Genomic DNA, 138,692 nt, shown 5'->3' on the forward strand with positions numbered 1-138,692 from the left:
TTAACAACAGCCCTCAAAACACCCTTATAATGTTCTTGGAACAAATGCTGTAAAAGCTGAAAGGGTTCATTCCTAGGTGTTCCTATTGGCACTATTACTAGTGCTAATAGAAAGCACCCAGAAAACTGAATCAGGGAGATAAACTATACCTTCACACAATACATAACAACAGTAATAATCATAGTACTTTGCATTGGCATTATGTTTTACAGTGTACATAAACATGAAGTATGCCCTTGAACTTGAGTATATTACATAAAACACAGATGGAGTGGGCAGCTTTAAAGGAAGTATCATCATTATTTATTATTTTTGTCTTTCTCATTTCCAAGGTTAGAAAACTGAGATTTAGCGAAGTTATATGACTTATCCAAGGCTATATCTCAATACTATTAGAATCAAAAGTAGATGTGGCTGAGTCTTCTGAATTCTAGGGCAAAGTGTTTTCTCACAAGTAATACTGTCTCAACTGTCAAGAGTACAGGTCTACCTTATAACTGAAACTATCGTAGGTATCAGAAGAGGGACTATATCCGGAGGGCAGGCGGAGGAGCTCCATCATGATGGTCCTAAACCTTGAAAGATGGGTAATGCTTAACTAATACAAGAAAAAAATGAAAGAAATTCTGAGCAAGGCAACACCTTGGTTAACGATTAGAAAATTAACATTTGTTGACTGACTTAATAAGTATTAAGCATTCATAAGCACCAGCTAGTGTTCTAGGTACTGTGATTTGGCATTGAGCAAGAGACACCATCTTAGTCTTACGGAATCTATGCTATAAGTGGAATATGGACCCTTAGAAATGAATAAAAAAATTTAAAAATTATTTTACCTTCTGTTAAGAAAATAGAGTAAATGGGTTGAAAGTGGAAGGAGTATTTCAGGCCAAGTCATCAGAGAAGGCCGCTCTTAAAGATGACCTTGGAGGAGACACCTGAATGATAAGGAATGTTATCATGCAAATGTCCACGGAAGCATTTTCTGGTGGATGAGACCAGTGATGCAACCTGGGAACAAATTTCTTTCTAAGTGTGATAAGAAGACTTTAAGAGGTTCTATGTACTTTTTGAAAAGATCATTATTCCTGCTTTCTTTCACAAGTCCAAAAGAGGTCATGAATGGAAACAGGAAGAGCAGGATTTTTTGGTAGTTCATGATATGTAGGAGAGGTTTACTCAGAGGGAGAAAGGGTGAAGTGAGAGATCAAAGCAAAATCCTAAATTTTTGGCTTGAGTACTTGAACAGATGAGATGAAGAAGGGTATGAACATAAGTAGGTTGTGATGCTGGCCCTAGTTACTAAAAGGGTGTGTATGTTTATGAAGTAGAAAACAACAGCTGGCTCCATCAGGGCTGTGAGTTTAATGCAGTTGGACTCCTCAGACTGGGCCGTGATGAGGCACGGTATAGAACTGAGAAGGGGATCTGCAACTCAGCCACACCTTCTAAACCAACACCCCAATCTCATTTTCATTGTCTGTAAAATGAGGGGTTAGGTCATGTTGATAAAATTTAGCTAATTTTAGGCTCTGAACTCCTTTTAAGAATCTAATCATTACTAACGATTCTCCAGAAAATGAAATTGAACATATGTTTAAAATTCCCAGGCAACACAGAGACTTAAGAACTTCTTGGCTTGAATATTATCAAGGATTACTCCAGTTCGAAGTGTTTGATTCTATACAATATCAAAATAAGTCCCAAATTACAGTGATCTAACAAAACCATATGTGACCATTGCAGTATGGCAGAGAGTTTTGCTGTAAGTTTGCCCACGTATGTGAACTGATGAAGACCCTCATCTTGTAGCTGCAACATCAGGAATATTCAGCCTCTTTCTTCATTGCATAGTGAGAGAGAGAACCAAAAACCACATAGGGAGTTTTCACTGCCTCTGACTGGAAGTGGCATGCATTCCTTTGAATTTTATATTATTGGCCAGATCTTATCACCTGGCACTTGGCCCCTAACTGCAAATGGGATAGAAAATAGAAAAGAGTGTATTTGGTAGACATTATATATTCTCTTTCACATAAGCTTTCTTCTTACACAGATATTTTCATAGCTCAACCAGAAACTTTTGGTTAAATAAGCATAGACTTGTCTAAATAATGGAATACTATGAAGCTGTCATAGGTTTGTAAAGATTGCTAAGGCATAAAAGTCTATTTTAAAAAAGTACAAAGTAGTGTGGATAGTCTGCTGCCACTCATGTAAGAAAGAAGGAAAATGAGAATTTATGTTTGTATTTGTTTGCATTTGGATAGAAAATCTCCAGAGGATAAGCTTAAAAGTGAGTAGTGATGGTGATGGGCCTCTTGGATGGGAAAGATGAGAGAGTGAGAGCAAAACTTTTCATAGTATGTGGTCTCATATTATTTTGATTTTTATATGAACATTCTCAGTAATGGAGGGCATCAAAATATCAGTGGCTAATTCCAAAGCTCCTGCTATTACAGAATGACAGCATCTGATGGAGGAGGATGTTCATGTATCACCAAACAGCTCAAGCATGGCTTCATTACAGTGTAACATGCATCATGTCGTGTGTTATTGCTTACTTAACAAACCTCACTCTATCCCATGGATTAATCAAGATAAAGTAGCTAAATATTGCCTGTCTACAGATGAGGTTTCCATTTGTCAAGAGGAGATATAAAACTAAGTAAGGAATTGGTAGATTTTCTCTTCATCCACTCTCAGTGCTAATATAAGACTTAAAGGGGATTTTTTGGCCGTAATTCGATATGACATTAATGTTAGAAAATTATTCACCTAAATGAACAAAAAGTTTTCCAAAGTAAAAAAATTATCTTGATAATGTAAATTTATATGCTATTCAAACTTGAAATGCATGAAACAATTTTTATGGTAGTATACTTTATTATGAATCGTTTATAATTTTTGAAGCAAAAACAATGTGAAATCATAGTAAATAGTATAAGATTTGGAACTAGACAGATATAAATTCAAATCCTACCTCTACTAATTGTGTTCCTATGGGCTTCTTGCTTAATCTTTTGGAGTTTCCATTTCTCCATCTGTAAAGTGAGGATAACAAAATACTTTATGTAGTTGTGAAAACTGAAATTAGATGTTTAAAACACTTAATACAACATCTGACATAATAAAGCATGCTCCATAGATGTTTGCTATTATTAATATTACACATTGGCCAATTAATCACAACATTTACGAATGAGGTAGATATTATTTCTTTTTCCCAAAGATATGGTGAGATTTTCTGGGCAGATAAGAGGTTCCTTTCATGATTTCTCATAATATATGAAGTTAGAAGGAGTTTCAAGATATGCAAAAACATGCTGAGACAGCATGGACTAGTCAAAAAAATCTCTGACATCTGGAACTGCCATTTTCGAAACATGAATTGTTGTTTAGAGTAAAGATAATATTTGGAAATATACCTATCATATTGTAAGCACTTGCTAAATGAAAGTTTTTACTAGCATTTTGTGGCAAAATGAGAAGATATATAACTGAGACCAGTAAGTTAAGCCATAATCCTAAAAAAAAATCTGTCATTTAGTAAATGGTTCAATGGTTCACATTTGGAGAAGGTTAGTAGGGAGTTAAAATGTTTGAATAATTTGCCATTATAGTTAAATTTTTACCATATTATTAGACTTCAGTGTTTTTTTTCTGAAATCTTTCCTCAAAGTTGTAGGCTTTATATAATCTTAAACATGTTTCTTCTTTATTTTTAAGCCCAGTGTATCTCAAGGAGAACTTAATTTGTATGTTTCTGATTCTTTTATAGTTAACTAATTCAAAAGTTATTTTGTAAGAATTCTTTGATGTCCAGAAAGCCTTATTGTTTTCTTATAATATATTCAAGGTTTTTTTCCTTTGGAAAATGGAAATCATGTCTTGCTTAAAGTAAATAAACTCAAACACCCAATTTTGGAGGACTGTATCAAATCATATTCTCTCTCTCTCAATTTCTGGTAGTATCTTGGCTTACAGAAATGACCATTCTTGTTCAGGAAAGAATTGGATAGTTTAGCTTTTTTCAAGTTAGTTCAATTCAGTAAACATTTTTTGTTACCTCTGATGTATGGAGAAATATGCACGTTTCCATGGGTGATAGCAATAAAAATGATACAGAAAAATAATATACAGTGCATATCCTCAAGGAGTTTATATTCTAGAGGTAGAGATAGATATATATTAAAGAAATTATAATATTTGACTGAATAAAATATCCAAAAGAGGTAAAAGCAAAATTTTATCTGAATAGTGCAAGAAGAATTATGAATTCAATTTGAGGAACTAAGAAAGGATTTTCATAAAATATATGGAATTCAAGGCAGCCTTATTAGAATTTCAAGGATTATTAGAATTTCAATGAGTGAAGTAGTTGGAGGAGGGTGTTGCTCTCTCAACAAAACCACTTGGGCATAACATAGTAACTTCATAACTCTTGCTTGTGAAGCCACAAGTTACAGTACTTTGAATGCCAAGCTAAGAGTTCATGTTTTATTTTCTAAGTAATAGAGGAGCCATTTGAATGTCCTTGAGGAGAACACGTAATGCAAATGCAATTTGGGCTTTAGAAAGATTATGCTGATGGAACTGTGAAGGATGAATAAGAGAGGAGGAAATCAAAAGGTTTGGAAACCAAGGCTGTGACTACTTCAGTTCAGTCAAGGGTTAATGAAGAAATAAACTATGGTAGGAGAAAAGTTACAAAACAAAGAAAGGTAGCCAATTATGATTTCTGGATTTTTACTTAAGATGAATGTTAGTTGGAATATAGACTGAGCTGGCTATAACAAGGAGACCTAAAACTAGAGCAAGTCAAACAAGAGATAATTTTATTTTTTCTTATATAATAGACCAGAGGTAGGGGCATGGCCAGGGTGGAGAAATTACTCTGCCTCATAAGATCATGCATGGTGCTATTGAAAGAGGAAAATTGTCTCTCAACCACTCTCATTCTGGTCTTTAGACAGGGGAATGAGGAAGTCAAAAGCAAGAAACTTCCTTTTAGAAAAGTGACCCTAGAATTGTATGCACTGCATGCATTCACATTCCATTCATTGTAAGACTCCAAGAGAATTTTTGACTCAGAGTCTAAAACTTGCTTGTTCAGAGCCCAGAGGTTTTTTCTCAACATTTTGTACTTACACTGTGAGTGGTATTTGAAATTAATTTGGGTAATATAGAGAAGTAGCTTATAGAAAGTGGGTTATAGATCCCATGAATGCGAGGATAAGTAGGAGCCAAATGAATGGGAGGAGGAGAGAAGACCCAAGTGAGGCTGTTTCTTTACCTTGGCTTGAAGCCAGTAGACTGGCCTTGACATGGAGGCTCTGGAACTGAACGTCTTGCCACAGATTTGCCAGTGCTGGACTGTACCAGCAGAAGCAGGAGTCCACATGAATCCTACACAAGCACCAGACTCATTTATTACACTTATCGACCCTGGTTTTTAAAATTATGTAAGTATTAGTTTAATGCCTGTTACCTAAATATCTTAAGCTCTATGAGGCCAGGGACTTGGTCTTTTTTGTTCAACATTGAATTCACTTCATATATCAAAGTGCCTGATATATATCAGGAGCTAGATAAACACAGGTATTTTAAATTTATGTTTTAAAAACTTTCAAACCTAGGGAAAATCTGAAACAGTAGTACAATAATTATACATATTTGCTAAAACTTTTGCTATATTTGTACTTGCATATTTTTCTTTTTCTCTTTTCATCCTGAATCTACTGAGAGTAAGTTGCAAATGTTATGACACTTCCTAAATAATTCAGAAAAGAAGGAAGGAAGAAACAAAGACACACCTGTCTGTTATCCTTTTAATTTCTTTACTTTTCAATTTACCATGTCTTTGTGTTTAATTATCATTCCAAGGATAACTTAAGTAAAATTACTTGGGAAAGTTTTGTTTCATAGATACTTCTAACAAGAGAAACTGAAGTCATTTACATGAATGTTATTTCTGAATATTCTACAAAAATAGGTTTCATTTCATAATCACTTAAGAAGCTATCATAAATCAAAAGTCTTAAAATTAAATTTTATAAATGTTTAAATGATGCATTTTCCCCAAAGAGTAATTATTAGCTAAATAAAAAGCGAAAGTGCATGCCAAAACGTGAATAGAGTAAAATTGTAATAAAGCAGCTTTTACTCACTTGAGTTTTAGAAATATTCTTCATTGGCTATTTTTGCTTTACTTTGAGAAGTGTGATTTTAAAATTGAGATACTTGTAAATAGAGGGAAGAAAATCATTTTCAGAAGGTTCAGCATATCCTAGAGGATTTCTTTCTGCTAGAAGAATAAGTTATCGACATTTCGATGACATTCACAGACCGCCCTAGAAGTTAAACATCAATAAACTCAAGACAATTCTATAATTAGACTTTAAGAAGTTGGAAGTGGGATTTAAACCAAGCAAACAAGAGACTTGACAAAGCACAAAACTGATGTTAGGAAAACCTATAGTTGGTATTGCCAAAACACAAGAACACTGTCATTCATAAAGGACCTACTAACTTCCCAGAGACCCAGATCTAGTAAAAGGGCAGAGTAGATATAAAAGCTTATGTTTGACTACAAACAAATACCTTTTCTCTAGTTTAATATACAGCCTCCCAAACACTGAGGAGAATACTTAAATAAGAGAACGGGAAATCCTCTGTTGAGAAATCTCATATATTCTGTCCAGAAAATAAATGGAGACATTATATCGTGTATAAATATTCAATATCAGAATGTTGGCCAACAGATTTGTTCATAGAATAGTACAGTGTATATTTTTTTTATTCCCATACAAGGCTTAAAAGTTCCACACATTACTTACAGATACATAAATTACATATATATTTTAGCTTTCTAGTTATTCTATTTTACATTCACAGTAACCTTGCAAAGGAAGTAGTGAAACTTTTAGCATTCCCATTTCAAGGCAAGGTAACTAAGGGACATCAAAATTAAATGATTTATCCAGTGTCATTCAGTTTGTCAGCACTGCTGAATTATAGGTAGCCATGTCCCCTGCACACTCTCTGTGTTAAGGATTTTACTGTCTAGGGATTCTGAATGTTCAAGATCTTCTTTGCTATTATTAAAGGAGAGATTAAGCTCAATTAAAGATTACAAAAAAAATCAGCTGTATTGTCATTAGAGGGTTATTTGAAATTTTAATGTTATAGATCATATTAACCTTTTCTAAATAAGAGCACCTTCATCTGAGTTTATCCTTGTCAGACTTGCCCCTTATAACATTAGGCAGACCATGACTCCTCTTCAATCCTAATAGGTGAAGAAGACATCAGGACAGCATGGAAGTGTGTCCACAATTACTCTGGGTTGTCACAAAGATCTTGACTGTTATCTAGGATGACCCTTTTTAGCATTTGAGGGGTCTCTTTAAAAATCAAACGAAATATATGGTCCTCGTTCTCATAAAATAAAACAAAAACAAAGCAAAACTGAAAAGACCAAGAAACAAAAAGGTAAAACAGATACACATGGGATTGTTCATTACCTGTAGGTTAAGAAACCCTGGTCTGGGAATATGAGATTGAATCAGTGTACCAGCTTTGGAACATAGTAAGAACTGAAAGACTAATAGATGACAGAATGTTACAGACGAATTCACAATGAGCCATGAAGGAATAGGAGACCAATGGCAAGGATATAGAAGAACCTGGGCCTGAAATATGCTAGTCCTTCAGTAGCATGACTTAGATAAGGATCTGTATCCCTGGATTCCCCAATTTTTGGGGAGACTATACCTGGACTATTTTATTTGCCTGAACATCTTAAATAAAAATTCAAGGGAAAAGCAGTAAAAGTACATAACACAATAGAGAAATAAATGAAGAAAAATTAAAAGTACTTTAGATTTTCCCAACATGAATAAAGAAAACTGTCTGTAGAGATATCTAAATTATAAAGAGAAGACATATTTTTTTATCATGGTTAATGGAGTTATAACTAGAAACAGAGAAAGCTATAATATGTGTATTTATTTTTATAGGAATGAACATATGTACTCTCTCTCACACACAAACACGTGTGTGTGCATATGTGTGTATGTAAGAGATATACCATTTATCTATCTTCCTAGCTCTCTATATACTTTCTTTGACAATATCATTACTAGTAGATTCAGGTACTATCTCTCAAGGGATGTAGTATAAAATATAGCTTTCTCTGTAGAATGAAAAAAATAGACTAGATATGTGTGAGCAGATTGGTGTATGCAATTTCCAAGTAAACTCCAAGGCAGTAAAATATGAAAGTTTAAAAAAACCAAGTTTCCAAAAATATCATAGAATTTCTGAAATATGTATATATCATGGAGTATATTTCTATGTAATCAATTAGTATAAACATGCCAAAAATATTAGCTATTAATTAAATTGGAGCTATAAAATAAGACTGTTCATTTAGAGTTTTACATGGTATCTCTGTAAACATGATTAAAGTTCTAACCCGTTGTGAGATGAGGAATAGGCTGCCTAGCAACTGTTTTAACTAGTTCCCCTGAGATTCTCAAGCAAAAAATGGGTGTATGGATGGGAGTATTTATTTTTGTTTTTGTTTCTATATTAAAGCTTCTAGATGATTCCTAACTAGTCACTCTCATTGTTTTTCTTCTTTTCATCATCTGAAAGTAATAATTTTTAAAAATAGGAAAAAAAAAAGAAGGAAGGAAGGAGGAAGGGAATGAAGGAAGGAAGGAAGAAAAGAAAGATATATAAGGATCAACATGAGTCATTTCAAGCAATCACTGAAGAATCCAAATATGATAATGCAAATCAAAGTCAGATGCTTCTGTTTATCAAATACAGGCATATACAGCTTTCTGTGTAATGCTCACAAATCAAATTCAAAGTAATGATACTGGCTTAATAAACTACAGGTTCATTGAAATGAATGGCAGGAAAGGTAGCATTTCTTGACTCAGGATGTAAGGGCAACTTTAAAACTCTATAGCTACTTCATGAAACCATACATTGCTAAGAAGATGTTCTCATAAAGAAAACATGGCAGATTAGGTCATTCTCCTCCTTCCTGACTTCCTGGTTAGGTAAAATCACACTCATAAAACACTCCCAGCACATATTCATAGGATGTCCTAGCATGTTTCACCAGGAGAGGGGAGAGAAAGTGTTTGGTGGTGATTCAAGCAACAGTAAGCTATGTAGAGGGTTTTGAGTGTTTCCTTAGAGAGAGAGAGAGAGAGAGAGAGGGAGAGAGAGAGAGAGAGGGAGACTTCATTTTTACTACATAGCTATCATAAAGCCCTTATGAGTTTGAGAGAGAAGAATTAAGAACGGATCTCAGGTTAAATTCCAGAGTTAATGATGTGTTAATGAAGATGTAGGAAGCAAAAATGATTAGTTTAAAAGGTCAGAATCTCAAGCAAAACAAAAGAGGTGGTAGGTCTGGAGTATCACCGATAAGTTATATAAATAAGATGTTTATTAACATACATTACCTATTTATGCAATTATTTTTGTAGCTTTTGACTCCATTCTAAGACTATATTGCTAATAGGGTTTAGTAAACATAGTTTTGCAAACCTACATTATAAAGATGTTTCAACCTCATACATTGGCCTTTACCATCACGTTGAATACAGAAATACTGTTCTCTCTGGAATTTATTCTGAGTCCTGGATTCATTTACGTTTTATCAGTGACCCAACATGAAACATAACATTTACTTTTTGTTTAGTACTTTCCTGAAGCAGACAGGAGAAAGTCATTGAAATTGCTTCAAATTACCCGAGAAATTGCCATAATTTGCAACTTCACAATGCAAGCCTGGATTTCCCAAGTTAGCTCTGATCTCAATGATGAGTTTAAATGCCAGGATGATATTTTAACTATGCAGAGTCATAGGCATACATGAAACTCCATTAGTTTAGAATCTAATGAAGACTTATGTTGACATATCATTCTATGTATTTCAGCATATTATCTACTAAGACATTATAAGAACAAAATCCCCCAAAATTCCATTCTTTTTTGAGGTAGGGTGGCTTTTTCTCTTTTAATATTTTTTTTACATTTGAGTTCTTCATGTTTCCTGAAGGTAAATGATGTATGAGAAAACTTGGAATATCTTGACTAGCATTTTAAAAGCATATTAAATATTATTTTCAAAACTGAACTATGAATAGTTGTGCAAAACAATTTTGTTGTTGGAAATAAATTCTGATATTTATCCATTTTTCCTTTGATGACCTAGCATTCTAATGCTATACAGACTACTTCATTCTTCCCCAAAGTTGTGAAACTCACAATTTCATGAAAGATCAAGGATACAGATACTCTTTGAAGGGGTGATTTATATGTTTAGTGGAAGATGGTTATTTTTTACAAGGACTTTGGATTCTTGTGAATGTAGGTTTTACAACTAAGAATATGTTAGATGTTATTTTTTATAAATTTCATGATAGTCCTAAATTTCATTAATGTACAAATAAAATGATTCCATGGTTAATACAGTCCCAGAACTACCAGAGACCATGTTATTTAATTGCTATAAATCTTCCAAAAACAACAACAGCAAGAAAAAAGTTAAAATTCCTACCTAATGTGGTGTGTTATTTAAAAGGGTACCATATTCATTGCTTTATTCATCCTAGCTTTCTGCAAGAATTGAGAAAAATCTTTATATAGTTGAAGGTTTTATAATGAGGAAAAAAATCAGTAGCTTGCAAGGAAGCTAAAATAGGTTCAATGTTGCTAAACTGATACAAGTTGTACTCTAAAAATGCAACAATCATTGAGAATATCTAGGACAACCTTCTTTCCCCTTTTTTTAATTTTAGGGTAGATCCTCTGTTATGGTCTCACTGCTAGGAACTTCTTCACATTATTTCATAGAAATCTTGTGTAGAGCATAGAAAGAGTTGTGACAGGGTTGTTTTGAAATATGTGCTTACTGGAGCCAAACTGCTAAATTTACCAGCCATCTGACATGAGAAAAATCATTTGACTTTTCTGTGCCTTAGTTTCCTCATCTTTCAATGCAGATAATAATACCCATTGCAAAGATTGCAGTGAGTATTAATATACATAAAGAACTACGGTGTCTGTCCACAAAATATCACATGGATTGTGACATGGCATTATAACAAGCATAATGTTGTGTTGGCAAAATATTGTATCAGTTTTATAATTTAGTGCTTTGAGGTCCACCAAATGTAGTTTTTAATTTATTGAACAAGCATATTTGAGCTCTGAAATAGTTAAGATCAACTCCCTAAAATTATTGGTGCTACTTAGGAGGCCAGAGGTATAAATTGTTACTATTGTCAATGTTCCACACAAATCACTTAGGATATGTGAATGTCTGCTGGACAGAATTCGACTTCTTTTGTGGGGAACTATCTTTTGTAGGGAAATGGGCTCATCTTTGAAGACATTGTACAACCAAAATCAAATCATAGCAAGAGACCCACTTTATTAATTTGTCCAATTTGATTACTAAGAATTTAACAAGTATTAGCTTCTTTAAACATGCAATATGAAATAATATTTTAATTGCCTGGTATAAGCAATACACCAATTAGGAGATTTGCTGAATGTCCTAGCATTTGTGCATCTTTATAAACGCTTCATGGATAGTTCCAATAAGAATCCATTCTATGCTGACTGCTGTGCTAGGGCTACTCACCCAGAGACGTGATAGGGGCTACTCCCCTAAGACCAATTCCTCCTGGCAGGCCACTCACAATCTCACAGCGGGAGGCAGCTAAACACAAAATCAATATTAATATAAAATCAAATGCTATATTTTTAAAGAGTAGTGTTTGGATTACATAAGCAATCATAAAACTCCAGTTGGCTTTAGCAAGAGGTTTAGTCCTATAAACTCCAAAGGTTTTCTGTGTGTGCTGAGCAGACAAGCATCCTAACAGAATAAGCCAGAACTTTCCTAGCCATCCTAGCATGTTTGTGCCTTGTGAGATATTCCCAGTTACATCCTTTAATTTGCCAAAGGGCAGAAAAAGAATTTGGTAAGTTAACTTTCCCACATGCACAAATATAACTGCTGTTTTGGTATTCCACACAGGGGCCAGATTGGATGGAAGGGCAAGAGGGCCACTGAGGGAGATCACTGCAAGTGAAGGCAAAATCTAGTCTGATGGCTCAGACTAAAAAACTTGGCCTGCCACTAAGAGGGAGCAGTGCTTCCAGTGAAAATGTGAGGCAGTGCCTGGCTTTCCCTGCTATACTCCACCCTCCTCCACTCCCTGGACTGCCTGCCAAGAAAGAGAAGGGTGAGCAATAGAGAAGGAAGTGAATCACTAGCACTTCACAAGTGCTGCTGCAGAGGCCTGCCATAGAGAGCTGGCTGAGACCTAGGTGCTCTCCTGCTGATCTGAGAGGGCAGAAAAATAAATAAATAGAAATGTCAAAAAGAGGACAGCAGCAGTGTAGGGAAGGGAGGCAGAGAGGAACAACCCGGGGCAGGAGGAGTGTGGGTCAAATGTGAGAACCAATACCCTCCTTCCCTAGCTAAAGTTGTTCCCCCATCAGCCTCAGTTTCCACCATCTCTGAGGCATTCACAGGAGGAATAACTGGTGTGTTAAAATCCACCAACCACTTATGTACAGGAAAGAAAAAAAAAGATAGGGTCTTTAATCTTGTTGCAGTAAAGGAAACACAATGGAAGATAAGCATAGAGCCTCTCGGTGAGAGGAGTGGCAGGTTTTAACAGAGTTTCTGCTTGTGCTGAGTTATTGAAGAAGGGCTTAGGGATGTGGAAGCCGATCTGGATACACTGTCAAGAAGAGGGGGCAGTTTAGTTACCGGACATTTCAGTAATCTTTGTTCAGGAGGCCAGATCAGCTACGCAAGAAAGCAGCAGTAACTCAGAAGTAGCTTCAGTGTGATCTTGGCCACATCCTGTTAGAAATACACTTTGTTTCTGTTGGCCTTGTCAGTGTCCTGTTGGAAACATGGTTAATGTCTTGGCATCAACATCAGAATTCTATTACTAACAGTGCTGCTTTCCGTGGTCTCAAGTAGGAGATCCTTAGAAAGGACAAAACTCCAAGATATTAAAAGGAGAAAAGGAGCAGCAGGCATCAGAATTTTGATATTTTGTTTATTTTATAAATATGGCACATGAGTTTGGCTGGTGAGGCCAATAAAATACAGATTTTGTGTGTGTGTGTCACTAGTGTGGAAAAAGAGTTGTAGTGGAGAGCTTGGTATGTCAGGCAACGGTGCTAGGAGAGGCTGTCTTTTGGGAAATATTTCATAAAATGGGAAACACTTGGAAGAATTGGTAGTTTGATAAACTCCATAAAAGTGAGTTGAGTGTTGGCCATAGGTGAGAACAGCATGGAAGGAGTGGAGGGAGTGGAGAGAAAAGAATGTGTCCCAGGAGAAATAAAGGGCTGCAATATTTCAATGTACAGAGACCTGAGTATGTTTGGGTTTAGGAGACACTGAGTTACACAGAGGAATAAAATATATGGTCGAAGGTAAAAAGCAGCTTGGGTGAGGCTGGAGACAGAATCTTAAATGGAGTTAATACATTATTCTATATGTTCTTCTGAAGGATCAAAAAATATTATTTTATTCTCTAAGTTTCCCCAAAATAGTAAGCATCATAAAAGTACTTTTCTAAGACAGTTGATCCGTATGCAATTAGCAAAGTAAAACAGACTGGAAGAAATAAAAATACTACAAAATTGGTAAACTGTTATTCTGTGTTTACATAAGACAAGCTTCCTAAAACACTGCAAAGTGTATCATTTTATTATCTACACAGAGCAGAGAAAGCAAAGGCAAAATGTTAATTATGTTTTATGCTTGCTGCTGGATTCTATTACGTATTTATGATTTTTAAAATTGTAAATACAATGCAAGTACATATTGCTATTATCTTCAGTTTACAAATGAAGAAATTGAGGGCCATTTGGTATAAGTGGTTTGCATGGGATCACAACAATGAAGTGCCACGGCAGTGATTGCAACCCAGGTTTCTCTATTTCTGATGCTATACTATATGTGTTCCAGTAATCCATTTCATCCTATCTTTTGTGTCCACTTAGTTACTATCTACTACAAATTCTACTTTTAAATACTATTTATTTCCTCAAAACAGAAAAAAGCATGAAAATTTGTTTATCCTGTCTCTTCTTCCAACCACTACGTCATTCTTCTATTAACTTTTCTTTTAAAGAAAAGTCTCCAAAGAGTTGCTCTTTCCACTTCTTCACCTTCCAGTGTCATTTTTTTTCAATCAGCTTTATTGCAGCATAATTGACATATAATATATACACATCATTGTTAAGTTTTGACCTGTGCATGCACCCACTTAACCGTTACTACAGTTATGAACCAAACTCACCCATGAAAATTTCCTCGTGGTTCCTTGTTATTCCTACTTCCTTTCATTATTATGGATTGTAGTTTTCTGTATTTTGGCATTTATGGTAATTTTGTGGAGGATGCAAAATTTGTGTGAATATTACTTTGTTGGTGCTGGTTTTTTTTTTATTTCTATAAATATTCTTGAGCTTCCTCTTGAGATATAGTTAAGTTATATGAGTCTTATTATAAACTTTGTTGCAGGAGAAGATAGTAGCATTTCATTTAGGACTAAGTTCACCCCTCTGTTTAAACATAAACCTTCTGAGCAATCTACCTGATGTCCTGTGAATCATGAGGTTTTCCATTCTGGCTGTTGAGAACAACACTATTCCTATCCCTTTGTGAGCACTGAAGACTTTTCCCTCATACCCTTTCAGGTGGTTCTTTTCCCAAACTCAAGTAGTTTTCTCACATGCACTGAGCAGTACTCAGCTGTATGTACAAGGGGGACTCTGGAGATTTCTGGGGTTATTTCTTAGTATAGCTCTCTCTACTTCAGTACTGTGCTGTATACATGCCAGCCACCTTGATCTCCCTGCAATTCCAGCTCCTCAACTCAAAGTTCTGTGTTCCACTTGTGTTCCCATTCTGTGGTATAAGAATAAATGCATATTTACTGTTTGTTCCATTTCTGGTACAAAGTAGAGCCTAAAAGCCTTGTAATTTCCTGAGTGATAGGAGTGTCTTTTGTTAATAATAACAAACTTCTTTCAACCACATTTGAATTTATGCTAATGAGGTGACCCTCTTATGGCCGTGAGATAGCTTCAGGGTGGGGGTTGGTTGTCAGAAGAACCAGCCTTCTCATTAGAAGGTTGGAACTTTCAGTCCCTTAACCTCCAGGGAGAGAAGAGGGGTTGGAGATTGATTTCACTCACAAGTGACCACTGATTTAACAAATCATGCCTATGTGATGGAGTCTCCATAAAAAACCCTAACCCATGGGGTTCGAGAGCTTCTAGGTTGGTGAACACATTGAAATGCTGGAAGGGTGGTGCAACTGGAGAGGTCATGGAAGCTCTGCACCCTTTCATCCATACTTTGACCTTTGCGTCTCTTCCATTTGGCTGTTCCTGAGCTTTATAATAAACTGGCAATAGTAACATTAAAATAATTAATCGGGAGACCAATAGGCTGAGACAACTAGCACCTTGGGTTCTTACAGAAGCAAACAAAAACCCAACTCAGTGTCAACAGTAACATGAAACTTAAGCTTAGCTAATCAGCTACTGCCAATCAACCTCTAAGGACTTCCACTTTAACTAGTCAAATATTTTCTTTGTCATGTTTCCATGCGTCCCCTATAAAAGTGTTTGCCTCATGACCCCTTAATGGAGCACTAACTGCTTGTTTTCTGGTGCTGGCCAATCCGTATATTGCTGCATGCTCAAATAAATTCATTAAGATTTTAATTTGCCTAATTTTAATAGTCTGTAAAGCTGTTTCCAGTGTCTGTAAATTGCTACAGCAAATTCTTAACCATGGGGGGATGTCCTGGGAACCCCTTACTTTGTAGTTGGCCAAGCACAAAGGTAGGTAGTCTAGGCACCCCATTAGCAACTGGAGTCTGAAGTGTGGTCAGTCTTGTGGGACTGAGCTTTCAAACCTACAGAGTCTCATGCAAACTCTCGGTAGTTAGTGTCATAATGGAATTTAATTGTAGGACCTCTGGTTGGTGTAAAAAATCAGAGAATTGGAAAATTGGTTGTTGGTGTTAGAAAACACCCAGGTCCTCCTTGTGCTATGACCTGGAAGCTTTCTCCAGGCAGTAAATAGAGCAATCAAAAGGCTCATGCTTTTTGTCAATGGATCATTTTCTTTCATTTTTTAATGGTCAATGTATTGAGAACTTTTATTTTAAATATTTTGTCCACTTTTTTAGTTGCTTCATATGGGAGAGTAAGTCCAGTCTCTGTTACTCCCTCTTGGCAGGAAGTGAAAATCCCTTTATCTCTCGAATCTGCAACCCCACAACTTTCCATCCGCAGTCATCATAGATGCTTCTACTGTTTGGTTCACGTGTGATCTTCAAAGGTCAATTCTCAATCCTCGTCTTATTTTATCTACTACTGTCAATTCCCACATAGTTACTTATTTCTCTCCTCCCTTGCTGACTTAGGTTTTCTAGGGTGGCCTTTTTAAAGTGCCACAAATGGGGAGTTTACAATAAACAGAAATTTATTTTCTCCCTGTTCTGGAGAATTGAAGTCCAAAATCAACATGTTGACAGGACTATGCTCCCCTCTGAAACTCATAAAGGAAGAATTCTTTCTTGTCTCTTCCTGGCTTCTGGTGGTTTGCCAGCAATCTTTGTCATTCCTCTACTTGTAGCAGCAGCACTTCAATCTCTGCCTCCAATATCATGTCATTCTCACCTCATGCATCCATGTCTTCACATGGCATTCTCTTCTGTGTGTTTCTATCCCTTCTTCTTATAAGGTCACCAGTCATATTGGATCCCTATTCTAATGACCTCCTTTGAATTTGATTACATTTAAAAGATCTTATTTCTAAAGAAGATCACATGCACAGGTACTGAAGCTTCAGATTTCAACATGTATTTTGGGAGGACAACATTCAGCCTGTAACACTGATTATTCGATTATACCTTCTTCTGAACTTCTGAAAGTTGAAGCATCCTAGCTGAGTCTTCAGACTTCTTCTTTTGCATACTCCCTCAGTAATAATCTTATCGGGTCCTAAGTCTTTAAACATCACCTCAACATTAAAGTTTCCAAACATTATATTATTGATGCCAATTTGTTTCCTGAATTCCAAATTCATATGTTCAACTGCAAAATCTATATTTCTAACTAAAGAAATCCAAAACAAAGCCTTTTTTCTGATTCCTGCCGACCCTCCCATCAAACATGTCCTTCTATTCTTTCTCATCTTAGGAAATGAAAATACTATTTCTCACTGTTGCTCACATTAAAAATTTGAATAACTTTAAACTTTGTTAAAACCCAGTAAATCTGAAATTTAGCATCCTAAATTTACCATCTAGCATCATCTGATATCCTTGCCCAGTCATCATTGTTTTTTGTTTCTAATTTAACTTTAGCCCTTGCAATAGTTCTCTAATTGGTCTTCCTGTTTACATTATTACACATTGTATTCCATCATCTGCAAACTAACCACAGTAGTCATTTTCATGTTCAAAACTTTTATTGGCTTCTCATTACACATAGAACAAAGTTCATATTTTTAAACTCTAAACAATATTGTTCTATGTAATCTAGCATTGCATCCTCCTCCTCAATCTCACTTCCTTCCCTTCTTCCTGTTGCTCACTCCACTAGCTTTCTAGCTTCTGTTTGAATAAGTCAAGCACTTTCTTACCTCAAGGGCTTTGCAATAGTTCCTTTCTGCTGGGCACAGTTTTCTCAACCTTCTCATGAATTTCTTTCCACAAATATTCTTTTTTTTTTTTTTTTTTTTTTTTTTTTTTATGGAGTCTTGCTCTGTCACCACCCAGGCTGGAGTGTAGTGGTGTGATCTCAGCTCACTGCAACCTCCACCTCCCGGATTCAAGCGATTCTCCTGCCTCAGCCTCCCAAGTAGCTGAGACTACAGGCATGTGCCACCAAACCAAGCTAATTTTTGTAACTTTAGTAAAGACAGGGTTTTACCATGTTGGCCAGGATGGTCTTGATCTCTTGACCCCGTGATCTGCCCGTCTAGGCCTCCCAAAGTGCTGGGATTACAGGGGTGAACCACTGCACCTGGCTCTCTTCCCATAAATATTCTATAGTTCAATCTCTCTTTTATTCAAATCTGTGTCCCCAAAATCACTTCCAGAGACGACTTAAACCACTGTGTGTCCTGACCACTGTGACTTAAACATCACACCCAGGATTTCTCCATTTCTCTCTGCTTTATTTCTCCTTATAATTCTAATCCTTTATTGACATTATTTTAGAGATTTTAGAGATATACGTATTTGTTTGCATGATTTCCCCTTTCCTCCATCAGACTGCAGCCCTATGAGGATCAGGATTTTTGTCTGTTTTTAGTATATTTAAAAAATTCCTGCTTAATACATAGGAGTTATTCAAAATATTTCTGAAAATGGAGTAATTTTTATTTATTGATACATACCTAGTATTTATCAGAATGCCTGGCATAATATAGGTTTCAGTAGGTATTTGCTCAATGAATGAAGAGTTTCTTAATGTAAACTGAATAAACAGAAACAATTCATTAGGAAATGTAATTTAGATTTAAAAGGCCTCTGTTGTTTACAAATGAATTCTAATCAGGTAGGTACTAGCAGCTCCTCAGGGAGGTAAAAGCTATCATTTAGAATGTGGCTGCCCTTTCTGGGTAGCTTTTTGTTTTTTCTGATCATAATGGCATGCAAAAAGATAATACAAGAAAGTACCAATGCTAAGGCTTACATTGGTAAAGAGAGAATATTACTCTTCAGCAATTGTTCATTGTTATCAGTACTGGATTTGATTACGGATATAGGATTTATAGCTCTAAATTTGGAGCTCTAAAGAAACCTTTAGTTTTGAAATAACTGTAAGAATTTGTAACTCTTGAGTTTCCAATATTAAATCATTTTCCCAACCTTTAAAAGTTAGATTCTCCTTTTATCCATAAAATGGTCCTGAATACTTGAAGTTTATTATAATCACATATCTCATGTTAAAACAAAAAAAAGCTACAATCCCTGAACTAACAATTTTCTTTTTGGGGATTCTGGGCAAGAGGGCTGACTAGAAGCAGCTAATATGCACCAATTTCAAGGAGAGAAGACAGTGTGATCAGTAAACACTAGCTCTTCAACTAGATCATCCAAGAGTAAACTTCGGAATTCATGAAGAAAACAACACAACCCATGGAGAATGGAGAAGCGTGAGATATGACAATTGCCCACCCGGAGTGGTACAGAGCCAGGGGAGGCCCCCACCTCGGGAAAATGGTCAGTGAGTGAGGGTCCCTGGGGACCACACTTCTGCCATGGACCCCTTTGCAATCCTGGGCACAGGAAATACCCTAGGACCCCTCCACCCATGGGAGAGAGCACCTTGACTGTGGACTAATGAAGACCCCCAGCATAGCAGAGCTGCCTTACAGAAAAGTGGCCAGACTGTTTTCCATGAGGGTCCCCACCCCTGCTACTCCTCACAGGGCAAGGCCTCCTGACCTAGGATCTCAGAAACACCCAATCTGGGCTTTCGGCCTGTTGCAGCTCTGCGTTTTCTTGGAACAGAGCTCCCAGGGGTAACAGGCAGGCCTGCAAATTTTGCAGCTCCACAGTCCTCATTCCTGCTGCTCTCAGGATTGGGAGGGTAGTGCAGGGATTAGGGACTATCATGGGCCCCCAGCACAGCACAGCTGCCTTACCAACAAACAGTCAGATGGTTTTCTGCATGGGTCCCTGGCCCTACTACTCCTCACTGGGCAGGGGGCTTTTTGAGGTGTGCCTGCAGCATAACTACACTGCCTGCACCTGAATACTTCAGTCAGTGGCAGCTCTGCGTTTCTCTGAAGAAAAAAATCACAGAGACATCCACAGCCCCTCTGTCATTGCAGCTGCAGTAGTACTGCCCTTACTGCCTTCAGGCTGGGGAAGGAACAAAGGGCCTGGTTGATATGCCGGCACCTCCAGCATGCCACAGCCACCCTATGAAAAGGAGCTCAGTCTTTCTTCCCTGTGAGTCCTCACCCCCAACTCTTCACCAGGCAGGGCCCCTGGCTCGGGACCACAGAACAGCTGCCCCACCCCAGGCTAAGCATTCTTACTGGTAGTTGCTCTGGGTTTCCCAGGGATGGAGCTCTCAGAAGAAACCAACAGCCTCTCTCCGCTATGGCTCCTGCAGTGGTTCTGCCCTTGCTGCCCCAGGACTGGGAAAGGAGCAAAGAGTTTGAGGGCTTTACTCACATTTCCAGCATGCCACAGTCACCATACAGATAGGAGTATAGTCACCCCTTCCTGTGAGCCTTGACCCCCAGCTTTTCACCAAGCAGGGTCCCTGGATGAATATTCAGCCACACCCAGCTGAACATTCCCGTTAGCAGGATCCTTGTATTTCTTTGAGGTGAAGCTCCAAGAGGCAACTGAAAACTCCTCTGCCACTGTAACTGCAGTGGTACTTCCTTTGCTGCCCTCAGACTGGGAAAGGAACAAAGACCATGAGTGCTTTAACCACACCTCCAATAAACCATGGCTGCCCTAAAGAGAAGAGGCCAGTCTGTCTCCCCAGGTCCCCTGGTCCCCACTGCTTGTCATTGGGCAGGGACTCCTGGCTTGAATCCACAACACAGCTGCCCCACCCAGGGCTGATTGTACCAACTGGTAGTGGCTCTGCATATCTCTGCAGTGGAGCCCCAAGAAACAAGTGAAAGTCCTGCTGCCACAACCATTGCCAAGGTCCCATCTCTTGCTTCCTCCAAGCTGGGGAGGGAACATAAAGCCTGAGCTTACCCCAGGGCTGCAGTGTGGATCCTGGGCATGCCAAGCTAAGATCTACAGCCAGCATTCTGGAGGAGCCGACACTTTCAGATCACTAAGAGGGAGCACAGATACAATTGGGAGGAAGTACAGAGGTTCCACATGGCTGAGCAAGAGCCTAACTACTGGCCATTATGCTTAAGCACCATCTATTGAGTCATAGCCCAAACTTCGTCACCAAAAACATTTTGCTAATATACCCACCTGTGAAACCAAGGACAAAAATTAGAATTCAGCTACAAATAAAGACCCTGCACAAAGGTCTTGGCCTTCTGAAAACATCCAGAAAAGAAGTCAACTGTCGATACTCAAATTATACCACAGTTAAAGGAATATCAGCCTACACAAATGAGAAAGGACCTGACCCGTAGAAGAACTCTGGCAATTCAAAAAGCCAGAGTATCTCCTTTCCTCCAATTGATTGTGCTGGTTCCATAGCAAAGGTTCTTAACCAGACTGAAAGTACTGAAATGACAGACATAGAATTCAGATATGGATAGAAATGAAAAGCATCAAGATTCAGGAGAAAGTCAAAATTTTATTCTAATCCAAGGAATCTAAGGATTGCAGCAAAACAATACAGGAGCTGAAAGATGAAATGGCCATTATAAGGAAGAACCAAATGGATCTGATAGAACTGAAAAACACACTACAAAAACTTCATAATAAAATCACAATTATTGTATTAGTTTGTTCTTACACTGCTACAGAGAACTGCCTATGACTGGGTATATTATAATGCAAAGAGATTTAATCGCCTCAGAGTTCCACAGGGCTGGCAAGGTCTCAGGAAAGTTATAATTATGGTTGAAGGAGAAGTAAACATGTCCTTCTTCACATGGTAGCAGGAAGTAGAATGAGAACTGAGTGAAGGGGGAAGCTCCTTATAAAACCATCAGATGTTATGAGAACTTACCACTGTCACGAGAACAGCATGGGGAAAACTTCCCCCATGATTCAGTTGCCTCCCACCAGGTCCCTCCCACCAGACATGGGATTATGGGAACTATAATTCAAGATGAGGTTTGGGTGGGAACCCAGCCAATCCATATCATTCCACCACACCCAAATCTCATGTCCTCACATTTCATGCCTTTCCAACAGTCTCCAAAAGTCTTAGCTCATTCCAGCATTAACCTGAAAGTTGAAGTCCAAAGTCTCATCTGAGACAAGGGCAAGTCTTTTCCACCTAAAAGCCTGCAAAATCAAAAGCAAGTTAGTTACTTCCTAGATACAGTGGAGGTTCAGCCATTGGGTAAATACACCTGTTCCAAATGGGAAAAAGTGGCCAAAACAAAGGGGCTACAGGCCTCATGCAAGTCTGAAATCCAACAAGGCAGTTATTAAATCTTAAAGACCCAAAATAATCTCCTTTGATTTCATGCCTCACATTCAGGTCATGCTGATGCAAGAGGTGGGCTCCCATAGTCTTGGGGTCCAAATCTCAATTCTTGACTTCTGTGTACCAGAAGGCTCAACAACAAGTAGAAGCTGCCAAAGCTTGGGGCTTGCACCCTCTAAAGCCATGGCCCAAGCTATACCTTGGCCCCTTTTAGCCGTGGCTGCAGCAGCTGGAATGCAGGGCACCAAGTTGCTAGGCTGCACACAGCGGGGGGACCCTGGGCCCGTAAAGCCATTTTTTTCCTCCTAGACTTCTGGATCTGTCATGGGAGGGGCTGCCACAAAGGTCTCTGACATGCCCTGGAGATATTTTCCACATTATCTTGGTGATTAATATTTCTCTCCTCATTACTTGTGTAAATTTCTGCAACCAGCTTGAATTTCTCCCCAGAAAATGGTTTTTCTTTCCTATTTAGTTATTGGGCTGCAAATTTTCCAAACTTTTATGCCCTGCTCCCTCTTGAACATTTTGCCACTTAGAAATTTCTTCTGCTAGATACCTTAAGTCATCTCTCTCAAGTTCAAAGTTCCAAAGATCTCTAGGGAAGGAGCAAAATGCCACCAGTCTCTTTATTAAATCATAACAAGAGTCACCTTTGCTCCAGTTCCCAACAAGTTCCTCATCTCTATCTGAGACCACCTCAGCCTGAACTTTATTGTCCCTATCACTATCAGCATTTTGGTCAAAGCCATTCAGCAAGTCTCTAGGAAACTCCACACTTTCCCACATTTTCCTGTTTTCTTCCAAGCCCTCCACAGTGTTCCAACCTCTGCCGGTTACCCATTTCCAAAGTCACTTCCACATTTTTGGGTATCCTTATAGCAGCACCCCACTCTACCAGTACCAATTTACTGTATTAGTCCATTCTCATGCTGCTATAAAGAACTGCTCAAGACTGGGTAAATTATAAAGGAAGGAGGTTTAATTGACCACAGTTCCTCAGGGTTCACAAGGCCTCAGGAAACCTACAATTATGGTGGAAGGGGAAGCAAATGCCCTTCTTCACATGGTGGCAGGAAGGAGAAGAATGAGAACCAAATGAGGGAGAAGCCCCTTATAAAACCATCAGATCTTGTGAGAACTTACTATCATGAGAATAGCATGGGGGAAACTGCCCTGTGATTCAATTACTTCCCACTAGGTCACTCCCACCATACATGGAGATTATAGGAACTACAATTTAGGATGAGATTTGGGTGGGAACACAGCCAAACCGTATCAAGTATTAACAGCAGAATCAACCAAGCTGAGGAAAGACTCTCAGAGCTCAAAGACTGGTTCTCCAAAATACAGTTAGACAAAAATAAAGAAAAAATTAAAAAATGAACAAAACATTCAAGAAATATGAGGTTATATAAAGAGAACACATTTTCAACTCATTGGCATCCCTGAAAGAGAGGGGAGAAAGCAGGCAACTTGGAAATCATATTTGAGAATATCATTCACCAAAACTTTTTCAGCTTCACAAGAGAAGCCGACATTCAAATTCAAGAGATGCAAATAACCCCTGCAAGATACTATATCAGATGACCATCCCAAAGACTCATAATTTTCAGATTCTTCAAGGTTGACATGAAAGAAAATATATTAAAGGCAGCTAGAAAGAAAGGACAGGTCACCTACAAAGGGAAACTCATCAGATTAACAGTGACTGTTTCAGCAGAAACACTCCAATCTGAAATAGATTGGGGGCCTATATTCTGCATTTTTAAAGAAAAGAAACTCCAACCAATAATTTCCTACCCAGCCAAACTAAGCTTTATAAGCAAAGGAGAAATAAGACCCTTTTCAGACAAGGAAATATTAAGGGAACTTGTTACAACCAGACCTGCCTTACAAAAGGTACTTGAGGGAGTTCTAAACATGGAAAGCAAAGACCATTACCAGCCACCTCAAAAACAATCTTAAGTACATAGGTTATGGACACTATAAAACAACCACATAATAAAGTCTGCATAATAACCAGCTAACAACACAAAGATAGGATCCAATTCCCTTCCCCCACCCCCCCCCCGTGAATATTAACCTTGAAAGTAATGGGCTATGTGCCCCAATCAAAAGGCACAGATTGGCAAGTTAGATAAAGAAGCTAGACTGCAAGACTCAAATGTATGCTGTCTTCAAGAAACCCATCCCACAAATAGTGACACCCATAGACTCAAAGTAAAGGGATGAATAAAAATCTACCAAGCAAACAAAAAACAGAAAAAAGCAGGGACTCCTATTTTTATTTCCAACAAAACAGACTAAACCAGTGATCATCAAAACAGACACAGAAGGGCATTGCCTAATAATAAACAGTTCAATTCAATGAGAAGACCTAACTATTGTAAATATATACCCACCCAATGTAGGAGTACCCAGATGCATAAAGCAAGTTCTGAAACACCTACAAAAAGATGTAGATAACCACACAATAATAGTGGGATACTACAACATGACACTGACAGTATTAGGCAGGTCATTGAGACATACAACTAACAAAAATATTCAGGACTTGAACTCAACACTTGACTAAATGGGCCTAATAGATATCTACAGAACTCTGCATCCAAAAACAACAGAATATAAATTATTCTCATCTGCGCATAGCACATACTCTAAAGTCAACCACATGATTGGCCACAAAACAACCCTCAGCAAATCAAAAAAAACTGAAATCATACCAAACATACTCTTGGACTACAGTGCAATAAACAATCAACACTAAGAAAATTGCTTACAACTATGCAATTACTTGGAATTAAACAACCTGCTCCTGAATGACTTTTGGGTGAACCATGAAATTAAGGCAAACATCAAGTAATTCTTTGAAACTAAACTCTAGTATCCCAGAGATACCAGAATCTCTGGGACACAGCTAAAGCAGTGGTAAGAGGGAATTTTATAGTGATGCCCACATCAAAAAGTTAAAAGGATCTCTAATTCATAACCTAAGGTCACACCTGGAAAAATTAGAAAAACAAGAGCAAACCAACTCCAAAGCTAGCAGAAGACAAGAAATAACCAAAATCAGAGCTGAACTGAAGGAAATTGAGAGATGAAGAGCAAAAAAGATAAATCCAAATTTTAATTTTTTTAAAGAATAAAAAGATTGATAAACTCTTAGCTAGACTAATAAAAAAATAGGGAGGACCCAAATAAACACAATTAGAAAAGACAACGAAGACATTACCACTGACCCCACAAAAATACAAAATACCCTCAGAGACAACTACAAATACCTATGCACACGAAGTAGAAAACTTAGAAGAAATGGATAAATTCCTAGAAACATAAGCTCCCAAGGTTGAACAAGGAAGAAACTGAATCCCTAAACAGATCAATAATGAGTTCCAAAATTGAATCAGTTATGAAAAGCCTATCAATTAGAAAAAAACAAGGACCAGATGGATCCACAGCCTAATTCTACCAAATGTATAAAGTAGAGCTAGTACCACTTCTACTAAAACTACTCCAAAAAGTTGAGGAGGAGGGACTCTCCCTAACGCATTGTATGAGGCCAGCATCATCCTAATACTAAAATCTGGCTGAGATGCAACAAAAAAAGAAAATGTTGGGCCAATATCCCTGATAAACATAGATGCTAAAATCCTCAACAAAAATACTAGCAAATCAAATCCAGCAGCACATCAAAAAGCTAATCCACAGCAATCAGGTAGGCTTTATTCCTGGGAAGCAAGATTAATTCAACCTACACAAAACCAATAAATATTATTCATCTCCTAAACAGAACTAAAATAAACCACATGAACATCTCAACAGATGCAGAAATGGCTTTCAATAAAATTCAGCATCCTTTCATGTTAAAAATCCTCAACAAGCAAGGCATTGAAGAAACATACATCAAAATAACAAGAGCCATCTATGACAAACCCACAGCCAACATCATACTGAATGGGCAAATGCTGGAAGCATTGCCCTTGAGAAACAGAAGACAAGGGTGACCACTCTCAGCACTCCTATTCAACATAGTACTGGACATCCTAGCCAGAACAGTCAGGCAAGAGAAAGAAATAAAAGGTACCCAAACAGGAAAAGAGGAAGTCACACTATCTCTATCTGCAATCTGTTTCTATACCTAGAAAACCCCATAGTTTCTGCCTAGCAGCTCCTAGATCCAATAAAAAACTTCATCAAAGTTTGAAGATACAAAATCAGTGTACAAAAATTAGTAGCATTTCTATACACCAATAATGTTCAAGCTAAGATCCAAATCAAGAACACAATCCTATTCACAATAGCCAAAAAAGGAATAAAATACCTAGGAATACAGTTAATGACAGAGGTGAAACATAAACATCTCTACAAGAACTACAAAACGTTGCTCAAAGAAATCAGAGATGACACAAACAAATGTAAAAACATTCCATGCTCATGAATAGGAAGAATCAAAATTGTTAAAATGGCCATACTACCCACAGCAATTTAGATTGAATGCTATTCCTCTTAAACCACCAATTACATTCTTCACAGAATTATAAAAAACTGTTTCAAAATTCATATGGAAACATAAAAGAGCTCAAATAGCCAAGGTGATCCTAAGCAAAAATAAAAAAGCTGGAGGCATCACATTACCTGACTTCAAACCATACCACAAGGCCACAGTAATCAAAACAGCATGGTACTGGTACAAAAACAGACACATACACCAACTGAACAGAATAGAGAGCCCAGAAATAATGCCAGACAGCTACAACCACCCAATTTTTGACAAAGTTAACAAAAAACAAGCAATGGGAGCAGGACTCCCTATTCCATAAATGGTGCTGGGATAACCTGCTAGATATATGCAGAAGACTGAAACTAAACCCCTCCCTGACACCATATACAAAAATCAATTCAAGATGGATTAAAGACCTAAATGTAAAACCTAAAACTAAAGACCTTAGAAGGTAACCTACAAATTACCATTCTGGACATAGGTCCTGGGAAAATTTTCTTCCCAAAGATGCCAACAGCAATGGCAACAAAAACAAAAATTGACAAACGGGACCCAATTAAAGTAAAGAGCTTCCGCACAGCAAAAGAAACTATCAACAGAGTAAACAGACAACTTCCACAAGGGGAGAAAATATTTGCAAATTATGATTTGATGAAGATAGGTTCTTCATAGATTCTAATATCCAGAATCTATAAGGAACTTAAATTAACAAGCAAAAAACAACCCCATTGAAAAGTGGGCTAAAAACCTGAACAGACACTTTTCAAGAGAAGACATACATGTGGCCAATAAGCATATGGAAACAAGCTCAACATCACTAATAATTAGAGAAATCAAAACCACAATGAGATACCATCTCATGCCAGTCAGAATAGCTATTATTAAAAAGGCAAAAAACAGCAGATGCTAGTGGAGTTGCAGAGAATGGGGAATGCTTATACACTGCTGGTGGGAATGTAAATTAGTTCAGCCACTGAGGAACACAGTGTGATGACTTCTCAAATAACTGAAAACAGAATTACCATTTGACCCAGCAATCCCATTATTGTGTATATACCCAAAGGAATATAAATCATTCTGTCATAAAGACACATGAATGCAAATGTTCATCACACACTATTTTCATAATAGCAAATATTGCATATTCTCACTCACAAATGAAAGCTAAACAATGAGACTACATGGGTACAAAGAGGGGAACAACAGATACCAGGGACTACTAGGCTGAAGGATAGGGGAGGGAGAGGATTGAAAAGCTACCTAATAGGGCTTATTTCCTGAGTGATGAAATAATCTGTACAACTAACCCCTGTGACATGCAATTTACCTATATAGCAAACCTACACATGTATCCCTGAACCTAAAATATAACTTAAAAATAAAAATAAATATTTTCTTTTCATTTTTTGTATTACCAGTTTAGTTTTCTTTTTTACCTCTCACTCAGACTGTTGCAATAATCTCCAAGCTGTATTTTATGCATTTCATTTTCCCCCATCCTATTTATTCTCCACATTGCTTCCTAGATTTTCTTTTTTTTTTTTTCTTTTCTTCTTCTTTTTTTTTTTTTTTTTTTGAGATGGAGTCTTGCTGTCACCCAGGCTGGAGTGCAGTGGCGCGATCTTGGCTCACTGCAAGCTCCGCCTCTTGGGTTCATGCCATTCTCCTGCCTCAGCCTCCCCCAGGACTACAGGCGCCTGCCGCCAAGCCTGGCTAATTTTTTTGTATTTTTAGTAGAGACGGGGTTTCACCGTGTTAACCAAGATTGTCTCGATCTCCTGACCTCGTGATCCACCCGCCTTGGCCTCCTAAAGTGCTGGCATTACAGGCGTGAGCCACCGCGCCCAGCCCTAGATTTTCTTTCCTAAAGGAAAGATGTCAAGCCACTTTCTTGCTTGACAATATTTAGCAGCTGGCTTGCCATTGATTTTAAGATAAGCTCCAAATTCTCCATTGTATTAGCTAGCTATGGTTATATAACAATATTGTAACAAATTTATTGTCTTATTTTTTATGATGTCAGTATTTATGATGTCAGTTTCTGTGGGTCAGGAGTCCAGGGATGGTTTGGCTGTCTACTCTGATTCAGAGTTTCACAAGGTTTACAGTCAAGGTATAGGCTGGTGCTGCTGTTTCAAGCTCTGAAGTTTAACCGGGGAAAAATCCACTTCCAAGCTCATGTGGCTGTTAGTATCTTTCAGCTCCTGTGAGCTGTTGGCCAGAAGCTGTTCTGAGTTCCTGGCTGGCTGTTGACCTAAGACTGCCTCAATTCCTTGTTCCATGAATCTTCCCAATGTGGACGCTTACTTTGTCAAAGCCAGCAAGGGAAAGAGTCTCCTTATAAGATGGAGTTTACAATCTTAGGCAATGCAATCACATCACCTTTGCCACATTCTGTGGGTTAGAACAAGCCCCAGATTCTGCCCACACTCAATGGTAGGGGATTGCATCAGCCATGAATATCACAAGGTCATCTTAGAGTCTGTCTGCCACATTCATCATGTCATACAATGCCCTTTAATCTGGTCTCAACTATCCTTCTTTTTTCTACTCCAGCACTGTATATTTTGTCACACTAAACTATTTTTAAGAAATTATGTTGAATCACACGAACAACTGTATTTTGTTGGGGGGATTTTTGTGGGTTTTTTTTGCTTCCAAGTTTTTCTCTTGTTATCTTCTGTGCCTGAATTACACTTCTGCACCTTACCTGGCAAAATTTTACCAAAGACCTTGTGCAAATGTCAGCTCTTCTTAAAACACTCCTGGTTCTACCCGGAAAAATTAATAGCTCCTTCTGAACTGTGTTCCTAAAGCCCTCCCACCGCCTTCCTATCCACTGATTTCATTATGGCATAATTTTGGGTGCTTGCCTAAAATTGTAATTCCAGTAAGAGTAGACAGTGTTTTATCAATACTGAACCCTCAACACCTAGCACAAGATCTTGTACTTGCAAGGACTTGTACATTTGCTAATGAAGTGAACAAATATTGCATTAATTTCAAATGTTTGTTGAAGTGAATTTTTGAATGCTGTGTTGACCAAACTACTAGCAGGGCAATGTGTTTCATTCTTGAAAAGTTGTACCTTTGCATTCCAAACACAACCTTGCCTGCTTCCCAGAGTTCCAAAACTAAAGTAAAACATCCAATTAATCAATCAATTACTCAACTGATAAATCAAAGCTAGAGAAGTACTCTAATCAAGCATAACTTATTTTCCTATCTGAGATGTTTTCCATATTTTGTATTTGCTGAAGCAGTGCAAAATGTTGCTGCTTAAAGACATTATGTGACAATCTGTTTTCATTCCTATGCTCTAAAAATTATGAATAGTAATTTTAATATTCTTTATTATTTTTTATATTTTAAATCAGTGTTATTAGTTTTCCCATATTAATTTATTTTAATGACATATATGTAATTTCAAGGTTTGGAAAACTTTAGATAGCAGGTCAAATTCTTTTTAATTCAATCTGTTCAACTGAGGTCTTTATGGGCTTGGAGTAGATATTGCTTTAGGCTGTATATTAGTCAATAAGCTAGATAATAAAAAATGGAAGTATATTTTTCCATTTTAGAGTAATGATGAAAGTCACATAAAGACAATTTCCCAGGCAACTGAAATTAATATTCATTATTGCTAAAAAGTTTTTGTTTTTATTTTCATGATTGGGAGGAAAGCATTTCTTAATTGGGTTATTCATATTCTGGCCTCCTGAACTAGAAGTTCAGATAATTTGAATTTCTGAAATAATTATCAGTCATAACACTGTGGTGTGATATAACCATGCCTTTAAAGCCTGTTACAGGGAATCTATGCTACAGATTGTAACAGCTATGCTTTTCTTATTTATAACTGCTTTTTAACTTACTTTTAAAAATGTAGTTTCTTTCTATCAATGTGCCTGCTTCCAGTGCTGCCTCCTCCACCAACTCTTCTTGGGCATTTCGAAACATATAACCATTGAGGGTATATATGATCCTGACATTAAAATAAATTTATTACAATTTTATTATTATTACTTAGTAGTATTGAACATTTACTGAGCTCTTCCTATTTGCCAAACACTGTTCTAAGTCCATTAGGTGTATAATCTCATTTGTCTTCACAAAGACTATGGGTTAAGGTAAATGGTAGAAGAGCAATAATCTCCTAGACAGATTAAATACTTTATGCAAAGGAAGCCCTATGGTAAAGAGAGAGTTAGTATAAATAAACATGGAAACAAGTCCAAAAAAGCTGGAGTAAGAAGTGTCTTGGTGGAAATGGATAAAAGTGGGAATTAAAAGGTGTGCAGGGGCCAGATCTTTTAAATGCTCTGGTTCAACCTTACCTTTAGAAACATTCTGTTATACCCATTGAGCAAAATAAAGCATCCTTTCTTCTTTGTTTCTTGAAAACATGACTTCTACTTTGAATGACATTTGGTTGTTTCTGTAATTTACCTTCATTGGCAATTCCTTAAGGATTGGACAACACTTTTATTTCTTTTGTTTAGATAATCTTCAACATAGGTGTCAAAGTCATTTCTGTGATAAGTGTGCAATTAGTGTTGACGGATTTATGTCTGTGTTACTAAGGATTCAATTTGTGGGATGTATAGCCTTCAGCATAAACAGGCTTTGTCATTTCTTCCCATGTTTCATTTGAGTGTGGCCTTCTTACCTCTTTCCTGCATAGCTATTTACTTCTCCCTTCACTTCTTGCACAAACTGCCCCTGCAACTTCCCACATACATATTTAATCATATTTTTTCAGCAGAAATTCTTATAATTTTCTTTAGTAACAAAATCTATCTTATGAAAATATTCAGCTTCAGAATGCATTGACATTGGATTCTTCCCCTAAAGTGAAGATATCAACGTGTATTTTTCCTTTAAACATGAGAGCACGCTGCAATTCCCTTTGATTTGGTTGCATATTTGCAAAATTAAATGAAAAGCAAATGTAACTTTGTAAAAATCACCTCGTCCATGAAACAAGATAATGTGAGAAAGGAAGAAACAACATAATAATTAGAAGCAAACCGTCTTAGCAAGGTGATGAATTCTTTGTACAGTAGAAATGTAGAATCATCAAAGAGTTTTATCTTCCTCTGAATACTACATCACATAGGCATGTGTAAATGCCAGCACACCTGCCTGAACATTGAGAAAAACACAAAGGCTCCATCATTCATTCTTACACTGGGCCCAATTTTTACCCTGAGGTGCTGTAGGCACTCACGTAGCACTGCATATTTTAAGACATTCAGCACCTTGCATGAATGTTCCTGTGCCAGAGCAGATTATTCAGAATAATAGCCTTCAGTGGTGCCTGTATACTTCAGGGGACTGCCTAACCCATTGTTTATTTCAAAAGGAGAGGCAGGCCCCTGAGAATAGACATCACCAATCACATTTCTATGTTGTACCAAATCCTCTAAGGAAACCAGAAGGTTGACAGAAAGTTAAGCATTTTTTTCTAGAGGAACTGCATTCAGCATTTTCACTTAGACAAGAGAAAAAAAAAATCAATAAATAGACAATCCAAGAACTAGAAAAAGAGCATATTGATAGTGCAAGAAATTGTAAGAAGAAAAGTATTTACTCAAACCTGATTTTTCGGTGAGAGAAGAAAGCCATGAGCAAGACAGAAAGAGGAAGAGAGAATGTTTTCTTCCAAGGGGTTACAAGAAAGTCCCTGCAGAAAATTTCCTCCTTCCGGTTGTTTTAATTTTCTTTAACTAAAAGGCATTATGTAATATTTATAGTTCATTTTGTAAACAAGTTTGAGGAACACAGTAGCTGATGTTTTGTGGGGTAGGAATCAAAGTAATGGTGCAGTTGAACCTGGACATCTTAGAAGTGTGGCCCTCTACATCTGAAAATATATATCAACTTTACTCTGCAACTACTAGTATGACTGTAAGTCAGCATTATTCGTTCTTTCCTTCTGGAAATTATATAAACGCAACAATGAAAATACATAGAATTAATTTTCACAGAGGTTTGGAAGTATACAATCTGCCAACTTCAAAATATATGCAGGGGTTCCTAGCGGCAGCTTAACAGCTAGAGGCATGCAGGAATATGTGAAGTGTAGGAAGCATGGAAAATGGCAAAAGGGCTTGGTGGTGGCAGATCTCAGACTATAATGGAAAAATCTGCTTCTAGAGGCCAGGGGCTCACCTTGAAGGTCAAGCCATATATCCTGTTTGCAATAAAAAGTGAGAAAATGAGCACGAGCAGAGTTTGTAACAAAAGGCTTCATGGCTTTGGTTTAGATCAGAAAGAAGAAATGGGAGTCATATAGTAGAGAGATACTTGTAGGTAGTTGTCCATCTCTGTGAAAGCAGAAAAGGAGAGAACCTCTGAGTTACAAATGCTGGAAGAATACCTTGCCTCTTTGCCTTAACTTCAAATCATTCTAGGAAAGTTCAAATCAGCCTCTGAGAAGAATTAATAAAAAACAAACAGTACTGGCCCCAAATGATACAAAGATACATAATAAAAATTATAGAAAAGAGCACCACTGCATACCGAAAAAAGTGAGTAATCAGAAATCATACAAAACTACAGACAAGAAAGTTTTAATATGGAAGATATCAGGTAATAGTGTTTCAGTAACCCATTCTTGAGATGGTTACTAACTAGAGATCAAATTTCAGCCAACCAAGAGATTCTATAACTGGAGATATTATGGCACAAGGGTATTGAGAATTAAATATATTTTACTAAAGAACTAACACTGAAACAAATTTGGAGATTAAAGTGGCAGAATTAATGTAAATGGCATATGTCTGATAATAATTTAGCAATAAAATAACTTCTACACAAATTAGGAGGACAAAGAAGAAATAAGATGAAAAGACAGTGAGTTTCCTGATTGTGTTTTCTTTAATAACTGGAATATTCTTTTTTTTTTCATTTTTAAATTAGGGTAGAATTCACATACAGAAAAAGTATCCTTTTTTATTGTAGAGTTCTACAACTTTTGACAAATGCATGCTGTCAGATAAAAACCAAATATTATTTCATATCAAAATATGGAATAATTCTGTCAACACACACAAACACACATACACACACACATCTTCAGATCTTCCTTTGCAGTCAAACATGCTCCTCTACTGCAGCCCTTGGAAGTCATTGATATTTTCTGTCTCTGTAGTTCTGCCTTTTCTAGAATATTGTTAAATAGAAACATACAGTGTATAGCAATTTGAGTTCAGTGTCTTTCATTTAACATAATGCATTTGAGATCCATCCTTGCTATTTCATGTATCAATAGCTCATTCTTTTTTATTGCTGGATAGTATTCTGCTGTGTGATTGTTCCCCCAGGTAAGGAACATTTGAGTTGTTTCAAATTTTTGACAATTGAAAAAAAGCCACTATAAAACATTCACATACAGCTTTGTATGTGGACGTACATTTTTATTTCACTTAAGTAACTAAAGGTAGAATTCCTGGGTCATGTTAAGTAAATTTATATCTTTATAAGGAAGGCCAATTTTTTTTTTCTAAAGGGTCTAAACCATGTTGAGTTACCACCAGAAATGTGTGAGAGTTCCAGTAACTCCACACTCTCACCAACGCGTGGTGTTGTCAGACTTATTTTTTTGTTTTGTTTTAAGTCAATCTGGTAGGTATGTAGAGACATTTCTTTTCAGTTTTAGTTTGCATTTCTCTATTTCCTATTGAGTATCTTTTTAGGTGTTTATTTGCCATCTGTATACCAATCATCTTCGGTGAAGTCTCTGTTCAAGCCGTTTGTCCATTTTTTAATCGAATTATTTGTTTCCTTCCTAAGATTTTAGAATACTTATTAGAATCTGGATGCAAGTCTTTTATCATAAATGTGATATGCAAATATTGTCTCCCAATCTGTGGCTTGTCTTTTCAGTCTTTTAGCAGAGTATTTTAAAGAACAAAAAGTATTAATTTTGGGAAAGTCAATTTATCTCTTTTTTTTCTTTATGAATTATGATTTTGTGTGATCAAAAAAAATTTTGTTTAACTCCAGGTCACATAGGTTTTGTCCCATGTTACCTTCTAGAATTTTTGTAGTTTTAAGTTTCAGATTTAGGTGTACAAATCATTTTGAGTTTATGAAGGGAGTGAGGTACAGATTAAAGTTTATTTTGTGCATAGGATATCTGAATTTTTAGAGCAACTTTGCTGAGAAGGCTTTTTCATTCTCCATTGAACTACCTCTATACCTTTGTTGAAAACCAACAGACTATATGTCTGAGTCTGTTGTATTCATTGTTGTCTTCTGTGTATCTGTACCTATATCCTTTTCAGCACCACACTGTCTTGATTACTGTAGTTTTATAGGAAATTCTGAAATCAGGTAGCATGAATCCTTCAAGTTCATTCTTCTAGTTCAAAATTGTTTTGGTTATTTTAGTTCCTTTGTCACAGATGTTTTAATGTATTAGCTTGTTTAATTCCTAAAAATATGTGCATGGATTTTTTTATTGGAATTTTGTTGCATTTATAGATTAGTTGGGGGAATGTACACATCTTACTACATTTGTAATTTTATTTTTTTAAGATTTGTTGAGGGTTCTTTTGTTGCTCGTGATATGGTCAATCATGATGAATGTTCCATTTGTACATGAAAATAATGTGTATACTGTGGTATATTTTATGCTATAAATACTAATTAGGCCAATTGGTTGGTAGTATTTCTCTGATCTTCCATATTCTTATTAATTTACTGTCTTTTTGTTTTATCAATTACTGAGAGAAGAGGGTTAAACTAAGTCCACATTTTGTTTATTTCTACTTTCAGTTCTGTCAGTTTTTGTTGTATGCACAGTATTTTATAGATCTGCTGAGAAGTAGATATATGCTTTGGATTGTTATGTCTTTTTATGAATTGATCTGTTTATCACTATGTAATGATAATATTGTCTAATATTAACATAACCACTTAGGTTGACTAGTGTTTGCATGATATAATTTTTCTATCCTCTCACTTTTAACCTTAGTTTTAAATTAAGTTTCTTATAGACAGCTTATACTTGAGTCTTGCTTTTTAATTCAGTCTGACAATCTTTGTCTTTTAATGGATTTGTTTAAACTACTTATGGTTAATGAAATTATTGATATCCTTAAGTTAATATTTACTATTTTTATTTTTGCTATTGTTTTCACGTACTATTTCTTTTCTTCCCATTTCTGTTATATTTCTTTTTTTATATAAATTGACTATTTTTATTTTATTTTATCTATAATATTGATTTATTATTTATATTACTTTTTTAAAAATTAGTAATTCTCATAGGGTTTACAATATACATTTAAAATACGCATTTAACTAATCTGTCTGCTTTTAAAGAATATTATACTACTTTTTGTATAGTTAAAAATCTTACAAATACATACATTCAATCTATTCCTTTTATTTATTTATTTTTTTCGTAATGTTGTCATACAGGTTACTTTTATGTTCGCTCTAAAAGTCAATACCTTACTACTCTCTTGCTTTAGGCAGCCAGTTGTATTTCAGAGTAATTAGAAATAAAAAAAAAATGGCCTTCCTGTATTTGCTTTCATATGCCGTTTCATTACCCTGTTTGTTTGTTTTTGTTGTTGTTGCTGTTGTTGTTGACTTAGATCCAAGTTGGTTTATAATTAATATATTTTTTCTGCCTGAAGTCATCCTGAAATATTTCTTGTTTATGGAGCTTCTGGCAAGAAATTCTCTATTTTGTGTTTCTGAAAATTTCTTAATTTTCCTTCCCTTCTGAAAAATAACTTTTTTAGGAATTGAATTCCGGGTTGACAATTTGTTTCAGAATTTAACAACCTAATTCCATTTTTCTTTCAGATTGCATATTTTCTGTAGAGAAGTATGCTGTAGTTCTCTTTTCCTTTGTATAGGTGTGCCATTTTTATCTAGCTACTTTTAAGCAATGTGGTTTTTTTTTGTTTTCAGAAGTTGCAATATTAGACGTCTAAGTATTTCTGTTTTTATTGTTTTATTTTGTTATTTATCTTGATTGCTGTTCTCTGAGTGTCTTGAATCACTTGTGCATTTTTTCAAGTTGAAAATTCTTGGACTATCTCTTCTCCATCATTCTTTCTCTTGGTTTTCTTTCATCTGTGGAAATTGCCACTACACTTATATTAAGTGATTTCATATTATCCCACAGCTCATGCATGCTCTGTTCCTTTTAAAACAAAAACAAAAACACTTTCTTTTCTACTTGCAGTTTTTTTGGCTTATTTTTTATGAACCTATCTTCATGTTTACTGATTCTTTCGCTGTTTCAAGTCTACTTATGAGCCTTTTGAAGGCATTTTTCTTCTCTGTTATTGTATTTTCTCTGTATAATATTTTTATTGAGCTCTCCTTCAAAGTTTCATCTTTCTATTGAAGTTACCTAATGATGCATTTCATTCACCTTTTTCATTCAAGACTTAAGCATATTACTCAAAGTTATTTAAAATTCTCTTTTATAGTTTAAATGTCTTTGTCATATCTGAGTCTGGTTTTGTCAATTGCTTTATCTCTTGGCAGAGGTTGTTTTTTTTTCCTTCTTTTTGGTGTATCTTGTAACGTTTGGTTCAGAGCTGGACATGCTATGTAGTGTAGTGGAAACTATGGTGCATAGCTTTTCTGTGTGAAAGTGGGACCATCTCATTCTGTACTGTGATATAAGAGGGTTATTCTCTGTTGTTCTTGTTTAGCCTCATTCTCAGGTATGTACTATGTCACTGATCTCAGTGGTTGGGGCCTTCTCAGTGATCTTGTGTCTCCCTGACCGAAGACCTCTAATGGTCTGGGCCCAAGAATTATTGCTGTCTCTGCTTAAGGGTAGATATGGATAGATTTTATTTTATTTCTATTCCCTACCCCTAGATGCAGTGAGTCCTCACTTGTGGTTGATGCCCTTTATTTAAATAGGGTAAGGCTTGTGTTCTGTAGGTAAGATCAGGGAGTAGGATCTTGACAGGGTTTTGTATCTTTTCTACTAGAGCGGTTTTGTTTTCCCTTCAGCCTGAAACCGAATAGAGGCTTTTTCAGCTATCTTTCCCTGCCCCAAATATTTCTCATGGATACCTCGCTGTGGTCCATTGATAAGAGCTTGCTAGTAAGTAAAAATTACCCTCTGTATAGACCTGAAGGGTTTGGTACTTTTATACTAATTCGTTTTTATGCTAGCCTTTAGAAATTCATTAAAACTTTAATTGAATTACTTTTACGGCCTTGCATAGCATCTGGCATCCATCTCAAGAAAACAAGTCCTTGCATCTGTGTCTCTTTGAAGGTTCAAACTTATTGAGATTTTTATTTGTGGTTCAGTATACCATCAATAAATTTCTTTTTTTTTTTTTAATTTTTAATTTTTTATTTTTTATTGATCATTCTTGGGTGTTTCTCGCAGAGGGGGATTTGGCAGGGTCACAGGACAATAGTGGAGGGAAGGTCAGCAGATAAACAAGTGAACAAAGGTCTCTGGTTTTCCTAGGCAGAGGACCCTGCGGCCTTCCGCAGTGTTTGTGTCCCTGGGTACTTGAGATTAGGGAGTGGTGATGACTCTTAACGAACATGCTGCCTTCAACCATCTGTTTAACAAAGCACATCTTGCACCGCCCTTAATCCATTCAACCCTGAGTGGATACAGCACATGTTTCAGAGAGCACAGGGTTGGGGGTAAGGTCACAGATCAACAGGATCCCAAGGCAGAAGAATTTTTCTTAGTACAGAACAAAATGAAAAGTCTCCCATGTCTACCTCTTTCTACACAGACATGGCAACCATCCGATTTCTCAATCTTTTCCCCACCTTTCCCCCCTTTCTATTCCACAAAACCGCCATTGTCTTCATGGCCCGTTCTCAATGAGCTGTTGAGTACACCTCCCAGATGGGGTGGTGGCCGGGCAGAGGAGCTCCTCACTTCCCAGTAGGGGCGGCCGGGCAGAAGTGCCCCTCACCTCCCGGACGGGGCGGCTGGCCGGGCGGGGGGCTGACCCCCCACCTCCCTCCCGGACAGGGCGGCTGGCCGGGCAGAGGGGCTCCTCACTTCCCAGTAGGGGCGGCCGGGCAGAGGCGCCCCTCACCTCCCGGACGGGGCGGCTGGCCCGGCGGGGGGCTGACCCCCCCCACCTCCCTCCCGGACGGGGTGGCTGGCCGGGCAGACGGGCTCCTCACTTCCCAGTAGGGGCGGCCGGGCAGAGGCGCCCCTCACCTCCCAGACGGGGCGGCTGGTCAGGCGGGGGGCTGACCCCCACACCTCCCTCCCAGACGGGGCGGCTGGCCGGGCGGGGGGCTGACCCCCCCACCTCCCTCCCGGACGGGGTGGCTGGCCGGGCGGGGGGCTGACCCCCCCACCTCCCTCCCAGACGGGGCGGCTGGCCGGGCGGGGGGCTGACCCCCCCACCTCCCTCCCGGACTGGGCGGCTTGCTGAACCCCCCACCTCCCTCCCGGACGGAGCGGCTGGCCGGGCAGAGGGGCTCCTCACTTCCCAGTAGGGGCGGCTGGGCAGAGGCGCCCCTCACCTCCCGGACAGGGCGGCTGGCCGGGCGGGGGGCTGACCCCCCCACCTCCCTCCCGGACGAGGAGGGAGGACGCTCCTCACTTCTCAGATGGGGTGGCTGCCGGGCGGAGGGGCTCCTCACTTCTCAGACGGGGCAGCCGGGCAGAGACGCTCCTCACATCCCGGACGGGGCGGCAGGGCAGAGGTGCTCCCCACATCTCAGACGATGGGCGGCCGGGCAGAGATGCTCCTCACTTCCCAGATGTGATGGCGGCCGGGAAGAGGCGCTCCTCACTTCCTAGATGGGATGGCGGCCGGGCAGAGACGCTCCTCACTTTCCAGACTGGGCAGCCAGGCAGAGGGGCTCCTCACATCCCAGACAATGGGCGGTCAGGCAGAGACGCTCCTCACTTCCCAGACGGGGTGGCTGCCAGGCAGAGGCTGCAATCTCGGCACTTAGGGAGGCCAAGGCAGGCGGCTGGGAGGTGGTTGTAGCGAGCTGAGTTCATGCCACTGCACTCCAGCCTGGGCGCCATTGAGCACTGAGTTAACGAGATTCCATCTGCAATCCCGGCACCTCGGGAGGCCGAGGCTGGCAGATCACTCGTGGTTAGGAGCTGGAGACCAGCCCGGCCGACACATCAAAACCCCGTCTCCACCAAAAAAATACGAAAACCAGTCAGGCGTGGTGGCGCGCGCCTGCAGTCGCAGACACTCGGCAGGCTGAGGCGGGAGAATCAGGCAGGGAGGTTGCAGTGAGCCAAGATGGCAGCAGTACCGTCCAGCTTCGGCTCGGCATCAGAGGGAGACTGTGGAAAGAGGGGAGAGGGAGAGGAGGGAGAGGGAGAGGGAGAGCACCATCAATAAATTTCTACAAGTAGAAATAAAACAGACAACATTATTTCACCACAATACAAAAGAACAAACAGAAATTATTAAGAAAACATGAAAATAAACCAAAAAAGCTACTCAGCCTATAAATGTAAAAAGTATCTCTGTGATGGTTAATGTCAAGTGTCAACTTGTCTGGATTAAGGGATACCCAGATAGCTGGTAAAGCTTTATTTTGAGGCATGTCCAAGGTTTTTCCAGAAGAGATTTGCATCTGAATCAGTGAACTAAGTAAGAAAGACCAGCTCTCACTCAGTGTGGGTGGGCACTATCCAATTGGCTGAGGACTCAGACACAACAGAAAAACAGAAAAAAGGCAAATGTATTTGGAGCTGGGACATCCATCTTCTCCCATGCTTGCACATCAGAATTCCAGGTCCTCCAGCCTTGGGACTCCAGGATTTATATCAGTCACCTCCCCTCACCTCCAGGGTCTCAGGCCTTTGGACTTGGAATGAGCCATGCCACCGGCTTCCCTGGTTTTTCTACTTGCAGACAGCATATGATGGAACTCCTCAGCTTCCATAATCATGTGAGCCAATCTCCATAAGAAATCCCCTTTCATATATCACTCTATATATCCTATTGGTTCTGTTCTCTGGTAAATACTGACAAATAAAACTCTATAACAATTCTTGAGTAAAAGGGAAATTTTAAATGAAGTTAAATTATATTAAAAACTGAATGTACTACATGTGAATGTTCAATACATATGCTGCTACTACATATGCACTACTAAAAGCACTTACAGAGGAAAAATCATAGCAATAAAAACCAATATCAAAGGAAAAAAGAAATGAATTTGACATTTGTGAAAAATTTTTTGAAAAAGAACAATGAAACAAATAAAAGGAAAGCTTATGGAAGGGTTATGGATTGAATGTTCCTACCCCACCTCCTAAATTCATATGTTGAAATCTTAAACCTCGATGTGATGGTTTTAAGAGATAGGGCCTTTGGAAGGTAGATAGGGCATGAGGGTAGAGCCTTATGAATGGTAGCAGTGACCTCATAGAAAAGACCACAGAAAGGTTTCTTGTCCCTTCCACTATGTGAAGTCACAACAAGAAGGTGGCTATCTATAAAGCAGAAATCGGGCCCTCACCAGGCACTGAATTTATAGGCCCCTTGATCTCAGGCTGCCAGCCTCCAGAACTGTGAGAAATAAATTACCATCACTTAGAAGCCACCCAGTCTGTGGTACTTCATTACAGCAGCCTGAATAGTCTAAGACAGGTTGTGGCAGGCAGAATTCTAAAATGGCTCCCAAGGCTTTCTATCCTAACCTCTGAGACTGTGAACATGATGCACTGTCATTCCCTTATTATATCATGTTACATGTCAAAAAGATTTTTTATTTTTTTGCAGATGTACTTAGGAGACTAATCCATTGACTTTGAGTTAATCAATAGAGAGTTTGTTTGGGTGTACCTATCCTAATCTCATGAGACCTTTAAAAGCAGAGTTTTCTCCATCTGATAGCAAAAGGGAAACTCAGAGAGAGTTAAGGCACAAGAAGGAATCCATGTGATTTTGGTGTCTTTGAAAGTGGAAAGAGCCACTCGGAATGGACTTAAGAGGGCTCTCTAGGAACTGAAAATGACCCTAGTTAAAATAAGTAAATAGGAACCTCAGTCTTATAACATTAAGGAACTGAATTCTGCTAACAACCTGAATAAGCCTAGAAGGTGATTTTATCCCAAAGCCTCCCGGAAAGATTCCAGCCCAACTCAACTGACCCCTTTGCTTTAGCCAGTGAGACCCTAAGCAGAGAACTCAGTTGAGTCTGTCTACATTTCTGATCCACAGAACTATGCGATACTAAATGAGTTTTGTTTTAAGCTTCTAAGTTTTTGTGATTTGTTACGTCGCAAAAGAAACAAATACCAAAATATAACAATAATTAATGTTAGCCAACAGAAAAACAGTACAGTTAATATATAAATAGATAAATAAATAAATAAGCCTGTACTTGAGAAAGTTTATAATACAGATAAATTATTCATAAACTAACCAACAAAAAAGACAAATAAAAGATAGATATTATTGTGCTTGGGGGAAAATAATAACAGATATGAACAGAATTTAAAAATCAGAAGATATTATTTTGCAGAAAAGAGAATGGATAACATATCTTCATATTTATTTTATCTGCCTAAAGAAATTCTGAAAGAATGTATAAGAGACTATTAATAATAATAACTAAAAACTGAAGGTGGGGTGTGAGTGGAGGCTGAAAACTAGATCAATGGCAGATAGCTGTGAGAAAAAGTACATATATATTTTATATATCCGTGAATTTTGTTCTTGAACTATGTTTATTTCTTTTTTCAAAAAAATTAATTTAAAAATAATGATTACGCAAGTAAATTCTAAAACATTACTAAATTACTTCCTGACCTACATGTCTGCTGGTGTGATTTAATTATATGTATTTCAAGAAGTCTTATTTTAAAACAAATATAGTTCGTTTTAAATCATTTTTATTACATTAAAATAAATGTATGACAGACAGGTAATCACCAAAGCTGACGTACCTTCAAACACCTAGGGAATTTTTTTTTTGTGTGTGACAATACTGTTTTAATTAAACAAGATGTCCTTTGGAACAGCCAAGATGGAAACATTTAGAAGTCTCTTTTCACTCTTCTGTGGTAAGTGTGGGAAATGAATAATGGACATAGGTAATTAAAATGAGAGGTTTTGAATTACCTAAGATGACATTCAGCAATACCAAGAGGACATCCCTGGGAATACGCAGAAAAATCACAAGGCTTCTTAATAGGATGGGAAACAGAAAAAGAAACAAGAATGAATCTTTTATTTAGACATGATGATAATGGTATTCCTTCTAGATTTGGATCCGTGGTAAGAAAGCGAGTCTCATTATATGAGGGAGAAAATTATTCTAATATGATTAATATGGCAGGTTGGTAAAAATAAGAAAGGGATGTGATTGACATTGTTTTTGTAACTTTTTATACTAAAATTCATCATGGAGAGAAAATAGAGGAAGATGTAAATGTCTTCATAATGAATATATGCAGAGACCATATGGTAGAATTATAGCTCCCAAATGGCATCAATTTCTACATAGTGCTCTAATTTGGAATATTACTGATAACGTAATTTTGGATGTGTTTCAAGCCCATCATTATATTTATCTCCGAAAGAACCAAAGGAATGCATTTTGGGAAAAAAAAAAAAAGACAAACTTCAGTCTGGTGGATATTGAACGCATTTAAGAAAAATAAACAAATGATAAAAACTGCATGGAATGTAATGATACATGGCATGAGGAAGAAATAATACAGGCATGTGGAAGAAATGATAGATTAGATAACATCCTGATAAATGTTATTTTTAAAATCCTTCCTTCTTCCTACAATAGGTAATCTCTGGGAAAATGATTAGAGCAAGGACTAATCATAAGTAGTGAGTTCTTTTAGAATACATGCACCCACTGTACATGCATGCGCGCATGCACACACACACACACACACACACACACAAAGCTTTTTATAATAGCCAGAGATGGACGCAGGTAATAAAAAACCAACTCATCTCTACTTACAATAAAACCCTAAAATAAAGAACAAACCTTATTACAAGGACATGAAATTTCAAACGAAAGTATAATTGGCTTGCTGCATTTTAAGACTGCATTACTGAGCTACAACGTTATTGTGGTAACTTTATTACATACATTTAAAAATGAGCTCATTGTCAAGCAGTTTGGAGTCTCTGTCTCTTTCTGTCTGCCTCATCATTCACCCCTCCTACCTGCCCCAACTTCACCCTGATGAAAAACAATGCTCTCTTCTGTTTCCCTGCATAATAGGGATCAGAATTTATTCTCACTTTCCCATAAAAGGTGTCACCTGGTCATTACAAAATTTCAAGTCACAATTATTGCAATGTATCATATTCAAACCTTTAAATTTTTGAAACTTTCCCAATTGTATAAGCATAAATTTTCATGTAATAATATAATAAACAAAAACCTTTTTCTGCCATGAATGATGAGAGAACATCTGGCTTTCTTTTTAAATGGTCAAAATCAGTCAGAAAAAAGTTTTATCAAGTTTTAAATATGAAAAAAATTACTGTTAAAATTTGTCACGATGATATCATAGAGCAACTTCATCTTTTTAATTTTAGTTCCATTCTGATGAAAGATGGCTAAAACCAAGGAGTGATGTTCCACTTGAGGAGGAAATGTTTTCTATTCTAGGTATGAAAACTATCCTTAAACCAAAATCAAACTTGATGCAAACACAATATTTAAGAATTAATTCATCATTCTATCATGCAAGTTTAGAGTAATCCAGATTTTGTATTCAGACTACCTGGGCTCAAATTTTGATGCACCATTTGCTTAGGTATATGACTGTCTGCAACTTCTCAACTATAAGATGAAGGCAAATAAATAAATAAATAAAACAAAAAACCTCACATTTCATAGTATTGTTATGAAGCTTAAAGGAGGTAATACTTGAAAAGTGTTTTGTTCAGTGCCTGGCAAATTAATTAGTATTTACTTAATGCCACTACTATTATTTTATATATAAAAAAGAGTCATCTAGGGAGGACATAAACCACAGTATCTCTTTTAAGAAAAATTTATCTTCCATTTTTATGTGAAATGGGACAGGCAGGGAGTGGAGATGAAAAGAAAAATTACTTAAGACAAAAAAAAGTAGCACAAAAGTTCAGAGACTTGTCATACTTAAAGGCTTTGAATACACAGTTGTATATAATGTCATCACATCCTTATCCTTTGAAAGCTTTGTCAGATAACCCTACACAATTAAAACTAACAAAAAAACTTCATCACGATCTTCTCTTGCCACTGCACTATGTATCTCCTACTCTTTGCAGTCACGTATCTTTAAATAATTAAACCTGGATGTCTCATTGATTTTCACAATGTGAATGTACATTTTGGTTATAGTCATATTGTCATTGTTTAAGCACCCTCTCAAACAGTGACAATATGACTATAATAAAAATATTCTCACTATATATATATACACACACACATATATAGCTATATTCCTTAGACATATTTCAGCCCTTATCTTCCTTATCCTACTTGTTACCAATCCATCTTTGGTTGCTTGAAAACTATCTGTAGCAACAGCACTCCTACAGTAAACTAATTCTTCTCACTTGATGTCCATGTCCTTATCTTACTTTTCTCCTGCCCCTCTGGGCTTTCTCTTTTTACCATTCACTTTGCAATCTCCTAAAATGTTGATGCTCTTTACAGCTATATCTATTCCTTCTGTTCTCATTCTGACTGACATCCAAAGGAAATCTCACCCACTTCCATGTCTCTGAGATTTACACTTTCTACTTAGGCTTATCTCACCAGCTCTTGACAAGTCTATCCAAGAGACTTCTGAAATGGCTGTTTAAATGTCTCAAAGTACTTCAGAGTTGATTATTTCAAACTGAATTCTTCTTTCACTGTCTTTTGCCCTTTAAAGTTACTCCTAAATTTCCTCAGCTCACCAAATGGTCACCACTATGGAGTTGCTCAGTTTAGAGTCCTGGGAGTCATCCTTGAATACTTCTTGTCCCTTGGAACCAACAACCTATCATCACTAAGCTCTGTCTCTTAGACTTCGGATTGCCTGTGTCCACTCAGCTTCATTCCTAGGATTAACACCAGAATCTATCCACAAATATTCTACTTGGATTACTTGTGAAGCCACTTAACTGCTCTCCGTAGCTCCATTCAGCCTTTCCCCCTTCATTTTCCATCCTCATTTAAACATCAACACTTTAAAATGAAAATCTCATGAACATTTCCCATAGTACACATTCTTTAATGCCTCCCTGTAGTTCGTAGGATGAAGACCAAAATTGTTTTACAGTTTGACCCTTGCTTATATTTCCAGTCCCATCCTTTGCCACTCTTCCTCTGGCAAAATACTTTCATATCAATCTTAACTTATTTTTCTGTTCCTTACTTTTCTGTTCCTTTCTGTTCTAGGATTTTTAGTGTTTCAAGATTTTTTCCGTAAGTGTTTTCCTTGTCTGAAATGCTCAAACACCTCTAGTCTCTAACCATTAAGCACAATCGTTTTCTTTCTTAGGTTTGCTATCACTTCTTTAGAATATTTTGGGGATTTTTTTTTCTCAGTAAGGGATGTCAAACCTACCACACCAACCACCTGCTCAATATTCCCATTACAGTTCAGAACAGGGATTACTATTTTTCCATAAATATTCATCAGTAATGGATAAAATTTTATTAGTAGAACCCTCATATTTTAGCTACAAATATGGTAATCCAGCTAAAGACTGCTTTCCTGGCCTCCTTTCAGCTCAGTGTGGACAGGTAATTAATTTCCGTCTATGGATTGTGAACAGGACTGATGTATGCCACTTCCCAATTGTGCCCCTGAAGTGAAATATAGTTATATACCTCTGCCTCTTTCCCTCTTTTCTCTGGTGGGAATATAGTGAGAACTAAAGCAGCCACCAAGGACCCAGGGATGGAAGCCACATTTTTCTCCTCTGGCCCAAACTACGTAACTGTATTTTTAAGTCTCATCTTAGCAACTTAGCCTGCACATAATACACACTATGTTTTCTTCACTGTAGATGTAATTACTCTATATTGTAATTTATTTATAATATCTACTTAATCTGTCACATGCTGTATGTTAATCACCTCTATGCTTTTGGTACCTAATGCAGAATCTAGACAAAGAGGAATTAATGAATGAATAAATGAAAGTCTATAGGGTAAACCTGGGGCATGGTAGGACTAGTCCTTTAGAAGTCTCCTGATTCTTAGTTTACTGGTCTTTGCAATCCACAGCATTAACCCCCACAAATATATGCCCCAGGTGTAGCCTGACTCGTAACATCACTAATCCTACTACCAATGGTGATGTCTAAGCACTTTGTGCTGGGTTAAAGTTTCAAACATTTTCTTATAGAGATTGGATGATCTAAGCAGTAGAGTCCCTTAAACCAAGGTTCAGGGCCAGGCGCGGTGGCTCACGCCTGTAATCCCAGCACTTTAGGAGGCCGAGGTGGGCAGATCACGAGGTCAGGAGATCGAGACAACCCCGTCTCTACTAAAAAAAACGCAAAATATTAGCTGGGCACGGTGGTGGGCGCCTGTAGTCCCAGCTACTAGGGAGGCTGAGGCAGGAGAATGGCGTGAACCCGGGAGGCGGAGCTTGCAGTGAGCCGAGATCGCGCCACTGCACTCCAGCCTGGGCGACTGAGCGAGACTCCGTCTCAAGAAAAAAAAAAAAAAAAAAAAATCAAGGTTCAGAATGGACCATTTTTTGCCTTGAGTGAGATTATACAGCACACTGAAATGATACCTTCAGTACTGAATGATTTGGCGTTCAAGGGAATTAAAATAAGGCTTTCCTTTATGGTTAAAAGTGAATTACAAAAAAAGGGATACTGGCAGGCAATTACTCTGTAAGCTATAGGAATGAAAGGGATTTCACAATGTGAGTAGTTCAGATTCATATAATGTGAAGAGCTGCTGGCAAGTGGGAAATCACGTGGTAATCTAAAGGAGAGAACTGAGGCTATAAATGCAAACTCTCTCACACACACACACATACACGCACACACGCACACACGCACTTCATAAATGCACTAAATGAAGAAGTTCTGAAGTATGGATAAAAATTTTAGCCCAAAATGTGTTATATTTTAATTTAAAAAACAACTGAGAATGCACATAGTCAAGATATTTGGCATATAAGATAATAAATACTACAGAGCTAGAGCTAAAATAAGGGCATCTGCACTCTGTTGACATTATGTGATCTAATTTAAAATCTAGAATTAATATACAGGATGGCTTCTGAAATGCCTTATGAATTGAACTGTAGCCCTGCAAAATCCATATGTTGAAGTGCTAAACTCTAGTACCTCAAAATGTGACCTTATTTGGTAATAGAGTCTTTGCAGATAATTAAGTTAAAAATAAGGCAGTTGGCTGGTTGCGATGGCTCACGCCTGTAATCCCAGCACTTTGGGAGGCCGAGGCGGGCAGATCACAAGGTCAGGAGATCGAGACCATCCTGGCTAACATAGTGAAACCCCGTCTGTACTAAAAAAAATACAAAAAATTAGCCAGGCGTGGTGACGGGCGCCTGTAGTCCCAGCTACTGGGGAGGCTGAGGCAGGAGAATGGTGTGAACCCAGGATGAGGAGCTTGCAGTGAGCCGAGATCGGGCCACTGCACTCCAGCCTGGCCAACAGAGCAAGACTCCATCTCAAATAAATAAATAAATAAATAAATAAATAAATAAATAAAAATAAGGCAGTTAGTGTGAGCTCTAATTCAATATGACTGAGTGTACATAAAAGTGTCTTTTTTTAAAGATATAAAACATACAACATTTATTTTGTGACTTACAGCAAGACTTGAAATTTTGAAGAAATCATCAGTTCAAAATTTTCAGTTTTCTTTGATAAACTGAGAAATACCTAAGTAATGAACCATTTAGACCCCTTCTCAGAACCGATATACAAACAGAAATTAGACGTGACTTCATAGATGTGTTCTTAGTTAAGGAAGGTAATATAGCTACAGTAACACTACAACTTAAACTAGCATCCTTCTCATTACTTGTGATGGTTAATTTCGTGTTTCAACTTGGCAAGGTCATAGTACCTAGTTATTTAGTCAAACACAAATCTAAATATTGCTCTGAAGGTACAACACTCCCTCTTTATCTGTGGAGGATACATTCCAAGACCCCTAGGGGATGCCTGAAACCACAAATAGTACTGAACCCAATTGATGTCAATTGGAATATGTTTCTTTTCCTGTCTTACAGCCACAAATTTAATGCCTTTTCCATCTTAGCTAAGTACTTACTGTGTACCATGGCCAAAACATTTTCAATTTCAGGCTCTACATCAAACTAGCACAAATTTCTTTTTCCTTCTTCACAATCTCATTGATAGAAAATTTATTATTATTGCAGATCTTAGCAACCTCAACATACAAACTTTTTTTTATGTATTGAGTCAAGAACTTTGACCTTTTCATCTCAAGGAAACACCTGATGGCATTTCTTCGGCCTATCTGAGTTTCCAGTATCACTACCCTTGCAATCTGGGGTCATTATTAAGTAAAATAAGAGAGACTTGAACACAGGCACTGTGGTACCATGACAGTAGATTTGATAACTGAGAAGGCTACTGAGTGACTAAGGGGTGAGAGAGTAGAGAGTGTGGAGATGATGGACAAAGGAAGGATTCCCATCCCAGGAGGAACTGAGTGAGACAACTTACAATTTTATGGTGCTGCTCAGAACGTTGCACAATTTAAAATTTATGAATTATTTATTTCTGCAGTTTTTCATTTTATAGTTTTGAACCATGGGTAGCTGAAACTGAGGGAAGCAAATCCACAGATACGGGAGAAAATACTGTATTTTGTAGATATGGTTACTATCTACAATCAGTTAACTTTAATTAAAGGAGATTACACTCAGTAAGTTTGGTGGGCCTCATCCAATCAGTTGAAAGCCTTAACAGCAAACATTGAGGTTTCCTGGAAAAGAAATTCTGCCTCAAGACTGCGGCATTATTCCTACTCAAATTTCCAGCTGTCCAGCCTGATCTACAGATTTTGGAGTTGCCAGCCTCCATAATCACATGAAGAATTCCTTTAAAAACAGACACACACATAAAGATATATGCAAACCATTTCCTTAAAAAATAAAATGAAACAAAAAAGATATATATCTATATGGTTATATAGAAACTATATATATTATATCTGTATTCTATCTATCTATATCTATCTATCTATATCTATATCTATCTATCTAGTTTCTGTTTCTCTGGAGAACCCTGCTGATACATTACCTAACTTTAAAATGTAGTCTGTCTTTTATAACATTTCTAGGCTAAACAGATCATTAAGCATGTATTTAAATTATATTCAGTGATCAACATATAAATATGTATATTCATGGACCAAACATACTGATTGCATTCTTTTATTATAATGTAATGTCTTGTATTTTGGTCGCAGACACTGGAAGCTCATGCTCTTGATAGACATTATATTGCCAATACTCCTTCCAGCCATTGTCTGGGCACTCAAAGTGGTAGCACACATTTGTTAACAGAACCATTTCTGGTATCCCCACAAATGTCAAATTATGTTTTTATAAGAACGATGGTTTCTTATGAGATTTTGAACATGCTCATAAGCTGACAATGACTGAAAAATGAACATAAACAAACAAATGCCTCAGTATGTCCATTTTCAAAGGATTAAAAAGTCATTCATAAAAGGTTATAGAATAGTGGCTAAATACTCTAATACTTTTGTGTAATTAATTTTACCTTTTAAGAAATTAGTAAATACAATACCATAATTGTGAGCCACCTTTTCATCAAATACCAAAGCTCCTCTAAGCAAAGTTTGGACTAGACAGATAAGATTTTAAATTCTTGCAATTTCAGTAAAGATTGCAATTTTTCCCATGTACTCAAAAAGGCCTTAAGCGTATAGACCATTATAAATAGTGAATAGGAAAGATTGTTTGACATAGGGCTATCTCCTTTTCATTTATCTCCCTAGACCCATCTCCTCATGCGAGTGCCCTCTGGCCTTATTTCCATTGGTAATAATCTGTAATTTCTGCTATTTTCTCTTTTCAATACCACTAAAGAGTCGGATTTTCCTTAGGCTATATTACCTATTTATAGCCGTTTAGAACATTTTATACCAATCGGCACTTTGGAGCTGTATCTGTCAGTGTAAGTAGCATTTACAGGGTTTCTGTAGACTTTTATTACACAGTGTGACATTAGATTGATGGACTGTCTCAATCTTATTCCCTGTCAACTGTACACTGATCCATGACAGCATAATGGATATGTGACAGTGTTTGGAAGGGTGAGAGCTACTACAATAACATTTTGGGGAGGATGGATATCAGAGTTCCTTTTAATACTCTTCTTAATTTTCCCTTCACATTAAAATTTTTAAAAGCTGCCAACATTGGATATGCCAATTTTCTTCATCAGAAAAAAAAATAGTACCTGTTTTAGACAAATGGTATTAAGTTTGATGGCAAAATAGCTGTCAATCATGCTGCACAGGGCTATTTGGCATTCCCTATAGCAAAGAGACTTCCAAAGACCCTTTCAGAAGGGAATCATGTTATGCTCCAGTCTGGGCCAAAGGTTATTACATCTAGGAAGAAATTCTCTGTTGAGGGAGGAGAAGAAGGGTTTACTGCTCTTAAAGTAGGGAATTACTCAGGACTTGCCTGAGGAGACAGTTGAACCTTCCTCTAAGCAGGCTGTTCCAGGGAACATGCTTCGTGACTAGCCAGAGAGCCTTTGAACACATGAAGATTTCAAGTGTATTTACTGTTTCAAAGGTTCCACCAGTGTTCTCTCTTAAGGGGCAGGGAAAAAGAGCTGCAAAAACATTTTCTCCCTTCTGAAATGTCACAAATAATACCCTTAAGCCTGTGCTTCTTGGTTTCCTTGATGAGAGAGATTCCAGGAAGCTTCAAGGAAATGGTAGAGAGAGGACGAATCAGCTGGGGGAGTCAGTTGTAAAGTGAAAGGCACTGAAGGGAGACAGCCATGACCCACCCTTGGCACTGTTTCAGCATGAGCAGGAGGCAAAGTTAACAGAGCTCAGACAAGAGGGTGGCAGCCTATGATATATGACATGGTAAAGGATACAAGACATGGAGCCTGGACTCAGCAACAAAGAACCAGCCAGGGGTGCATGCACTCTATTCTGAGTCCAAACAGAGAAGCTCAGCTGAAGGTCTGGAAGCTGTGTGAGTCAGTTTGATTTATTTAAACACTACCAAGGGCAATAGGATGGTTTATTTTTCGAAGGGACAGGTATTCTGAAATTATGCATGGGAAATGCATAATATATCTCTGTTCATTGCCATGGGTCAGTGCTAAGCGCGCGTGCGCGCACACACACACACACACACACACACACACACACACACTGGCCAAGGTTCTCTCAGACATTTTTTAAGTGAGAATAATATATAAAACAAAAAGATAACGGACTCTGAATGTGCCAGTGTATTCGGTTAGAGAACCATAGGGTCATGACTAAAAGATCCTTATCAACACAAGCATAAGTCTTACACCAAGCTGTTGAATATTGAGTGTCCAGCTGCAGAAGGGTCAAAAGAGTATTGCAATCATTATCATGGCATTCTATTGCTCACTGGACTTATTTCCACCTCATCAAATATGTTACTTGTCCCTAATTCACAGAGCCAAGACTCTCCCTGACTTCAAACCCAGTGGAGATGACTGGGTTATCTCCATGATTCTGATTCAACTAGGATGTTTGGGCTCTAGATAATAGAAGACTCAATACCAAATACCTTCAGCAATTAAGAATTAGTGCATGTGATTTACAAAGTTCAGAGGAAATACTGGTTTCAGAGAGGCTTTATCTGGCTACCCTAACAATGTAGATGAATCCTTCTCTGCATTGCTTGGCTCTACTGTCCCAGATTTCTCTACAAAAATGGCTGCCAGTGACTGGCTGGACCGCAGGCTTTCTCTTTCACAGCCAAGGAAGTTTGAGATGGCCTTGGAAACCCATAGAAGCCATGGGAAAATGTAGATACTATTAATATTAAAAAATGTTTCCAGCAGCAAGAGAAGGGAGAAATGGATACTGTGTGATAATAAATAGCAAATGTCGACTGCTGCCCCTGTGTCACTTTATTTCCTCCGTAATATTTTATCTTTTGAGTTTCATCATACTCTTTATTAATGATTAATTGGCCAGTCATTTACTTAGCCAAGTAGTCATTCAGGCCACAAACAATTATTGAGCACCTTCTTTATGACTGGTATTATATAGTACAGCTACAATAACACATTTCCACTCTTAAGGAACTCTTACTGTAGTGGGAAGAAGAAATATAAACTTTAATTAAAATACAATGTATAAGTTCTAATTATGGGGTTATGTACAAGATATTGTGGCAGCATGACTATGCAGAAGGCCATCACAGAAGGCTTCACAGAAGCTGGATTTGGACTTTGAGCCCAATAGGAGCTCTTCAAGCTATGAAGGAATTACCTGCAGAAGAAATAACATGTGCAAAGGAAGAAGTGGGGGTGAGAAGTGATTTTAAGAAATAGTGAGTGGTAGTCAGTATCTGGAGAGGAGACTGTAAGATAGGAATCACAGGCTTGGAGCCTGCAGAAACAGGCAGAGGCCTGCGATTTTCGGCCACGCTAATTGGCAGCCCTGAGCCTCTGCTCACACCGGTCATCTCTAGTCTTGTGCAGTCACAGTAAACTGTTTGATGGGGATCCACAGTGGGGCCTATCCTATCCAGAATTTGTTCAACAAACATTTTCTAAATGTCTGCTATGAGCAAAGTACTGGGCTACTACAGATGCATCTCATGTGACCTCGCATGGAACCTTTCCATTGGTTGGAAATGCTCATAATCATCTCTCTAAATTGTGTCTTCTCTCTTTACATTCCTGTTTACTTCCTTTGCTTATTTTCTCTTACGATGACCTTGCCTTTCAAATGACTGAATATATTCAGGCCACATGTCAAAAGCTCTTGCATTCACTCTCTCTTAGGCTTCAGAGGGACCACCTACCTTTACTTTCTTTTTTAAACCTTAACGTCCATTTTCTGACGATGAGGCTTTTCTCCTCTTGTTTCCTGGTTGTAGTCGGTCAGGCCCGCCACAGGCAATGCCTAGCACTTCCTGATGAGACATGCTCAGACAATCTATTCACTAGTTACTTATTTCAGTGTTAAATGTGCTCACGATTCTGCCTGAAGGATTCTGATATGGTTGAGACCCTTCCATCTTCTCTACTCTTCCCGGTGATTTGTTCCATCATTCATTACTTCCCTCTTATTACCTGATTCCTCCACTGATTCCTGCCCACTGACATTCACAAATGCTCAGATTAATCCATCCTTCTCCAACAAAGAAACACTAAAAAGTATACATCAATTCTAGTCTCCCTTCAATATCCTCCTTTACATAAGAGAACAGCTTAGTCTTGCCCTTTTTATATCCTAACTATGCACTGATTCCTTAAACTACTGAAATGAACTTTTTAGATAGGGTTGGTCACAAAATTTGTGAGGCCCTTTGTTCACAAAGCAGGAAAAAGATTTCTTTTTTTCTAATCCTAGGGATCTCTTTTAACCCTTCATAAAGCCATTGAATTTATTTGCCATTGAATATCACCTCTCTTGGGCATAGGGATAGTCATAGGCAAGTGCAGACCCTTCCATGTGCTCAGATTGACTGAGATTCACCACACAGGGCATGTGCCTGACTTCCACCTTCCCTATAGCTGCACCCAGGACCCCCACAGGGGGCAGGGCAACAGAGGCACCAGTTATTGCATGGTGGTGGGGTAGTGACAGCTGAGAATCCCTCGCAAGGAGGCAGAGAAGCTGAGCGAGGCAAATCGCATGTAAACTGAGGCTCCTAGACCCAAGTATATGCTCCAATATCCCACTGGACTTCATTTACAGAACATGAATTCAAAGATAAATTATGAGAGATTTCACGATAGGTTTGATTTGCATTTCTCTAATGATTGGTGACACCTATCCAGCCTTAAAAATGAATAAAATTCTATAATATGTACCAATATGGATGAACCTTGAGGACATTATGCTAAATGAAATAAGACAGATGTAGGACAGATAATCATTTCATTTATATAAAGTATCTAACAGTCAAATTCATAGAATCAGAGAGTAGAATGGTGGTTACCAGGGAAAGAGGTGAGGAAAAAAGGATGGTTGCTAAACAATGGATAGACACTGTCAGTTAAACAAGATGAATAAGCTTTAGAGATCTACTGTATAACATTGCACCTATAATTTATAATACTGTATTTTCACTTTAAAATTTGTTAAGAGATCAAATCTCATGTTGTGTTCCTACCACACGAAAATAAAACTTGAAAAAAAAGTCAAGATAGCCACCACAGAGCATAAAACCCTAAGCATGGGACCCTGTGAGACTGCACCTGTCATATTGCCATGTAGCTGGCCTATTTCTACAACTAACACTCTCACTTTTGCTCTGCCTCATTGTCATTATTCAGTATAGATTGCATTTGACACAGTTAATCACTCCTTTCTCCACTAGTATCTTAGTCATTTTGGGCTGCTATAACAGAGTACCATAAACTGGGTGGCCTAAACAGCAGGAATTTATTTTTCATGATTATGAAGCCTGGAAAGTTCAAGATTAAGGAGCCAAAAGATTGAGTGTCTGGCGAGGGCTGGCTTCCTGGTTTGCAGATGGCCATCTTCTCCTTGTGTCCCCAAATGGGGGAGAGCAGAGAGCAAGATTCCAAGTCTCCTCTTTTTGCAAGAGGATTCATCCAATCTTGAGGGCCCCCAAACTCTAATCTAACTCTAATTACCTCCCAAATGACCCACCTTTAAATACCCTCCCACTGGAAGTTACAACTTTAGCATATGAATGGTGGGGTGGACACAAATATTCAGCCCACAACTACTAGTCTGCACTATTCAATCCACTACTCTCTGTCGCTCACTTTCTTACTTCACTGGCTGTTTTCTTTTCAACCAACTTTTCTGGTTCTCCCTCATCTGCACAAACTCTTATTTCTAGAATGACTCAGGCCTCAGTCTTGAGACCTCTTCTCTGTTTCATTTACTAGTCTTAGGGATTTAAAAAACATTTGTATGCTGATATTTCCCAACTTCACATCTCTAACCTGGATTTCTGTTTTGAAACCCAGACTTCCATATGCATTTGGACATATAACAGAGATCTTGACATTTCCATCTAGACAAGTAAAGGGCATCTCAAACTTAACAAGTCCTAAACAGAACTATTGGCTTTCCTCCTTCCTTGAAATCTGTTTTTCCTACAGTATCCCCCAATCTCAGCTGATGATAATTCCATTCTTCAATTGCTAATGGCAAAAACCTTAGAGTCATTACTGACTTCTCTCTGTCTTTTTCATACCACATTTTAACTCTCAGCAAATCCTATTAATTTTATCTTTAAAATACATCTAAGATCTAACCACTTCTCACTGCAACCAGGCTACCACTCTGGTAAAAGGTGTTATCATCTTTCCTCTGATTTTTAGAATAGTTTTTTATTCATCTCTCTGCTCTGCCCCAGCAAAAGCTTCCAACAAAATGATCCGGGTCATTTTTTTTTACATGGTGTCAAGCTATGCCATTTCTCTGCACAGAACCCTCCAATGACTGACTTCTCTCTTACTTGACATAAAGGACAAATTCCAGATAGATAGATAGATAGATAGATAGATAGATAGATAGATAGATAGATATATCCCTTAAGAAACTGTGTGACTTAGCCCTGGTCCTGTGCTCTCTCTGTGCTTATCTCTTGCCATTCTCCTTGCCTCACACACCACACTGGCCTCTCTTTATTCTTCAGTCGTGACAGCAGGATCCTATTTCATGAACTTGGCACTTGCTGTTTACGCAAAAAAGGAGGCTTATAGTTTCACATGTATGAAAGTTCAGGGTTAAAGCTAACATCAGGTAAGGCTCCATCTAGCTATCCAGCAACACAATGAGGAACTTAGCTCTCAGGACTTTAACCAGCTCTCTGCAGTGATATCTCCATTCTCAGATAGCTACTCACCAGAAACTCTAGACTTGCCGACTTAGGAACATTAACAGAAAGAGTGTCTTTCCAACAGATCCAGTAAACATTTTTGAGAGTTCACATTAAAACACTTTGAGTTACATGCCAATCTCAAGAAAAGAAAAGAAAAATGGTTAAAATATGTGGCACTTTGATTGACCAGGCCTGAGTTATGTGCTCACACCTGGAGACTGTGGGAAAGGAAAGAGAATAAGAAATGTGTACTTCCCAGAAGGAAAAGATCTTATTTCTCAACATAAAATACATGTCAAATATGGCTATTTAATAGAATATTGTGTTACCATTAAGATCAGATTTTTGAAGAATATTATGTTTAATGACATAAAAGGCTCATGTATAATGTTAAATTAAAAAGTAGGATATTAAATGACAAAGAGTGAATGAATGAGAAAAAGAAAATGTGAATTCTGGAAGAGAATAAATGAGGTGTTAAGTGATAGTCAAGAAAATTTTCTCCCTTTGAGGGAAAATAAGCAAATATTTTATTTTTTAATGTTATTGATAATTTACCATGATCATGTATTTCACAAAAACATAAATAGATGGTTAGATAAGTAGATGAAGATAAGTATAAAATGCAGTGGGGCAAAGTGTTCATGAGCACAGCTTTTGTAGTTTTAACTTTCTGGATTCTAACTCTGGATTTACCAACTATTATATATATAAGTTTATGCAAGTTACTTAACATCTCAATCCTCAATTTCTTATAAGATAGGAATGATAGTGCCTATTTACTTTCTGTAAGGTAGGAATGATAAGGCCTACTTCATAGGATTACGGCAGGGAATAAATGATTCCTATAAACTGTGTGTTCGGCCCACATTTGGCTGAAAAATGTCATCATCATCAAGGTGTAGACCTGGTTAGAGGTGCGCCAAAAAGCAGAGAGACATGCTTCAACATTTTATGGAAGATTATCCATTCTTAAAGGACAATCATCTAGTAACTTTTAAAAACAACTTTTGGATTGGCTTTTATAACCAGTGCCTGAATGAAGTTGACTGAGTCAAATTCAAGACAAAAGAAAAGCCAATGGCTTATTTGTACTTTTGCCAAGAAGTAACCAAGGGCCTTTGTTCAAACACTAGGTATATTCGGTTGCTATCAGTCTGTCAGTCATCAGGGGATCAAGAGAGAGATAAGCTAGGTGGTTTAAGCTATGGCTATAGGCTCTCTTCAGGTAATTCTGCAGAAGTCTTCATTTCAGAGAGATCTTTTCTTTTTTAAAAAATTTGCTTCACAGTGAAATCTTTGTGGCCCTCATGTAAACTTCCCCAACCTCTAAGTAGGTGCCTAATTTTTTAATAAAAATAAATTTTAACTTATGCCTATCAGATGAGAAAACGAGAGAAAAATGTCACTGGCTGCTGCCTATCAAATAATTGGAGTCCTTGTGAACGGGCCCCTAGATGACACAGCAGTGTTAAATAAAAGATAAAATGGAAACAAGACTCTTTGAATAATACTGGCTGAAAGCAATTTTCTCCTTGAACTAGGGCATTGCTGATCTGAAAACCACAAATTTTGGGGAATCATGCAGGGCCTGAGACTTTGATTGTATAGTTAATAAAGGATAAAAAAAATTCATCTCATACAGTTGATGATATGCAAAACAAACTCAAGATGTTCAGTGACAGAGTGGCAAGAATTCCAAATAAAAAAATGAAACAGGAACAAAGGGTGTCCTTTTAACTATTCACAAACTTACACCTATAGGGTCTGATGATTTTTTTTTTTTTTTTTTTTTTTGAGATGGGGTTTCACTCTTGTTGCCCAGGCTGGCATGCAATGGCACAATCTCGACTCGCGGCAACCTCTGTCTCCCGGGTTCAAGCGATTCTCCTGCCTCAGCCTCCGGAGTAGCTAGGATCACAGGCATGCGCCACCACACCCGGCTAATTTTGTAATTTTTTTTAGTGGAGATGGGGTTTCTCCATGTTGGTCAGGCTGGTCTCGAACTCCTGACCTGAAGTGATCTGCCCACTTCGGCCTCCCGAAGTGCTGGGATTATAGGCATGAGCCACCGTGGTGGGCCAGATGATTTGTTTTGTTTTTTTTTAAACCACTGCACTGAGGTTTGGGGCCAGAAACTTATTTTTAGATATTAATTCTCAAGATGTCTGCTTAGATATTGCCAGAAATTTATCTGACAACAAAAGTTAAATGCCTAAGGAGTTTTCATGCATCAAAAAATTACTCTATCCAATTGCGAGTGTGTTTTAGGAAGACCCCTCCTTCCTCTGCCCCCTAACTTTCCTCCCCATCATTGCCCTCTGTGTAAAGAAAGCCAGTATATCTGACTCCATGGAAGCCACTTAGCTCAAGGCTCCCTGACAGTTTGTGTTCTTTCCCAGAATTGTGAAGTTTGAGTTTGAGAAAAAATAAGTATATTTTATATTTGTAAATGTATTCGTATTAAGTACATTCTTCTGCCAATATTGATGATGGTAAAAGGTTAATGAAAAAAATATAAGGAATGAGCCAGCCATTAAGACTCCAGGCAGAAAGAGAAATGTCTGGCCAGATGATATAATTCCAACAAGATAAAAGGGGTTAAGACTCCATTTAATCAAGTACAGCACAGGAAGAAAAGTTCCAAAAATTAGGTTTGATAGATGTAAGCAAGAGAGAAACATAGCATCATTTTTAAGAAATGAAAGAGGAAATTTTAGAGATGGAGCAAAGAGGTGACCAATGAGATGAGTCTTGCCTGGGTGGCAAGATCCATGGTACCTCCTGCCAGATTGTGCCTGTAATTGCCACAATCATTTTAGAAAGAAGTCTTGAAAACATTCTCTTAATATATATATATTTTTGCTTCTTTTTGCTAAATTCTGGGAATATCCTTGGATGTGGTAAGGGTCACTGAACTTTTTCATTTCAATTTAATGAAACTCTTTTATTTGTGCTAAGATTCTGTCAATGTGAATATTATTCCATGCTCTTAGTGATCACAGTGTTTATGCTCTGCTTATGACATCTTCTTAATGAAAAGAACTTTGCTATGGTCTTGACCTTTTCTTTTCTCCCCAGATTATTTTCAGCCAGACTAGGCCAATTGAACTTGAGTCTGTTTCTTCTTTGTGCTTGATCAAATTGGTAATGGGGTAGGGGTTAGATACAGGAAAGGGAAGAATAAAGACCTGTGCTGTGAAAAATAGTAGCTGAGTTTAAAGGTGGCTTGACCCATAAACCTTTAATTTTATCAAGCTATGGCATTTTTTCCCCTTAGAAATTATTTATGAGTAGAAATGGAAATTTTATTCTACTAATATAATTAGGCCATTCAGGGATAAGAATGCAAGTTCCTTGGCCTTTGGGTAATGATCTTCTTTGACTGATACTATCACCTGATCTGCAAGAAGCTCTACAGGTCACTGATAGCCAGAGGGGAGGTACAAAAGAGGAACCAGGATTTCATAAGCAGAGATTGGCATTTAGCAGTAGAGCATTTATTCCTGGTATGTATTTTAGGCTACATTATTGAGATTTACTCTCTAGAAAACAAATTAAAAGCTGAGTCTCAAAGAAATCAGGGCACTTAAGACCCTAGTAGAACCATACAAAGGCTTATCATGCTTAATCAGTGATTTACAGGCTTTTAAATCATTCATTTTGGGGACCAGGATTGATTCTGGAGCTCGAGATAAAGAAATGCAGCGAACACATCTAAAGGCAAAGAATAATAAACTGAGCACACAAAAATTGCCAAGCAAAACTAGGATATATGCATGTTCCTTCTTTTAAAATTATCATCTTTACCAAACTTTATTTGGCTTATGTGAATTCTACAGATAGCTTCCACATATTTAAGTCCTAGAGCAATAACAGGTTGCTGAGATTGAGAAATAAGAAAGTCAAGGTTAAGACTTCTATGTCATCCTTAGTTCTAAATGATCTGTCCCTGATTTAGAGAGAGAGTCATCCATTGCCTAACTCTTTGATTGAGGAATTCTACAAGCAGATGATGATCTCCACTGGGAGGCCAAGTCAGCACAAGTTACTTTCTCCCCTAAAGCTGGGGCCAACATCTTCACGTTTGTCTATGACCATGTGTCATAGGTTGGGTTTTCTGGAAAGGAGACTGAGATAGATCATGAGGCAAATCAACAACTATAGAAGGGAGAGGAAGGGAGCAGATTCTGGCAGGAGTGATGCTGGCCTTATGACAACCTCAGCCAATGACCAACCTCGTGGAGATACTTTAGAGCTAAAACCGTATCTTAATGTTGTCATGCATTGGCTGAAATGACCTGGCATTTGTATAAATACTCCATCAGTCATTTGAAGTGGGCTGCTTTCTTAAGGGCACTGCCTTAGGTAAGAAAGTTCTCTGCAGCTGAAGCCATCCCTGAAGGGGCTACCAGCTGACACTTGCCTGCCAACAGCAACCTTAGCAGCTGGGACAAGTCTTTCTTGAAGGGGAATTTAAACAGCAAGTTCTTTCTCTAAAGGGGATCTAGAGAGGGCATCACCATGGCCACCGCAACTTCAATTTCTGTTGTACTTAGCTGTATTGGGTAGAAAAAAGCTGCATATAAAAGTGGATCTCTTGGTGCACAGAAGATTAGTTAAAGGAAAATTTATCGTAATTTCCATGTAATTCTTGGAATGTTAATTCTTATGAATTTTTTTCTTTCTAAAAGAAGGCTTTCTAGTCATTTTCCCCCAGTAGTAGTATAAAAATGCCTTGATCAGAGAATATATATATACACATATACACACATATATACATATATATACACATATATACGTATATATATGCATATATACATATACGTACATATATGTATATATGCATATATACATATATATTCTATATATATGCATATATATGTGTATATAGATAATACATATACATATATATACACACATATATAATATATGTGTGTATATATATAAATACATGGTTATAGACTTATTTCCTCAAATCTGGGAGCTGTCAGTTGAGAAAACTTCCCATCAAGAGAACCTCAGGGCAGCTTTAAGTCTGGATGCACAGCAGTGTAGTCAACTTCAGGGGGTTAAAAATCCACTTAAGGTTTTAATAGTTTCAAGGTAAGTAGTTTCAAGACCCAGTATCTAGCACAAAAAACATCTCTAATATTCTGTAATTATAACTCATCTGGTATAAGTTCTACCCCTAAAAGACCATTTTAAGTAGATTTTTCTTCACATTCTTGTGGTTGTAACCAAGGCTCACAGTTGGAAAACAGAAGGAAAAAGTGTTGTCTCCCTGACCAGTGGCACAGAATTTTGTCGAAGCATAGGAAAGCATGTAAAGATTATCTCTTTAAAGGCATTCCCTGGGCTGAGCTCCTTTACCAAACTCTCCTGCACTCTTTGGTGACCATAGGTGATTCTATGCTACCTAAACCTAAAACCAACATCTGGGAGAGCATACCGAGTTGATCTCATCCAGGACAATCCACTTTTTTCTTTATTAATTCCTTATTTAGCTGAACTATAAATATTATTAAACATTTGCTTATGAACTGCCAGAGCACCATGCTGTTCAACAGATGAGGTTGGTGTGTTTTAATTTTATGCACACTCTGAACGTGCTTACTTTAGCTCCTTCTCTGCACTCCACATTCTTTTAAATTCCAGATACTGGAGTTTCCCCTTACAGCCCAAGAAACAGATTTTCTTAGTATTTTTCTGGTGGGGGGCAGGGGATTGGTTTGGGGACATGTGTGAAAGTTGGAGGATTATAGGGGTGGAATGGGTTATGACACATTTTCATTTGCAGCTGCTACGACTCCCTAGCCTTAATCCAGCCCAGATCTCAGCAGAAACTTACCACCACTCTGGTGACCCTGGAATTGCAGCAGAGCCTCAAATCACCAAATAAGGTAAGTCGTTTGTCATCTGAGCCATAAATATTTACATCCACTAGTGACAAATGTATAAAGAGTGTGGAGTGACTGTGTAATTTCAGCTGCTCTCCTCAAGCCTGTCAATAGTTTCTCTTATCTCTTGAAAGCCCCAATGACTGATTTCTGCTGGTTGAATAAGAATGCACTCTGCAGCTTGTTAACCTGCTTTAATTGTTCATTATAACCACATTAGTCACCTAGGAATTTTTTTTCCTTTTAAATTTAGGGCCCATTACACACATTTGTTGAGGCTGGGAACCATTCAGCCCCCTCCTGTGTCTCCCTCATTCTATCATATGTTCTATCCCATTGTTGCTACAAATCCAAGAGATCGTCCCCATTTTTTTCCTTCACTTTATTGAACTAAGAGCAACAAAACAATTGAATGTTTTTCTCCCTCCCACACACTCCCCACCCAGCGTGCATATAAGTGACTTAGGAGCTTAAGTCTTAATAATATCTCTAAGTAATTCTTAGACATAGACAGACAGTTCCTAAACCTTAAAAAGTAACCACACCACAAAGTGCTTATAATGTAAAAGTATTTCCCAACAAATGCCTAGAAAAATCTTTCAAATATTAATGGCCTGAAACTGATCATGTAAAGCAGATCCTGTTTTACTCTTCTATCAAGACGTAGACAACTAAGAAAAATAAAAAATCAGTTAAGATCACACTGTTGGTCTTTCATTCAATAAATCATTATGCAGAGCTTGCATTTTTATATATTTACTACATAAAGAACTGCAAGGGTCAGATAGAGTGATAAACCCATATTTAAATGAATTTGAAATATGAGAACTGATATTATTATTAGAATTCAACATTATTATATCTCATTAATATGAGAACTGATATTATTATATTAATTCAACATTAAAAAACCTATCTTTTTTCTTTTGTTATAGGAATATGTTGACTGCTGTTGACTAACTGCATGTATACCTTTGTCATTAGGTGGAGAAAAATGGCTGTAGATTTCCCTGAAATGGTGTAGTGGTTTGATGGCTAAAATTCAATGCCCATATGATAATTAGACTTATCAGCCTCTGTAGGATTTTTCCTGTAGGGAGAATTTGGGTTTAGCAAGGACTTAACAGAGCCTCAGAAACAACTGAGTTGATAACTTGCAGAAATGTGAACCCCACCTGAAAAGCAAGACTCAACTAACATGATCTCCTAAAAGTTTCCTAACACTCCAGCTCAATAAGGACTACACTTTTCTTGCTCCCATACCGTCCTATCTATATTCCCATTACGCACCACACTGGAATTTGAGCTCCTCGATGCAGGAGTTGGTTGGTTCATTACAAAATCTCTAAAATTCAACACAATACTTTGCAGATAATTCGAGCATAGAAAATACTAGTTGAATGGATGAATGAGAAGGGAAGTTGAGAAAGACAAAAAGGAAAGGATCTTAAGAGAGGGAGTGTTAGAATTTTAAAATTAGAATTGCCAAGTGTCTGGAAATTAGCCCTTTCTTCTCATCTTTCTTATTAGTGCCTGCTTGTGTATATATGTATGTGTGCATGTGTGCATGTGTGTGTGTGTGTGTGTGCCTGTACATTATAGCAACCGATTAGGACAGCTCTGGCTTTAATGTAGCAGTGACGTATAGAAGATTAAGCTACATTAGACTGCAGAGACACAGAGCTGACTTAAGAAGACTTATATTTGTATCCTTAAAAATTATTTGGAATCTAGATATCCAAAATTAACAGCCATGTACAGAAGATAATTTTCAGTAACACACGGCTGCTATCCAGGGCCCAGTGCATAAGTAACCTCTCGTGTACAATTACCTATTGACCGCCTGTTTGCCTTCAACTTTCCTAATATTCAGAGCCCTTCTAATGCTTTCTAGCTGTACAAAGTTCTTCCCTTACCACTGGTGCTTAATATCCTCAATGCTCTCAAATGATCTCTTCTTCCTCTGCCCAGCAAAACTCCCATTTCCTGAATTACTTATTTTCAGCTTGATATTCATGTGATTATTAAAATAATTGTCACTATGACTTAGAGATTTGATCTTCCCAGGATATTTGCTTTTAAAAGGAGGAGTTTGCTAGTCCAAATTAATTTCTAAGTGCTCAAATATTTATAAGAGAAGAGATATTTTAATCAGAATGACTTCTGGTGGCTCTTTTCTACACATACGTCTCCTGGCTAGGCACCCATTCCCATATTCATTGAATAACCCCGCCAAATAGTAAAATATAGAAGTCAGCACTGTTCAGTTTCATATGGTCATACTCTGCATTCCCTTAGGTTTTTTGGCAAGTGTCCTTTTTACCCTGAAATTCTCAGTAAAAAAAAAGAATTATAGTTAGACAAATGCAACAAGGCTTAAAAGGGTCATCATTCAAAATAGGAATCAAAATTGATAAATGTCAGTGTCACAGCCAACATTCTGTAGAGGCAGACAACCTGAGATTAAGACCTAAGACCTGGATGCAATCATATAGCCTCTTCCTCACCACTTCCTTATCTGTAAAATGGGAATAAATGCTCTTACGTGGGTTCAGAAAGTAATATATGTGAAAGTGCTGAGTCAACAATCATCTAATATATCTAAAACAATGTTATTATCAATCAATCGACAACTTATATAGAATACTTAACATTTAACTATTATTCTTGAGCCAATATTTTCTCCTATGAAGAATGAATTCTCAGAAAAGAATGTATTTTATTATTTTAATTTTTTTTGGTCTTTACAATACAATTTAGTATTAAGATTTCAAAATAAAGAAGCCAATAGATTTTTCATTTTTATTCTGCCTCATAAGCTTTTTTTTCTTTTTCTTTATCTTTTTATTTTATTTTACTTTTTTAAGAGTTTGGGAATGAATACTAGAAGGTAGTATGTGTAAGTTATATGAAGACCTAATAAATTAGTGAGTGCACAGAACTCTAGAGTAATAATCAAAATCCCTCAAAGCCAGCCTCAATGGTACTTTTTCAACAAATAGACCTTGGGAATCTCACTGAATCTCACGGAGCCTTGGTTTTCATGTTGTGTGAAAGGGGATACTTCAACCATTTATTCAAGAAATACCATTAAGCACATTCTATATGTTTAGCATCAGTGATGAAAAACATAAACCCTGCCCTGGCGCCTGAGGGTTCACCTGCTCTATCACAAAAGAATTTTGTGAAGATCAAAGTAGGCATATAAGAATGTGATTCAGCAACTGAAAAACTGTCTATAAACAGATACGATTAAGTCTTCACCATGCAAAGGGCTACTTATAAGAATGGTAAACAGTGATGTTTAATATTCAGTGAACATATGACTAAAGGAATAGGCTTTCAGATGTACTAAAAGAGCTTGCTAAGAGGGTATACGGAAGTTCTGTCTTATGTTTTGTTTTTTGTTTTGTTTGTTTGTTTTAAATAAAGACTTAAATGCCAAAAAATGAGCAGGATGACCCCTTAAACTTCTTCCTACTTTTCCTTTCTGTAATCCTATGGCAGGCATATGTTGGTAACAATAGCTGAGGATTATATTTGAAAAATAATGGTACCCTGTCTTTATTTTTTATCTGAACATGCTCTAACCAGTATCTTTTTAAGTAGTCATCTGCAATTTAAATAAAGCCATTTCAGTTCATTTCTTTTGAACTTAAAATCTCTGGGAGTGTACAATAACAAACTCCTCTTATAAAACCTGATTTAAGTGATGAAAAATCAGTAAACTATATAATAATTTAAGTTAATATATTTTCAAAGCCTTAAATTTCAATTCAAGAACTTGCAATTGAATATTAAAGCTCCAAGAAAAATTGTAGTTGGGCAGGTGAGTGAGCAAAAAATGACCAAATGCCTTTTGGTCTGAGTCATATGTTCTGTGTTGAAATTAGGTTCTGGGTGGGATTGTTTGCAATAGTTGCAGGTTTTCCATTTGCAAGAAGGCAGATTTTTTTATTTCATCAATATACTCTCTTTCCTTATTGCCCTTGAAAGGCCCCAACAGTTCTAGTTACACGTGTGTGTATAATGTTTCTACATTGAGTTGATTCATTATATTGTCTCAAGCTTATTTCAGACAAGACTTCTACCTGCTTTAGTGCAATGGAAGCCTGTTCTTTGTGACTTGAGAGAAAAAAAAAGAACTGTGGATCAGAGTGTCTGAAAAAAACGTATTGCATATCCTGAAACACCTAATAAAGTTGCTGCTAGGAGGGTTCTCGAAAATATTAGTGACACAAGAAATGTCTTTGGGAATATCTTCATCATGTATATGTTTTTTTTTTCCTGAAGTGCTTCATTATTCATATATTATGAACTGTTCATAGAACTTGGCTTAGATCCTCTCCTTCAGGCACTCTGGTCTCCAGTGACTTCTTAAAGCAGTCTTAGCACATTCACAAGGCTTTTCATTGCAGTCCAGCCTGTTTGTAAAAACGATCCATCAATATCATGTTCAGATGACAGTCTATGTAGAACCTGCCTTTGCTTAAGCAGCCTGTCTAATGCTGAGAGTGTAGAATTCTATCCAGGAATGACATCTTGAATAAGTTTGGGTTGGGGCATATTGCATTCTTCTTTGAAACTATTTTTTCTTCTCTTCAGACATTTCCTTGCTTTTACAAGGCTGTAAAAATAGGAACACATTTTTCTTTCCTTTGAAATGATGCTGGCCCCAGCTTTGCTCTTCTCTGGGGTTCAATATAATTAAATCTGCATGTGAAGAAGGAAATGTTTACAAAGCCATGATTTTGATGTCATATGCTGTATTCAACCCCAGTATCTATGACAGCCCATCCAACCTCTGCTTCTTGACATCCGTTGAATTATCTGGGTTGACATTTTTGGGGACTATCATTTATAGGACTTTATGGTTGTCTTCTACAATAATATGCAAAGGAGTTCTCCAAAAGGTAGTTTCACAACTGTTACCCACATTCTGACTGATTCGTATACTTGCAGGAGAAGACATGACTAATTAGACTGAATTAAAAATAGCCAAGAAAGCTGTCAGTGACAGATATGTATTACTTCATGTACTAGTTCTGGTCCAGATGCTGAAGATATAGCATACTCTTCTCCCTTTTGCAGCCCTTAATTGAACTTCAAGTTGGTTTTGTGTATTTTTGGAAAGTGTTAATGGTTCCCCACCAAAAAAACACTCACTTTTTCTTCTTTTTAACATTACTACTTCACTAGTAGTCTTTTCCTCTCCCAGGGTGGGCTGGGCTGACACACAGCATGTGCCTTTTTCCCTAGATGCGAGGCTGTTGAAAGGGGTCTCATCATTTGTTTTTTGCCTTCAGTACTCCTCACTGCATGCCCTAAGTCAGCTTATGTTTCTAATAGTCAAAACACAAACAGTCCCCCCAAAATATGACTTTATATTCTGGGGAATTGAGAAGAGGAGGACATCCAAGAAGAATATAAAATATTGTTGGCCACACATCTTTGTAGTCCACAGTAATCCCAACCTCTCATTCTAGAGGGTAATCGGCTTTAAACAGCTTACTTGTTTGTCAAACTTAGAAAGACTGATGCCACACTTGGATGTCTCCTTGCGGAATGCCTATAAGTATATTACTCACTATAATTACATATATTTTTTAAAACAATCTATATGCCAAGTCTTGAATTATATATATGCAGAATTTTATCTATTGTTAGTTAATGCTCTCAACAACCCTATGAGGAATGAACTATTATTTTCCCTATTCTCCAGTTATTGAAACTGAGGCTTAAAGAGGTTTTATTTTTTCTAAGATAAGAGAGCTAAAACATAGCTAGAAGAGGACTATGTAGGCCAGTTTCTTCTGCCCCCAAAGGCCTATGATCTTAAATGCTTTATTACATTGCATCCTTAGGATCACAACATAGGAAAGACATTTTTAAATCATCACTTTATAAATGATGAGAGTAAGATCTTATGAAGTAGTGCTTGTTCCTTATTATTTAACGGCAGACCCAGGATTCCAATGTGAAGTCTTCTAACCTTTGGTCCATATTCTGGGCAATAATTCCTCTAGTGATAACAGCAGATCCTTGAAGAAATAATCATGTTAAAATACATTATACAGATAATGTTCAGGTTTCATATCTGTCTACTACTTTGCACCCCACCTAACAGCTAATCAATCTTTTATCATTTCTCATGTTGTAAAATACAAAGTTTTGAAATTCAAGAGTAAAAGAAGCTTGACCTCACTTCACCTTGAAGTTTCTGTCCTACTTCATTTCTACACAAACACTCCGATCTATCACATTCCTTTACTCTTATCATATAGAACAGCCTATGTGAATTTTTCATTTGTACAATTAATCCTGTTTGTTCCTCTATTTACTTTTCCCAAATTTTATGAATTATAATTATCATTATGTTCCAAAGGATGTAACTGAGGTTTGTAGAGGTAGGGTAAATTGCTTGGCTTATTTAAATTGTAATTTCCTTAAAGAAAGCAGTATGGTGCCATAGAGAGATCGTGAGTCTGGACACAAGAGTGAACTAGCAACAGATAAGTTTGGTGAATTTCTTCTACTTCTCCAAAAAAGCAGTTTTTTCATTTGAAAAGTTGAAGTAACACTATCCAACTCAATGAATTGGAAGGGTCAAATGTGATACTGTTAGAAAAGCACCCAACACATAGTAGACTCAAAAATGTGTAGTTTTCTTTTCCTTTACATTCCATAAAATTGCCCAAGAAATGTTTGCTGTTAGGCACAACATTTTTAATTCAAGTGTTTGTTAAGATAGAGAGGAGCCTGAGTAGACTGTCTTTTGCCTGATGCTTAAAAACGCTTAGGGTCCAGTCAGTGATGTGGATTCAAAATGGAGTGAAGCTGTTTAGCAACAATGTAAGTTAGTTCAGCCACTATGGAAAGCAGTTTGGAGATTTCTCAAAGAACTTAAAGCAGAAATATCACAACCTACCAATCTCATTACTGGGTGTATACCCAAAGGAATATAAATCGTTCTACCAAAAAGACACATGCACCCATATGGTCATCACAGCATTATTCACAATAGCAAAGACATGGAATCAACCTAGATGCCCATCAGTGGTGGAGTGGCTAAAGAAAATGTGGTACATATACACCATGGAATACTATGCAGCCATGAAAAAATGAAATCATGTTCTTTGCAGCAACACGAACGCAGCTGGAGCCGATTATCATAGGCAAATTAACACAGGAACTGAGAACCAAACACTGCAGGTGGGAGGAGGGAGAGAATGTTCCCTACTATTTAGTAGCAAAACTATCAGGTATCTATTGAGTACTATGCTCACTACCGGGGTGATGAAATCATTTGTACACCAAACCACAGCAACATGCAATGTACCCATGTAACAAACCTGCACATGTACCCCCTGAATGTAAAAGTCAAAAAGAAAATTTAAAAATCTCCACTTTTCACAATCCCCTCACACTTATTGAGAAAGCAGGCACACTAAACCATTCTCTTATTTCTTCATGAAGGACTATCACTGCAGAATGTAACATAGGAAAGAAGAGAGAGGAGCTACCTGATGAAAGCACAGACCTCTATTTGGCTTGGAATCTGTGTTGTGTCATTAGGGCTCAGGCCCAAGTGCTTTTTTAAGGGACAATCTTCAGATACTGCTCCCTCTAACATACGATTTTATTAGATGATAATAGAAACTGGATTTGCATTATAATAGAGTTGCTTGTGCTGGACTTCAATATTTTAACAACCACATAAGTTAAACATTCAAAACTTCAGTGGATAGTGTTTGACACAAAGATAGGAAGAAAAATATCTAAATCACAAAGCATTCAAGTCCCATATTTTAAAGCTTTGACTGATATATTTTCTTACACCTGTATCTCAGCCAACAACAATAATAATGGCAATGAACCATTATAGCCCTCTTATAGTGAGCACCATTGCCCCTTTCATAAAGAAGAAACTGAGGTCGAAGGATTGAGCTGTGTTTCATGGTCTCGATGAATGGACTGAATTGTGCCAGACACTGGAAAATGTGTTCTCTTTCTTTTCTAAATCAAAACATCATTCTGGTTATATAACATTCTTATCTATAATCCCTGCTTCTCAGTCTTGATAACCACAGAAGAAGCTGATTTTTTTTCTATGTGAAAAGAAATGTAATTTAAATCTCTACTTACAATTCTTGTATAAATTTTGTTAAGTAAACTTCCTCCGTGTAAGAGACATAGGGATATTCAGAAATCATTTCCTAAAGAATTCTTTTACCAGTAATTTGTAAAAGTTGCTGGGTTGCTAAGCTATGGTTAAGGCATTAGGAGTTGTGTTGTTTTGAAATGAAATTAGTTAAGTGGAAAATTACCCCCTATTCACCCCCAGTTACTCAGGTCACCAACTATATGGTTTCCTCAGGGCCAAATATGTTTCTGTGCAACTTTATGGTATATGTTGAGCTTCAAAGATAAATGGAAAATTTATTAAGTGACCTAACTTGACTTTTCCCAAATAGAGGGTGGCTTGTGTATCTGTCAGGGCAGGCTACGTTTTGCTGTGGTAACAATTCCAAAAGCTCAATGATCTAACACAATAAATAGATTTTCTACTCAGTCTATGTGAACAAAACAGGTCAGCAATAGGACTCTGTTCATTATAGCAATCCAAGGGACCGCCATCTCATAGATGCTTCAGCTCAATCCATACTGCCGCAATTGTGTGCTAAGTGGAAGGTTGCATGGCGCATCACACATTGGCTCTTGTGGCTTCCACCTGGGTGAGACAGGCATCACTCCTACTCATTTTTTCACTGGCCAGAGCAGACCTCATGACCATGCCTAATTTCAAAGAAGGAAGAGAAGTACAATCCCTTATTTGCCTGGAGGAGGAGGTCTGGATTATATATAAACAGCCCTATAGTGCCTACCATAGCAGGTATTCCAGCTTCACTTACCAGATGGTTTGGGGCCATTTGCTTTGCTTCCACAATAAAGAGAGGTCAAACCACCCACTTCAAAAAAGGCTGAACTCCTTTGTGCTAGACCATAGGTGGTTGGCCTTCAAGTCTGTGTAAGCTGCCATGGCTTATTCATCATGCTTAGGATATGAACTTGTTTCAACTTTTTGTCCAAGCTCTCTGTGAATGAAAACAAGTAAATCTTATGTATTGGTAGAGAGTTGTTGAAGTTACATTTGGTAAGATGCTTGGTAAATGTCAGTCATTTAGGCCCCATGAATTTCTCCTTATTTCATCTACTGCACTTCCTTTTGACTGGCTTGCAAGTAATAGGATAAGCATGAAGACTAGAATTACTTGCCAAATTTGAGAACTGACACTCATTTTTTTTTAAGTATATACTCTCTTCTCTCTCATGGAAAAGATGAAGGTAAGATCTAGTGATAATTACTTAAGCTATTTAAGGAGTAGTTGCTGAAATAATTTTCTAAATTCAAGTACAGCAAATATTTGAGTTTTTAAAGTAAAAATACCCTAATGTGAAAGGACGGAAAAACTAGGTTGCAAGATAAGATGGAGTATCAATTAAAGAGAAGTATATTGCTTAAATTGGGCAATAACAAAAGACATAGACAGAGATAATTGAATACAAATAAGAATATTTGAATGTGCAATTGTACCTAAAGAAATATCAATTTAAATGTTAATATTTAAAAAGTTTAAGTTTTTACTATTTTGCTTAAATGGTTATTCTTTGTTAGAAAAGGAAATATTTATAATCTATATCTAGGAAAGTTGTACTTTCTTTGGTGAGATTTTGTATTTCAGATTACATTATTTTCTGGTTCCAGGGTACTCTCATCTCGGAATCAGAAAATCAGAACTTTTAATTGCTAAATATGAACACTAAGTAATGAGGTGAGAGTTAATGGTAAAAGAGCCAAAGACCCTGTGAGAAGCTTCTATTTCTGCTTTTCCCAACATAACAATATTGAATGTCATGTAATAGTTTTGTCCTTACTCTCCAACATATGTGATTATGTGACAGTTACATATTTTCATGTCTAAGGTAGCTAACCCATTTTTGGATGCAATCCAAGACAGCTTTGGGATATTTTAATTTTCTTGTACAGTTTTTAGCAAGGCATTTAAAGATTGATATTAAAATGGTATATGGTTAAAAGAACTTTGGACACTCCAATATTATCTTAAAGTCATCAACTTTACCCCACAAAGGCAAATATATGTGCCAAAGACAATGTTTACAAATTAATATTGCTCCAAGATTATAGCCCTACACTGCAATATACAATTCCTATGAGCAAGTCATCCATTTGTGCAGACATGCTTTTTCTTAGATAAAAAATCATTCTAAAAGTGAATCCAAAGCAGGCTCAACTTCTGGCTTTTCTTCTGTTCTCACTAAAATGGCACACTAACATAAAAGAGAAAAAATACAAAGTTGGACATCACTGATTTGGGTAGGCCTTTGGAGGTGGTGGAGAATTGAGAGGTCAGAAGGAAAAGCATAGACCTTGTCTCACCTCACTGTTTTGGCATCCCAAGAGAAGAACTGAATTACAATAATACATAGGATCATTATATGTCTCTTTGTTTAAACTTTAGGATGGAATAGGATTAACCAATTGGTATTGTGGTGTAGGTGAGTTGTGGAAATAGATTGCATATTCTGTGGTTGTTCTGCATTTTTTTAAATCAGTTATGTGATAAATCTATATATATTGATAGAGGTTAGAAAGGAGTGGTTATAAATTCAAGTGCATGGCCAAGAGTGCTTCTACCTTGCACATATCTGAAAATCTTGCCTTGATTTATTTTATATTGTTTGAGGAAAAAGTGAGATTAAATATGCCAACTACCTAGAATAAGACCTGAAACATAGTAGGAGCTTCATAAATACTTGTTATATTTATTGATAAATTAATAATGCCTATTCTTTGATCTAATGATAAGTATTGCTAATGAAAGATGAGGATACACTTACTTAGTACTTCCCAGAATGTAAAGCCTTATTAAGAAGTTTGTACATTACCCACTATTTTTAAAGCTTCATTTTGGTTTGAGATCTGAGGACTGATTGTTATATACAGGCTTCTTCTAAAACATGCCAGCCTTCTTAATGTAATTTTCTGTACGTCAGTTGGTGTATCATTAGATAATGTGCTGAAGGGTACAGCAACAGCATCTTAAGAGATGGTACAAACTCTAAGTGCTTACAGGGGTTCTCTTTTTTTTTATATTCTGTAAAAATAATCTCTATGCTTAATTCCTTGCTGCTATCCACTCTGTCAATTTGAGTTGCAGGTGACAGTGATTAAAATTTTTAAGTGCTGACATTTTTATATTCTAATTTCAAAATTCATTGATATGTATTTGCTGAAATTGATGTGTTAGCTTTACTTATTTGAGCCAGCTGGTCCAACATAGAATTTTTTTTGAAGATTTTAATATACTAGGCTTAATAAATTCTTTAACTACTTTTTCACGTTTCATTAAATTACACTTGGAAGTGCTTGCTGATTAGCCACTTCACAGAAAAAGCGAAGTTAAAGTTATTAAAATATCTTCAATGCCTAAGAGGAAGTATGTTATTTAGAGAAATAACAAAAACTGAATTGCTTGTAATTTTACTCATTGAATGTTGTCCTCTTCCCATCTGCCTTCCTTCAATAGTACTGTAAGTACAAAAAAACTTGTACTGTACTTGAAGGATTTTGTTCTTTATTCTTGTGTATTTTTAAAAATGCTAATAGTCTACATCTAAATATAAGTTTATGTGTACTGGGAATATGTTCTTAAAATTAGCTTCATAAAATATAGCATGTCCTTATTATTTGGCATTTTTAGACATGAGAGGTATCATACGTATAACAACATATATTACCAATTTTCAAAACATTACAACAGGAAAAACTTTAAGCTTTAGACTTCACATAGTGCAATCTCGCTTTAATGATTCAGAAAGAATTTAAAGACTAAAATGTCATGTGATCAATATTATAAACTTAATCTGTCTCCAACACTTTCTCACTTTTGAGAGATACCAAATGAATAGCACACTCAGTTAATCAACTGTAATGTTGTTCCTTTTAGAAATTCTAAATTAGAGCAGTAATTCTCAAAATGTGGTCCCCAGACCCGCAGTGTCAGTGTCATCAGAGAACTTTGAGCCTTTCCCCAGACCTACTGAATCAAAACATGGGGGTGGGGCCCAGCACTCTGTGTTTATCAAGTGCTCCAGGTGATTCTGATGCAGCTAAATTTGAGAGCCACTGATTCAGAGATTCACTATGGAGCAAAAGAAACATGAGCTGATGACCTTGATCTTGGTTTTATTGACTATAGGGTAGCAATGCCAGGTATTGGGCAGTCCCTTTAGAGCAAAGTGTGGGTCTTAAGTGGCAATAAATTTGAAAGGGAAAATTTTTGTTTCCACTAAGGTCAAAAGATTGTTCCAAGGCCTCACAAGGAATGTAGCTGCTGATTAAAATTGTTATGAACACATAACCACAAAACAATCCCTTCACCTTGGCTTGGCTTTAGTTTTAGGATATCCCAGGTGGGTAGGACTAATTCCAGGGCGTTGGTGGTTGCAGATTCCCCAAGTTGCTAAGGAGGTTCACTTGGATTTGTGCTATTCCTTTGGCATGAAATAGGGGGTGAGGAAATACCTAAGGTTTTTAAAGATTACAACTGAGAACAATTGTAGGGATTATAAAGAACATTAATTGAGTGTAATGTTACCAGATAAAATACAGAATGCTGTGTTAAATTGGAATGTCAGGTAACCCACAAATAAGTTATTTAATATGAGTATGTCTCATGACATATTTTGGGCATACTTATACTAAAAACAATATTTGTTATTTATCTGAAATTCAAACTAAACACAGCATCATATATTTTTATTTGCTAAATCTGGTGATTTTAATTGATTGTCTACTATGCCCATTTAATCTTTCCAATAAAATACTTACTGTATTTAGATAACTAGATATTTGCTGTTGTGTTGATAGGTTAATTTATAATTTTGAACTTATCAAATATCATATTTGTCTGTGAGGGTGTTGCCAAAGGAAATCAACATTTGAGTCAGTGGGCTGGGGAAGGCAGACCCACCCTTTATCTGCGTGGGCATCATCTAATCAGCTGCCAGCGAATATAAAACAGGCAGAAAAACATGAAAAGGCTAGACTGGCTTAGCCTCCCAGCCTACATTTTTCTCCCATGCTGGATGCTTCCTGCCCTCAAACATCAGACTCCAAGTTCTTCAGCTGTGGAACTTGGACTGGCTTCCTTGCTCCTCAGCTTGGAGATGGCCTATTATGGGATCTTGTGATTGTGTGAGTTAATACTAGTTAATAAACTCCAATTTATAAATATATAGATATATATCTTTGTATATATATAAAGATATATATCTTTATATATATCTATATATTTATATCTATATCTATCATCTATCTATCTATATAGATACACATACATACATTAGTTCTGTCCCTCTAGAGAACCGTGACTAATATAGAAGGCATGGGTTGGCATTGCCTCCAAGTTAGCCTCATTACTGGCTGGCTAGTAAGCTTTAGTATTTGCAGTTCAGTGTGAATAATTGAAGCTAGTCCTTATGTTTGGAAAAAAATCATTAATATAGCTTCTTCTCCCATAACTCTTTGAGTCTGAGGCATTCTTTCCATAGGTGCTGTCTTATTTTCTGTTGTCATAACAGAATATCAAAACTGGGTAACTTACAAAGAAAAGAGATTTATTTGGCTCATGGTTCTGGAGACTAGGCTTCTTGTGAGGGCCTTCATGCTGTGTTATTCCATGGCAGAAGGCAGAAGGCAGAAGGGCAAGTGAGTAAACAAGACAGAGAGAAAGAAAGAGGGTGGAACTACCTTTTATAATAGACCTAGTCTTGTGATAACTCACTTCCAAAGTAACAGCATTAATCCATTAATCCATTCATGAAGGCACAGACTTTATAACATAATCACCACTCAACTTAATAGTGTTACAATGGCAACTAAATCTCAACATGAGTTTTGGGAAAGACATTCAAACCATAGCAGGTGCCAAGGTTTGGCTTTCCCTCCACTACACAAAAATTGGTGTTTCCTATTCCTGCAGTCATCATTGTGTCTTTAGGCAATCGTCTTGTACTTTCATGCAGACCTTTTTTTCAGAAAGCTTATGTGTAAATGAGGCAGGACAATTTTATAAAAATGAGAAAGACCCATTATGTCCCCCACTTTTGGTATATTTGGGCTGCTGTAAGGGGACTTGGAGAGAAAGGTCATCAGCAATGTTGTTATTATCCTTCTGATACAGGATCATGTCAATCAATCAAGAGAATCTAAGTAACTGATCCAAAATTAAATTTGAATTACCTAGACCATCTTTTCACTAGGCTGCCACCAAGAGAGTTAAGAACCAGGCTTTCTAAACCCTTCATTCTAAATCAAGGGAATGAAAGAAGAATCATGCCTAGGAATGGTCAAGGCAGAATCCTAAATGGTCTATATAGTTCCCCCACCTTTCATCTTGATTATTACCCAGGAAGCAGCCAAAGGGAATGCTCTCTTTCAGAGACAGCCAAATCCAGTGACCAAACTGCCTTACTAAGGAAGAGGTTAGAAGAGTAGAGCTGGAAATTTTCCTATGTTGATTTTTGAGGAGATCCTTTCAATGCTCAAACTGACCAGGTGCCTGTGGATGTTACAGAGCATGGGAGCCCATTGAATACCTTGACCAGCAGCTCTGTAACATCAGAAAGCTGAAAACATGACACAGATTAGGATCAAGAACCATGGTAGTGCGGCCAGAGTTGGCTGATTGGACTGGAAGAGCAACACTGTGACCTGAAAAGGCACTGACAGCAGTGAGGCAGCACTTTAGCCCAGAACAGTTAGTAAAAGTTTCAACTTAGTCATTTTTCCAGGAATGAATAAAAGCAATGACTCATGTGTTGTGGCCTCCTTCACTACTAAAACACTGGTCAACTTTAGCAGGATTCACAACTTCTGACATGCATTCATAACTTCTGCATCAGAGAGATAGAGTCCCTTACTTTGTTCCCAGTCTATAATAATGGGTATGGTGCTGTGTCTAGTAGCATGATGGATCTGGGCAATAACGATGGCAATTGGGAGTGTTCAGGTTTGATTCTATTCAGTCTTCTCAGAGAATGAGATTTTATCATGGACATCTACATGAGTGACAAATTGCTCCCTTGCCATGATTTGTATCCGTCATTCACAGCTCCAAAAAGGGATATCTTCAATTTGCCAGTTTGTGGTTTTCTACAATTGTTAGTCCATTGGCAATAAGTCAGTAAAAATATAGCATTTCATCAAAGGAGTAGTAGCCAGAGCTGTGAGAAGAGCATTGAGTTTTGTGCTCTGAATGGACCGACCCCATCCATTTTTCATTCTGCATTGCAGATACTGAGGTTAAATGGCTGTGGTAGTCCAATGGACAACATTAAGCCTCAGCTTAGCTAAACTGTCAATGAACCCAGTCAAAGCTTTTAGGGAACATCTGTGAATCAAGGACCCCTTGGAGCCAGCTTTTCTGTACATAGAAAGAGTGGAGATAAAGCTTCCCACAGAGGGATAACTGTCAGCTATTCTTGTAAAGCCAAGATACCTCTGAGGTCAGGGATGTTGTTAAAAATATCATTGGCATTGGACAAGCAAGGCTGGTTGGTAACTCAGTAACTTCCCATCCTGGTAGTTATTGAGTCTGAGTTGACATACACTCAAATGGAAACGCTCAGCAGTAGCGTTACAAGTCGTCCATGGGCCGGGAGTTCGGTTTTGGCAAGACCCCAGGAGGAAGCCAATACTTGCTTCTCAGAAAGGGTGGTAGCTGTGTCACAGAAGCAATGAGTCCAAACCATAAGAAGCTCCCCTAAATAGAGGTTACTTTCCTCTGATAGGATACTTGGCAAAGCCAAGTCACAGAGACTTTAAATGTAAATGAACTTATTTTGTGGTTTTATTTGGGTTAGTAAAAATCTTCATTGAGAAATGAGGGTTCCAGAATATACTTTGAATTTACTAATATGATTGTTCTTAAGGGATTATTTTTTAGGAGTGTGGGGCCCCAAATGTAGAGTGTGCCACAACTTCCTAGACAATCTATTAATTTGGACCTCACACACAAAACATGCTGATTTGTGGCTTAGCCAATATAACAGACCCAGTAGAATGCCCCAGGTAGAAATACACTGTCCCGAATAGTCAAGCAGTTCAGTAAGGTGTTGGGCCTCATTTTGGTGGTAGAAAGCTGAAGCAATATTTTTTTCTTTGACTGCTAGGAAACTGACATTAAGAATCTGCCCATATATGGAGGTTGCAGTGAGCTGAGATCGTGCCACTGCACTCCAGCCTGGAGGACAGAGTGAGACTTCATCTCAAACAAAACAAAACAAAACAAAACAAAACAAAACAAAACAAAACAAAAGAATCTGCCCATATAGTCTCAGGAAACTTTACCTGGTGACTCATAAAATGCTTTCTTGTTTCAGTGGGAAACAATCTTCCAAGGCTACTTGCTATACAAACATCCTTGAAAGATAGCCCAGAAGAAAGGACAGCCAGTGCCTCTGCTCACAACAAATGCAAAAATGTGAGTGACCCATGGAGAATTATCTCTCAGTACTACACACTGAAAAGGGTGAATTTCACTTCATGTAAACTATACCTGATTTTTTGAAAATCCATTTAAGCTTTCATTGAAGAAATCGGAAGGATGGGAAGGTGATCTCAAAGTTATTTCTTCACCCTCCTCAAGGGATTTATTTCCTCTGTAAGATATTTTTGGGGTTTGTTTATTTTTTTAAACATACAATTGGATTGCAAACTAAACAAACAAAAAAAGTGCAGATCCTTAAGTGAAAGGACCTAATAATGTACATACTATATACTCAAATGCCATTAGCACTAAATTTATTAAACTGAATTCATTCACTTCTACATACCTTGAGACATATATTGAGATTAGTGAAGACATATTGCTTCATATTATAATTGCCGCTTATTTTCAGAAAAGGTCAAATGTGTGATGATCTATTTCTTAGTATTCCAAAGGATCCTATGTACTCAGGAATAAAAAAAGTCTTGAATAATTCCATGAGAAGAATGGAAGTTCCTGTCATTGATTGCATACTCTGAAACTCAATATTTTACTTAATATAAAAAGAACTTACTCTAGATTGCTCTATAGACAAAGGGTTTCTGGGTCTTTGGCCCATAATGCTTCTCAGCTCTGACTGCACACAAGAATTACCTGGGGAGCTTTAAAAATAATGATGCCAGACTCCATGCCTACAGAGCTTGATTTAATTGGTCTGGGGTGGGGCTTACGCTTTGGTGTTTTAAAACATTTCCCATGTTATTCCAAGGTTACAGCCAGGATTGAGAACCCCTAGCCTGTGCAATGGAATATGCTGTCATGTAAGTTTGCTGTAGCTCCTTGGTCTTGTGAGAACATTTTAACTCAGAACCTTTGGTATTATATAACTGTTTGAAAAAATAAAAGTACACAAAACAGTTTAGACATTTTATGGCTTTGACTTTAAAATTCGGAATGAAAGGTGAGACTCAAAGTATGTCACTAATTTATTTCAGCAGTTCTTAATTTGGGTGGGATGGAGGAGGCAAATTGGAACCACCTGGGTCATTTTTTTCAAATTAAAATAGCCATGTTCCCACCATGAGATCTTAATATTTGAAAAGGCATGTGAGTTGGGGAGGGAGAATTGTATAATTTTTAAAAGTTCTCCAGATGATTCTGATCCCCATAGGGCTACAACTAATTCAACTTTTGTAGAAAACCACTGGATTACTTCTTTTTCTTCTAACTTGCCGAAGGAGTTAGATCGATGTTAAAAGGATCAGCGGTCAACCACAAGTTTTTACACTCTTGTTATGTGATCAGGTTAATCCTTTGGGAAGCCTCAAAATACACGTCTTATAAGAGGAACGCTATTGGTTAAGAAAGACACCACAAATTAGAGCAATTTAGGCACAGACATAGCCAAAAGCTTTCCTACATTTAAAAATAAATGTATTCTAGGAACAACTACAAACTTGTGATTATTCTTGGCAATATAAAATTTATACAATGAAAAGGAATAATCGTGTTAGTCCACTCCATGTGTCATATTCTGGAACCTACACTTCTCAATAAAGTTTTTGACTAATCCAGATAAAACCACAGAATAAGTTCCGTTACATTTAAACCTAAAAAAAGGAATTTTAAAACTTCCTTTCTATGGATACACTATGTATGTGACTTGCTCAGAAAGATAAGTCAGAGGTGTCTCCCTCCAGTTTTCCAACCCCTTGCTACTCAAAGTGTGGTCCGTGGACCAGCAGTATCTTACTACCTTGGGACTTGTTAGAAGCACAGAATCTCAGGCTCCACCCTACACCAATCAAATTGGAATCTACATTTTAACAATATTCCCAAGTGATTCATATGCACATTAAAATTTAGAAACTACTGCTCTAGCCCACTGTTTTTAAGACAATCAACTAAACGTCTGCCCAGAAACAAGCAATAGTGCCCATAAAATGGCAGTAGAGCAAACAACATAAAAAATAATTTGTTTTATTAATAACAGAATTATTTACAAAGACAAAAATGAAAGATTTTAAGATCTCTAGTTCTCACCCTAAACCACTGAGGTGGATCCTCACACATTAACGTGGTGGGATTTTCATCTTTCTCTTTGAAAACAGTCAATAGATGATAGAAAGTAAGCTTGTGTTGGTGTAGGTAATAGCGGTATTATGTGTTTTGTTGTTATTCTTTTTATCTCAGTTTTCCATTTCTATTTTGGAAAGTGAATACAAGAGGCTGTAATTTGCTAACAAGCAGAAGTGCAAACTGCTCTTGGGGTAAAAAAGAAAAAAATACAACCACAGCCTCCACCTGTTCTTTTTACTTCGAGGCAATGCTATGTAATCCTATTTATCCTGGTATCACACATCAAGGCTAAAGGGGCAAGGAAGGAAGGCCCAAACTTAAATCAAGTCACCTTAAATCAATAAATGGCCTTATGTTCTTTAAAATGATAATGAAAATCAAGTTATTGATTTCCAAAAGCAGCCTCAACTTAAATTTAATATTAATTTAATATTAATTTTAAATTTAATATTAGTTAAATATTAATTTAATTATTTAAATAAAATTAATTTAAATATTTAAATTATTTTTAAAATTTAAATAAAATTTTAATAAAATAAAATTTAAATAAAATTATTTTAAATAATTTAAATTAAATTTAAATAATTTAAAATTTTAAAATTATTTAAAAATTTAATATTAATTATTAAAATAAAATAGTAATATTTATTAATATTAATAACAAAATAGCAACAACAATACTGACATAAGTATTTAAAGAACTTATTCTTTCCCACTGACACATCTGAACCGTTCATCATATGGGATTTTTTGCTTTTATTGGCCTCTTCTGTATCTCCTTCAGTTATTTTACTATGACCCCCATGTGAGAATGCTTTCATATTATCTTTCTCACCCCGTTAAGTGACAAATATCACCATGAAGGTAAAACTCTAGATTTTCTATTAAGATCTGCACAGTAAGTATTTTTGAACTAAAGATCATTATATCATATGCATAACATTTTCACGAACAGGCCACCAGAGGATCTTTTTTTTCTTTTCTTTTCATAATGTGTAAAACGCAGAACTTTAAAATTTCCAATTTCTATAATTTGGGTCTGGATGGATAATTATGGCACTAATAAACACCATGCTTGCAAATAACATGTAGAATTGCACTTAATAAAATCCTTGAAAAGCTGTGCCAATAGGTGGACCATGTATAATGTAAAAGACCAAGCACTAATAAAGACGATGCCTTATAAAGAATGCAGTGTGGATTTGCCTGATACACATAGAAACAGGTCTGCACTTTCAAAGTGATGGCTTGTGCCAAAACTCATAATATGAGACGTTTGGCTCAATGACATTATAGGAGATTCTACTGTTGTTTTTCTGCAGTGGCCTTAGTGCAATCTCCTAATCTCCATGAAAAAATGATTGAAAAATGAAACCACTAAAAAAAAATTAGAATAACATGCCTAATCAAGTCATTAGTTTTTTGTTGTTGTTGTTGTTTTTGGTTGTTTTATGTTTTCATATGATCACCTGTCTTTTTCTTCTTTCAGAGAAGCTCCTTTCCATTACCTGTTTAGGTGAGAAAAAATAGCCTGACTTTCATTAAGCTCTAATTTAATGATTCTATTTTCCTAAGTCTGTTCCAGTCCAAATGTGATTTCATGGCCATATCAATGGTAGGAGAAATAGAAGTTTATGAAATGCTACATTCTTGGGAAATGGTAGGTGGCCGGGATAATTGTTATCATTGCAAAAGGAAATTTAAATGGAATTGGGAACTAAAAAGTAATTGGTCTAGAATTTATGACATAAGTTGAAATTAAACTATTCTAAAACAGATTGGTCTTAAATTATAGAGATAAAATTTTGGTTGCAATAAGAGATTAGGAGATGATAAAGTATTTCCAACAGTGTCTAGCAAAGAGTGTAACACCTGTTATTGATCAAATGAACAAATGAATTCATAAGAATTGCAGCATTCTATCATTTTGAATTGGATTTTAAAAAGTCAGATATCCTAGAAAACCAAGTGTTGATTAAGAACTTATATTCCAATTATGCTGGCTAATCAAAATAAATTACAATTTGATAGAAACCTCTTTGTTGTATTGCATGCTACTTTTGGCAATTGTTGACATACTGGACCACATGCTACTCTCAATGTTCTCTTTTTGGAATTATGGAATCCATAATTCCTTGGTTTTCTTGAATTTTTACTTTACTGACCATCCTCAATGCTTTTGACAAGCATTTCTGCCTCTATTCTGTCATTAAATGGAAGAACCATCTAAGAAAATTCTGAATTTGTATCTTGAGCCTGTATCTGTCTTCTAAGTTTGAGTTTTGTAGCACCAAAAGCTTAATTTTCTTACTGACTTTATGTCTCATTGGCTAACAGATATTAAGCTTCACATATTTAGGAGGACAATAAAAATTAATCCCTAGTCTTTTCCATCTCAGAAAGTGGGGCCATCATACACCTAATTCTTCCAACTAAAAACCTAAGAGATATGCTTAATTTCTATCTCTTCTTCACCTCCCAGCTCTATATAATCCATCAACAATTGCTGTTACTTGTAGATCTATAAAATGTCTTAAATCCTTTCATTTTCTCCATGTTTACCTTCAGTCCTAAACCCTCATCATCTTGCTGCTGAGTTACTGCAAAAGCCTCTCTATATTCATATGTTCACTCTTTTCTACTTCTATTCCATTCTCTTCACAGCAACTAGAGTGGTTATAATGATTGCTACCTTGCTTGAGGTAGTTACATCGTTTTCCATTGAACTCAGGAAAAAAATCAACCTAACTCTTGGACCTGTAAGGTCTTACACATGCTACCTCCTGCCTACCTCTCCAGCTCTGTCTCATGTCACTATCAGCCTTTTTCTGCAGGGTACAGCCACACTGGCCTCCTTTCATGTCATACATTCCAGCATATTTCCTTTTACAGAGTCTCTAATTTGTTTCTCTCTGTCTGCAATGTTTTTTCCCCTACTCTTGCTCTAGGCCTGGCTGGCCACTTCTCACACTTCAGGTCCCAAATGATACCCGTGACTTCTCTGACCATTCTTTCTATAGTAGAACCTTGGCTCTCAACCATCACAATAACACTCTGTCACATTCACTGTTGATTTGCTTGACAGTATGTATCAAAATCTCTAAGTATCTCCTCTCTTTCTCCCTTCCTTTCTCTTTTTCTTATTTAAATGTAAGCTGCATGAAGGTAAGAAGCTTACCTGTCTTGTCTGCTGTCTTATGCCCCACATATTGGAAATGCTTAATAAGTAATTGTGTCATAAATAAATGAGGCTGTGAAAGAGCACTTCTCAGTAGTAGTCATTTAAATGTAACACTCAAATAACAATACACTTTTTCCTAATGTGTCAAAAGGTAGCAGAACCAATAGCTTTCTTTGTCCTATTGCACCATGTCTAAGATTCTTATATTGTGTGAAATTACAAAGGACTTGCTATGGTTTGAATTTGTGTCTTCAAAATTCTTGTTGAAAGTCAATCCTCATTGTGGTGGTATTAAGAGGTCTAACCTTTGGGGAAGTGATTGAGAGCCCCCATGAAATCATTAGTGTCCTTATAAATGAGAATTCAGAGAAAGTCTGCCCCCTCTCTCTTGCCCTTTCATCTTCCACCATGTAAGGACACAGCGTTTGTCTCCACTGCAGGACACAGTCACAAGGCACCATCTTGGAAAGAGGGAATGGGACCCTCACCAGATACAAATGCCAGTGCCCTGATCTTGGACTTCCCAGCCTCCAGAACTGTGAGAAATAAATTTCTGATCTCTATAAATTACCTAGCTGGTGATATTCTGTTACAGCAGCACAAACTAAGACGGGTCTTTCTTCTCTTTAAGATAAACGGTGATGGTAATGGTTAGGAATGATTACCTTAGCCATGGCATTTGTGTTCTTTAAATATGGAAATACTTAAATATAAAGCTGCTGATATTCCCCTAATTATTGGGTTTAGGTTGACTATATCTTGAAGACAAACTACATAATAACAAACTATAGTATTAGAATTATTGTTATTCATGATTTGTTGAATTCAAGTTGTGAGGTTAGCTCTGTAGAGAACTGAGAATACAGAACTTTGTTTCAAAAAGCTATAGATGATTGGTTCAAAGATTGCATTTCTCCTTTTCCTACATCTCCATTTTCTTTCATTTCCTTTCGTTTCCTTCACCCTTGTAAGGGTATGATATTTTGAGCATCCTCAGTACTCTCTCCAGCAGATGTTAGCATGCATATGCTAATTCAACACACTTCCTTCCTACTCATTACTAAATTCATAATATCTTCAGTGTTTTCTAAACAAAAACACTCCAACTATCCAGATCACAAATACTGATATATACTTGGCAAAAATTTAGCTGCAGAGAAACTGCACTTTTTTCTCTGAAAAGTTTTCAATTTCCTCTGAAATTGTTGAAGTTTTGATCTTCAGTTTTATAAGAGTTTTCATCCTCAGTGTGTGGGTGTCTGAAAAGGAAAGGATTTCTATCTGATAAAAAACAAAATAATGTGTGCTTTTACATAATTATTTAAAACTATTCCTAAATGTGGAGAATAGCTTATGTGATAAATACTCAGGCCAGTAAATAAAACAATATGCAGCTGTGGCCTAAAAAAATCGTCCTTGAAACATTTCTTCCCGTAATTACCCATTTCTTTCAGAAGGCATTTCACTTTCCATGTCCTGGATTTATGTATTTCTTTATTCATTTTTTATTAATTTAACATTTATCAAACACTAATTTTGTACAATAAATTATGATACACAAATTGAAAAACACAAAGGTTATTAAGGTGCAAGAATTCTCATTAAGGAGCTTACAGTTTAAGTTAATAGGCCATGGACATGTGTATGAGTCTGCTTGGGCTGCCATAACAAAATACCATATGCTGGGTGGTTTAAACAACAAAATTCATTTTCTCACAGTGTGGAGGCTGGAAAATCCAAGTTAATGATTCTGGTAGGATTCAGTTTCTGGTGAGGGCTCTCTCCTTGGCTAGCAGACAGCTGCCTTCTTACCATGTTTTCATATGGCAGAGAGAGAGAGATCGAGAGAGAGAGAGATCTTTCCCGTCTTATAAGGCCACAGTCCTACCAGATAATCTCATTTCTCATTTGATCTAAATTATCTCCTAAAGACCCTATCTCCAGATACAGTCACACTGGGGGCTAGGGCTTCAACACATGAATTGGGGAAATAGATCGGGACACAATTCAATCTATACAACATACTCAGCTGTAATTCAAAGTAAAAGCAATGAGGGCCATTAAGAAATACAGTAATAAAAGTATTTCAATTGAATTTTAAAGAATGAATATGATTTTATGCATATTTCACATTGGGTGACAGAAAAAAACAGCATGAATAAAGTCAAAGGTAGAAAAGCACGAGAAACTGTGTTCAAAATACATAGAATAGTTAGCCCAGAAATAAAATGCAAGAAAGAGAGTAATAAGAATAAGATTACAATGAACCGTGTATTGAGGCCAATTTAAGAAAGACCATGAATGCCAGGGTAGCATACATACTTTATTCAACAGGAAATGAAGAACCATTGATAATGTTTAGGTAAGGGAAATGCTTGATTATATGTGCTTTCATAAGATAAAGATGGCACACAGGTTGGATCATAGGGAAGTAATTTAGAGAAAAAGAAGTCAAACAAATCACATGTTATAACACACTACCCAAATGGTAATTAGGGGGTCCAATGGTTAAATGAACAAAAGAAAGATAGGAGAAATATTATAGAGGTAGAATGAGTAAGACTTGGAAATAAATTAGACATAGAAGTGGAAGAAATAGTGGTTCTGAACTTCGATGCATATGAGCATGTGTTCCTGTGAACTATATTAGACCAGTGAAAGGAGATGCAAGTATGAGAGTAAGGTTATTCAAGGCACACTATGAATGTAAATATATCCAATTGACAGATGGTAATATTGGACTTAACTGTAGTGGTGATGGTGGGAATAGAGGATTAGAAAAAGAATTCTAATTCCTCTGAGCTCATTGTATTTCCAGGAAATGCCCTCTAGTAATTTAACTTCTACAGAGCTTCTTAATGTTTAAAGGGTTAGTACAAGTAATTTGAACCAATTGCTCATCCATTAGTATTTTTTTCTTTACTCAATAGCAAACAGTTTATTATACAATAATAAAAAGAAGAAATTCTTGAGGTGTGTGCTACTATTATCACCATTTTGCAATTGAGGAAATTGAGGCCTAGAGTAATTAAGTAACTTGCCCATGATCACAGTGTGTGAAAGGCAGATCTGGGCTTTCTAACCAAAATCTTTATCCTACAGTTGCATCTCACCATAAACCTTGAATCTCTGCCAACCAATGATTTCAGGAGTCATTCATGACCTGAAGTTAGTCTAATAGTTCTAATCCTAGTGGATGCACAGAGTGTGGGTCATGTGGCTTTCATGTGTCTATTGAGCTTTGTCACCAATAACCCTATGTTTAGTTTACTAAGTGATGATTGATTTACGCTGCTGCCCTTGAGGCTCTGCTCTATTCTTTTGGTTGGAGCCTCACCTATTCTGGCATATATTTTTCCCCCTTTCTCAACAAATTAGACCCTGATCTGCATAACACTTACCCAATAGCTTGGGATTTCCTTCAACCCAGTTTAATGGTGTTAGAAGCATTGTTCTATTACTCATCTCACTTTGCTTAGAGATCCTCTACCCAACTCCTCAGAAATAATCCTATTAAAAACAGCTGACTAAAATAGAGCTGAGTTGCTACCTCTCCCTGGAGGCCGGACCTTAACACTGGCTGGCTTTATTCCCGCTCCTTCATCATTTCTGTAAGCCTGCTGATGAGTATTAGTTCCTCTTGTATTATACTGGGCATGGCATAATAAAATTAAGGTTGATATAATCAGGAAGGTGTTTAACGGTCTTATCTAAGAAATGCCATGATGAGCATATTACTACCCAATAGAAGTAATCTTTTTCCACTCAGATGCCAAACAATAATTACATTTTGCTTTAAAGAAGCATTCTCATTAGAGATTTCCCATCTAGAGCACAGGATGCAATAGAGAGACAGATGACTGACAGATGCACAGAATAGTGTAAGAAGATAATGTAGCTTAGCAGAACAAGGGACTTTGAAACTTGTTTTGGGACACTAGGCAAGCAAATTTTGTCAGCTTACTTAAATTTAAAGTGAAAATAGCAACTATTTTGTATGGATTTTGTGAGGCCTAAATGAGATAATTTTTATAAAATACTAAATATTTTCTACTTCCTGAGACTTGGTGGGTCAAAATAAATGACAGTCATTATCATCATTGTTATCATCATCACTTTTATTATTAAGCAGAGCTTCACTTCATGACAAGAGAAGCTATTTCTTAGTGACAAGAACTAGCATCTGGTAATTTTAAGACCATTTGAAAAGAAAACTACCTTCAATATAGATGATAATGATTAAATTTAAAGTTCACTTTGAGCAATTCTAAATGGAAAGATGCAGAATTTTCTGCAAAGAAAAAAGTTATATATTGGAATAGAAACTTATGCAAAAAAATAGTACACATCATCATGAAGAATATCCATAGAACCTGAACAATGAAAGACTGGAAGAGACCCAAGCTGTAGCAACAAACAAAAAGCTAACCAAACAAAAAACATCAAAACTGTTGAGTGAGGAAAATAAAAAATTAATATCTGAACCTCGCTACATCATATTCTAGTTTATATGATTATGTTTTAGATACCTTGATCATTTAGCTGTATGCATTTTTCATTCTCTAGTGTGTATTGTTTTCTTTATTGTCACAATTGTACATTGTCACATGGACAGGACAGACCTTATTTACTCATTGTAGCCAAGATTTTCTAGCCCTGACTGAAGAAACCATTGACTGTACTCTTGTAGAGTGGGGATATTATTAACTGTTTAACCAAGGGAGCCCTTCAAAAAAGCCCCTTATGTAGTATTTAGAACATTGAGTCATCTAGTTACTGCTTTAAAAAACAGGGATGAAATCTGTTGCACCTTGTAGAAAGTCTATCAGTAAGTAAAGGGTAGGTTAGGCTGCAGTAACAATCCCAAAATTGTATTGGCTTACAACAAAAGTAGGTTAATTTCTTACCTACATGACTTGTCAGTTGAGAAGAAAAGGCAGCTCTTCTCCATGTCTATTCACTCCAGGATTCTGGCTACTATTGCTTGTCATCTTAACAGGAAAAGGAAAAAATTTTTGGTTAACCATGCATTGGTTCTTACATCTTCTCAGGTTCTAACCTTTCACTGGGCAAAGTAAGTTTTGTGGCCTAGCCTGACATAAATGGAAATGAAATGTATAATATTCCCAGGGAGGGATAGCAAACTTTATTTTGTTAGCAATAATACAATCTATCACAGGAAATCTCATTACCTTTTGTCCCACAGGAGTGCACATTTTAAAATTACTTTTCCTAGTTATAATCTCCTTCTTTCTCATATTTCCCCCCACCCCCATAAACATGTAACATTTTAATATTTTTAAGGTATATTGTTGCCAACTACAATCCAAATAAAACATTATTTTTTATGTTAAATGATGTTATTTGTATCATTGTTACTTTACTATCTAGGAATCCTAGAAGTTGAAAAATGAGCTCTAATTAACACTAGATTTTCCATGCATCACAAAGCATGTGCATACCCCTTATGGGTCAAATTTTCATCTATGTAAAAACTTGATAATTTTACCACATATCCCTAGAGGGACCACTGTCACAATTCAGAAGAAGGCAGTGATGGTTTCCAGAAAGTGAAGAGCATTTCTGAGCCTTATTTTTAGTAAAGCTACTTAATAAAAAAACACACAATTTAACAATGGCATTTTAGGTTAAAGTATCAAATGAGGCTTACTTTTATGCACTTAAAAAGTTTCTATTTATGTGAATCTGGATAACCAGACACTTTGATTAAGTCAACTCAATTAGGTCTAAGTCCCTGATATGTCTCCTGGGTCTTATGTAGAAACCTCTCATTCTATGCCAGACATCAGAGGCAACATCAGAAAAAAACAGAAGTGAAATATTCTGTGACCACTGTAACACTGAAGAATAATGCTAAAAGACACTGCCTTCTAACTCTTCCAGGTTAGCAATATATATTTGTCTCTCAAGTAAGAGTTTCTCTTGATAAGAGTTTTTTGTATCAGAGAAAAGACAATATTGGAGCAAGGAATGAACCATTCATGAGCGCATACAGTAAACTCCTTCTATTTCTCTTCTTATTGATGCCAAATAACTGAATCTTGCTCATCCACATAAGAGTCTAAAATCAATGGAAGGTGAATACGGGACAATAGCAACCATAGCAATATAGTGCATTACAGAGGTCATACACACACATACACACACACACACACAGCTCTGATAAGAAAGATGGTATAGTGTAGTGGTCTACAAACTTTCCCTGTATGTCAAATCTGGTCCAACTCCAGCTTTCGTGTGGCTATCAAACTAAGAATGGTTTTTATATTTTTTAAATGTTGAAAAAAGTCAAAAGAAAAAAATATTTTATAAAATATGAGAATTACATAAAATTCAAATTTCAGTGTCTATAAATAAAAGCTTTATTGCTACAGACACACTTTTCTTGTTCATGCATTGTCTATGGCTTCTTTGACAGAAATCACAGGCACATGGTCCACAAAGCTTTACAGAAAAAGGATGCTGACCTCTGACTTACACCAATTCAGAAAATTGTTAAGAAAATGCTTGATAATCACAGGCATAAACCCCATAACATAAAGATTTTTGGTAAATGAATGTTGTCTTCACTGTGTGCGTGCACGTGTATGTGTGTGTAATTTAGAGAGTGTATTTAATACGGACCAGTAAGATTTTTTTACCTGGCTTGACACATCCCTAGTAAAGACTCATTAGACAGCATTTGTGATACAAATGTTGTCTTCCTTGCCTGTAGAATCTGAAAACTTTATAGATTTTCTTTGATTGAATTGCTATAATTTTTGGCCTGAAATTGACTCCCGGACTAAGGTTGATCCTCGGGCTTTACGATTATTTAATTGACAATGAGGTTTTCTGATTTCACTTTTCAGATCCTATTTCACTTATTGAATATAATGACCTTGAAGCGTTTCCTTCTAGTTTTCCCAAAAAGCTCATAATTTTAATATCCTACTACTTTAAGAATTAATTTGAGAAGACAGTCCTCATTTCAACATTTGGCAATAAGTATGTTTTCTAATATTTCACTTTAAAAATATAATGTTATGTAATCATTTTCAGACAGTTTTCCTTTCACTTACATTTGAAAAAACATTTGAAAATACATTTCAACAATCTGGTACTTTCATTTTTAAAAATTCAACTAATTGATTAATTGTGCCCTCTACTACTAAATGAGAAATGTTACTGAAGTTCATGATTAGATTAGGAGCTTTGGAAATGGAATTATGTAAATGCTTGCTTTTTTTTTTTCTACAGAAGACAGATTCCTTACTCTTCCAAAAAATTATCAAAATTTATTGTATAAATTCTTCCATTACTTTTAAAAATTCACCAATTTTAGTTATATCCATCACACTGAAGTTCCTATATGGCACTGCTGTTGTTGTTTTCCGAATAGTTTCTTCATTTGTTTACTAGTGTCCTTCTATTATGAACATCAAATTTCATAGCTTGGTGAAGAAGTTTCATGAGTTCCTTTTTGAATATGGTATAATAAAATATAAGGTCCTATGAATCTAAAAAAAGATTAGTATAATATAAAATGGGAGGAATAAAATTGGCTAATCAAGTACATCATTATTTACCAGTTTTGTCCCCCCCGGCTTGATAGCAGGCCTTTGTTATGGAGAAATCTCTAGGTATATTTCATGATGAGTAGTCTTCTTTTGCTGCTACAGGTAGAAGGGTATTTTCTTGAATCTGCGCTGTGAGAATCTGGGGTTAAGGAAGAAGGGGCTGGTTTTCCAGTGGTAAAATCTACAAAAGTGTGCCCTGCCAACACTGTGGCCTCCAATAGTTTCTCACTCTGAAGCTAGTTCACACTCGGACTCCAGCAAATTGTCAAAATTGCCATATAAATGTTTATACCAATTTATGGCACCAGAGACTTCTTCCACTTCAGGTTGACAAATCTTGGCTCTTACTGTCTGGATTCATACGTCTCCAGATTTAGGGTATTTTGCGCTTTGCAACCTCAAGTTTCTACGAGTTCAAGACAAGTTGTTGATTTTCAGTTTGATCATCTTTTTTTTGTTGTTGCTGTAAGCACAAGAGTGAGAACTTCCACACTCTTTACAGATCAGAGATGAAAATGAAAGTATCTTCCATTTTGGGGAAGGGAGTCAGGGGATAGATCTTTCTTTCTTAAAGCTCAAATATTGCCTATTGAAAATGGTCTTTCTAGCTAAAATACATGCCCTCCAAGATTTCTCTATATCACATTATTTGTATTGTTCTAATTAATGGGAGCACTCTGATCCCTAAGCTGATCCCTAAGCTATTGGGATCAAAATCATGAGTAGCATTTGGATCACAAAAGCCTAGAAAAGTCACTAACCAGAATTGGAATGTACATGATTGAAAAACAAATATTTATTGTGTAAAGCCACCATCACGCTTTAAAGAAGAAAATTTCTCTATGGTTAAGAGTATATGAACTATGCTTCTTGGTTAGAAGTACCAACCAGTTTTGGAGAGAATAGACTGCAATCAAATTCAAATGTATTATTGTTCTATGCTTTTTTACTTAAATAGTTGCCAATAATATAATAAGTTTTTACAAAATAAAGAAAACTGGGCAATGATTGACTTTTGTTTGAGGGATAATAGGAGAAAAACTAGACCTTATGGAAATTTGATCAACCTGAATTGCATATGATGGTCCTAGATTTGAGAAGCAGAGAAGAGAGAAGATAAGACAGCTTGTCTGAATATGGTTGAGCACTACCAATATCCTGCAGAGTCCATGTCTCTCTGCTCTCCATAGTTCTAACATAAGGTAAATTCAAGGCTTTTAAAATGTAGAAATGTGTTTGTTGGTAGGATGAATAATCAAAGATTAGCTGCACACCCCAGAAAACTATTCCTTCTCCCACAATTATGGAGGTAATCAAAGATTAATATTCCCTTCACAGAAAATGAAGATGGAAAGAACATGTTGGCATAAATCTTGTGTATAAACCAACAGGAGTTCAACAGACTTAAAAAGCAATTCAAAATAAAATACTTCTCAACTCTTGATTTACATTATATAGGCAGCCTAACTATAAACTTGACAGTTCTCTTATTATAAATGAACTCTCCTATGGTTCATTGAAACATTTTCCTACTTCTAAGCCTAAACCTCTTCATAAAAATAAATTAACATTTTGGTTTGCAATACTGTATTGTAGATCCTTTGCTTTAGAAGCAATATAGTATCTTTCATTATCCCTCAAACACTATAGACTACTAAATTTGTGTTTATTATACTTCATTTAATCATTAGTATAAGCCACAGCAGCCAAGAACCTCTATTTGGATTATTGGCAATTACCTGAAACACTGTAGATAGGATAACAGAAATAAGGCTTTCCGTTTATGACCCTTTTCAAATCAAAGTACCAGTGCTCATAGTCTGAGTCTTGTCACTTCGAAAGACAACATAGAAAATTAGAGTAAAATTATCAGTGTGCTGTGTTTTTTCACCACTTCTTTTGGGAAAAGTATTGATGACTAATATGGCACCATTGTTAGCAGCATGAATTTCAGAGTTAAATAGAACTTGAGTTGAATCTGTAACTTTGCTTCTTCCTAACTGATCTTGCACAAACCTTAACTTCTCTAAGCCTTTGTTCTCTTCTCCATAAAATAGAAATAGTATTTACCTCACAGAAATGTTTGTAGTACTGCAAATGATAATGTTATTAATGTGTTAGCATTGAGTCTAGATTATAGTAAGCATTCAAAATATGTTAACATTATTTTCATAATATTATTTTAGCCAGGAGCCCTAAAATTTGTAAATTTGATTATACTCCAGGGAAATTAACATAGAAAAAAATTTGATTATTGCCATTATTCAGGAAAAGTTACCTTATAGATTGATGCATTAAATTTTAGTCTCTGACATTCCATCATACTTTGTGTGTGTGTATGTACTTATGTTTGTCGTGCATGTACTTAGGTTTGTTGTGCATGTATGTGTGTTTTGGAATACCTTTTTTGGGGGGTGAAGATTATCAATACAAATTGCACATCTGATTATCTTATCATCTGGTGTTTTTTTTTATTCATCCAGAAATAAAATACCAATTTCTTGTTCTGGCACTTAGGACTCCCTCTATTCTGAGCTTCATACTCCACAGTAGGAGGGTTAGTGAAGAAAGTTTGGTACATTTCCTATTGCTGCATTTCATCCCAAGGCAATAATAAGAGCTCATATATATTTTTTCTTTTAGAACAGGAGTGAAAGTTTATTAAAAAGCTTTAAAGCAGTAAAGAAAGGAAGGAAGGGAAGGAAAGTACACTTGGAAGAAGGCCAAACCCAGTTTTCATATTTTATTTTTGCATTGAAAATCAGTCAGATTTACTTCAGCCTCAAAAGTGTGTTTATGTAAAATTATGTAAAATTAAATGAGCACTAGCAGCAAGCTGCACTTTTTTTTTCCCAAATGGGAAACAGGTTAAATATGTGTAGGAAGTCCTGGGCCATGCCCTCCAACTGCCCATGTGTGAAAACAACCAGGATCAACACAGCAAAAGCTCTGAGAGCTCAACGGCAATGTGGAATACTCTGAGGTTTCAAACTGGCCTCCAGGGCTGGGTGCGGTGGCTCATGCCTGTAATCCCAACACTGTGGGAGGCCGAGAGGGGAGGAACACTTGAGCCCAGGAGTTCAAGATCAGCCTGGGCAACAGAGTGAGACCTTGTCTCTACTAAATATAAAAAATTAGCTGGGCGTGGTAGTGTGTACCTCTGGTCCCAGCTATTCAAGAGGCTGAGGAGGAGGAGTGATTGAGTCTGGGAGGTTACAGCTGCAGTGAGCTATGACTGGGCCATTGCACTCCAGCCAGGGCAACAGAGCAAGACCCTGTCTCCAAACAACAACAAAAACAAAAACAAATTGGCCTCTCGGTTGCACAAAGGTGGGGGAGGCCAGAAGAGCTCTGCAAAAGCTTTGAAAACTAAATTGATCTTAGAACCAGAGCCCTGCTGGCCACAGAAAGTGCATCCTGAATCTAAACAGGTTGAGTGCCTGCTAATACAGAATATTTAAACAGGAACTAGAGTCTCATAACATAACACTCAAAGTGTCCAGGATAAAATTAAAACTTACTTCTCATACTAAGAACCAGAAAAATACGAACCCAGAAAAATTACTCCTCATACTAAAAACCAGAAAAAATCTGAATGAGGAAAGACAATTAACACTAAGATGACAAAGATGTTGGAATTATTGCATAGGGATTTTAGATGAGCTATCTTATAAATGGCCCAAGAAGTAATTATGAACACTCTCGAAACACACTGAAAAATATAACGTCTCATTGAAGATATACGGAAGAACTACATTGTAATTTTAGAACTAGAAATTACAATAACTAAGTAAAAAACTCAATGGGTGAACTCAATAGCAGAATGGAGATACAACAGAGAAAAAAATTAGTGACCTTGATGATAGAGCAGCAGAAATGATTCAATCTGTATCGTGACAATCTTGCCATAAGAAAAAAAATTACGTAGAAATAATCTCATTTGACCAACAGAGAGAAAACAAATAGAAAAAAAAATGAACAATGAGACAACAGCAAAAGCTCTAACATTCATGTCACTGAATTCCCAGAAGGAGAGGAAAAAGAGTGCAGTGCCCAAAAAACATCTGAAGAGGCCGGGCGCGGTGGCTCATGCCTGTAATCCCAGCACTTTGGGAAGCTGAGGCAGGAGGATCACTTGAGGTCAGGAGCTCAAGACCAGCCTGGTCAACATGGTGAAACCCCATCTCTACTAAAAATATAAAAATTAGCCAGGCATGGTGGTGTATGCCTGCAATCCCAGCTACTCGGGAGGCTGAGGCAGGAGAATCACTTGAACCAGGGAGGTGGAGGTTGCAGTGAGCTGAGATCACACCAGTGCATTCCAGCCTGGGCGATGGAGTGAGACTCTGTCTCAAAAAAAAAAAAAAAAAAAAAAAAAAAGAAGAAAAATCCAGAGAGATTTTTTTTTCAGAAGAAAAAGTATAAAAATTAAATTAAAAAAGAGAAATTTAAAAAAGCAGTAAGAGGGTAAATATCTAGGTGAATATAATCTCGAGTTTAAAAATTATATTTGATGGGTGAAAGCAAAACCATAACATTATCTCAGTGGTTCTCAATGAATGTAGAGGTGATATTCAAGACAACAATACCATAAAGAAGGGCAGAGGGGCCTAGAAAGCAGTAGAGTTTCTACATTCCACTTGAATTGGTAAAAGGTTGATACTAGCCAATGATCATAAGTATGTATAATATAATTCTACAGCCACCTATAAAATCCTATACAAAAATATATACTAAATGGCATACTGAATTGATTTAGCACGGCATATGACGTTAAATGGCATACTAAGAAATGTCTAAGTACCCCATAAAAAGGCAAGAAAAGGGAAACAGGTATAAAAAAACCCAGAGGGAACAAGTAGAAAATAGATAATAAAAACCCATCCAAAATTAAAAATAAATCTTCTAAACACAGCAATCAAAAAGGTTGTTGGAATCTGTTTTTTTAAAAATGACTCATGGCCAAGTGTGGTAGCTTATGCCTATAATCCCAGCACGTTAGGGGGCCGAGGCGGGGGGAATCACTTGAGCTCAGGAGTTTGAGACCAGCCTGGGCATGATAGCGAGACCCCATCTCTACAAAAAGAATAAGAAAAAAAAAAAAAATTAGCCAGGCATGGTGGCACATACCTATAGTCCCAGCTACTCGGGAGGCTGAGGTGAGAGAAACACTCAAGCCCAGGAGGTCAAGGCTGCAGTGGGCCGTGACTGCACCACTGCACTCCAGCCAACAGAGTAAGACGCTGTCTCAATAAATAAATAAATATCAATAGTCACATAAGATGGCAGAGTAGGAAGCTGTAGTGTAGAGATCAGTCCCTTCACTGAAGCAAACACTGAGCTAGAAAGAGTGATTGGAATCAGCTCTTTTGGAATTCTGAAACATGACCAGGAACTCCTAACAACCAGAGACATACATAAACAATGAAGAGAGAGGCTGCTGATCTTCATGAGTGAGTGGCATGTGCCAACCAGCCAACACTCCCCCATTCCTGAGCCTGAGTTCCCAAAGCAGCTGGCTGATGCCAGGGCGAGCAGCGGAACTCTGTCCTCCAAAACCGTGGGTTCTGCACCTTGGTGGGTCCAATGGGTCTCTGAGGACCAGCCCGGATGCTTGCCTTGGTTTATTTGGCCCTCTCAGCAACAGTGGCTTCCCCAGGGACATCCTTCAGAAGATTTTATTAAAGAGACAAAATCCTCCTCTGCCCCACCCCATTTAAAGCCACCTATTTAAGGAAATCGATGTTAGGTGGCTGGCTGACTGCAGAGATAATGAAACAAATTTCAGTGACCACACAAGCACAAGGAAGAAACGCTTTGCAAAAATAGTTTGGAAAAGTAACAAAAGGGGAGCTTCAGACCTCAACAAGCAAACCCAGCAATCCCAGGTGACTGAGAGAATCACATTTTGAGGGTCATTACATTGTAACACTTAAAATGCAACGTTCTCAACAAAAAACCACAAAATATACAAAGAAACAGGAAATAGGAAGCTTAGACCATTCACAGGAAAAAAACAGCAAAGAAAATCAGCAAACAATACAATAACTGAACACCATCATCGACCAATGGAACCTAACTGACATTTACAGGAGACTTCACACACCAACAGCAGGGTACACATTCTTTGCCCATGGAAGATTCAGCAAGATTTACCAGAACCTGGGTCATAAAACAAATGTTTTTCTGAGATGGAGTCTCTTTCTGTCGCCCAGGCTGGAGTGCAGAGGTGCAATCGGCTTACTGCAACCTCCGCCTCCTGGGTTCAAGCAATTTTCCTGCCTCAGCTTCCGAGTAGCTGGGATTACAGGCATGCACCACCACGCCTGGCTAATTTTTGTGTTTTTCAGACGGGGTTTTGCCATGTTGGTCAGGCTGGTCTCAAACTCCTGACCTCAGGTGATCTACCTGCCTCGGCCTCCCAAAGTGATGGGATTACAGGTGTGAGCCACCATGCCCGGCCAAAACAAATCTTAAGAAATATAAAATAACTGAAGTCATACAAAATATGTTCTGTGACTGTAAAATAATTAAACTAAATCAGTTTAAAAAAGAAACCAGAAAATCTCTAAACACATGGAATTTAAATACACTTCTAAATAATTCATGGGTCAAAGAGTGAGTCGCAAGGGAAACTGGAAAACATATTGAATTACGTAAAAGTGAAAATATAACATGTTGACTGGTATCAGCAAAAATGGCAGAGTAGGTATCTCCAAGTCCCCATCCCCCCACAGAAACATTGATAAACCAAGCAAAACTGTCTGAATCAACTTCATGAGAACTGTAGAAAAATAATCAAAGGTTTACAATAACCAGATCATCTGATGTGGCTCTTTGTCCCCAAGCACATCTCATCCTGAATTGTAATCCCCAGGGGTCAAGGAGGGACCTGGTGGAAGGTGACTGGATCACGGGCGCGGTTCGCCCTATGCTGTTCTCGTGATAGTGAGGGAGTTCTCACGAGATCTGATGGTTTTTAAGTGGCAGTTTCCCCTGCACTCTCCCCTCTCTCCTGCCAGCCAGTGAAGAGGGTATTTGCTTCTTGTTAGCTTTCCACCATGATTGTAAGTCTCCTGAGGCCTCCCCAGCCAAGTGGAACTGTGAGTCAATTAAACCTCCTTTCTTTATAAATTACCCAGGCTCAGGCAGTTCTTTCCAGCAGTGTGAAAACTGACTAATACTCCAAATGAACACTGAATCAAGAAAAAAGCAACTTCAAAATGGTAGGAAAACTGGGTTATTTTACTTGCCCTTGCCCCACAACCTTCCATGGTTCAGTGGGAACCTTGAAGATGGCAGCCCACATTCCCAGCGTGGTTTCTGGTATTGAAGGCAGCAGAGCAGACCTTATTCTCAAAGCATTGTGTTTTCCTGTTCTCAGCTGCCTGAGGGCTGCCAAAAGAACTGATACAGGGCAGCTGCCTTTGTTTCACCTAACCCAGAACTCACACAGGGCAGAAAAGTGGCTACACAGAGGGTATTCCTTGAAAACACTGTAAATCAAATGCATACCCTGCTGATGCCTAGGCAAAAGATTACAGTTGAGGCAAACTATAGGTGTGCTGACAGCATGGCAGAAGAAGCTGTGGAGAGTTTCTATGGGAAATTTGGGTACTGAAATTCGGACCTGCCCATGTGTACTATGGAATTTCAGTAGCCATGCACATGCTGAGTGCAGAGCACATTCTCAGAATAGACCTGAGAAAGGATGCTGAGCTTTCATCTGTGGTTCCTCTCCATCCTCCCTGCAGGCAGGGAGTAAAGCCTAGGGCAAAGCTGTACACAGACTGGGCCGGGTGCGGTGACTCACGCCTGTAATCCCAGCACTTTGGGAGGCTGAGGCGGGTAGATCACTTGAGGCCAGGAGTTTGAGACCAGCCTGGCCAACATAGTGAAACCCCGTCTCTACTAAAAAATACAAAAGTAAGCCGGGTGTGGTGGAAAATTAGCCAGGCGTGGTGGCACAAGCCTGTAATCCCTGCTACTCAGGATGCTGAGGTAGAGAATCACTTGAACCTGGGAGGCAGAGGCTGCAGTGAGCCAAGATCGTGCCATTGTACTTCAGCCTAGGTGACAGGGCAAGACTCCATCTCAAAAAAATAAATAAAAAGTTGTACACAGACTGGCTAAGCCCTGAAGGACTGCTCCAGTGCCCCAGCACAGTGGCAATCCACAAAGACGGAAAGAGCTGGGTTTTTCTTTTTTTTTTTTTTTACCTTTGGCTTCTGGCATTCAAGGAAATCTCTGTTAAAACACTAGTTGAACACAAGCTAACAGCAGAGAGACTTTCAGAGACCGCACATGTAAAAGAAGACACACTTTGCAAAAATGTTTAGAAAGTCACTGAACAAACAGCTACAGCCCACAGCAAAAGCAAACCCAGGGGTGGTGGGGAGGATAAAATAATTTCCAGTTACCCCATTATAATACTCAAAATGTCTGATTTCCTTTTTTGAGACGGAGTCTTCGCTCTGTCATCCAGACTGGAGGGCAGTGGTGCGATCTCGGCTCACTGCAACCTCCACCTCCCTGGTTCAAGCAATTCCCCTGCCTCAACCTCCTGAGTAGCTGGGATTATAGGCGCATGCTACCATGTCTGACTGTTTTTGGATTTTTAGTAGAGATGGGATTTCACCATGTGGGCCAGACTGGTCTTGAACTTCTGACCTCAGGCAATCTGCCCACCTTGGCCTCCCAAAAGTGCTGGGATTACAGGCGTGAGGCACCACGCCTGGACTCTTTTTTTCTTTTTAATTTTACTTTTTCTTTTTTGGGGGAAAAGGGATTAGAGGTGTGAGTCACTGTGCCTGACTCCAATTTTCAAAAAAAAATTACAAACCATGCAGTGACATTAAGAGAGTACAGCCCATTCACAAAAGAAACAAATTGTCTTTAAGGAAGCACAGACATTGAAAGTACTAGACAAAGACTTTAAATCAGCTGTCTGAAATCTGCTCAAAAAGCTATAAGAAACGATGAATAAAGAGTTAAAGGATACAAGGAGAACAATGTCTCAACAAATGCAGAACATCAATAAAGAAATAGAAAATATTATAGACAGGTGAGGGGCAGTGGCTCATGCCTGTAATTCCAGCACTTTGGGAGGCTGAGGCGGGCAGATCACCTGGGGCCAGGATTTCAAGACCAGCCTCAGCAACATGGCGAAACCCCCTCTCTACAAAAAATGCAAACAATCAGCCAAGTGTGGTGGCATGCGCCTGTAGTCCCAGCCACTTGGGAGGCTGAGGTAGGAGAATTGCCTGAGCATGAGAAGTCAAGGCTGCAGTGAGCCAAGATTGCACCACTGCACTCCAGCCTGGGTGACAGAGTGAGACCCTGTCTCAAAAAAAGAATTTATTATAGACAAACTAAAGCTTAGAGAAAAAAAGAAAGGAAAAAAATAGAAATTATTGAAAGGAATCAAAGTCTGAAGCTGAAAAGTATACAAAAATTAGCCAGGCATGGTGGCCGGCACCTGTAATCCCAGCTACTCGAGAGGCTGAGACAGGAGAATTGTTTGAACCCAGGAGACAGAGGTTACAGTGAGCCAAGATCGCACCATTGCACTCCAGCCTGGGTGACAAGAACGAAACTCCATCTCAAAAAAAAAAAAAAAGAAAAGTATAGAAATGGAAATGAAAAATTCACCAGACTATTTCAAATTCATTAGAGCAGATGGAAGAGAGAGTCATTGAACACATGAAGACAGGTAGATGAAACTATCCTGTCTACAGTTCTTTTTTTTTTTTTGGATGGAGTTTCACTCTTGTTGCCTAAGCTGGGGTGCAATGGCGTGATCTCGGCTCATTGAAACCTCTGCCTACCGGGTTCAAGCAATTCTCCTGCCTCAGCCTCCCAAGTAGCTGGGATTACAGGCATGCGCCACCATGCCCGGCTATTTTTGTATTTTTAGTAGAGATTGGGGTTTCACCATGTTGGCCAGACTGGTCTTGAACTCCTGACCTCAGGTGATCTGCTCGCCTTGGCCTCCCAAAGTGCTGGGATTATAAGCGTGAGCCACTGTGCCCAGCCTGAATTGTAACACTTTAAAATGGTATGTGGACTGGGTGTGGTGGCTCATGCCTGTAATCCCAGCACCTTGGGAGGCTGAGGTAGGAGGATCGCTTGAGACCAGGAGTTCAAGACCAGTCTGGCAACACAGTGAGATCCCATCTCTACAAAAAAAAATTAAAAAGTAGCCTGAGTTGGGCCTGGCACAGTGGCTCACACCTGTAATCCCAGCACTTTGGGAGGCTGAGGCGGGTGGATCATGAGGTCAGGAGTTCGAGACCAGCCTGGCCAAGATGGTGAAACCCCGTCTCTACTGAAAAGACAAAAATTAGCCGGGCATGGTGGCAGGCACTTGTAATCCCAGCTACTCTGGAGGCTGAGGCAGGAGAGTCGCTTGTACCTGGGAGGTGGAGGTTGCAGTGAGCCAAGATTGTGCCACTGCACTCCAGCCTGGGCCACAGAGCAAGACTCCATCTCAAAAAAAAAAAAAAAAAAATTAGCCTGAGTCCTAGCTACTCAGGATGAGGTGGGAGGATTGCTTGAGCCCAGGAATTCAAGGCTGCAGAGAGCTATAATCACACCACTGCACTCCAGCACAGGCAACAGAGTGACACCCTGTCTCAAAAAAAAAAAAAAAAAAAAAAGGTATGTGACTTTCACCTCAATTAAAAAAAATAAAACATATAAAAACCTGTCAGCTGGGCATGGTGGTGCATACTTGTAGTCCCAAGTATTTGAGAGACTGTGGTGGGAGGATTCCTGGAGCCCAGGATTTTGAGGCTTCAATGAGCTATGATTGCACCACTGCAGTCTGACCTGGGCAACAAAGGGAGATGCCATCTCTTAAAAAAAAAACGCCAAATCCTGTGAGATGCAGCCAAAGTAAACTTTAGGTAAATTCATAGCCCTAAATGCTTAGAGAAGAAGCAATAAAAAAAAAAAAATCGTAAGAATCTGAGCTTCCATTTTAAGAAACTAGAAAAAGAAGAGCAAAATAACCACAAAACAAGCAGAAAGAAGGAAATAGAATTAATATAAAAGCAGGCTGGGAGGGGTGGCTCACACCTCTAGTCCCAACACTTTGGGAGGCTGAGGTGGGCAGATCTCTTAAGGCCAGGAGTTCAACACCAGCCTGGCCAACATGGTAAAACTCCATCTCTACTAAAAATACAAAAATTAGCCAGGCGTGATTGCATGTGCCTGTAATCCTAGCTACTCCCAAGCTGAGGTAGGAGAATTGCTTGAACCCAGGAGGTGGAGGTTGCAGTGAGCCAAGATTGTGCCACTGCACTCCAGCCTGGGTGACAGAGCAAGACTCCATCTCAAAAAATAAAAATTAAAAAAAAAAAAATGTAAGAGTAGAAATCAGTGAAGTTAAAATAGAAACATTTAAAAAATCAATTAAACCAAATGTTGGCTCTTCGAAAAGATCAATTAAAAATAAGAAATCCCTAGCCAGACTAATCAAAGAAAAAAAAAAAGCAAGGAGAGAGGATGCAAATGACCAGCATCAGGAATAAAAGGGAGGCTATTAGCACAGACCCTGCATGCATCAAAATGAGATTAAATATTACAAACAAATCTAGGCACCCAGCTCTCACCCTCATTTTTTATAAGTGGGAAAAAGACCCAGAGATCAAATGACTCACTCAAAATGACAGTCAATGACAGAGCAGGGCCTGGGGCCTTAGGACTGATTATCCAAATGCCATCAGAGAACGAGCTAAATCAGAAGCACCTAGTGAGCTTTTAAAAAATAATTCTCCAGGGCACAACCCCTGAGATTCTGATTCAGTAGGTTTTGGAGTGATGCCTAATATTCTGAAAATGCCAAAAGCTCAACAGATGGTTCTCTTGCTTGGCCAGTTTTAGAAAATGCTGTGTCCCATATTACCACCTTCACTCATATGACGACTGTAGAGAAAATCATAAAAATCTGGTGCTCAAGTATGTTTAAATTTAATGTAAAGCACCGGGCGTGGTGGCTCACGCCTGTAATCCCAGCACTTTGGGAGGCTGAGGTGGGTGGATCACGAGGTCAGGAGATTGAGACCATCCTGGCTAACACAGTGAAACCCCATCACTACTAAAAATACAAAAAAATTAGCCGGGTGTGGTGGCACATGCCTGTAGTCCCAGCTACTTGGGAGGCTGAGGCAGGAGAATGGTGTGAACCCTGGAGGCGGAGCTTGCAGTGAGCCGACAGTGCACCACTGCACTCCAGCCTGGGCGACAGAGCGAGATTCTGTCTCAAAAAAAAAAAAAAAGTAATATAAAGCAGGCGGAATAAATCCTGTGATGGTGACCGGGTGAATGCTCTTGAGAGAAATCATGATCTGGAATACCCGTCTCCGACATTTCCCATGGCAGTTAACATTTTTCCACTTTATTCAAATACACATTTATTTGTCAAATATTTGCTGGGTACCACTCTGTGCTAGGTATTGGGGATACAGTCATTTGCATCACAAAGTCCCTGCTCAGTGTAATAAGCACTCATTGAGCACCTACCTATGTGTAAGTGTGCTAGGGGGTATCAGAAACACACAAAATAGGCTGGGCACTGTGGCTCATGCCTGTAATCCCAGCACTATGGGAGGCCAAGGTGGGCAGATCACCTGGGGTCAGGAGTTTGAGACCAGCCTGACCAACATGATGAAACCCCATCTCTACTAAAAATACAAAAAAATTAGCCAGGTGTAGTGGTGGGTGCCTATAATCCCCAGCTACTCAGGGGCTGAGGCCGGAGAATTGCTTGAACTGAGGAGGCAGAAGTTGCAGTGAGCTGAGACGGCACAACTGCACCCCAACCTGGGCAACAGAGACTCTGTCTAAAAAAAAAAAAAAAAAAGACAAGAAAAGACAAGAAAAGAAAAAGAAACGCAAAAACACAAAATAAAACTCAGCCTCTCCTCTCAAAGAACTCACCCTCTCCAGTTGGAGACAAACTATACAACGCCTTCCCAGGTATCTCATCCCGTTTCTTAAGTCCAAATTCTGTTTCCACATTGAAGACTCCAGCTTTTTTTTTTTTTTTTTTTTTTTGAGACAGTCTCACTCTGTCACCCAGGCTGGAGTGCAGTGGTGTAATCTCGGCTCACTGCAACCTCTACCTCCCAGGTTCAAGTGATTCTCCTGCCTCAGCCTCCTGAGTACCTGGGATTACATGCGCCCACCACCACACCTGGCTAATTTTTTGTATTTTTAGTAGAGACAGGATTTCGCCATGTTGGCCAGGCTGGGCTCAAACTCCCGACCTCAGGTGATCCACCCACCTTGGCCTCCCAAAGTGTTGGGATTACAGGCGTGAGCCAACATGCCTGACTGACTCCAGCATTTTTATCTTCATCTCCATCTCATCCCTAAATTCAAAACCAACATATGCAACTGCCTACTTGATGTTTCCATTTGGATATCTAACTAACACCTCAAACTTAACATGTGCAAAGCCAGGTGCAGTGGGTCATGCCTATAATCCCAACACTTTGGGAGGTCAAGATGGGAGGATCGCTTGAGCCCAGGAGTTTGAGACCAGCCTGGGCAACTTAGTGAGACCCAATCTGTCTATTTATTTTTAAAACATTAAAAATTGTTTTTAAAGAAAAAAATAAACCTAACACGTGCAAGACCAAATTCCCAATTTCGCACTCTCCCACCAAACTGGTTTCTCCCACAGTCTTTGCCAACTCAATAAATAACAACTCCATTCTTAAAGTTCACGTAACAAAAATCCTGGAGTCATCCTTGACTCCTCTCTTTCTCTTACACACTGCATGCAAAGCATCTGCAAATCTTTCGGGTCTACTTTCTTTTTTTTTTTTCCTAGACAGGGTCTTGCTCTGTTGCCCAGGCTGGAGTGCAGTGGCGTGATCACAGCTCACTGCAGCCGTGACTTCCCAGGCTAAAGCGATTCTCTCACCTCAGCCTCCCAAGTCCCTGGGACTACAGGCATGCACTACCAAACCCAGCTAATTTTTTATTTTTTTAGAGACAGGGTCTTGCTATGTTTCCCAGGCTAGCCTTGATCTCCTGGGCTCAAGTGATCCTCCTGCCTTGGCCTCCCAAAGTGCTCAAATTACAGGCCTGAGCCACCACACCTGGCCAGGTCTACTTTCAAAATACATCCTGCATGTGACCACTTCTATCTGCAGCTGCCTCTCTCATCCATACCTCTGGCTTGTTTTGCCTGGAGTGCTGCCTTATAACCAGGACCCCTGTTTTGACCAGAGTTCTCCTATGAACTGTTCTCAACAGAGAGGCCAGAGAGATCTTTTTAAAAACACTAAGTTGAATCTCATTAGTCCTCTGTTCTGACAAGCAGTACAGATGCCACACACCTGGCTTTCTTCTCTGACCCCGGGGGTACCTCAAGTGGGCTCCAAGGAAGGGGACAGGTGCCTCTAAGGTGCCCCACTTGCCGGCCTCCCTCCTTACCCACCTTGGAGCTGGGCGTCTTCGCGAAGCTGAGGGCCTCGGTAGTGAGGGAGAAGTAGAGCTTCTTGAAGGAGGAGGACATGAAGGGGCCCTTGCCCTTGGTCCTGTGGATGAAGAGTGGCCCCTCCTTCACAGGTGGCGCCTGCAAACTCAGCGTCCGCTGCAGGTCCAGCTCTGCCAGGCCAGGGAGGGAGAGGAAGAGAGAGCCCAGTGAATGAGGGCGGGACTGGGGGGGGGGGCGGAGCAGTGGGCGGGGCCGTGGGGCTCAAGGGCTGAGCAAATCTGAACAGCAGGCAGTGGACGTAGTCATGGGGCTCAAGGGCGGAGCAAACATCAACAGCTGGTGGTGAGCGGGGTGACAGGTGGACTGAGGAAGGCAGGGCCATGGGCTTGGAGGCGGGACACGCGTCAGTAGCAGGTGGCGGCGGGGCCATGGAGCTCAAGGATGGAGCAAATGCCAACAGGCACAGATGATGGGGGGTGAGGCCATGGGTCTACGGGTGGGGCAAACGTCAACAGCAGGCAGTGGGCAGGGTCACAGGAAGCACAAACAGTGGTGCGTGGGTCTATGGCCTGGGGGCCTGGCAAATGTCAACAGCAGGCGGTGGGTGGGGCCACGAGAGGAACAAACAGCGGTGGGTGGGGCCGTGGGGCTCAAGGGCGAGCAAACGTCAGCAGTAGGCTGTGGGCGGGTCTGTGCAGGGCGGCGCTCACCGTCCTTCTCCTCGATGTCCACGAGCTTGGTGATGAAGTCCTTCAGCTGCGCCACGCCCTGGCGCACGGTGGGCTGCAGCGGCTCCATCCAAGCCTCCTTGGCCCTGGAAGCCGGCGTGTCCATGTTGCCCACGTTCTGGACTGCCTGGAGGTGACAGCAGGAAGGACCAGGTTCTGCTAGGTTAGGGGCCTAGCCACTGCACCCCCTCCCACCCCCCCTCCCCAAGTCTTTGCTACTCAGCTGTAGCGATGGAGGCAGAGGCGACAGAGGCCATGCCCACGGGCCCCCTCCAGCCCCACTAGGGATCAGGGAGGAGAGGATCATGAAGTTTGATGCCTTATGATAACTGAGACCACTTGGGCCTTCCTCTGTAGGTTTAGCTGACGCTGCTGCACTGGATACCCCACCCCGGTGCCGGGCACATAGGTGCAGCCTGAGAGTAAGCAGACCCGGGTTGGAAGGTCCCGCGATTCACCACCGACAGGATGGGAGGCCTTGGCAACCCCCGACCCCTCGCAGGCCTGTTCCTTTATCCATGAGATGGAGCTCGGACAAGGTGGCCACAGGAAGGCTTTGCAAACTGTGAAGTGCAGTGCCTACGTGAGCGTGCCAGTGGCTTCGCCGGAGCCGGTAGGGAACACTCTGCAGTCCAGGCCAGGGCCCCGGTAGGACACCCAGCTGTGCATCCCGCCCGTGGCCGCAAGGCCCGCACCTTGGCCAACAGGAGCGGGGTGCGGCTGGTGCGGGCGTCCGCGTGGCGCTCCCGCAGGTGGAAGAGCTTGGGCGACACGATGGCGGGAGAGAAGAAGCGCAGGCACAGGAAGCTGGTGACGGCGATGAACGGTACATTCTGGAGGGGTGCGGAAGAGTGCGGGCTGGAGTCCCCCAGACCAGGGCTCCTGGCAGCCCCCTCCCCTTAGGCTCCGTCCCTGACCCTCGCCGGGACACAGCCTCCCTGGTCCTCCCCAGCGCTCCCTGGTTCCCCACCGCTCTTCGCCCCTCGCCCCAGCCCAGTCCAACCCGGCCCAGCCTAGCCCAGCGGGTGGAGGGCGCACCTCGTGCTGGGCGCCGGGGAAGCGCTCGCGCACGCGCCGGAAGAGCTGGCGGAAGGTGGCGCGCACCACGGCGGGGCACGCGCGAACCGAGCGGCTGAGCGCGCTCAGCAGGGCCCCCAGGTGGGCGCGCAGCGTCTGCGCGCTCTGCTCCAGCACCTCGGCCTCGGTCTGCGGGCGGTGCAGCCCGGAGCACCTGCGTGGAAAGGGGCGGGTTGGCAGAGGAGGTCGCGGTCAGCGCCAGGGCCACGACAGGAACAGTGGCTCTCACAGCAGCCAGGACACGGACACAGGGGACAATACACGGGAGGGCAGAAGCACAAACACATGCTGACAGGGCCTGATCCCAACCCGCTGCCGCTGCGCCCCGCACCGCCCTGGAGTTACCCCCGGCCTCACCCTACATCCTTAACTTCCACTTTGCTGGGGTCCAGCTCCACGTACTTCTTCTCCTCAAACACCTTGTTGATGATGGGGACCAGGACGCCGTGCAGGTACTGCATCCCGGCCACCTGGGGACCACCGCAGGTCACACTGATCCTGTCTCCCCCAGTCCCACTCCAGCTGCCCACCTTCTCCCGGCAGCCGCCCTTGCACCGTTTGCCTGCCCTATCCGCCCAGGAGGGGGCCAGGTACACATGCAGGGCAAACTGTTTATTCATGAATGAATGAATGAGTGAGTGAATGAGTGACTAGAATTCTTAGCCCTTGTAATCCTAGCACTTTGGGAGGCCAAGGCAGGAGGATCACTTGAGGCCAGGAGTTTGAGGCCAGCCTGGGCAACATAGTGAGACTGTCTCTAACTTAAATTTTAATCACACACACATTCTTTTTGGGGGGGGTGCGGGGCACGGAGTCTAGCACGGGGCCCAGGCTAGAGTGCAGTGGCGTGAGCTCACTACAACCTCTGGCTCCTGGTTCAAGTGAGTCTCCTGCCTCAGCCTCCCCAGTAGCTGGGATTACAGGTGCCCACCACCATGCCAGGCTAATTTTTGTATTTTTAGTAGAGATGGGGTTTCGCCATGTTGGCCAGGCTGGTCTCCAACTCCTGACCTTAAGTGATCCGCCCGCCTCAGCCTCCCAAAGTGCTGGAACTACAGGCATGAGCCACTATGCCCAGCCCACGTTCTTAACCTTAAAGGGCTCTGAATATGGAGATAAAACACTGGAGTCGAAGTCCCAGCCCCCTCTGTCACTCTCTCTGAAGCTCAGTGTTGTCATTTGCAAGATGAGGACAATATAGCATGCAACAGAAAAGACTCCATGGACTTTGAGGCCAGAGAGTTGCTCCGGAACAGGGTGTTGGTCTCACCTACAAACAGAGGTCCCAGTGGGTAGGGGGCTGGGACAAAGCTTTTGGGGGAGGGGGAGGACAGAGGACCTTGGGGCTGGGGGATCTAAGCTGGCCCCTCAATAAAGGGCCTCCTCACCACCTCCCAGCCCACTGTCCCACCTCTGCCCTTGGCTCTGTTCCTTGCCTCCCTCCTGTCTGACCCCATCTGCCTCCCACAGGAGGAGCCCACCCACCCCCAAACACCTCCCAGTGTTCTGGGCCCAGCTCCTTCCCAGGCCTCACTGGTGCGACTCAGCTCCAGCTGGAAGAGCAGGTCCAGGAAGTCCTTGGCCAGCCCCTGCCCCAGGAAGAGCTTGAGCAGGTTCATGGCCACGTCCTGGCGACACTCGGTGCTGGTTGTCTCCTCGATGAGTGGGATCAGCTGCCCTGGGCCCTGCAGGGAGAGGCACGGGGGATCCCGAACCTTTCCCTCTGTGGACCTCAGAGCATCCCAGGGAAAGAGGACATTTTCCCAAGGGGTGGCTGGGGACGGGGCCCTGGACACTGGCCAGCTCCTCACATCCCCAGACCTCAGGTTTCTGCTCTGCAGAATGGGTTTAGAAGGACAGGCGCACAGGCCTACTGCCACTGGACCCTCCCACCCTGCCCAGGCCCCCTCACCTGCATGCCCAGCTTGACCTCGTGGCACAGCAGGTGCACCAGTGGCTGGTAGTAGCTGGAGGGCAGCACCGTCTCGTCCCGCAGCCGAACGTCCAGCTGCAAGGAGCCCAGGTTGCCCCTGGAATGGGCAGCCTGTGACCTCTCCACCAGGGACTCAGGCCACCCTGGACCACACCGCTCCCATGGCCTCCAGTTTTTTCCCTTGGGGCCAGCCTCCCATCTCTCTGCTCATGCCCTCCATCCGGGTGCCCTGCACAGCTCTGCCTCCCAGGCTCTGCCCGGGCTATTTATTTTCTGTTTTTGGAAAGCCCTTCCTGTCTCTGCACTCAAGGCACCTCTATCTGTCTTCGAGGTCTGGCTCCCTGCCACCTCCAAGCTTGGGTATGTGGAGCTGCCAGCCTTGAATCTATCAACTCCCAGATAATGGCACCATCATGGGTACACTTTACAGCAGAAGCAAATCCCCAACCCTCATAACAACCTAATAGGGAAACTGAGACCCGAGCCAGTTCAGCAACTTGCCACATTAGATTGAGCGTCCCAGCTTCCCTGTTCTGATAGGGAAGTTCAGAACAGAGGAGGGTGTGGACCAAGTGGGAGCCTCTAAGGCTCCCACTGCCCCTGCTCAGCACGAGCCTCATGCACAGAGCAGTGTTAAGATGGGCCCCTGGGCCTGGCGCAGTGGCTCATGCCTGTAATCCCAGCACTTTGGGAGGCCAAGGCAGGCAGATCACTTGAGGTCACGAGTTCAAGACCAGCCTGGCTGACACAGCAAAACCCCATCTCTATTAAAATATATATATATAAATTAGCCAGGCATTGTGGCAGGTGCCTGTAATCGCAGCTACTCGGGAGACTGAGGCAGGAGAAGCACTTCAACCCAGGAGGCAGAGGTTGCAGTGAGCCAGGATTGCACCACTGCACTCCAGCCTGACTCTGTCTCAAAAAAAATAAAAATAAAAAATAAGATGGCAAGATGGGCCTTGGCTGGTTCTATGGAAACACCTTGTGCTGGACACACAGCCGTCCACCTGCTCCTACCCTGTTAAGGATGGGAACTGGGGGAATGGGGGTCTGGGGCCTTCCACAGGGACACAAAGCTGAGCCATTGAGGGCTGTGGGCCACAGCAAACAAGCCAGAGGGCTTCCTAGACAGGCTGCCAGATTTAGCAAAACGACCCAAGACACCCAGTTAAATGTGAATATTTACTTATTAACTATTTTTTTTAGAGATGGGGTCTTGCTATGTTGCCCAGGCTGGCCTTGAACTCCTGGGCTCAAGTGATCCTCCTGCCTTGGCCTCCCAAAGTGCTGAGATTACAGGCATGCACCACCATAACCGGCCTAAATTTGAATATTTTTAGTATAGGTATGTCTCAAATAGTGCATGGTCATTCTTCTTCTTTATTATTATTTTTTTTTTTGCTGAGATGGAGTCCTGCTCTGTCACCCAGGCTGGAGTGCAGCGGCGCGATCTCGGCTCACTGCAACCTCCACCTCCCAGGTTCAAGCAATTCTCCATCCTCAGCCTCCCAAGTAGCTGAGATTAGAGGTGCCCGCCACCATATCCGGGAAATTTTTGTATTTTTAGTAGAGACGGGATTTCACCATGTTGGCCAGGCTGGTCTTGAACTCCTGATCTCATGATCCACCCGCCTCGGCCACCCAAAGTGCTCAGATTACAGGCATGAGCCACCGCACCCGGCTGTTTTCTTGAGACGGAGTTTCGCTCTTATCACCGAGACTGGAGTGCAGTGGTGGGATCTCGGCTCACTGCAACCTCCGTCTCCTGGGTTCAAGCAATTATCCTGCTTCAGCCTCCCAAGTAGCTTGGATTACAGGTGCCCACCACCACTTTTTGTACTTTTAGTAGAGACGGTGTTTCACCATGTTGGCCAGGCTGGTCTCGAACTCTTGACCTCAAGTGATCCACCTGCCTCAAACTCCCAAAGTGTTGGGATTACAGGTGTGAGTCACCACGCCCAGCGGTTATTCTTATACTAAAAAAGTATTCACAGCCGGGCACAGGTCAGGAGTTCAACATCAAGCCCGGCCATCACGGTGAAACCCCATCTCTACTAAAACTACAAAAAATTAGCCAGGTGAGGTGGTCCTAGCTACCTGGAACGTTGAGGTGGGAGGACTGCTTGCACCCAGGAGGTGGAGGCTACAGTGAGCTATGATCACCACTGCACTGGTGGTACAGGTGCATGCCTGTAATCCCAGCTACTCGGGAGGCTGAGGCATGAGAATTGCTTGAACCTGGGAGGGGGAGGTTGCAGTGAGCCAAGACCGTGCCACTGCACTCCATCCAGCCTAGGTGACACAGTGAGATTCTGCTCAAAAAAAAAAAAAAAAAAAAAAAAAAAAGTATTCACTGTTTATCTGAAATTAAGTTTTAACTGGGTGTTCTTTTTTTTTTTTTGAGACAGAGTCTAGCTTTGTCACCCAGGCTAGAGTGCAATGGCGCAATCTTGGCTCACTACAACCTCTGCCTCCGGGGTTCAAGCAATTCTGCCTGCCTCAGCCTCCCGAGTAGCTGGGATTACAGGCGCCCGCCATCTGGCCAGGCTGGTCTCAAACTCCTGACCTCAGGTGATCCGCCCACCTCGACCTCCCAAAGTGCTGGGATTACAGGCGTGAGCCACCGCGCCTGGCCTAATTTTTATTTCTTTGTAGAGACGGAGTCTCACTTTCTTGCCCAGGCTGGTCTCAAACTCCTTGCCCTAAGTGATCCTCCCACCTTGGCCTCCCAAAGAGCTGGGATTACAGGCATGAGCCACCGCTCCTGGCCAACGGTGTCCTATCTTATCTCACAACCCTATTCCTGGAGAATCTGGCATAGGGAGTTGGAGCTATGGCTCAGGGACACTGACCTTGGAGACTTGAACCCTGGTCTGAAGTCTGCAGGGAAATTTTCAAAGGGAAAATGTCTGAGTACTTGTTTCAGAAACTTCCAGAGGCAGAAAGCAGGAGACCTGTACAAACTGTGAGCTAAGAAGACAGACCTGGCCGGGTGCGGTGGCCCATGGCTGTAATCCTAGCACTTTGGCAGGCTGAGACAGGTGGATCACTTGAGGTCAGGTGTTCGAGACCAACTTGGCCAACATGGTGAAACCCTGTCTCTACTAAAAATACAAAAATTAGCCGAGCATGGTGGCACACAGTTGTAATCCCAGCTAATCAGGAGGTTGAGGCAGGAGAATCACTGGAACCCAGGAGGTGGAGGTTGCAGTGAGCCAAGATTGTGCCGCTGCACTCCAGCCTGGGTGACAGAGCAAGACTCCATCTCAAAAAAAAAAAAAAGACAGAAGACAGAGCTCAGCTGAATGCAGAACTGTGGGGAAAAACAAAGGGGAGGGGCCGGGCGCGGTGGCTCATGCCTGTAATCCCAGTACTTGGGGAGGCCGAGGCGGGTGGATCACAAGGTCAGGAGATCGAGACCATCCTGGCTAACATGGTGAAACCCTGTCTCTACTAAAAATGCAAAAAATTAGCCAGGCGCGGTGGCGGGTGCCTGTAGTCCCAGCTACTTGGGAGGCTGAGGCAGGAGAATGGCGTGAACCCGGGAGGCGGAGCCTGCAGTGAGTCGAGATCACGCCATTGCACTCCAGCCTGGGGACAGAGTGAGACTCCATCTCAAAATAAATAAATAAATAAATAAATAAATAAATAAATAAATAAATAAATAAATAATAAATAATAAATAAAGGGGAGGTGGAGCCCAGCCGGGATGAGAAGGATGCTGGCTAGGTGGGCAGGGGCTGAGGGGACCCTGGAGCTGTGTCTCCTGACCTCTCACCCCTGAGCAGCCCCCCTGCCCTGCCCTGCCTGCCTGTAGCCAATTCCCAAATGTCAGCCCCCACCCCACCCCTTGAGGCCGGCTGCCCAGCTCCATGCACTTACTCGTCATGCCGCCGGCTCTTGGACTGGTCGGGCTGCAGCCGGAACCAGCCCTCCTCCTGCTGCGCCACCCGCAGTCTCTGGACATCGATCACCACCTGGGGACATAGTGGCAGTTTTCCTGGAGCTGGGAGACCTGGGTCTCCTCCTTGCCAACTACTGTTCTTATTGGGGAGGGGCGCCTTCCAAGGGTCCCTGAGTGCCAGTGGTGGTGGGGGGAAGTTGCTGGTTCTGGCAGACGGTGGAGGTGGGGGGGTAGTCCCAGGCTTCCTGAGTGTCTCTCTTTGGGGAAGCCGGAGGGAGGTCCCTGAGGATGGGATGGCTGCAATGGAGCCAGATGCTGGGGGACAGCAGGTGCAGCCTGCCGGGGGAGGAGGGGGAGCGGGGCGGTGGTGCTCACTTTGCCCAGGAAGTCGTTTCGGCTGACAAGGTCCCAGTCCCAGGCCTCCACGCACAGCGCCTCCATGGCCCCCTCCTGCAGCTCAAATTCAAACGTCTCATTCCAGCGTGGGTAGCATGACTTCTTCACGATCTGCCCAGAGGAGGGTGGGAGGGGCTTAGGCTGATGCCACTGGACTCCCCAGGCTGGGCAAAAGGCAGAGCTGCCCTAGACACCTCCCCTGGGTTCCCCACAGCCTCCTCGCCTTGGAGGTTCTGCCACAGCAGAGGTCAAAATGTCCTGCCAGAGTAAAAGACAATCCTTATGATCCTCACCAAGGCGTGACATGACTCCCTACTCCCTCTTGGATCTCAACTCTCTCCACCTTTGCCTTTGCTGAACTTCGCTCCAGCCTCATTGGCTTTTTCTGCTGTTCTAAACATGCCATGCATATTCCTCTCTGGAATGCTGTTCCTTTGGAGGTAAGCATGGCGCTCTCTCCACCTCCTTCAGCTCTCTAAGTATGTTATCAGTGAGTCCTTTCTCAACCACCTTATAAAAAGTAATCACTTCCCACTCCCAAGGAACTTCTTTCCCCTCACAGTAATTGTCACCATTTGACACATATATTTTATTTTGTTTATTATTGTTACTTTTTGAGACAGTGTCTTGCTCTGTTGCCCAGGATGGAGTACAGTGGCACGACCTCGGCTCACTGCAACCTTAGCCTCCCATGTTCAAGTGATTTCTGGCTAATTTTTGTATTTTTAGTAGAGACGGGGTTTCGCCATGTTACCCAGGCTGGTCTCGAACTCCTGACCTCGGCCTCCCAAAGTGCTAGGGTTACAGGCATGAGCCACCACGCCCAGCCTTGACACATATATTTTAGTGTCCATCTTTTCCTGCAATAAAGTGTACAATTATTAGGGTAACGTGTTCAGTTCACTGTCTTATTCCCAGTGCTTAACAGTGGCAGGCAAATAGTTAATGATCAGTACATATTTTGTGAATGAATGTGACATGTTCTAATAGAAGTAGGAAATGAACACTTCATGGGATGGGTAAACAGTGGGAGTCATGGCCAAAAATAGTTTAGAATGGATCATTTACTGCAATGGTTTTCAAGCACTTTTCTTTCTTTCTTTTTTTACAGAATCAGGGTATCACTCTTGCCCAGGCTGGAGTGCAGTGGCACAATCATAGCTCACTGCAACCTGAGAACTCTGAGCTCAAGCAATCCTCTTTTACCTCAACATTCCCAAGTAGCTGGGACTACAGGTGCGTGCCACCATGCCCAGCTAATTTAGCTTTTTCTCTTTTTTTTGAGAAAGGGTCTCACCCTGTCACCCAGGCTGGAGTGCAGTGGCACTATCACAGCCCACTGCAGCCTTGACCTCCTGGGCTCAAGCAATACTCCCACCTCAGCCTCCTGAATAGCTGGGACTACAAGTGCATGCCACCACTTCTGGCTAATTTTTAAATTTTTTTGTAGAAATGGGGTCTCCCTATGTTGCCCAGGCTGACCTCGAACTCCTGGGCTCAAGTGATCTGCCCACCTCGACCACTCAAAGTGCTGGGATTACAGGCATAAGCCACCATGCCCAGTCCAGCATATATATATATATTTTTAAACTGGAACTCATTTTTTTAAATGGAAGCACAATCTGAAAAAGGAATAAAACCCAAAGATTGACAACGGGCTAGAAAACCAGAAATCCCCAATTCAGCTTCTTCCCCTCACTCTCCCCTTTGAGCTCATGATGCGTCTCAAAGCCCAGCTTGAAAGCCACAGATCTAGAGCTTGGATGGCATTCTAATGAGCTAAGCATCTAAACCAACCACAGTTGGGAGCCACTGAAAGTTTTCGAGCAGGTAAATGATAGATTGATTTATTCATTTTGAGACAGTCTTGCTCTGTCACCCAGGCTGGAGTATAGTGGCGCGATCTCAGCTCACTGCAGCCTCTACCTCCTGGGTTCAAGTGATTCTCCTGCCTCAGCCTCTGGAGTAGCTGGGATTACAGGCGTGCACCACCACGCCTGGCTAATTTTTCTATATTTAGTAGAGATGGGTTGGCCAGGGTGGTCTCGAACTCCTGACCTCAGGTAATCCACTTGCCTCCACATCCCACAGTGCTGGGATTACAGGTGTGAGCCACTGCGCCTGGCCTAAATTATTTAGATCCATGCTTTAGGAAGATTAGTCTCAAGAGAATGGGTAGACTGAACGATGACAGAAGGAGATGGCAATCAGGAAGATCAAAGAGAAGACTGCTGCAATAGGCAAGCTAATACTTAAAGTACAGAAGGAGGGGCCAGGGGAGACCAGTGAGAATGCAAAGAACAGAAAAATGGAGACAGCTGTCTAGGACCTGGCACCTCCCAGAAGGAAAAAGACGTTCAGAGTAAAATCTGTCAGTTTCATGCCTTAGTGACTGGTGAATTTAGTGAACGCACAGGAGGTGAAAGGCTGGGAGAGGAAGCAAATACCACCACTTCAGATTTAGACAGGGTCTGAGGTATGAAAAAGGTACATACAACTGTCCTACAAACAGATGAAATGCAGTCCTCACATGATATGCCCTGTTGGGAGCCTTTAGGAGCCATCTGGACAACCCTGGTCATTGAGATGGTGTGGAAGAGCAAGAAGTGCTCCAAGTGTGTCCAGAACAGACAGGCCGGGTGCTGTGGCTCATGCCTGTCATCCCAACACTTTGGAAAGTAGAGGTGGGAGGACGGCTTGAGGTCTGGAGTTGGAGACCAGCCTGAGCAACACAGCAAGACTCCACTTCTATAGAAAATTTTTAAAAATTAGCTGGGCTTGGTGGGCAGGCCTGTAGTCCCAGCTATGTGGAAGCTGAGGTGGGAGGGTTGCTCGAGCCCAGGAGTTCAAAGCTGCCATGAGCTATGATCACGCCACAGCATTCCAGCCTGGACAACATAGGGACACCCCATTTTTACCTAAAACTTTTAAAATTAGCCAGGCATGGTCAGCTGTGCGCACCTGTAGTGCCAGCTACTTGGAAGGTGGGGTGGAGGATCTCTTGAGTCCAGGAGTTGGAGGCTGCAGTAAGCCATGATAGCACCTCCGCACTCCCAGCCTGGGCGACAGGGATGGAGATCTCTCTCTCTCTCTCTCTCTCTCTCTCTCTCCCCCCCTCTCCCCTCTCTCTCTCATCTCTTTCTCTCTCTAGAAAGAGTTTTTTTTTTTTTTTTTTGAATGAGGTTTCACTCTTGTTGCCCAGGCTGGAGTGCAATGGCACGATCTCAGCTCACTGCAACCTCCGCCTCCCAGGTTCAAGCGATTCTCCTGCCTCAGCCTCCTGACTAGCTGGGATTACAGGTGCCTGCCACCATGCCCGGCTAATTTTTGTATATTTAGTAGAGACGGGATTTCACCATGTTGACCAGGCTGGTCTTGAACTTCTGACCTCAGGTGATCCACCCACCTCGGTCTCCCAAAGCGCTGGGATTACAGGCATGAGCCACCATGCCTGGCCTCGAAAGAGTCTTTATTTCTTTCTTTCTTTAAGACAGAGTCTCGCTCTGTCGCCCAGGCTCTGCACCAGAGTGCAGTGGTGCGTTCTCTCCTCACCACAACTGCCGCCTCCCGGGTTCAAGCAATTCTTGTGCCTCAGCCTCCAAGTATCTGGGACTACAGGCGCGTGTCACCACGCCCAGGTAATTTTTGTATTTTTAGTAGTCTCATTCTGTTGGCCAGGTTGGTCTGGAACTCCTGACCTCCAGTGATCCACCCGCCTCAGCCTCCCCAAGTGCTGGGATTACAGGTGTGAGCCACCATGCCCGGCCGAGACCTTGTCTCTTAAAAAAGACAAAACGGGGTCAGGGGGAGGGGGCAGCACAGAACAGAAACAGAACTTTGGGGAACAGAGACATGGCGCCGAGTTGAGCAGAAACCAGGGCAGAAGCACCAGGCAGAGATGGAAGACTGAGTTTCATCGAAGGAGTGGGATCCTGGGACCCAAGGGAGCGGGAGCACAGTAAGTAGGGATGAAGATGGCGAAAGCACGACCTGCCAGAGCGCTTGCTGATGAGCCACACTCCACACCTACTACGCGCTGTCACGTGTTTGACAAAACCCGACACACAATGCACAACGCTAAAGTTTATTGCTCAACAATGCAAATACAGTTAACATTACCGTACACTTAAAAATGGTTAAGACGGTAAATTGTATGTTACGTTTTTGTTTTTTGAGATGGAGTCTGGCTCTGTCGCCCAGGCTGGAGTGCAGCGGTGTGATCTCCGCTCACTGCAAGCTCTGCCTCCCGGGTTCAGGCCATTCTCTTGCCTCAGTCTCCCAAGTAGCTGGGACTGCAGGTGCCTGCCACCACGCCCGGCTAATTTTTTTGTATTTTTAGTAGAGACGGGGTTTCACCGTGTTTGCCAGGATGGTCTCGATCTCCTGACCTCGTGATCCACCCGCCTCGGCCTCCCAAAGTGCTGGGATTACAGGCATGAGCCACCGTGCCTGGCCATGTTACGTGTTTTTTAAACCACAATTTAAAATTAAATGAAGGGGGCTGGGTGCAGTGGCTCACGCCTGTAATCCCAGCACTTTGGGAAGCTGAGGTGGGCAGATCACAAGGCCAAGAGTTCAACAGAGAACTCCTGGCCAACAGACTGAAACCCCGTCTCTACTAAAAATACAAAAATAGGCCGGGCGTGATGGTGCATGCCTGTAATCTCAGCTACTCGGGAGGCTGAGGCACAAGAATCACTTGAACCTGGGAGGCAGAGGTTATCGTGAGCCAAGATTGTGCCACTGCACTCCAGCCTCAGTGACAGAGTGAGACTCTGTCTCAATAAATAAGTAGGCTGGGCACAGTGGCTCAGGCCTGTAATCCTAGCACTTTGAGAGGCCGAGGCAGGTGGATCACAAGGTCAGGAGTTAGAGACCAGCCTGACCAATATGGTGAAACCCCGTCTCTACTAAAAATATAAAAATTAGCCAGGCATGGTGGTGTGCACCTGTAATCCCAGCTACTTTGGGAGGCTGAGGCAGGAGAATCGCTTGAACCTGGGAGGGGGAGGCTGCAGTGAGCCGAGATCATGCCATTGCACTCCAGCCTGGGCGACAAGAGTGAGACACTATCTCAAAATGGAAGGAAGGAAGGGAGGGAGGGAGGGAGGGAGGAAGGGGGGAGGGAAGAGAGGAAGAAAGGAAGGGAAAATATGTATTATCTCAGCAAGTAAAATGCAGATGAAGGAAAAGGACAATGATCATTTGAATGGAAGATGGATCCACTGTAATCCAGGTATGGGAGAATACTGAACACTAATGTCAAAAGAAACAGAATGTGCTGACGATCTGCAAGGCATTTCACAGAAGACAAAGAACACAAACCATGGAGAGAAGACTAGCACAATCAAATAGTGGGAGGTGAGGAAGGTAGACAGAATTCATGATTTTGGAATGTGCACAGTTTATCATCAGACATTCTGAGAAAGAAGGAAGTGAACTATCTCACTGGTACTGCTATATTGTCAAGTAAAATATTCAACTAGGTTAAAAGTGTCAGACATATCAATTTGGAGGCAAGCTGCAAAAATACACAGGAAAAAAGGTCTTAGAAGTTGAGATTAGATAAACTCTTTTACGGGATACAAAGAAAACCAAAAAAGTGGAAAATGGGTTCTAAGAGGACACTCCTGAAAAGGCAAGAAAAGGAACCGACATTCACTTATGAAATTCACACTTCCTGAATGTCTACTATGGACAGAGCATGATTCCAGTTATGGGGAAGGGGAAATGAACACACAGACAGGTCATAAATGAGCATTGGGGAAAGAGGGGAAAGCTGAGGGAGCGCTACATCATCACATCAACTGAGCATGGACTTGGGGAAATAAGGTACACCACAAGCTGTGACTCAATTCACAAGCACAGGTGGAGGACGAGGTTTTGGTATCTGAATGCCTAAAGAAATATATAAAATCGAGGGCAGAAAATAAGTCCAAGGTATTTTTAAAGCAAGGAAGGAAAGAAAATGGAAGATAAAAAGAATGAACATAAAAGTCTCAAGTTAATTTTTTATGTCAGACTTCTGAATGCCCCAAAATGAAACAATTCTGTAAGGCCAGGAGCAGTGGCTCAGGACTGTAATCTCAGCACCTGGGGAGGCTGAGGTGGGTGGATCACTTGAGGCCAGGAGTTCAAGATCAGCATGGCCAACATGGTGAAACCCTGTCTCTACTAAAAATACAAAAATTAGCCAGGCTTGGTGGCATGTGCCTGAAATCCCAGCTACTCAGGAGGCTGAGGAAGGAGAATCACTTGAACCTGGGAGGTGATGGTTGCAGTGAGCTGAGATCATACCAGTGCACACCAGCCTGGGTGACAGAACAAGACTCCGTCTCCAAAAACCAAACAAAAAAACAAACAAACAGCCCACAACAATTCTCTAATGGCGAGGGAGTAAATAAGTGACCGATAATGCTGGAGGAAGAGGAAGTGAATGGGTCCCCAGTATAGGTTAGAATGAAAAAATCCCTACCAATGTAAATCAAATACAAAATAAACAAAAGAGTTCATGTATGTGTGCGGGAAGGAAAGTGATATTTGGGGGTTGGGAGGTGTTACTGAGGGTACCAAATACATATAAACAACTCTTTAGTCACTCCCAAAGGTCTGGGATGAGCATTTTTTAACATTTGATACTCTACTAACTTACCTGGACTATGTTGACATGGAAATTCACCTCCCGTTATCCACAGCTCCTCTCCCTGCTCCAACTTAATGATGACGTTTGGCTTGGTGATATCATATCTTGTTAATGGGAAAAGAAGAAGGACTTGGGCAAGTTGCTCGGCTTCAGAATCTCCGAAGTACAAGATGTTGCCACCTCATAAGCTGCATAACAGAAATGCTCCATTTTTTACCTTATCAAAGTTAGAACCTTTCAATGAAGAATAATATAAACACTGCAGCTACTGCCCACAAGGAATTAAATGCTGTTGTCACTTATTTCTTCAAACTCAAGCATAAAACCCCATTCAACTGAGAGCATTCAGAAAGCAAGCTATCCTCACCCAAGGAAACTAGATGGCTGTAGTTCTCCAACATCACACCCCCGTATGTTATCTTCTCATCAGGGTCCAGTTGCCACCACTCCTCCTGGGTGAAATCCACAGCCACATCTTTGAATGACACTGGCCCCTGTAATGGCAACATGATCAGAATTGGGAGATATGGAAAAGGGATAGGGGGATAACATTTTACAAAGCTCACTGGTGAAGTTAACCATACCTTATTTTATGTTACAGATTATGGAAGGGAAATCATATTGGAAACACATATCCTTTGGGGTCCTTTATATATATACAAAAATAAAAACCCAAAACACAACTGAGCTCCTATTTTGCAACTGAACTGAGTTTTGGGGATATGAGATGAGTGAAACACCATGCCTGCTCTCAGAAAGCAGACAACCTAATAAGGAGATAAACATGTAAACAAACACAAGCATTTTACTCCTTGTCACTTCTTCGCTGCCAGGCCCTCCCCTTCTCCGGGACCTCTTCATGTTGGAGTGCCCACCACTCAGTTCCTGGTCTTCTTCTTCCTAACTCACTGCTCTGGGGCTCTCACCTGGTTTCAGCTCCTTGTTCTTTTGGCTCTTTTATTCTCATAGCCAGTGGCCTCTGGCTATCTGCATGGCTGAGTTTTATCTCAAACATCTCAATCTCACAGCAATAAATATTCGTTAAATGAATGAATGCCCAAAGCTGTTATTAGAGTAATGCAGACAAGGTGCAGAATGATTTAACAAAAGAGGATCAAATTATTTTAACTTTATGCCATCAGATTAGGCTTCACAGACTCAGTTAACTTGAAGTCCTTAAAGATGAATTGTGTATTCTATGGGATGAAGGGGAAGAAGAACATGATGAGGTGTAAAAGTACCAATGGCAAACATGAAGCAGCTTCAATTTTTAAGAGGTTGGGGCTGGGCATGGTGGCTCATGCCTATAATCCTAGCACTTTGGGAGGCCGAGATGGGAAGATCGTTTGAGCTCAGGAGTTCAAGACCAGGTTGGGCAACATAGTAAGAACCTTATCTCTGCTAAAAATAAAAATTGTTTTAAAAATTGGCTGGGCATCATGGCACATGCCTGTAGTTCCAGCTACTTGGGAGGCTAAGGCAGGAGGATGGCTTGAGCCTGGGAGGTCAAGGCTTCAGTGAGCTGTGAATGCAACACTGCACTCCAGCCTAGGCAACAGAGCGAGATCTTGTCTCAAGAAAAAAAAAAAACAGAAAAATGCAAAGCTCCTGGGCTCCAGCAATCCACCTGCCTTGGCCTCCCAAAGTATTGGGATTACAGGCTTGAGCCAGCATACCCCGCCCAAACTTGCAGTTTAGAAAAAGGAAGTGCCCAGTAAGCATGTTGCATTATCCTGTTATGTATAAAGAACATGTCAACAAGGGGTTCAAACCCAGTGATACAGCTAGGACCATGTAGATCCCAAGAGATAGCAGAGGCAGAGCCGCTAGGCTGGTGGGCTGAGAAACTAAAGCAGAACATCCAAGCTTATCCACAGGCAGGCCACAGGAGCTGATAAAATCACCGAGAGAGAGTAATAACTTTCTGGGTTAAGTTAGTCCAGAAGGCAAGGAGGTGGTAGGGGTTAGAAGACTGATCGACTAATAAATAACATAAAATTACATGTCAATGCCACTTACATCAATACAAATACCCAAAATGAAACATAACCAAACAAAATCCAGTACCAGATTAAAAACATAATATACAACAGACAAATAGGACTTATTCCAATAATATAGACTACTTTAATATTTGGAAATCTATTAATATGATAAGCCACTATAACACAGCAAAGAAGAAAAATCTTGTATCCATGAAGATACTTGAAAAAGCTTGACAGAAAAAGCTGATTTAAAAAAACAAACTAAAGAAAATAGAAACTGATGGATACTTCATTAACATCAATATTATATACACAAATATAAATATTACACCCTAATATGCCATAGTACATATGATATGTGACATATGTATTTCAATTACACACAAGCACATATATACAGTTTGCGTGTATACACACACACACACACACACACACACACACACACACACATACTCTTATGCCTCAGTCTTCTCGGTCCGAAAGTCAGGATTTTACTTAACAGGGAAAAACTACGTATCTTCCCACTAAGATCAAGAACAAGGTATTAATAAAATGCTCATTATCTACAATTAGAGAAGAGAAAACAATTAGAGGAATATAACTAAGAAAAAGTAAAAGTGCTTGGGCACGGTGGCTCACGCCTGTAATCGCAACACTTTGGAAGGCCGAGGTGGGCAGATCACCTGAGGTCAGGAGTTCAAGACCAGCCTGGTCAACATGGTGAAACCCCATCTCTACTAAAAATCCAAAAACAACAACAAAATTAGTTGTAGTATTAAGGTCAACTTAATAATACAGAGATACCAGTTTCCCTAAATTACTTTATAAATATGCAATCCCAATAAAAATACCAAAAAGCTTTTTCCTGGAACTAGATAAGCTGACACTACAGTTCATATGAGGTGGAAGAAAATCAAAAACAGCTCAGGGAAAAAAAAATTTGGACATGGATAAAACTGGATCCAGGCCAGGTGTGGTGGCTCATGCCTGTAATCCCAGCACTCTGGAAAGCTGAGGCAGAAGGATTGCTTGAGGCCAGGAGCTTGAGACCAGCCTTGGCAACATAGCAAGACCCTGTCTCTACAAAGAAAAATATATATATATTAGAAAAAACATATAGACAGAGACATGAGGACCTCTGCCCTCAGGTGTGATAAATTAACAAGTACTGGATATACCCTCCAACCTGAAACAGCACACACCAAAGAACAACAAAATCAAAAACAGAAAGAAAAATAAAACAAGAACATATATGAAGCAATGATTTGTTTTTTTGTTTTTGTTTTTGTTTTTTGTTTTTTGAGATGAAGTCTCGCTCTTGTCTTCCAGGCTGGGGTGCAATGGCACAATCTTGGCTCATTGCAACCTCTGTCTCCCGGGTTCCAGCAATTCTTCTGCCTCAGCCTCCCCAGTAGCTGGGATTACAGGCGTGCACCAGCATGCCCGGCTAATTTTTATATTTTTAGTAGAGATGGGGTTTCACCATGTTGGCGAGGCTGGTCTTGAACTCCTGACCTCGTGATCCGCCCGCCTTAGCCTTGTTGTTGTTGTTGCTGTGATTACAGGTATGAGCCACCACGCCTGGGCTGAAGCAGTGGTTTTCAAGGCACTGATTATCAGGCAGTAGAGTTATCTATGAGTGATGGGAAATAAACAAGGTGAACCTATCAACTTCTGCCTTGAGCGTTTCCAGGCCATGGAGCAGGGAAGAAGAACCGAGGCAGATGTGACGAGAAAGAGTTGTGGGATGGGAAAATGGGCAGGAAATTACAACCCATAAGGAAGAAAAGAATCAGTCCATCAAAACTGGCCCAGAATTGACACAGAGTTCACAACCGGCACAGAGCACTGAGAGAGTTCATCGTTCTATTCCAAATGTTCAAAAAAATCAAGACAGGCAAGATGTAAAAAAGACCCACGCTAACCTTCTACAGATAGTACAATATCTGAGATGAAAATTATACTGGAAAAGATGAACAGCATCGTGGAAAAAAGAGATTAGTGAATATAAAGACAGCAACAGAAGTTACATAAAATGAAACAGAGAAAAAAGAATTAAAAGCAAATAAAGAGCAACAGTGTGCTGTGGGAAAATTTCAAGTGGCCTAATATACAGGCAACAAGAATCAATGGAGGGGAGGTGGCGGGTACATGAAGAGATAATGATAAAAATGTTCCCCAAGTGATGACACTACAAACCCAAGATCCAAGAAGTTCAATGATCCCCAAAACAGAAACATGAAAAAAAGATACCATGACATATTGCAATCAAATTGTCCAAAACTAGTGATAAAAAGTTTAAAACAATAAGGGGGGAAGAAAAAAAGACATGTTATATATAGCGGAACAAACATGAGTATGAGATCAGATTTCTCTTAGAAAAAAATGTAAGCAGGAAGACAACAGAGAAACATATTTAAAGCACTGTGGAGAAAAATCCAGCAAAAACACCTTTAAAAGCAAAGACACAATGAAGACATTTGCAGACATATAATAATTCATCATCAACTAGAAGAAATGTTAAAGAAAGTCCTTCAGGCAGAAGTAAAATGACAGCAAATAAAAATTTAGATTTACACAAAGGAATGAAGAGTACCAGAAATGGTAACTGTGTATTTTCTCTCATTACTTAAATCTCTTTAAAAGATACCTGGGCCAAGTGTGGTGGCTCACACTTGTAATCCCAGCACTTTGGGTGGCTGAGGCAGATGGGTGACCTGAGGTCAGGAGTTCGAGACCAGCCTGGCCAACATGGCAAAACCTCGTCTCTACTAAAAATACAAAAATTAGCCGGGTGTGATGGTGGGTGTCTGTAATCCCAGCTACCCAGGAGGCTGAGGCAGGAGAATCACTTGAACCCGGGAGACAGAGGTTGCAGTGGGCCAAGATAGCACCCCTGCACTCCAGCCTGGGGGACAGAGTGAGACCCTGTCTCAAAATAAATAAATAAATAAATAAATAAATAAATAAATAAATAAATAGTTTAATTAACAACAACGTAGTAGATGGTGTGTGGCACTGATACCACCTGTAAAAATAAAATGAACAACGGTGTAAAGACCAAGAGGAGAGAAATGGAAGTGTCCTATTGTAAGTTTCTCTTATTCTAAGAAAAATGGATATTACTTAAGAATAAACTATGACAATTAAACTTGCATACTATAAATTCTAACTCACTAAAATAACAAAACAGTGTGATAGCTAAAAAGCCAACAAAAGATATAAAGTAGAATCATAAAAAATTCTCAACTAATCAAAAGGAAGGAAGACAAACAGAGACATTTTAAAAAGAAACAAAGAAGATGAGACTAAAAGAAAGCAAAGACAACGGACTATAACCTAACTCGTTTTATCAATAATCACATTACATGTAAATGGTTTATACATCCCCAATTATGAGACAGAAATAGACTGATGAAAACAAGCAAGATCCAAATTTTGCTGCCTGTAAGAAATAATACTTTAGATATAAAGATGCAAATAGGTTAAAAGTAAAAGGATGGAATAAGATATACCATGCATGTATTACTCAAAAGAATGCTACATAAATAACAAAGTACATTTCACAGCCTGGAATATTAGCAGGGATAAGGAAGGCCATTTTACAAAGTGGTTAATTAATCAACAGGACGTAATAAACTTGAACATTTATGTATCTAACATAACACATAAAACAAAAAGTGGTAAAATTGCAAAGAGAAACAGAACCACAACTGCAGCAGATTTCAATCCCCTCTCCCCCACAATTGATACAAGTGGGCACACAATCAACAAGGATATAGTACACCTGAACAACACAACCAACCAACTTGATCTCATTAACACTTATCAAACACTCCACCCAACCAGAGCAGAACAAGCCATCTTCTCAGGCATGCACAGGATTTTCCCAAGACAGATCCTGTTCTGAGCCATAAATTTAAGAGGTTCCATGTAGCATTCCAGACAAAAATTCACAGTCTAAATCTAATCATGAAGAAAGATCAGGGAAACCTAAATTTAAAGACTTCTATAAAATCACTGGCCTGTATTCTTCAAATGTTATAATGGCACTGAGGAACAAATCCGTATTAAACAGACTTAAAAAGCATGAAAACTAAAGGCAATTAACAGTCCTAGACTGAATCTTCTACCAAAAATTAAAAATTGCTATAAAGGAAATTATTGGGAAATTGGCAAAACTGGAAAATGAACTATAGTTTAGATAAAAGTATTAAATCAATGATAAATTTCCTGAATTCAATTACTGTGCTATGGATATTTAATAGAATATTCTTGATTTTATGAGCTATAATCTAAAACTTTATAGGGTAAAGAGGCATGACACATTATACCCACTCTCAAATAGTTCAGAATATATATATATATATAAATATATATATACACATACGTATATAGGCATATAAATGATTAATGTGGGAAAATGTTAAGAATGAAGTATCTGAACAAAAGGAAGTATCTGGGATTTCTTTGTAAAATCCTTGCAATTTTTCTGAAAATCTGAAATGATTTCAAAATAAAATGCTAAATAGAAAATAATGCTATCAAATATATATGTATATATTTGCTATTAAAAACATATATTATATGTATATATTTCCTATCATATATATCAAATGTATTTCAAAACGACTCAGAAACCAACTTAAAGGGATTCTGTCTGGCCAAAGATGGAACCACTTAATTTTCAAAAAGAATCACAACTTCTATGTACTGAAATATTTACTATCTGTTTAAACCCATGAGCTCATGATGGTAACAAAACAAAATACCCTCCTGCTTAAAAGCCTACTCAATATTTTAGAAACTGTCTTTCCTGCATGAATTACATAAACAAATAGAGAATAGAAATTTATCTTTAGAAAAGTATTCTAGGCCAGCCGTGGTGGCTCATGCCTATAATCCCAACACTGGGAGGTTAAAGAAGAGGATCACTTGAGCCCAGTTCAAGACCAGCCTGGGCAACATAGAGAAACCTGTCTCTACTAAAAATTTAAAAATCCGCTGGGCATTGTGGCATATGACTATACTCCCAGCTACTTGGGAGGCTGAAGTGGGAGGATCACTTGAGCACAGGAGTTTGAGGCTGCAGTGAGCCATAAACGTGCCAGCCTGGGTGACAGAGTGAGACTCTGTCTCCAGAAAAAGAAAAGAAAAGTATTTTAGCCTTTTTTTTTTTTTTTTTTTTTGGGATGGTGTCTCGCTCTGTCACCCAGGCTGGACTGCAGTGATGCAATCTCGGCTCACTGCAACCTCCGCCTTCCAGGTTCAAGCGATTCTCCTGCCTCAGCCTCCCAAGTAGCTGGGATTACAGATGTACACCCCCACGCCCAGCTCATTTTTTCTGTATTTTTAGTAGAGACGGATTTAAACATGTTGGACAGGCTGGTCTCGAACTTCTGACCTCTGGTGATCTGTCTGCCTCTGCTTCTTAAAGTGGTAGGATTACAGGCATGAGCCACCGCACCTGGTTTGCCAATTTTTTGACAATGTATCAATAACATTTACGATGGGCACGGCCTCACTGTAGTGTGTCTAGACAAGGTGGCCGGAAGAGAGAGAAATATGCAAACCAGGCTTGAAGATGAGTTAAATCAGAGCTTTTCATTCCACAAAAGAGAAATTTTAATGGGGTCAGAACATTGATCTTCTAATATTTGAAAGCCTGTTAACTAGGAGAGAGAGAGCAAACTATTTTGTTGTAGGAGGACCCACCCAGCTCTGACGGTTTAAAGCGTCATGAATGCGAATTTGAACTCCAGAAAAGCAGAGCTTCCTAACAATGGGACTTCCACAGCAATGGGATCTGCTTCCTCTTTCAGTTTGTGCCTTTTCTATGAGCGCGAGACTCCTAGGAAAACAGCAGCCCATTAGGAAAACGTGTGGGAACTCACTCGCGGGTTCTTTATTTTTTTTGAGATGGAGTTTTGCTCTTGTTGCCCAGGCTGGAGCACAATGGTGCAATCTTGGCTCCCTGCAACCTGCGCACTATGAGTTCAAGTGATTCTCCAGCGCCCTCTCCTGAGTAGCTGCGATTACAGGCATCCAACACCATGCCTGGCTAATTTTTTGTATTTTTAGTAGAGATGGGGTTTCACCATGTTGTCCAGGCTGGTCTCAAACTCCTGACCTCAAGTGATCCACCCACTTTGGCCTCCCAAAGTGCTGGGATTACAGGCATGAGCCACTGAGCCCAGCCGGGAACCCACAGGTTTTTTGGATGGTCTCTGAATGTCATGTAACTCTTTTATTTTTTATTAAAAAAAATTTTTTTGACACAATATCTTGCTGTGTTGCCCAGACTGGAGTGCAGGGGCAAGATCATGGCTCACTGCAGCTTCTAACTCCTGGGCTCAAGTGATCTTCCTGTCACATGAGTCTCCCAAGTAGTTGGAACACAGGTGCCAGCCACCACACCTGGCTAATTTGGTTTGGTTTGGTTTTTTTAGAGATGGGCTCTTGCTATGTTGCCTATACTGGTCTTGAACTGCTGGCCTCAGGCAATCTTCCTCCCTTGGCCACCCAAAGTGCTGGGATTACAAGCATGAGCCACTGTGCACAGCTGAAATTTTTGACTTAGTCTTTTTGTACATGTGATATTTTATTCATAGAATCCATAAATGGAAGGGAAATTTCTGAGTTCAGAGCAATACATATGATACAAAACTTGATATACAGACTAGAGTTTCTTAGCCGAACTGGAGGGTCTGGCTTAGGTAATCCATGGATTCCCTGAAATTGGGGACACCATTGGAAATATGTGTGAGCTCAGGGGCAGTTTCCTATGATTTTTAGGCCTCAAAATGTCTCTTGGACTCAAAATTGCCTTAGGGCAGAGGACGTGTGTACCCCCAGTACAGAATCTCGGACAGTGAATGTGAGTAAACATTCGGCAGAAAAGCTCTGCCAAACTGAGTGCTCTCATGTGACTTTTTCATCAAGTCAGTATTCCTGGGATCTCTTGTACATGATAGTCTCACTCTTGTACATGATAATCTCACTCTTGTACATGATAATCTCACTCTTGTACATGATAATCTCACTCTTGTACATGATAATCTCACTCTTGTACATGATAATCTCACTCTTGTACATGATAATCTCACTCTTATAAGGTTTCATCGTTTCTGCTTACCCTAGTTTTCTTTCCCACTCTGTTCCCTCTCCCACCAGACTGGACTCTGAAATGGGCATGTACAGAGACGAAGAGACCCCAACATGCTTCAGGCTTTGAGTGGAGAGGACAAAGCCTCTGCTGGGACAGGGAACAGAGGGATGTGGAGTCCCTGAAGATGCTTTTGGACAATGGTCTGAGGTTGGGACAGTGGCAGGAGATACCATTCACCCAGGATCTCCAGGACAAGAGATCAGAATGGCAGTTACAAGTGTTTTTTTTCAAACTGGTTGCCAGGTTGGCATGAGCCATGACATCAGAGATTCCGACCTTCCTGATTGGAGGGACCGGACTCCGTGGTGCCTGGAGATCAGTTGGACAACAGTATCTTCTCAGAGCTGTTCTCCACTCCTGACTTCTCCTAGGCTTGAGAATTGATAACATACTCTTCTGGATCCGAGCAGTGTCCAGAAGAAGGCCATGGACAGAACGGAGACTAGGTTCCGTAAGAGGGGACAGATTACGGCAAAGATCATGACCAGCCATCAACCGCACCCCCAGAATGAGCAGAGTCCCCAGCAGAGCACCTCGGGGTACCCCCTCCAGGAGGTGGTGGATGATGAAGCGTTGGGACCATCAGGTGAGGGGACTGGTGGAAGAAGAGGTGGGATAGGATTGACTAAGACGAAGGAAGGGGGCCGGGTGCGGTGGCTCATGCCTGTAACCCCAGCACTTTGGGAGGCCAAGGTGGGTGGATCACCTGAGGTCAGGAGTTGAAGGCCAGCCTGGCCAATATGGTGAAACCTCATCTCTACTAAAAGTATAAAAATTAGCCAAGTGGTAGTGGTGCACACCTGTAATCCCAGCTACTCAGGAGGCTGAGACAGGAGAATCACTTGAGACTGGGAGGAAGAGGTTGCAGTGAGCTGAGATCACACTACTGCACTCCAGAAAAAAGAAAAGAAAAGAAGGGTCAGCGGTCAGGAAGGAGAACCTGAGGAGGCTGTGTGGGAAGAATGGAGAAATTCAGGCTGGGTGCGGTGGCTCACACCTGTAATCCCAGAACTTTGGGAGGCCAAGGCAGGCGGATCACTTGAGGCCAGGAGTTTGAGACCAGCCTGGCCAACATGGTGAAACCCTGTCTCTACTAAAAGTACAAAATTGAGCTGGGCATTATGGCAGGCACCTGTAATCCCAGCTACCTGAGAGGCTGAGGCAGAAGAATAAATGGAATCCAGGAGATGGATGTTGCGGTGAGCTGAGATTGCACCACTACACGCCAGCCTGGGTGACAAAGCAAGATTCTGTGTCAAAACAAAACAAAACAAAAAAGGAGGGACTCAGAGAGCCAGGGACCAGGGAAGGACATGAAGCAGTGTTCGGAGGACAGAGAGAGAGAAGAATGGGGAGGGGAAGGAGCGGCACATGGGGTTGAGCAGAGGAGAAACTCAGAAAGATGGCTTAGAGAAGAAAGCAGTCTGCAAGTCTGGGGAGGATGGAGAGTGGTTTGGGGTTTTGGGTCGGGGTCTAAGGTGATCAGATGCAGAAGCATTACACGGTGGCCTGGTTTCTTTACTCAGACCCTGGGGTAGATCCCAGCCCCCCATGTAGGTCCCTTGGCTGGAAAAGGAAGAGGGAGTGGTCAGATGAATCTGCGGAGGAGCCGGAGAAGGAGCTCGCCCCTGAGCCTGAGGAGACCTGGGTAGTGGAGACGATGTGTGGGCTCACGATGAAGCTGAAGCAACAGCAAGTGTCACCCTTCCTCCCTGAGCACCACAAGGACTTCAACAGTCAGCTTGGTAGGAGGACACCCCAGAGAGCACCTCCAATCCTGTTCTTTCTAAAAAGAGGAAACTTCCAATAACCACACTTTTCCAATGGGAAAGATACGCCCCCAGTGGGTGAGCTCTCCACGCAGGAGGACTCAGAAGTGATCACTCATGAGGGACACTTAGGAGACAATAGAGGACTAGGCTAGACTTGATAAAGTTTGGCGCTTGGGATGAGAAAGCTTGGTTTCGGGCCAGGTGCAGTGGCTCACGCCTGAGATCCTAGCACGTTGGGAGGCTGAGGCAAGAGGATTGCTTGAACTCAGGACTTTGAGGCTGCAGTGAGCTATGACTGCACCACTGCACTCCAGCCTGGGTGACAGAGCAAAACCCTGTGTCAAAAGAAAAACGAAGGCCGCGTGTGGTAGCTCATGCCTGTAATCCCACTACTTTGGGAGGCTGAGATGGGTGGATCACTTGAGGTCAGTTGTTCGAGACCAACCAGACCAATATAGCGAAACCTCATTTATACTAACAATACAAAAATTAGCCAGGCATGCCTGTTATCCCAGCTACTCAGGAGGCTGAGACAGGATAATCGCTTGAACCCAGGTGGAAGAGGTTGCTTTGAGCCAAGTTAGCGCCACTGCATTCCATTCTGGGTGAGAGAGTAAGACGCTGTCTCAAAAAAAAAAAAAAAAAAGAAGGAAGGAAGGGCCCAGAAGTCAGGAAGGAGCATGTGAGGAGGGTGTGTGGGAAGAATGGAGGTACTGAGGCAGGGTGCAGTGGCTCACACCTGTAATCCCAGCACTTTGGGAGGCCAGGCAGGCAGATCACTTGAGGCCAGGAGCTGGAGACCAGCCTGGCCAACATGGTGAAACCCTGTCTCTTCTAGAAGCACAAAAATGAGCTGGGCGTTCTGGTGGGCACCTGTAATCCCAGCTACTTGGGAGGCTTAGGCAGGACAATCACTGGAACCCAGGAGGCAGAGGTTGCAGTGAGCCAAGATCGCACCACTACACTCCAGCCTACACCACAAAGGAAGACTGTTTCTCAACAACAACAACAACAACAAAAAAAAAAAAAAAAAAAAAAGGGACTCAGAGAGCCAGGGACCAGGGAAGGATATGAGGAAGTGTTCTGAGGACAGAGAAACGGGAGAATGGGGAGGAGAAGGAGCGGCACATGGAGCTCAGCAGAGGAGACAGACAGAAGGAAAGATGGCTTGGAGAAGCCAGCAGTCTGCGAGGCTGGGGAGGATGGAGAGTGGTTTGGGGTTTTGGGTCGGGCTCTAGTGTGATCAACTGCAGAAGCATTACACCGTGGCCTGGTTTCTTTACTCAGCCCCTGGGGTAGATCCCAGCCCCCCGCATAGGTCCTTTTGCTGGAAAAGGAAGACGGAGTGGTGGGACGAATCTGAGGAGTCGGAGGAGGAGCTACGGAAGGTGCTCGCCCCTGAGCCTGAGGAGATCTGGGTGGCGGAGATGCTGTGTGGCCTCAAGATGAAGCTGAAGCGACGGCGAGTGTCGCTCGTGCTCCCTGAGCACCACGAGGCCTTCAACAGGCTGCTTGGTAGGAAGACACCCCAGAGAGCACCTCCAATCCTGTTCTTTCCAAAAACAGGAAACTTCCAATAACCACACTTTTCCAATGGGAAAAATATGCCCCAGTGGGTGAGCTCTCCATGTGGGAGGAATGTGAAGTGATCACTCATGAGGGACACTTAGGAGATGATAAAGGATTAGGTCAACTTGATAAAGGTCAGCGCTTGGGATAAGAAAGCTTGGTTTCGGGCCAGGCGCGGTGGCTCCTGCCTGAGATCCCAGCACGTTGGGAGGCTGAGGCAAGATGATTGCTTGAACTCAGGACTTTGAGGCTGCAGTGAGCTATGACTACAACACTGCACTCCAGCCTGGGTGACAGAGCAAAACCCTGTCTCAAAAGAAAAACCAAGGCTGGGCACAGTAGCTCATGCATGTAATCCCAGCTACTCGGGAGGCTGAGACAGGAGAATCGCTTAAACCCGGGAGGCAGAGGTTGCAGCGAGCCAAGATCAGGCCAATGCATTCCAGCCTGGCCCACAGAGCAAGACTCTGTCTCAAAATAAATTAATAAATAAATAAAAATAAAAATCCAAGAAAAACAAAATCAATAAACAAAGAAAGTGGTTTCAGCTGTGCCCTCTGAAATTTAATGTCTCTTACTGACTTTTCTAAACCTAAGTGTCTCCATCCATAGTGGGGGATACCAAGGCCATGGTCACACCCTGATGTGACTGTCTCATGAGGAAATGATGGGAATTCCTTTATGACTCTGCAGTGGTCCCTCCGTGTCTGCTGGAGGGGGTCCTGGCTGATTCCCAGCTCTACATCCTGTAGATTCTCACACCCAGGGCCTCCTTCGGCCTCTTCTCAGGGGAGTCTCAGAGCAGGAGCCTCTCTCCCTTGCCCAGTGAAAGTCATTCTCCCCTCTCCCATCCACCTCACCCGCGGCCACAATCCTGAGACTTCCCCCCGGGAGGCACACTTCTCCTCGCTGCCCTGCTGCTCCCACGGAAACCCTGTCCTGCTTCTCACACTGACATCTGCTCTCTAATCACAGAGGATCCTGTCATTAAAAGATTCCTGGCCTGGGACAAAGATCTGAGGGTGTCGGACAAGGTAAGGTTGTTCTCCATGTAACTGTTCCTGTTCCAACGCATGGCTGGGGGACGGCGCAGCTTCCAAACCCACAGTTCTCCCTCCACCACCTCCCACCAGATGCTCCTACAGTCTTTTTTTTTTTTTTTTTTTTTTTTGTGAGACAGAGTCTTGCTCTGTTGCCCAGGCTGGAGGGCAGTGTCTCGATCTTGACTCACTGCGCCGATGCCTCCCGGGTTCAAGCGATTCTCCTGCCTCAGCCTCCAAGCAGCTGGGATTACAGACATGAACCACCACGCCTGGCTAATTTTTGTGTTTTTAGTAGAAACGGGGTTTTGCCATGTTGGCCAGGTTGGTCCTGAACACCTGACCTCAGGCGATCCACCCGCCTTGGCCTCCCAAAGTGCTGAGATTATAGACGTCAGCCACTGTGCCCGACCAGCTCCCACAGTCTTGAGTCTTGGCACCCACAAATTTTTTTTTGTGAGACAGAGTCTAGCTCTGCTCCCCAGGATGGAGTGCAGTGGCATGATCATAGCTCATTGCAGCCTCTAATTCCTGGGCTCAAGCAATCTTCTTTCCTCAGCCTCCTGAGGAGCTCGGAGTAGGCACATGCCACCATGCTCAACTAATTTTTGAAATGTTTGTAGAAACAGGGTCTCACTATGTTGCCCAGGTTGTTCTCCAACTGTTGGGCTCACATGATCCTCCTGTCTCCACCTCTCAAAGTACTGGGATCACAGGCTTGAGCCGCCACTCCCGGCTATTCTTGGTCTTTTTATGACTTGTCAGCATCTCCCTCAGGATTCTGCTGGTCTCTTGCAGAATGAATGAGTGGCCCCTGCCTCTCCTATGGGTCCTTTGGGATCTGAGCTCTGGGCCACAGTCTGGCCACAGCCCTGAAGCTCCTGGCCCCTCTACTCTCAGCTCTTTGGGACAGTTCTCTGCCTGGCACACAAATGACCCTCCTGACACCAGCCGACCTAGACACACCCCCTCCAAAGATACCATCGGAGCCCACCATCCTGGGAGCATCACCCAAAACCCTTCCTCTGGCTTCTTGGGTTTGCATCCGACCTTCGAATACCCCTCCATCCCGCAATTTCCAAATGAGTACAGTCACCCCAACACTGAGGTCCCTTCTCTGATGGGCAGCCCCTCCCCAGACCCTCATTCCCCCTCTCCACAATCTTCCTCTTCCAAGATGTGACCTCCCCCTCTCTGTGTTCCTTTCTCTCCATCAGTATCTCCTGGCTATGGTCATAGCGTATTTCAGCCGGGCCGGCTTCCCCTCCTGGCTATACCAACGCATTCATTTCTTCCTGGCTCTGTGAGTGGTTTGCTGCCTCCTATCCGTCAATATCCAATGCCCTGGGACAGCGGGGGAAGTGGGATTCCAGCCTTTCATTTATTCTTTCACCTATTTGTCCTCTTTACTCTGTGTACAAAAAAGAGAGGATTATACTATCATAGACTGTTGTTTCTAAACAGAAACTCAGGCTGGGCACAGTGGCATATGCCTGTAATCCCAGCGCTTTGGGAGGCCGAGGCAGGCGGATCACCTGAGGTCAGCAGTTCGAGACCAGCCTGGCCAACATGGCCAAACCCCGTCTCTACTAAAAATAGAAAAATTAGCTGGGCATGGTGGAGTGCATCTGTAATCCCAGCTACTCGGGAGGCTGAGGCAAGAGAACCCTTTGAACCCAGGAGGTGGAGGTTGCAGTAAGCTAAGGTCGAGCCACTGCACTCCAGCCTGGGTGACAGAGTGAGACTTTTTCTCAAAAAAAAAAAAAAGCCAAAAAAACAAACTCCAATGCCAGTGTACAAATAAAAGAATAAAACAAAAGGAACCATAAACCGCTCCTAAGGGGAAAAGAAAAGGAGTGGAGGAGCGGACATGCCACTTCCTCCAGCAAGCAGACGTTTCTGGTTCTTCTCTCTCTCTCCTTCCCACATCAACCACAAACGCCATCGACCTCCTCTGGGTTCCCATGACAGAGGCCACAGTTCAGGTCCCCCTCGCATCACTCGAATCCACTGTCAAATGCTCCCCGCTGGGGTCTCCTGGAGTCTCTCCCCAAGCCAGGGGGCTTCCTAGTGCAGCCTGAACATCTTTCCAAAGCACGACAACCTCACTGCCCACCTGAACAACTTCCTTAGCTGATGCCTTTCTCTATCGAGGCCAGGGTCCACAGTGTCAATTCTACCCTCTCTACAATCTCTACAAGCACACTGGCTCGCCATCTTGGTATTTCCTGGCTCGGCTTCACTGCTCCTTCCAAATGCCCTCCACTCGACTTTGTGTTTGTGTTTTCTGTCTGGGTGTCCCGCACACATGTGGCTCTGAAGGGAAGGACCCATTCCTTGAAGTCAGTTCACCCCACAGCCTCTGTGATGCCTTCCCTCATCTTCCAACTTCTGCATGCCCGTAGCTCTCTAGTTACATCCTGGACACTGGGATTAGGTCATCTGCCTTGATTACTCCCAGTCCCATTAGACTAGATGCCTGTAGAAGGCAGGGTCCTGGCAAAATATCAATGTATTCAATTTCTTTTATTTTTTTGAGACAGACTTGCCCTGTCCCCCAAGCTGGAGTGCAGTGGTGAGATCATAGCTCACCGCAGCCTCCATATCCTGGGCTCAAGCGATCCTCCCACCTCAGCTTCTTTATTAGCTCCGACTACAGGGCTGTGCCACCACACCTGGACAGTTTGTTTGTTTGTTTGTTTGTTTCTTGAGACAGAGTCTTGCTTTGCCTCTCAGGCTGGAATGGAGTGGCCCAATCTCAACTCACTGCAACCTCCGCCTCCTGGGTTCACACAATTCTTATGCTTCAGCCTCCTGAGTAGCTAGGCCTAACGGGTGTGCCACCGCACCAGGCTGATTTTTGTATTTTTAGTAGAGATGGGGTTTCTCCGTGTTGACCAGGCTGGTCTCCAACTCCTGGTCTCAAGCGATCCACCTGCTTCAGCCTTCTAAAGTGCTGGGATTACAGGCATGAGCCACCGCGTCTGGCATATTTCTTCTATTTTTAATAGAGACGAGGGTCTTGCTATGTTGCCCAGGCCCGTCTCAAACTCCTGGCCTCAAGTGATCCTCCTGCTTTGGCCTCCCAATGTGCTGGGATTCCAGGCATAAGCCACCACTCTCAGCCACCAGTTGGGTTTTTGTCTCCATCCTGAAGGAGTGGGAGACGCCCTTGATCGGTCTCTGTCCAGCAGAGCCCTCCTGAGGAAGGCATGGCTCTCTGCAGGGTGGGTGCCAGTCCTGAGCTAGGGACGGTCCCTTACCTTCCTCTCTGGGAAGCTGACCTCAGCCGGAGGTCTCTCCTGGTGGTGCCCCTGAGCAGCAACCTGATTTCTGTCCTCAGCTACCTGGCCAATGACATGGAGGAGGACGATGAGGACTCCAAAGAAAACATCTTCCACTTCCTGTATGGGAAGACCCGCTCTCGCATACCCTTGCTCCGTAAGCGTTGGTTCCAGTTAGGCCGTTCCATGAACCCGAGGGCCAGGAAGAACCGCTCTCGCATACCCTTGGTCCGTAAGCGTCGGTTCCAGTTACGCCGTTGCATGAACCCGAGGGCCAGGAAGAACCGCTCTCAGATAGTCCTGTTCCAGAAACGTCGGTTCCACTTCTTCTGTTCCATGAGCGGCAGGGCTTGGGTTTCCCCGGAGGAGTTGGAGGAGGTGAGTGGGGCCTGGGGAGGTGGAGGAGGTGGGGAGGAATTGGGTGGGCTGGAGGATGGATGAGGGGAGAGAGGGGTAACCTGGCGAGTCCCCGTCTTCTCAAAGGGCGTTTGTTTTTCCAGATCCAGGCTTATGACCCAGAGCACTGGGCGTGGGCGCGAGATCGCGCTCGCCTTTCCTAGAGCTCCAGGGACCGTGGAGGCCTGAGGTCATCGGCCTGAGAGAAGGTACATCTGCATCCTCCGGGGTAAAGGCAGAATATTGGGGTCTATTTCGGACATCCGAAGAACCCAATTGCTTGATCCGGCTTCAAGCCTGGGCAACATGGCGAG

General features: G+C 40.4%; 2 protein-coding genes across 11 annotated transcripts in view; one reads left to right on the top strand and one right to left on the bottom strand.

Annotated features, from left to right (window-relative positions):
* Positions 1-19,082: 19,082 nt before the first annotated feature.
* LOC134730681 (ras GTPase-activating protein 4-like) lies at positions 19,083-121,205 on the bottom strand. Of its 10 annotated transcripts, XM_063605799.1 has the most exons (12): positions 114,501-114,546; positions 114,104-114,198; positions 110,198-110,293; positions 109,820-109,970; positions 109,378-109,555; positions 108,643-108,755; positions 108,247-108,439; positions 107,904-108,041; positions 107,191-107,335; positions 106,481-106,650; positions 89,356-89,439; positions 19,083-39,989 (listed from the first exon to the last, which is right to left on the bottom strand). In XM_063605799.1, exons 5-11 carry the CDS (start codon positions 109,462-109,464, stop codon positions 89,368-89,370), a joined length of 918 nt encoding a protein of 305 aa, XP_063461869.1. In that variant the 5' UTR covers positions 109,465-109,555; positions 109,820-109,970; positions 110,198-110,293; positions 114,104-114,198; positions 114,501-114,546; the 3' UTR covers positions 19,083-39,989; positions 89,356-89,367. The 10 variants fall into 10 exon arrangements, 5 of the variants coding, with proteins under 5 accessions (XP_063461869.1, XP_063461870.1, XP_063461865.1 ...); XR_010112598.1 differs by lacking the exons at positions 108,643-108,755; positions 109,378-109,555 and adding an exon at positions 71,527-71,709 and having other exon boundaries at positions 89,360-89,439; XR_010112597.1 differs by lacking the exons at positions 108,643-108,755; positions 109,378-109,555 and adding an exon at positions 71,527-71,709.
* Positions 121,206-130,614: 9,409 nt separating this feature from the next.
* The window catches only part of LOC117978260 (putative speedy protein E21), a 9,703-nt gene continuing 1,625 nt past the window's right edge, over positions 130,615-138,692 (top strand). The window contains exons 1-7 of the mRNA XM_055115091.3: positions 130,615-130,903; positions 131,844-132,062; positions 133,377-133,604; positions 134,634-134,692; positions 135,916-136,001; positions 138,042-138,360; positions 138,483-138,587. Of these exons, the coding sequence (XP_054971066.1) occupies positions 130,744-130,903; positions 131,844-132,062; positions 133,377-133,604; positions 134,634-134,692; positions 135,916-136,001; positions 138,042-138,360; positions 138,483-138,542 (1,131 nt within the window). The 5' untranslated portion in view covers positions 130,615-130,743 and the 3' untranslated portion in view covers positions 138,543-138,587. The remainder of the gene's footprint in view (positions 130,904-131,843; positions 132,063-133,376; positions 133,605-134,633; positions 134,693-135,915; positions 136,002-138,041; positions 138,361-138,482; positions 138,588-138,692) is intronic.

Source organism: Pan paniscus, chromosome 6 (assembly GCF_029289425.2).
Source record: "Pan paniscus chromosome 6, NHGRI_mPanPan1-v2.0_pri, whole genome shotgun sequence".
Taxonomy (NCBI): Eukaryota; Metazoa; Chordata; class Mammalia; order Primates; family Hominidae; genus Pan; species Pan paniscus.

Coding starts and splice junctions, on each gene's coding strand:
- LOC134730681 (XM_063605795.1), bottom strand. CDS start 114,188: ATGTCCAGAGACTGCGGGTGGCGCAGCAGGAGGAGGGCTGGTTCCGGC. Junction 110,294..114,103: donor AAGAGCCGGCGGCATGACGA/GTAAGTGCATGG, acceptor GGCTCCTTGCAG/CTGGACGTTCGGCTGCGGGA. Junction 108,440..109,819: donor GCTGGAGCTGAGTCGCACCA/GTGAGGCCTGGG, acceptor CTTTCCACGCAG/GTGCTCCGGGCTGCACCGCC.